General features: G+C 41.1%; 2 protein-coding genes across 11 annotated transcripts; one reads left to right on the forward strand and one right to left on the reverse strand.

Moving 5' to 3' along the window:
- Positions 1-7,709: 7,709 nt before the first annotated feature.
- On the forward strand, positions 7,710-9,811 carry POU3F2 (POU class 3 homeobox 2; the record flags this gene model as incomplete). Its single annotated transcript, XM_080342842.1, has 1 exon — positions 7,710-9,811. The coding sequence occupies one exon, from the start codon at positions 7,710-7,712 to the stop codon at positions 9,018-9,020; it is 1,311 nt and encodes a 436-aa protein (XP_080198968.1). The 3' UTR covers positions 9,021-9,811.
- A 19,962-nt stretch (positions 9,812-29,773) lies between these two features.
- On the reverse strand, positions 29,774-93,901 carry FBXL4 (F-box and leucine rich repeat protein 4). 10 transcript variants are annotated; one of them, XR_013921952.1, is made up of 11 exons: positions 93,639-93,869; positions 92,931-93,048; positions 87,694-87,938; positions 86,306-86,895; positions 77,418-77,763; positions 69,558-69,802; positions 58,826-59,039; positions 44,712-44,783; positions 43,231-43,565; positions 34,214-34,319; positions 29,774-33,667 (listed from the first exon to the last, which is right to left on the reverse strand). XR_013921952.1 is itself a non-coding variant. In XM_080341376.1 (10 exons), exons 4-9 carry the CDS (start codon positions 86,812-86,814, stop codon positions 43,239-43,241), a joined length of 1,713 nt encoding a protein of 570 aa, XP_080197502.1. In that variant the 5' UTR covers positions 86,815-86,895; positions 87,694-87,938; positions 92,931-93,048; positions 93,639-93,869; the 3' UTR covers positions 29,774-34,319; positions 43,231-43,238. The 10 variants fall into 10 exon arrangements, 8 of the variants coding, with proteins under 8 accessions (XP_080197502.1, XP_080197498.1, XP_080197504.1 ...); XR_013921953.1 differs by having other exon boundaries at positions 29,774-33,711; XM_080341376.1 differs by having other exon boundaries at positions 29,774-34,319.
- Positions 93,902-144,179: the final 50,278 nt, after the last annotated feature.

Raw genomic sequence — 144,179 nt, forward strand, 5'->3', positions numbered from 1 at the left:
TGCATTTTAATCCTGAAATCTGGAAATGGAAATTGTTTGATGTATGAGGAGACGTTATCTAATTAGGGCGTAAGAAATTTAATCTTTCCAGCAGGCAGGTCATATAATTAATGTTAATTTAACGCTCAAATTCTCAGTCATTAATTTTTATTCTCTTAAATGTAGTTTGGCAGGGCCCCCTGATCCATGGCAATGGATTTTACTGGATGTAAGAGCACACTTGGTCTTTGGAGTGAATTACTGCAGCCCTTCCTATCCCAATAACAAGATCACATCATGTATGCATTATTAAGCCATGTAATTGAATGGTCCATAGTTTGCATATCAGACTATTAAAATAATGTGTTTTGCTTTTCTTCCAACACGTAATGTTAAAGCCTTTGCGGATATTTGGTGATTCTGATAATTATCACCAAATTACTACAAATGTTCTCTTCATTAACGTGATTTCTTTCAAGCATTTTTTAAAAATGTGAATAATGCATTAAGTGGTGGCTTGTAAAGTGTTTTTTAAATAAAACTTGTCAACTACAATTCGAGAATGAGAGAGAAGAAAATAAAAAGAGAGAAAATTAACAATTGCACGGGAAGAGAAAAATTCTCCTGTAAAACTGGAAAAGACGACTTGCCTTTTTTCCCTATTTCAGATAGCTGACTGTACAGCTTTAAAGTTACACTTCATCGGGAGTGAAAGCGCATACAGTCTAAAGAACTGTCGATTGCAGATGATACAGAACAGATGGAGTAACAAAGTTGGAGTTTTTCCCTTTACAGAGAATAGATGGGGACACAGGCAGACAGACAGAGAGATTGATTTGAAAAGATACTGACCTCTCTCCTTCAACTGCAATTTAACTTGTCCTGGAAAGAAAAACCGAGTGAAATCTGCCTCCTCCCCTGCCTGCCTCCTGCCACCCCCCGCCCCAAGTTCGCACTGTCATCTGAACAAACCGCTGTGCCAATCTCAGAAGGTGAATAATTCTCAATTAACTAAGTAACTAACTTTCTTCTTGCCATCTTGAGTCACTCATTTAACTAAATCTTAAGCCTTCGAGACCCTTCATTATTGCCTTCCCCTGCCACACTATTTTCAAAGTTCAATAGCAAGGCAACAAAAAACACTGCTGCAAAATAAGAGTCTCTTTTAAAATTAAAGAGCTGTTCATTTGCATCCGAAGAAGGTTTCCCCCTCCCCCCCCCCTTTAAATTATTTAGGGGAAAAAAAAAAAAAAAAAAAACAACACCAAACAACCCCCAAAACCCCACGCAGTTCGTGTCAGGATCAGTGTCACGGATGCTCTGCAGGGTGCGAAGCCACCGTGACCAAGTGAGTAGGCGCTGGATCAGGTGTGGTGTTGGGCTGTGTGACTCGGGGCATCCCTCAGCGCTAGGTGTTTGTTGCTCTGCAGCCAGAAGCGCCCGGATCCCGCCGGGCCGACCCCGCTGCTCCCCGCGGACAGCCGGCGGAGGATGCGCGGCGGCGGTCGCGGTGCGGGGCGGAGCGGCCGGCACGGCTGTTCCGCAGGGCCGGGGCCGCCGGGGCTCCTCGCCCCGCCGGGAGCCCGGGACAGCCCGCGGGGCGCTCTTATTTTGGTTGGGAACGGGCAGCGCTGCCGGCTGGAGCCGGGAGAGCGGAGGGAGGCGAACTGTGCTCCTCTGTTTGGTTTAGGGTTGATTGTTTTTTTTTCTTTCCCTTTCCCTCCTCTCTCTCTCCCCTTCCCTCCTCACTATAGCAACCAACGCCAGCCTGACAAAAATGCACCCTCTGTGGACAATGGCCCGACCTTCCTGCTCGCCTCGCTCCTCTGCTCTTTCGCTGAGCGAAAGAAAGTTTCCAGCCCCCCTCCCTTCTCTCCTCCTCCCCCCCGTGGCAGGCTCCTGCGCAAATCCCGGCATGGGGCGACCGGGCCGCGCTCAGCCCCGCCGGGACGGGGTCGTGCCCCACGTGGGGGCCGGGGGACACGCACATAAGTCGCCCCCCAGCCGGGGGCCCCGCTTCCCCAGCCGCCCTGCCAGCGGGACGGGCCATTTCTGCCCTGCCGACGGGGGGCTGGAGGAGGCTGCCCCCTTTGCATTGGGCTGCAAGGGATTGGGGTGGGGGGGAGGTGATGCAGGAAGCGGGGGCGCTGGCAGGACGCCCATGAACCAGCCCCAACCCGGTGTCCATGTACGGGGCAGCCCTGCGCGGCCGGGGCCCGAGCGGTGCCGCCCGCAGCCGCCGCGGTGCTCAGCCCGGCCGGCTCCCAGATGCCGGGCTCGCCTCTTGGGTGGCGAAAAATAGCATCTCCCGCCTGGAACCTCTTCCGCTTCGCACTGCGAGTGCCTGAGAGAGGCAGTGGCCACAGAGAGCCCTTTAGGAAGGCGTTTCAGGAGAGGAGCGGGAGTTGTGCCCAAAAGTGCCCTGAAAGCTGGAAGTGGGGAGGGATGATCACGTCCCCCGATGAAGCAGGAACACGATATTATCCCGGGGTGTCTGCTTGTCTCCAGCAAACGAAACAAGCAAACAAAAAAGCAACCGTTAGATTTATCAGAGAAGGGTGGGCACTTTCCTCCCCCCTTATTTTGCTCTCCTTTCGTAATTTTTTTTCCTTTTTAATATCTATTGCTGTTTTTCTTCCTGCACAATTCTCCGGACAGTGCAGGCTTTGGAAAGTCCCGGTTGAAACCGCTTTCCTGTGCCGGAGAGGCTAGATCGCCTCCCCTCTCCCACCGAATTCACCTGCTTTTCGCGCCAGCAGAAACGCCCTTCCAGCCCCATCGCGGGGCGGTCAGTTCCCAGCCAGGCTTTCGAACACTAAATTGTAAACTCCGCAGCACCAATCGCATCTAGGTCTGTCTCCGAGAGTTCAATAAACAAGCTGTAATAAGTACAACCAGAATTTATCTCTTCGACTGATGGAATTTGTCTTTTTTTTCTTCTACTTCTTCTGCTTCTTTCCCCCCCAAGGCCTCATATTCACCACTCAAAATTTAGCAGCCTGCCTTTGATAAATTACTCAAAGTAATCCCTGCAACAGCTAAGTCTGACTGGTTGACGTTGTGTTAGAAGTCTTCATAGCGGTATCTGTCTATAAAATATTCACTTGCGGACTACAAAGGGTGGATCATTTTTAATGACAAGATTCAGAACTGGAGGATGAAGGGAAAAGATTAATATCCGTGAATTCAAATAATTTAATTTCAAATACTGAACTTAGAACATTATATCCGACTAGTTTAAACAGCGATGCAGATAAAATAGCAGAGTCTCAGATGAATGAAGTGGCCGGAAGAATAGAGTTGTGGGGAATGTTGGAAATGAACATTAATACAAACTTTACAGGAACACTTTTTTTTTTTTTTTTTTTTTTTTTTAAAATTCTACACCTTTCTCTCTTCTGGGATAATCTGCATTCTGGCAGGACAAAAAATGTATATGATATTACAAGCATGTGTGTATATATCTAAATATACAGGGAGCAAGATTTTCTTTCCACTGGAGATAGTTGGAGAAAACTATTTAGACGGCGGATTTTAATTTCAATAGGTAATGTGAGCCTGTGCAACCAAAGTTATCAATTTCTGTCCTTTTTGTTTAGATTTCTTAGTTAAATGTGTTTGTTATATCTACCCCGAGGAGAAGCAACTTGAAAGTGTAGCTTTTGAGTCATCTTATAAATACATCCCTGAGGCTGCCGTTCTTGCAGCTTTAAGCAGTTTTCATTAAAGCAGCCAGCTGCCTCTTTGTGTAGATTGGATTTTTTTAAAGCAATCACTTGTGAAGCCCCGGCCTCAGTTTTGTCTCTCCGCAGGCCCTTAAAGTTGAAGTTTCATTCATGTCTTCGGTCTCTCCACCGAATCAGAGACTCCTTGGAGCAACACTGGAAAGAGCTACACGAAAGTGCAGGCTTGAATACCTCATAGAGAAAGGTTAAAAAGGAAGCAGAGATCAAAACAATCCCATCTCACAAAAGGTGCATTAAATGCGCCCCAGCAATAAGCACAAATCTTCCAAGCTGGCCTTTAAAGGGAGCACCAGGAGCCTCACGTTTATTGCACCCAGCAATTCTCTGAGCAACTCGGCGCGTCTTTGCACTCCTGGCGCATTTCCTCCTAAAACAACATCTAATGGGAAGATAATAGAGACACAGAAACGAGGTGTGGGGATTCCTTCCCCCCTCCTTTCCTTTTAGCTGCGTGAGTGTATCTCAAGGCTTTGAGACCAGAGTTCAAAATAAGCTTTCCACCTCAAAACAGAACAGGTATATGCAATATATATTATCCATGCTACAAGTGCACGCACCCAAATGCAGGCAAGAGCGTGTGTTTGAAGAGCGCTCCCCCGGCCCCCAGAGCCGGAGAGCCTGATAAGCAGCGGCAGGGAGCCGAGGCTCGCTAGGAATGAGCTCGGTTTTTGCTGCTGGAAATACGTTCTTTCTCTACGGCATGCACGGAGTTGAAAAGCCGAGAGAGCCCAAGGTTTTGCAAGCCGGAGCTCGCTGCAGCAGCCCGAGGACGGTGGTGGGCAGTGGACCCCGGGGCGAGGGGGTGGCCGGGCATGGGGTGGACAGAGGTCTCCCGGAGCCCGGCAGCGTCCCTCTGCATGCACCTGATGTGTATGCAGCACCTCGCCTCCCAGTCAGAAGAGAGCTCCAGTTAAGTGGCGCTCTATGTATTTTATAGCGAATATTCTCGAGTAGCTGCACTGCAATGAAGGAGATATCAAGGAGGCCTGTCAGTTCAAAGCTTTTGGGGTTGTTTGAAAATCTTCTTCACGTCAAAGTAAGCAGCCCTAGTATTTGAACAGCTGCTTTGAACAGTGAAAAGGGCTGAGCTGAATCAAAACACTGCAGTGTCTGCCCAAGACACCGCATCACCTTCAACCTGCTTTTATACGAGCAGAGAAAAGGAAAGAAAGGCTGGTGAGACCTCTAATCCCGCGGGGTCAGCTCCGCCAGAAAGGGGGCACATGACTGTCTCTTTCACATCCCGAACACCTCGGACCCGAGCGGGTCCCCGAGCGGCGGCCGGAGCCGGAGCCCGCGGCGGGCAGCGGAGCGCGGCGGTCGGGTGCTCGCTCCCCGGCGCTCTCCTCCACGGGGGAAGACGGGAATGAAGGATGCTTAAGGAGCGGTATTAATGACAGGGCTGACAATGATGGAGAGGACGAGGAGGTGGAGTCTGCGGCGGCTCTGAATGCACCGGCCGCGCTCCTCGCTGCTCCCAGCTGCGACTCCATAGGCGTGCGCTCAGCCGGGGAGGGGGCAGGAGGGACGGCGAGGGGCTTTGCTGTGGGGGTTGCGTTTTGTCCGCCTCCTAATGCCGTGTTGCTACTTCAGTAATTGTGTGATTACCGTTAGCCTTTGAGATCTGCCGCCGCGGCGGCGGGGATAAAGAGGGACGCTGGACGGTGACCGCTGGCATCACCTGCAGGACGGAGGGCGGGGGAGGGAGGGGAGAGATGCACGACCGGGGCAGGGCTGGAGGAGTTTTCCCCCCCAAAAAGTGATGGCTGGAGGTCGCTGACCCCCGCGTCCTGTCTCCTCGTCGCGGCGAGTTGCGGGAAGCGCGGCGTTGCTGACACCCCACGGAGACCAGCTGTCCGTGGGGCGCGCATACGCCATGGGGTCGGGACACAAGGGAGTTCCCTCGGACGGTGACCAGGATAGCTCCGTGCTGACCGAGCACCTCACGCTTGGAGGAACCCGCGTGAAAATCCAGCCCCTATAATGATGCGTGGCGTGGCCCCTCGTGTCGCGGCACCTCGTGTCGCGTCCACGCATGAACTCTTGGCAGCGGACCTGAAGGCGGGCTGGCGGGAAAGCCGACCCCGGCAGAGCTTCGGCGGCCCCGGGAGCGGCTCTCCCAAGACGGCCCCCACGATGCTTTGGCGGAAGCCTGCTGAGGGCTTGTTCTGTTGTTTTGTCTCAACTCACTGGTCTACACCTAATTGGGAGGAGAGACAAGAGAAAATGAGCATCAAATTATAAAAATTCCTGGGTGCCCAGTTGTTTCCACACGGGAAACACAAGGCAGTGCTTCACTTCAGAGGCACTGACTTCCCTCCCCGCAGCACTCTCAGAACAGGCAGTATTGTTCTTCCCTTCGCCTGCACGTCGAAGAGAGGGGGAAAAAAAAACCCCTTAGGAAGAATCTCCATTCTTTCATGGACAAAGTTTGTTTCCCCCCGCTCCTCCTCCTCTCTCCCTCCTTCCCAACCCCCCGGCAGAAGGAGCTCTTGATACGCCGCTAAACTAACGAAACGAGGTAACTCCTGCTGCGCCTCTTGTCTCAGGGCACTGGATATCCTGTTTATGCTGCTTCTGTGTATATGTTTATGTGCAGCAGCCCATCCCCCCGTTTCTCCACACCCCCACGCAGAGGAATATTTCCAAGCGAGGAGCCTTTCCAGTGCTCACGTTAAATACGATGATTTATAAACAACTCGCAGAAGAAAGCTGTTTCTTGTTAGTAGTAATAAATTCCCCGGTCCGCCCTATTGTATTATTTCGATGAGGATAGCGGGAGCCTGCGACGCGCACCTACCCCCGTGAGCAGTTTATTTTCGAGACAAAGCTATGGCTTCCAGCTCAAACACGGGCAGCGAACTCTTTTCGCGGCGGCCAGCCCGGGTGCTGCTCATTCCTAGGAAATCCGGATCCAGTTCCAGGCTCTCCTTCCTCCCTGTCCGGACCGCAACTTCTTTTCTTTTCTTTTTTTTCTTTTCTTTTCTTTTCTTTTCTTTTTTCTTTTCTTTTCTTTTCTTTTCTTTCTTTTCTTTTCTTTTCTTTTTTTTTTTCCCCTATCCCTCTCATTTTTCTTTTTCTTTTCTTTTTTTCTTTTTTCTTCTCAACCGTCCCCTCTCCCCCCCGCCCCGAAATCTTCCGTATCGATGCAGAGCCGCCAGCGCCGCTGAAGCGGATCCGCAGGCACCTCGTTCCCCCGAGACGGGACAAGCGGAACAAAACCACCTCCGCAGTGCCGAGGTGCGAAGCCCCGACATTCCCGGCCGAGCGGCGTGCTCCGGGGAGCGCCGCGTGCCGGGAGGCCGGGGCCCTCGGGCAGAGAAGGGGCTGCCCGCTCCTCACTCCCGGGGGCGCGGCGCTCCCTGGTCCCGCCGGCGGGCCTGGCTGTGGGGTGGCGCTGCGTGCGCTCGGCCCGGAGGAGAAAGTTGGGGGCGGGCGGACGGGCGCCCCAAGCCCCGGGGCAGCACTGCCGGGCTCCGCGCAGAGAGCCGCGGCGGGGAGGGGGCTCCGGCTGGGCGCAAGCAACAGGAGCGGGCGGGCGGAGCGGCGACGGCAGCCTCCCGCCGGCGGTGGGATGCGGAGCTGGCCCGGCGGGGCGGGGCTGGCGGCGGAGCTCTCCCCCTCCCCTCCCCTTCTCTCCCGCCGCCGCCTCCCGCCCCGCGGCCGCCGCTCCCCCGCGCCCCGTTCCCCCTCGGAGTTGGGTTCCAGAGGGCGGTCGGGGGAGGGGCGAGGGGCGGGGCGCCGCCGGCGGGGCGCGCCAATGGTGGGCGGTGGCGGCGGCGGTTGCCAGGGGCAGCCGCGTCCGTCAGGGCGCGGGGAGCCAATGGTGTTCGGCGGCGGGGCGGGGCAGCCGCGCGTGCCTTCGCAGTGGGCCCCGCCGCGCGGGCCGGGGGGGCGCGGGCGCCGCGCGGCGCCCGAGGCGAAAAAGTAGCTGTCAAATGCGCGGCGCCTTTAACCGGCGCGATCAGTGCGGCTCGGCGAGTCATGGCGACCGCAGCCTCCAACCACTACAGCCTGCTCGCCTCCGGCTCCCCCATGGTGCACGCCGAGCCGCCCGGCGGCATGCAGCCCGGCGGCGGCTACCGCGACGCCGGCGCCCTGGTGCAGGCGGACTACGCGCTGCAGAGCAACGGGCACCCGCTGAGCCACGCTCACCAGTGGATCGCGGCGCTGTCCCACGGCGGCCCCGGCGGCGGCGGCGGCGGCGGCGGTGGCGGGGGCGGCGGCGGCGGCGGCGGCGGCGAGGCGCCCTGGTCAGCGGGCGCGCTGGGCCAGCCCGACATCAAGCCGGCGGTGGTGCAGGCGGGCGGGCGCGGCGACGAGCTGCCGCCGCCGCCGCAGCACCCGCCACCGGGGCGGGCTCCGCACCTGGTGCACCACGGCGGCGGCGGCGGGCACCACGCGGCGGCGGCGGCAGCGGCGGCGGCAGCGGCGTGGCGGGCGGGCGGCGCGGCGCACCTGCCGCCCGGCATGGCCGCGGCCAACGGCGCGCAGGCGGGGCTGCTCTACTCCCAGCCGCCCGGCTTCACCGTCAACGGCATGCTGGGCGCCGCGCAGCCGGCGCTGCACCACCACGGCCTGCGCGACGCCCACGAAGAGCCGCCGCCGGGGCCCCCCGGACCGCCGCACCACGGCGCCGAGCACCCGCCGCCGCCCCACGGCCCCCACCCCGGGGCGGCCGGGCCGGCACCCACCGCCGCCGCCGCGCCCCCCGGGCCGCCGCCGCACCACGACCCGCACTCGGACGAGGACACGCCGACCTCGGACGACCTGGAGCAGTTCGCCAAGCAGTTCAAGCAGCGCCGCATCAAACTGGGATTTACCCAAGCGGACGTGGGGCTGGCGCTGGGCACCCTCTACGGCAACGTCTTCTCGCAGACCACCATCTGCCGCTTCGAGGCCCTGCAGCTCAGCTTCAAGAACATGTGCAAGCTGAAGCCTTTGTTGAACAAGTGGTTGGAGGAGGCGGACTCCTCCTCGGGCAGCCCCACCAGCATAGACAAGATCGCGGCGCAGGGCCGCAAGCGGAAAAAGCGCACCTCCATCGAGGTGAGCGTCAAGGGCGCGCTGGAGAGCCACTTCCTCAAGTGCCCCAAGCCCTCCGCCCAGGAGATCACCTCGCTCGCGGACAGCCTACAGCTGGAGAAGGAGGTGGTGAGAGTGTGGTTTTGTAACAGGAGACAGAAAGAGAAGCGCATGACTCCCCCGGGAGGGACGCTGCCGGGCGCCGAGGACGTGTACGGGCCCAGCAGGGACACGCCGCCGCACCATGGGGTGCAGACCCCCGTGCAGTGAACTCGCGGCGGGGGCGCCCGGCCCCTCCTCCTCCTCCTCTTATGCTCTTTCCCCCAACTTTTGATTGTCCTCCTTTTATTCTTACTTGTTTTTCTTTTTTTTTTTTTAATTATTTTCTCCTATCTTAACAAAAAAAAAAAAAAAAAGGACAAAAAAACGCGAAAAAGAAAAAAGAGAAAACAAAATAATGAGCGAGCGAGAGGGCGAGCGCGAATCGCAGCAGACAGACAGACAGACAAAGCACCTGCACCGGACTGTCCCTTAGACGGTAGCAGGTGCGATGCTGTATTTTGACCTTTCCAGGCGAGTGCCCGTGCACCGGAGTGGAGTGAGTACCGCGCACAAGCAGGCAGGCAGCGGCACCGGCGGGGCAGGCGCAGGGCGAAGCAGTTGGCACAAAACTCCTTGGCTCGCTGGCGAAAAAAATACAGCACTGCCCGGCCAGGGAGGGGGCGGGAAGGGAAGAGGAGGGCGCAGCCACCTCGGGTCCCCCTCCGCATCCCCCTTCTGCCACAAAAAGGGAAGATTGCATCGTGGAATGTCGCTCGGTGTTGGCACATGCTGCTGTGTTTATTTTCTGTGGAACCCCTGTAGGAATATATGGAAAAAAAAAAAAAAAAAAAAGAGAAAGGAAAAGCTCTCCCTTTTGATGTAGACAGTATTTAACCGTACCAATTTGCACTGCAAGAAAATTGAAGTTTACATAAACAATTCTTTTTTTCTTCCCCCCCCCCCCTCCCTTTCCGACCTTAATTTTGCAAACGTCTTGCATTTTCCACGGTGAGCGTTAGTCAACCAGTGACCGGTCTATAATATGTTACTGTGGTTTAGCATTTGCTTTATGTGTATATGTGAACTTTTGTTATAAACAAATCTTCTTAAATATGTGTAACGCTTATTTTCTCCTTTTACCGTAGCAAAAAGAATGCGTATATCTGTATGTATGTATACATATGCATGTGTGCATAGACGTACATATATACACATATATAATCTCTCTATATACACATATATATGCATCGCCAGCTTCCATTCTCCAGAGACGTGACTCTCTTAATTGCTTAATATACGCCTTCAACGGCAAGAATGGAGTTTTGAGAAGGGAGAATAATGCAAATCAACAAAGTAAACTTCATTTTCAGGCAGTGTGGCCGGGGGTCGAGGCGCAGCTAGAGAGGGAGGAAAAAAATACTTGTAGCCCTTCCAAGGTTGTGTCCGTGCGGACGAGCAAGGCCCGCTGTGGGAAAGGCAGAGATGAAACAACACGTTTCCAGAGTTTTGCCGGAGAAACTGGCACTTCCTTAAGAGGGAAAGGGGATTATTTAGCTTCACCCCCACCCCTCCCAGCCCACTTCCCTTTCCCTCCTCCGCCGGGGGCTCTCCGTGCGTTTTTGGCATCCCCGGTCCCACTGCCTGGGCCGATGTCGGCCTCCAAACTTTCTTTTATTGAGCAGTTTCGCAGTGAGGCAGAGCCAGGGAGAGCCTGAGGAGCTGCTGGGCCCGAGTAGGGGGTGTCTGAGTGCTTACACCTGCGTGTAAACACACGCTGCACCCTCCTCTCCGCAGAGACATTGTGCGTTTCTTTTTCGCTTTTGTTTTTCGCTCCTTTTTTTTTTTTTTTTTCCTATTCGTATCTGGCCCCCCACCCCCCACGTCCTTTGGTCAGACTGTGGTATAATTTATTGAAGGAAAAGACCAGTTTTAACTTGGGCAGCCTTGTGTCTTTCACTGGGGAATGAAATGAAGTGGGAAAAAAAAAATATGCCATTTTTCAATCCGTCTTTTTTCCCCCCTTTCGTTAATAGTTTTAAAGTGCATTTCGTGACATTATCTCGATCGAAAACGGTTAACTTTGAAAAAAAAAAAAAAAAAAAGAGAAAAACCCACGGGGACAAAAAAAAAAGTAAAAAAAAAAAGGCAAAACAAAAAGCTCTGAAGGGAAGCGGGCGAGCGGGACCTCGAAACAGCGCCTGTATGTGCGTGTGTCTGCGTGTGTGTGTTTGTGTACTTATGCACACACACAGCTATGCATATACATTAGAGGAAATTTAAACTATGGTAGCTATAAATTCATAAAGTGATCATTTAGTCAGCACAAACGGGTGCTATAGAGACAAAGCATTTTTATAATCTAAAAGTTTACTTAGTTGAGTGTTGGACTGGAGAAAAAAACAGTGAAGCATTCTCTCGCAGAACTCTCCTATAAATATTGCATTCAGTAGCTAAGGCTTTAGAGTATGTTTCTCATTGTCTTTTCAAGCGCCTGTGACATTGGGTTTTCTTTCCTTCTTTCTTTATTTCCTTCTCCCTTTCTTTTTCTTTCTTTCTCCCTTTCTTTTTCTTTCTTCTTGGTAAGACAGATGATGGTTTCTAAGAGGCACATGCGTTAGCCTTTTTCCTAGTTTTCCAACAATTGTTACAAAGATACGGGCACCAAGCTTTTCTCTTTCTCTTTTTTTTTCTTTTTTTTTCCCTTTTTTTTTTTTGGTGTTTTTTTTTGTTTGGTTTTTTTTTTTTTGGTATGTATTGAGCTGCTTGTTATTTAAAGTGTTGAGGACTAGCGCCTAGTGAAGTGAATCAGATCAGGGCAGATCCAGTGGTAAAGGGAGGAAATGAACTTTCAAACACTTATTAATATGTGCGTAAGGTCAGAAAACGGAGTCGAAAGGATGTTTGAGAAAAACCTCAAACTCCAAATAGGTTTACTAAAAAAAAAAAGTTACCACACAAACCTTACCACTATGTATATATGTTTAATATTTGTCATTTGAAATGCAGAAATAGTTTCAATGTTTTCTTTGTCTATTTTTCTTTTCTTTATTTTTTTTAAATGCTACCCAGGGAAATATTTTCATATCATTTTTAAGTGGCCTGCCTCAATGTATATTTATTTCTTTTAAAGCAAACAGGTTCTGGAAACTGTTTTTCTGTAGCTTTAAATGAATAGGTGAACAAAATCTATATGGGATGTAATTTTTTTTTGTTCAGTCTCTTTAAAAATACTTCGTTTTGGTACATTTGGATGTGCTTGTGGGGAAAAATAAAAACGCAGAGATCCTTATATATTTATGTTAAAGTAATATTTTATTATCTACATAAAACAGAAATGCACAATACCTTCATAGTTTGTTCTAATTATTGAAATATCTTTATTTTATTTTTAAAGACAGCACAGATTTGCATAGTTCTTAAGATTTGGAGGGAGAACACCCCAGTACTTATACTGAGTTGAGTTCTGTATAAAAGCACCGCCATTCCTTTATATTTAATGGAAATTTTGGAATAAATTTGATGCCTATATCGAGAGGTTCCACGTTCCTAACTTCCAGGGTCTTGAAGGAGAGCCCCAGGAGCTGTGTTCATTGTGTCTCTCCGCAGATGAACCGCAGCTCTGAGTTTTGAAGCATTGATTTCTGTGCGAGTAGGGGTGTCCTGCCTTTGATGCTGGTGGGGAGATCTGCTCCTCAAGCTGGTGGCGTGTTCTGGTGAAAGACATGGGGGAGAAGATACTCTCCTCCTTCCCTTTTGATAATTTAAGGTCTGACTCCTAAAAAAAAAAAAGAAAGAAAAAAAAAAGAAAGAAAAAAAAGAAAGAAAAAAAGGGGAAAAAAGCAAAGCAAAAAGGCGGGGCTTAATTACAAGGAGTTCTGCTTAAAAGAGGGAGGAAGGATCTGGCTGCTGGCGGGGGTGTGGTCCCGGCTGGAGTCCGCAGGGCTGTGCACCCCCGGGTCGGGCCGGGTCCCGGGCCCCTCGGCGGCGGCACCGAGCGGGCAGGGTAGAGGTTTTCACGTTCGGTGTCTGTGGCTGCGTGTGTGTAGCGACCCGGTCGGTTATACCCGCAGGGGTCCCGGCTGGGGACCAGCGGGCCTGGGGACAACAGTGCTCGCTCATGAGGCGGTGTGTTCAAGTCCTTTTTGGCCGGCTGGGTTTCCTAAGTGCAATAACATCCTGCGCTTCTCCCCCCTCTCCTTCACCGTAGTTTCTAGGCTTATTAGATTTAATCATCTTTTCTAACTCCTAGTCAATATTACACTCATCCCGAACAGATTCAGCTAAATGATCTTATCAATAGTTTCGAAGAGAAGTGACAGAAAGAAGAAGTGTTTTGTGACCGCAGACGTGCTGACGGGTAAAATGTTGAAGCCGGGTATGGATTTAAAAGTCCTTGGTCAATAGCCCGCGGAGCCGGCTGCCGAAAGCGGGCAGCCTCTGCCCTCTGCAGGACACTCGGCTGGCCTCCGAGGGAATATTCTGCTTTTGACGACAGGGCCCTGCTGTCAGCGAGCGCTACCGTGTCAGGTGGGCAGGAGGTGACTTGGAGAGATGATGCCTTGCTCGGCGGGGCAGGCAGGCGTCGCAGGGATGGCCGCCGAGAGCCAGTGCTCCAGGTCCGGCCGGTAGTTGTGGTGACTCCAGGGCTGCACCTCCGCGGCTCTTTGCCTAGCGAGAGGCTGACCGGACGGGAGCGGCTTTTCTCGTTCTTCCCGGCTAATTGCGGGAAGGCCACCCGGCTGGGAGGTCATTTCCCCTGTTTCCTTCTATCTCTCTTTTAAGAAAAAGAAGAGGGGTAAATGGAGTAGCCGTAGGATGCACCTTCTGCAGGTGGATGTCAGGGTGTGGGGCAGCTTCCTGGGCTCTCCCATGCTCATTCCCAGCAAGGACTTTCTGTCGTAGATCAGATGTCAACAAAAAAAAAAAAAACAACTGTTTCCTTGTCTCACTCCTTCTGATGGAGGCCGAAACTGGAAGGCGGGAGGAGATTATCCATCCCGAAACCCTTGAGTGGTGTTTGCTTCTCTCTGTGTCCCCGGCTCCGCGGGTAGGAGACAGTGGTCGGTGCCGTGTGCCCCGGGGACCTCCTGTCAGGGATGCTCTCGGGCTGGGAAACTTGCGAGAGCCCCGACGGGGCAGAGGTTCCGGTCGCCCCTGTCTCCGCCCCGTCGTCTCTTTCTGTCCCTCGGGTTTTGCTGGCGGGAGCTCAGGGTTCCCCACCCATGACCCCATCTCCAGTGCCTGGTCCCCCAGGCGGGGTTCCGGGCCGCACTGCGCCGCGGGCGTTCGGCGGTATGGGCCCGGCTGCCTGCGCCTTCCCGGCCTCCGCCCCGATTCCCAGCCTGGGGCCGCCCCCCCTGCAGCTCTTCCAGCTGCTCAGTTGGGGAAACCCTCCTCTCTCCTCTGCCTGCCCCAGCCCGCCGGGACGGCTCCAGACCCCTGACTTGTCCCCAAGCCGCGCTGCCGGGCATTTGATGGCTCTTTTTTTCTCTGGTGCCGTCGGTGCGGGCTTTCTCCGGTGTGGGAAGAGGACGGGTGACCCATCCTGGGAGGCGACGGCCACGGCTGGGTGACGGGGGTGGGAAGCGGCCAGAGGCAGGCGAGGACACTGGGCTTCGTCCTGTTTAAATCCCTGGGTTTAGATAAAGCCCTGGGGAGGGACGTGTACAGGGCACGTTCCCCCAGGCCTAGGCCCGATAAGCGCCTTGCGGGCCGGGAGGGTGGGAGCGAGGAGGGGATGATGCCCGCCGCTTCTTTGTAGGGCAGTGGCGGCCTTCTGCTGCCTCGCTGAAGGAGGTTGGATGTTGTGGTCTGTCATGCAAAACGTGGATGTCCCATCTCCTCTGCTTCTTCGGGGCTTATCTCTTTATTTTGTGTTTCAGAAAGGGCGGGGGCCTGGGCTGCCCCTCCGGCTTTAATCTTGAGATAGAAAAGAAAAAACTATTTTTCAGAGTTGCAGGCTCTTAGTTGGTACTTTGTGCTCGGGGCATGGCCAGGTTGTCGTCGGGGATGTTGCAAGATGCCCCCAACAAAGCGAATTTCAGCCTGGCTCGGCGGGACTGTCGTGGTACCGGGCGGTTACTTTGAGGAGCGGGTGCTTCTCTGGGGGAAATTAGAGCAGAATCAAGGAGTGCTCTATCTGAAGCGTTCAGATAAAAAGGAAGAACTCCTTCCCAGACCCGACTTTTCATCAAATTATAAACCAAACAAGTGGACTTTCCGGCAAGCGACTCCGAATCACAGAGCGTGGATTCCCACGCCTCACCCGGTCTCAGCCCATGTCCTGACCCACGCTGCAAGTCCCTTTCCTCCAACGGCAAATGCCTCACTGCAAAGTCCGAGTAAATACCCTGAAACTCGACCGAATGTTCCGAGTGTGCAGGGGTTTCACTCAGCGGCCTCGGGGCTACCCGCAGGGGTAGGATCCTGCCCTCCCGTCGGCAGCGACGGCGAAGTAGCGGCGGAAATTCTCTTGCCGGCTCTACCGGGAGTCGCGGCGGGTGGCTGGGAGCGGGGCCACCGGATCCCTTCGGCCTGGGAAGGGGGTGAATTTGGCCGGTGTCTGCCCGGCCCCATCCGTGCACAAGGATCAGTCTCCCGCCAGGGCAGAGCCGCTGCAGCCAGGCTGCCTCCACCCAGCGGGGGCTACTGGGCGCGGGGGGCGAGGGGGCCAGGGATGTCTCCGCTCCCACGGCGGGACCGGGGCGGTGCGGGCTCTCCCGGGGAACCGCCGGGGCGAGAGGTGACCCCGGCTCTTGGTCCCGGCTCCGAACCCGCTGCGGTTCTCCCGGAGGCCCCGCAGCGTCCAGCCCGGCCGGACTCAGCGGTACTGCCCCATTTAGCCCCGGGCACGTCCGCGCAGATGTCAGTTTTAAGTCTTAAAAAGCGAATAGGCCGGTAGAAAGTTGGCGGTCGGTGTTTCTTCCCCTCCTCCTCTCAGGGCGGTAAATCCTGGTAGGAAAACCCGGGCAGGGGCAGCTCGTAAAAGTGCTGGCGAGACGGCTTTCTCCCTCCTCTTCCCCGTCCTGTCCCGGGAGTTGTAAGAGACTCTCGTCTAGAAGTTAGGACTTGCTTTTAGCCAGCCTGACTCATTCATTAATTCTCTTTCCCTCCTTGATTCATTCATGTCTACAGTCATTCATTGCCAAGTCCATGGAGGCATCAGCTCCTTGGTCAGTAGGGGAGACGTACAAACAAGGATGGTGCTATTTATTTCCCTCTGCCTGTGGATTTCTAAGACGTTCAAGCAGGCACAATCATTAAACTAATTTGTATTTGATTGTTTGGGCGGACGGGGGTGAATTTTATTGCACTAAGCATTCAAGCACGCACGCATCGCTGATTACCAGTATACATTAAATAAAGTTGTTTGTACACATTGTCTTACCACATATAGGCAGTCTTATTATTCTAATTACTCTAATTAGTGCATTGAAATGTTTTCTACTTGATTTGAGGAGACAGTGATTAGTTCTATTACTTCTTTTAACTCTTATTTCATGGAAAACTGTTGATGCATGTTCCAATTACCTTGTTTTTCTCTTTAATACAGCGCGGGCCAAAAATATGATGAATTGACACCGTTGGCGGGCGGAAACTTTCATCTATTTTTCCTTTTAAAAAAAAATCTTGAATTTTTTAATTTATCTCCCCACCAGACAGACACTTTCTTCCCCCCCGTAAGCGGTCGCAAATAATTATTTCTAGCCAAAGCATCACGTTCTTTCTTTACAATTTCTTCTGCTAGTTATGGTGGTGGCATTTACTTTTTTTTTTTTTTCTTTTCCCCTCAAAAACGGGGAATCTAAGGTATATTTTCTGCGAAACTATTTTATAAGTTTTAAATTAAGATTACTATTAATCGATAAGATCAATTCATCAAATGCGTTACTTCGATAGGGAGTTGTAATTAAAACCTTAATCTCGTTTGAGACTTATTTTTTCCTCAACACTTTCTTGAGGTTTTTTCTCCCCGTTTCCGTGGCTGTTGCCGTTTTAAGCACGGCGGAGGTACGAACCGGAGCCCAGACCTCACCAGAGCAGGAAGGTTATTTCGTTATCAAGATACCATCTTTACTATTGAGCCAATAGAGGTTTTGTGTCGGGTTTTGGGATGTGTATGTGTGTGTGTGTGTTTGCCTTTTGTGTTGATGTGCCGGCCACTTAAGCCCAGCCGGTGACAAAGCAGGCGGCGGGGACGGAATCTCGCCTTCCTCTCACGTTACAGACAGGGAGACTGGCTACTTCTCGGCCATAAAAACACTGCTTTTATTGTTGGTGTCTTCCCCCGCCTCCCCTTCCCGCTAGTTTGTTCAATAAATATGAATGGGTGCTGAAAAAATACAGAAAAAAAAAAAAAAAGAAACGCAAACCGTCCCGTAAATTCTTAGAAGTCCAGGTCTGGAGGGAAATCTATGGAGTTACATAGGTAAATACTGGGCCCAGGCCGCTTATACTTTTAATATTTAAAGTGGGATTATAGGGGATCTACAGACGCCTTCCTAACCTTTGCCAATTGCCTGTGCAAGGAGAAATCCCGCAAGACGCACGAAGGGGAGAGTCAGCTTCCCACTGCCTCTGACAAACGGTTCCGCGGTTGAGGACCGAGTGTCCCCAAGGGTCGAGGTGGGGGGGGGACACGGGAACAGAGTGGGGTTGCTTTGCGAGGGAGAGGGTGTTGTCCTGTTTCTCCTTCCCGCAGAGCCTTGCCTCGCCTCGCTCCGTGGACCGGGTCTCAGCGCCGGCAGAGCCCACGGAACACGCCATCGGCCACGGCTACTGGCTTCAGGTCCGGCCCCTGTGTCGTGGGTCGGGGCCGGAGCCGGGACCACGCGTGGAGTGCGGGCGCCCCCCAGCGGCCACCGCCGCCACCACCACGGAGACTCCCCCGGGAAGGGCAGAGGCGCATCCCCCCCACCGCTCCAAGACCACTCTCTCTCCTTGGACGCAAGGACGGCGGGGCCTCCAAAAAAAAAAGCCCCTACCCCTTTGAGTGAAACCCCCATTTTCCAGAAGTAGCGAATCAGGGACAGCCCTGGTCTCCCGTGAGTTATTGGGAGCTGGCTGGGTGCACTCTCCTTTTGCCCAACACCACCTTAGCCTCACAGCACAACTGCAACACCTTCCTCAAGCTGATTGACAGCTGTCAGAGGTTCATCTCATTACCGGACCCAGACCCCAGCAGCAGCACTGTCTGGTCAGACTGTACAGGTTTACATCTTGTGTTTATTTTGGTGCTACCGGTTTCGTGACTACAGCTTGCCACACTGCGTAAGTAGGTGCTGAAAATGTTAAAATATTGTGAATATCAAGAAGTCAAGCCATTCAGACATTCTGCTACAGCAGACTTTAGTTCACTGAAAACAGATAAGTGACATATCACGATCTCAGTCTTGCTAACTCAACAAGCAAATTGAGCTGAAATAAAACAAAACAAAACAAACCCAAGAAAGATTTTTAGAAAGAAATGAGCATTCTGTGCAGAACTAATCACACTACAGCCAGCTAATACTGTAGCACTGAGCACACATGGGTAGAAAAATAACCTGTTTTCCAGCTGAACATCAATTGTGGGCCTGTCCAGATAACAGAAATAAGATGCTATGCACATGGCTGGAACAGGAAAGGTAGCAGTGGCTACACCTTCCACTACAAAGGGAGCCTGTGTCAGTCTTAGCAATGGAGATAGTTCTGTTGACAGTAGGCAGAAAGCCACGACAAAGGTTCAGCTTCTAAAGGGAAAAGATGGCTTTGTTTCAGACACCCTTCCTAAACCAGCAGAGAAGTAAGGATGAATTTATTTGTTAATGGGGCTGGGGAGCTGGATAACACTGACTTTTCGTATACTAATTTTGCTGAACACCTTCAGCGTATAAACCATATCCCAAACCAGAGAGTTTTAATTTTGGTTGGAATCTAGGCCCTTAACTCAAGCAGTCCCTTATTAAAATTAGGAATGTCTGGGCAAAGAATTGAATTGGGCAAGAAAGACACTGGAGAACCCAACCTGCCTCTGTGCCCTGTGTAACTGCCTAAGGGAGGGAGGTGTTTTGGAGGACCTACAGAGGGGCGGCCAGTCCATTCGGCTTTGGTGCTGCCACCTCTCCAGCTGCCCATTCCAAAAATACAGGCCCACCGGCCACAGGAGTCAGCCCAATTTAAATTACATATCTATAGGTGTAGGTTAGATTTCACTTCTCTTCTGCCTATGGGCCCTATGCACAAGGCTGAAATCAATCTCCCTCTTCCTGCCTGGCGCAGCACCGTGACTCTTGCACTCCTGCCTCTGCATCTCCAGTGAAAGGGCAGAAGGGAGATCACCCAGAGTATCGCTGTGTAACCCAGTGGCTAAGCCTCACCTGCATCTTCAGTTCTCCTTGGCCTGAATTCAAGGCTTCTCACAACATAGAATCATAGAATAGTTCGGGTTGGAAGGGACCTTCAAAGGTCATCTGGTCCAATCCCCCTGCAATGAGCAGGGACATCTTCAACCTGTGCCAATGTTTCACCACCATCATAAAAAATATCTTCTTCACATCTAGCCTGAATCTGACCTCTTCTAGTTTAAAACCACTAGCCCTTTTCCTGTTACAACATGCCTTTCTAAATAGTCTTCCCGCATCCTTCTTATAGGCTCCTTCTAAGTTCTGAAAGGCTGCTCTACTACCAGATTAGGACCTAATGCTTACCTAGTCAACTAAGGTTAGCTGGAGTCTAGACCCAATCTAACCTTTTGGGTGTTGCTGGGGAAGCTCTGCAGAGTTTGTTCACCTGAAGCGGGATTGCAGCAAAGCAATAGGTCAGAAGCCTGTGTTAGAGCATCCGGAGAACCTTTACACTAAGCAATGTAATCAGCAGATTTAGGAGCCCTCCGAGTAGGCTAGTGCTAATTGCAATAAAGCAGAGGGAGACACAGGGACTTCCACATGCGCAGCTTCCCCAGCTGACACCACAGGAGCACTCAGAGCCCTGACCTCAGGCTAAGGTTGCTGTTTCACCAAGTGATGCTGCGTTTGCAAGCCTTCAGCACCTACTAGTCCTAAACACACAGCCCCAGGCTGCAGGAAGCCCTGTCATTTAGACATCCCAAACATTTTCTATTTAAGATTGAATTCAGCAGAGTCCAGAGAATCTGGGGTAAAAATGACATGCTGTGGAGTTTGCAGGAGTCCTTAGAGGCAGCAGCTGCGACAGCAGCACATGTAAAACATGAGTAACAGCCTCATCGAAATGTCACAGTCCTAACCCATTACCCAATACAGAAGAGCATCCCAAGTGAATATGGTCCATTTTTTTCATTTCTGTTAGTTTTGAGACAAAAGATAGCATTGCTGTTTCTCGACCAGAGGGAATGGCCTTTCTGGCTTCCCTGGACAGGTCTTGCTCTTCTGTGCGAGCAGGGCCATGACAGGTACCAACTAACTGTCCAGCAGATGAAAAGGTGCAAGAAGGAGCTAGAGTTCCATCACCCAAATTTAAACTCATTATGTGTAGGAGACTTCTGGGAAAGAGTTTTTTATGAGGAAACAGTGTTGTTCTGAGATATCAAAAACAGCTAGGGAGCAAGGTTGTACACTTTCTTGCAAAGAGGAGAGTGTAAATTTTCATGCAGTCTCTTACACTGCTTAAGGAAAAAAATCTGGTTTTATTAATAAACTGCATTTGACATTTTTAGATTATAAATTGTGGTAACAGCAAAAGTACGGTACGGTACTTGCCACAGATGAAGGTGGTTCATATACTGATGTGTGGCACTAAAATGCTCCAGTTCGGAGCCACAGCTGAATACGGCAGCTCCAGCTGCCGGGGCTCAGGTTCAGTTCCTGCCAACTGGAAGACGTAAAAAACACCTCAGGACTGTGTATTTAGGAAAATGCAAAAAGGTGGGTCATTACCCTACCCCCTCACAACTGCCTTCTTGCTAGCAGGTGGCAGATAGCACCTGATCCCTTAGCTGGAGACGACTGATCTCGATCCGTGCCTCCTTTCTGAAGATCTGCCACTTTGAGTGGTGGAGGCACAGATGTGAAAGCCTCTTCGCCTTTTGGAGAGCAGCAGCACACCCATGGATCAATACTTTAACTTGAAAGCTGCTGCCATTCTCTGAAGAGACTGAATTATTTAAAAATATATATTAAAAAAAAATGGAGCTGTATTGTAGATCTCTAGGTTTGATTGGTACCCACTGTATTTTGCTCCTACAAATCCTATCTCTTAGCCAATTCAAAGATAATGATTTACTCTTGCATAATATTTGTTTCCCATGAATCTCATTAGTACATGATACAGTAAATATTACCTGATCACACACAGATGGAAAGTGATTTACAAGTTTAGTACCTTGTCCCCACATCAACTGGCAGGAACAGCACTGACAATGACACAGTTCAGGGTGCCCACCTGAAGGCTCTGTATCCACCTGTCACTTTTTTTCCCTTCCCCCATCACTTTAAAAGATTAGTATCTTATACTCAACCCTAGGTAGCATTTGCAGAGCTCAAAGAAAAAATGTCTGCTGGAGGAATAAAAGCGAAGCATCCTATCAAGTCTATCAATGCATTGCATGGGAAAAAAAAATTAAAATACTGAAAATAGCATGTCATCACCTTCAATGAACTCTCCATATGATGGTCAGATAATTTTGCACGCAAACCCTTTGCAATTACTAAACTGCAAAAATGCAGTAAAGATTTCTCTAAACAGAGATATCACATAGTAAGTTCTCTAAAGTTCATCCAAAAGCACATGCATTTTACATCTTTTCAAAATGCCCAATTAAGCAGTTTAGCACTCTGACATTTTACTGTAGTGACTGCAAGGGAGCAGCTGCTCCCAGCAGCAGCAGCCCAGGAACAGGTGTTGGGAAATGATAGCAGATACCAAATCCAACCATCTTCAGCAGGATCTTGAGGAAAGAATGAGAACTGCTTGTATCAATCACACTTTCTTAGATGTAATGCATCTTTTAATTTTAATTCCTGTTCCAGCTTTCATTAACTCTGAGCTGCTTTGGATAACTTATAGCAACTGTTAAAATGACTTAGACAAGGCACTCTTGATCCCTCTATGAGAGGCCTCCTGTGCTAAACCAACAGGTCCCCAAATGGTTACATTTAATATTGGATACAGGTACTAGAAAAAATAACTGAAGTGGATTGCCAATTGCATTTTCTGTCACATCCAGTATAGTTTTCAAATGCAAGCTCTTTAATGTCATCATCTTCTTTTTCTTTTATTATTTTTTTTTTAACTTTTTTTTTTTCGACTTGGAGCCCTGAGCTTGTAGTCAGTTAAAAGCCTAATCCTAAGCACAATTCATCCTTTTCACCAAGGAACTATGCAGACTCTATCAGTGGGCTCCAATCACACTTGGAGACCTATTGGCATGAAGTTTAAATTAAATTGTCCGTGCATTTGTGTCCAGAAAGATGGACATGATTACAAAAATGCCGCTGCACTTATTTTTAACTCCTAATGATGTTTAGCAGTTAAAAACCACCTGGTCACTGCATCAGAGCATTTTTATTGCTAGTTCTTCAAAACTGTGAGGGGAAGCATTACATTAAAATCTGTTTGTAAAAATAAATGCCTGCGTTGTATGTGATGCCATTTGATTTTACAAGTGAATAAAAACAGTTGCAGCATGCATGGTATCAGATCTACAGTGTTCTGTTTAAACTCCATGAAGATTGCCAATTACATGTTAAAGTAACAGAGATGAGTTCTCATTTTTGAATGTTTTCATACAACATTACTTTCCATACTTCCTCCCTCTGGACATATAACATAAAATTACGTGAGTACAGAGAACATGTAACTGTTTTAACTTCCCTGAATAATAATGTACTCTTGCCAAATAATAATGTAATACAATGTCTTACAGGCTCTCAGGTATTAAAGTCTGGGAATCCTGAAATATTTTGTAATCTGGCTTTACCGGTGTGCTTTTTAAACTGTTCGCATGATGAGAAGTGGCACACAGAGGAACAGAGACATCTAACAATTTTCAGTTACATGGTGTGAATTTTCCATACTGTGAAAGCAGTGCTGGGAAACAGGTACCTGTCAGGAACACGACAGTCAGAAGCAACATCTAAAACTGCACTTAGTGCGTGTCAAAAGGCAGCAATATTTTATCCAAGATGCACAGAAGCCAGGTCCAGTCTCGTCCTTCTCAATAATCAAAAGCACCAGCAGCTCTAAGTTGCGACTAGAAGAAGGTTTTAGTATGTTTGAAACGATACTGGCCTGAGGCAAAGTTGTGATACAAAAGCTCAACACTTTGGTAGGTGCTGAAGATTAAAAGTCTTAACAAAAGCTTTCTTAGAGATGCAAGAAAACAACTCAAAGCTTTGTATTTGTTTAGTAGAAGCATTGTCTTGAACAATTAACACTATCAGGTGAATCTAACACTGAAGTTTGTTTAGAAGAAAATGGGCACTGATCAACATCGATTTCTGAACGAATAAACTTTTTAGGTAATTCATGGGAAAAAAAGGACAAAGCAGTTACTCCTTTCCAATTTAATACATGGGTTGTTCTGGACAAGTCAAGTCCAACTCATTACCTGTTTCCTTCTGGTTCCAACTTTCAAAGCTGTAGAACCCTGTAACAACTTTGCTAAATTTAGAGTTTATCATACTACCTAAGTTCCTCAACATTCAAACACAACTGTATCACTACCTATATAATTAAAGGGATTAGGAAGCATGTTACTGTAACATAAGTTCTGCTGGAGTAGGAAATCCTTCTTGAAAGAAATTCAACAATTATTTTTTTTCTTGGAGGTCTCTCTTGTTAAATTGTAATCTCCATATTCTGCTTATGTCCCGTCTGTCTACACACATCTGTTCTCTCTTGCCCTGTACCTACATCACAAACCATTTGAGGCAGCGAAGCATCTGTTCTGTGTAAGGCACCTAGTTCCATGTGCTCTCATAGCGCTATGGTAAGCTAAATATCAAACAATAATACACTTTCTTCAAAAAGACACAAAACCCACAACTCACAAACTTGTATCTCAAAACACCCAGGGTAGCTTATTTCAAAATGAACAGTGATCAAAATATGACCAAACTGTTCTTCTGAATGCATCATATTTTGTGTTTTATTTCACTGGGGTTTTTTTAAATGAATGCATAAAAGGTCAATGAATGTAGACAAATAATTTATTTTTGTTTTATTTATTCATTATTTTATGTACACTTGGTATTTTTCAACACAGTCAAAGGGAAACAAATTAAGTGCAAAGCAAGATAAATATTATAGGTTGAATATATTTTAAAACATTTCTGTCATCTCTGAATCAGCAGACACTGACAACTCAGTGAGGACATTAATTTCTACTTCTTTATACTGGCAGTAACAGAATAAAACTGTACAACACAGTATTATGCACTTTAAATGATCCAACATGTCAGAATAAAACAGGCTTAATTTACTAAATAAAAGTAATTGGTGTGTAAATACGTCATTAACTTTTAAGGTAAAAAGAAACTATCTTTTAGTTAGCAATATAAGGCATTAGATGATTTCTCTATAATAAATTCAATCATTTATAAATATAGGGCTATGATCTCTCTTTTGTGTGTGTTCAAGTAATCCCGTACCTTATACTACAAATACATATTTAGTCAAAGGTGTTCAAATGAGGAGGAGCCGGGTATCTGTGCCTGAGCTGTGTCTGCACATGCACAGAGACCTTTGGTTTACACAGAGAGAGAAGATGCTGTAGTCAAATCTGAACAGAATACACTAATAACATATTTTCCATTTACTATTGGTCAAGCAGAACGTTGATAAGGAAAAAAAAAAATAAATGTAATCAAGTACTTGCATAAGTATAAAAAATGTGCAAGCCTCAGAGGACAATATTAAAAACAAATATGCAGAAGATACTAAGGTAAACACTATTAGTATACCAAGAGGAGCACAAAACAAAAAATGGAGTTAATGCTGAATGTGTACGACTTATTGAATGACAGCACAGAGAACAGGTTTGGGATCTAAGATCGTACAAACAGACACAGCTCTTGGAATATTGACTATATTTAGGACTGCAATGGTGCAAAGTAGTGAATGTCAGTATTGTGGGCGATGTAGCTTAACATCAGGAAACAGCCCTGAAAACACATCCAATAACTGCTGCCCCTGCCTCCCACTTTTGGTTTTGCTAACCACTGCCTTCCTCATGCTTTAAATATGCCCTTATTAGCCTTTCTAATCTAAACCTTCCAACCTCTGTTTCTCAAAGGATCTTAGTTAGGAAATTTATTGAAGCTGGTTAGGATTTGCATGTTCTCCTATGTTCACAGTAGCATTTTATACTATAGAGCTTAAAGTACCATTATGAGGTAAAATACACAACCTTGTTTTGGATATCTTTGTGACACACAGTACTGAGATGAACTATCTAAAAGTTAAGGAGCCTTGCAACATCATCAAGTGTAGCTGTCCTCATTTATGCTAATTTGAATTAAAATATTTGTACAACCAATGTGCTCCCACCTGCTGCTCGTTATTCAGTGATGTATTACGGGAAGAGAGAAAATTCAACCCTATTGATTTTAGTGGGTCTCAGAATTCAGCTCCTGGAATCCCTGTCAGTAGGTGTGTATAAAAGCTGCTCTTTACTTCCTTTAAGATGCTGAGGAGGTGAAGTACAGAAGAGGCCTTCTAGGTCTTAACCACACATCCTGTGCATGACAAATGCATTTATGTTGTTTCCATATAGTCTGGACTCCTGTCCTGCTCCTGTGCAAATGATAGCTCGGGAGGTGGATCCAGAGTAGTGCACCGGGTCAGCATGTGGCAGTGGATCAGGCTGGCATTAGTAAAACTGCATGTCTGGATGCTTCGCAGCACTTTTGTCTGCCCTCATGCTTCAGTTTAGAGATAGCAGTCCAAATTCTTTTCAGTGCTGAAAAGCTTTAAAAGTGAGGAAGGTTTTGAGTAGTCCTGAGGGGCCATATTGACTCCATGTATGTGACTCTCATACAATGAAAGGTTTAACAGAGTTTAAGAATAAAGCCCACAGCGTGAATCACTAATGCTGTTGCTGAGTGGCTGGGATCCAGACATGATTCCTGCATGTCTCGAATGTGTCTACTACATCAGCTTCTCAGGACATTTTGTCCAAACACTAGGAGGCTGACAGAAATAAATGCCCTCTTCCTTCTGCTGGCTTAAATGTCTGACTTGGGATGGGAAGAAAAGTAAAAAAATTAAAAAAAAATAATAATAATAAAAAAAAAATTTAGAAACGACCTCTCCCCCTCCCCTCCCCCCAAAAAAACCCCCGCACTAAACCAAAGAAAACAACACAACAAAAATAAACATTCAACTATGAGAAAACAAAATCATAGAATCATCGAATACCAGGTTGGCAGGGACTTCAAGGATCATCTGGTCCAATGTTTCTTGGCAAAAGCAAGAAAGGTTTTCTAGTTTCAACCAAGATATTTTTGTAGGGAGCAATCAGATACCATTCAACCAACAGAGCAGAGAAAGTGGTGGCCTTTGGTAGAGCAAGAGAAGCCCAGGGGCTAATAGGGAGCAGCATGGGGTAAGGAACCTTGTACTCTGAATCCAGGATAGCACACACAGCTCAGGAAGCTGGTTTCCACTAGAAGTTTTATGTGGTCTACATGGACCTCAGCTTCTCCAGAGGTCAGTTCAAGACCTCAATTTAAAATGGATCTCCTGATCTGAACTAGCCTGTGGAAGAACCTATCAGAGTGAAGGGACCCTAGAAGACCAGTTTCCTAATCTGAGTACCTATCCTAGATACTTAGATTATAAAAATATTCTCTAGCTACAGAAAATGTGCTTAGAGGCAATTATCCCTTCTGCCTTTCTTGACTGGTTATTAAAAAAAGGCATAACTTGCTTCTGGTGCTTACTGGCTTAGCATGCACAGCAAAGTGATTTACAGATAGTGTCAGAACTGTTCCCTCTATTGCTGCTCTTCCATCTTTTATAGAAATTAGTCCCTTTAAAAGGTAACACAGTAGGAGTTTGTTGCAATATTGCTCAGACTCCTGTTTTTGCAGCAGAAAATGAAGCATATTATTAAATAAAAAATAAAGCGAGGGGGTGCCAGTATCATCTCCCAAGTAGCAAGCAATGGGACAAAAGGAAATGGCCTCAAGTTGCCCCAGGGGAAGTTTAGATTGGATATTAGGTAAAACTTCTTCACTGAAAGGGTTGTCAGGCATTGGAGCAGTCTGCCCAGGGAAGTGGTTGAGTCACCATCCCTGGAGGTGTTTAAAAGACGTGCAGATGTGGTGCTTAGGGACACGGTTTAGATGTGGACTTGGCAGTGCTAAGTTCATGGTTGGACTCGATGATCTTAAAGGTCTTTTCCAACCAAAAAGATTCTATGATTTTGCTGCTGGTTATTTGAGGGGGATGGGGGCAGGGAAAGAGCTATTATTTTAAAATTAATCTAGGTGCTGGGTTCAGGGATTTAAATTTGAAGGTCTGGAGATGCCTCATCCACACATAGGAATCAGGACATTTCCACAGACAATTCCCACACCTCACCTGCAGAGATCCAGCCAATTTGGACACACCTTAACTCCACCATCTCCCTGGTAAGGAGATTAATGCAAAATGCCAGAAGATGCTCAAGAGCCATAGTGCCTTTATGCTCATCAGGAAGAACTAGAATGAGACCATCACATGGATTTTGCTAAGATGACTCAAGGGACAGCTGGTAATTAGAATTTGTCTGTATGCAAAAGTTAAATCAGAAAGTGCAAGGACCCCCTGCAAACACACCAATTCCTGGTTATTTTAATTCACTTTCAATAACTCTTCCAAAATAACTCCAAGCATAGACTAACCATTAGTTTCCAAATCACAACCAAATGAGTTGGTTTTAATTTGTCTCTATTACTTTCAAAATAGTGTATATGTGCAGAAATCTGTGGCACAACCCTGAAGAAAATAAATCTAAGGAGACTAAGGTCCAACAGACAGAACCCATCTCCTGATGGTGATTAGACGACTATACTATCCAACAGCTCTTGACAATGGTATAATAGTAAAATGCAAAAAAGATAATATTTTGCTACCATTATACACAATATCTCACTAAAAATGCTCAGATTCAGTGTTTCATAAACTTTGTCCTCTTTTTCATCTGAATTCAAATTTTCACGTTTTGACACTATGAACAATTAACCACCATACTCAATTTCCAGTAGAATAAACAGAAACAATTGGCCCCTGAGCTATGGTAATCCAAATTTATTATAAGATCTATGTAAACAAATACTAAAAATATACAAACTAAGATGTTCCTAATGTATTATAGACAACTCATTTTCTAAACAGAAACTATTGCCAGTACCCAAGAACAGGGATATTTATCTTAGTCTAACTTGCAGACTTCAGATTGACAATATTAGTCCTGTAAACTAATCATGTATGTTTTGTACATTACAGAACTGTATGTCAAAAACATTACCAAAATTTTATTTTAGTAAGTTACATTTAGATTTTCCTACTAACCTACACCAAGAAAAAAAATTACTTTCCTTAAAAAAAAAGAAAATAAAGAACAACAAAAAAGAACAAATGAACTGTTCTTGACACTGCAAGTTTCTTAAGTTAGGTATTATTTCTCCCCTCTGTCATCTTCAGCCATCAGAACACAAACAGAACAAGCAAAGGGCAAGTCTCAGATCATAGAACCACAGCACGGTTGAGGATGGAAGAAACCTCTGCAGATGTCCTGGTTGCAGTTGGGACAGAGTTAATTTTATTCCTAGTAACTGCTATAGTGGTGTGTGTTGGATTTAGGATGAGAATAATGTTGATTATACACTGATGTTTTAGTTGCTGCTGAGCAGTGCTCGCACTAAGTCAAGGACTTTTCAGCTTCTCATGTCCTGTCAGCGTGGAGGCTGGAGATGCACAAGAAGTTGGGAGCGGGCACAGCAAGGACAACTGACCCCAACTGAATGGATATTCCACACCGTATGACATCATGCTCAGTATTACAATCTAGGGAAAAGTTAGTCATCAGGCCACTGCTCAGGAACTGGCTGGGTATCAGTCAGCAGGTGGTAAGCAATTGAACTGTGCATCACCTGTTTTATATATTCAATTATTATTTTCCCCTTCTGTCCTACTAAACTGTCTTTACCTTAACCCACAAGGTTTACCTTCTCTTCTATCCCACATAACTCTGGGGGGCGGGGAGAATGCGCAAATGGCTGTATGTGGTGTTTAGCTGCCTACTAGGTTAAACCACAACAGGAGGTCATCTGGTCCAGCCCCCCTCAGCTCAAGCAGGTCCACCTAGAGCTGGTTGCCCGAGACCATGTTCATACGGCTTTTCAATATCTCCAAGGATGGAGACTCCACAGCTTCAGTGGGCAACCTGTGCCAGGGCTTGATCACCCTCACCATAAAATGTGCCATCTTATGTTCAGATGGAGTCTCCCATGTTTCAGGTTCTTGCCTCAAACCTGCAGTTTATTTGTCCTCAAAAAAGGACCAATTACAAAAATCCTAAGCAATTAAGTCTTACACGCATCTGTGTGTCCACGCACTAAACCACCTGCAAAAATGCAGATGGGCAGCAGTAGGTGAAGAAAAAATATTTTTATGTAGTTCATAAAACGAAACAAAGAGACATCAGGAATTACCACACAGGCATCTATATGAAAGGTCAATATTAAGAGCATCTAAATGCTAAATCTTGACTTAGAACTACTAGCATGTGAAATTAGATGGGAAACTAATTTCTGGGAAAGATAACAGCTGACCTAGAACAATGGACCCACTTTCCTCATGCCTGTAAAAAGTGCTGGCCACCCTTTCATGAATTTCCAGATAAATTTGGATAAGTCCTCTTTGTTTATTTTCTCAACTTTTTTGACATTTGCATTTCTTTAGTACCCAAGGAAAAAGAGAACGCTTTCAAATACGTGAGGATTTTTTTTTATTTATTTGCTTTTAGGAAAGGGGAACAAAACACGCAGGAGAAAAACTGCATTCCTCACAAAGGATCTTCTCCAATTCGTGATGTCTATCCTAACTGTGCCATCATTTATCATTATTAAATGAAAACAAGACAGGGAGAAACCAGAGCTGCTAAAACTAAAATAACAGTACTTAGTCCTTTAGCTAAAAAGGAAAATCTCACCATCGTTTGCTATTACTGAGGCTGAGTCTTCTTAAAAACAGACAACTCTTGCTGAGGCCCTTCTTTGAAGATCATGAAGGTCTGTAACACACAAGACCTGTGCCTCAGTCCTTCCTAATGTCAACTGTCACAACTTGTTCCATGCCTGGTAAATTTAATTAAGAGCCCTTCTTGGATTTCAAGTCAGAAATCTAAAATCACAGAAATCATCATCTCAGTGAAGGAAAAATGCCTTAATTAGGGAAAAATATTGACTGTGTCTAGCACAGCATGTACAGATGCATTAAACTAGGAATTTCTAGCCTAGTAATTTCAAAAGCTATAACTTACGGAATCATTGCAAAAAAGTAATAATGAACATGTAAATCTATATATAAAGTCACCCCCATAGTCCACATAATAAAATGCTACATTTTATCTAGTTTTTGTAAATTTAGTAGTCCCGCAGATGTGATGTGGGAAACATATCCCATAAGATGCAATAAGTACACACATTAAGAACCAGGACTAAACACACATTTTTTGCAGATGCACAGTAGGTAACATTTCTAATGACAGGAGAGCAGTTAAACTAGTCATAATCTTAATTATAGCAATATGAAAGATTATCAAAACAGCTGCAATACATTAATTGCATTTTCCCATTAATTTCATGCATTTACAGAACTATACATATAGTCAGTCAGGTACATAAGATTTCAGAACAGGGAAAGGGGAAGCGTTTCCACGAAAAAAACCCAAAACGAAACAAAACAAACAAACAAAAAAACCAACCAAAACCACCACAGGCATTGGCAAGTGACTCAGGGGCAGAAGTAGATCTTGGCATTTAAAACACTGACTTCCCAAGTTGTCAGCATCTCTATAATTTGATTTTTTTTTCTGGATAGATTTTGGAGAGCTTTGAAGTTTGGGGATGGATGTTGTTCCAGTCTTGCTTTTTGGTATTCCAAAACAGGTAGTGCAATGCTGGATGGAATGAATCTCATTTTAGTATTCTGGAGACAAGTATCTAACTTGAGCTAAATCACAGCTTCCACAGCCTCCAGAGAAGCTCTCCAGAAAATTATTCATTCTACTCTCCTTAAATATGTATCTTAAGAGGAGATCGATAGCTCTCTAGAGGTGCCCAGATTCCTCTCTTGTAACTAGATGTCTAACTTTCCCAGAGCTATCAGAGAGATGAATTCTACTCACTGTGCTCCGTGATTACTGGACATCTTGTATCTGGAAAAGTTGGCATGAAAGCCACAAGGAAAGGATCAGGCAGGAAGTAGAAGGGCTTTTTTTTTGGACCTCCAAGTACATGGGGATTATAAGGTCCAACCTTCTATCCAAAAATGTTCTTCCATGTAAGTCCTGCTATCTAAGGTACTTAATCATGTGCATAATTTAAACATCAGAAACCTCATCTATTTTCATAGAGCTATCTAGCCAGACAGCAGAGGATTATGAATACATGTAAGTACACTATTGAACTGAAGTCTTCAAGAGTTGGGAAGAGGCTTTAAATAGTAAAATTATCATACTAATTTTTAAAATGACCGAAAGAATGACATATCTACTGACATGCCATCCCACACCAACTTCACAGAGATAGTACAGAAGCCCCTCTTCAGTTTAAGAACAGGAGGACTTCAGAGCAAAGCTCTTTTTTTTGGACATGTTAGCAATGGTTTTTTAACATCTGTTGCCAAAGTACATCTTTTACAATGCTTCAGAAAGACAGACAAGATCAAAGAACAAGATAAAGAAACTGAACGTGCTTAAAAGCAGAATTTAGATAACGTGGCTGAGGGATGGGTTTGGAGATGATGACCCACTTCCAGAATAATGAGGAATTGGCATCATTCGTTCTGGATTAAATGAAACTAGAATAAACTTCCTGCTCTATGACTGCCTCACAAGGAGACAGTCCACAGTAGTTATCGGACTTTGCACTCACACTCAACCATACCCTGTATCACCTTTCACATGTAGACAAACCAAAAGGCACTTTGGCAAAGCAACAGAGGAAACCCCGCTCAGCTTCTGCCCCAGCTTTTCCTGCCGCACAGGTGGAGAGAATCTCGCTCTCCAGGTACAGTAAAACAACAGTTTAAACCAGAACTGCTATGAAACATCTTCTGCTATTACATTCACTTCACAAAAGTCACTTCTACATGAAAAAACTTTGAGATTCATATGTGTAAGTATGTACACACATTCAAAAAATGTTCATATATATATATACAGAAACACGTGTGTATATATATAATTTATACACACATACATATAAATAGAGACACACACAAGTATAAAATAGCAGAACTAAAAAGACAATGATCTATTCTTGCTTCTTTGTGACATATAAGGAAGGCCCAAAAGCATGTTGTTTTCTTTATCCTGGAAATATTAAAAATGTCAAGTCTCATCTATCCTCTCTTTTCTGGAAGACTTCTTGGACGTACAAAACCATAGCTAAAATTGCTTCTTACCCACTGATGGAAGATTAAAGTCTACAACTAGAGATGGAAGTCTTTCCCAATTATTTCTCAGCTATTTGAGTTAATTTTATGTTAGCAATAACTAAGTTTTAAATAGTCCAAATTAAAGGTAGACTTAAATTTATCCCTCAAGTGACAATAGAGAATTCCTGACAAAACCCATTTCAAACAGAAGGCACAACATAAGAAAAAAAATCCTTTAGTATGAACAAAACATCAATTTAAACCTCCTTTATAACACCTAAAAAGCAATAGAGAATGAAATCCTTTACATATACATGAAACACTTGTTTGATTCACAGATGCTGTAGAAGTGAAACTGTATTATTTACCAAGTTTACCAGTTTGAAGGCACAATGGCTAACACTTCATCCACATCCCATTCTATTTACAGTGAAAAACAAACAAGAAGGATCTCTAAGAAAAAAAGAGGAGATAAACACAGATGCACCCTGAGAAGAAAAATTTTACAACAAAAACATTTGTTTTGAAATACTGTTCTTTGTAAACTCCCATTATCTAAACCTGTGTTCTCCTATAACTAGAATACTGTTTGATACTCAGTTACAATGAAAATATTACTTATAGACAAAAAAAGTTAGAAGTTAAGTTCCCAGAAAAAGAAATCAACCCAAACCTGATTGAAAGAAATGAGGTCTCACAAAGAATCACACCATCAGTGTGGAAAAAAAAAAAAAAGAAAAAAAAAATCAATCTCAAGATCTTTGACAATGTCCAGTTTTCTGGAAAAAAAAATGGAATGGCATCATCTAGTTGGAAATCCCATAGTGCCTTCTGTTTGGAGGAAAAAAAATCAAAAAGCCAACTGTGCATGCTCTTCTTTGGATCTGGAATTCCCAAAAGATTCTGTAAAATGTAAAAAACTGAAGAAAAAGGTCTTTCTATAAAATCAGATAAATGTTCTGTAGCTGTTTCATGACATGGTTTACAAAGTATTGGCACCAGCACAAAGAGTTCAAAGTGTTCATTCAGGAGTCACAGAGATTGTCAAATCTTTAATGATTCGTAGCTGTCCTCTAGTAGCAGTTGGTTATTTACTGCATAAACTGAAGTATTCTTTGCCAGTTGATCTTCGGTGTGATAATGCACTTCTGCCAGACAAAACATCTTCCTTCTTATTCCAGTAAGTAGGAAGCGCCATTAATACAAGCATAGTGGAGCCAACAGCAAATGGCAGACTATATTTCATGGTCCATATTCATTGACAATGGCTAAAAAGGTAAAATTCTAAAGTCAGGCTGTACATAGCAACATACTGTAGCAGTGGTATTCAAAAAAAAAAAAAAAAAAAAGAGATAAAAACTTAATACAAGGAAGCACGAAAGGAAGAAACCTCTACAATTTGTCTACTGACAGTTTTCCTTCTACAGAGGATAAACAGTGTTAAAAAGAGAGAGTGCAATAGTACTTTGAGCCATCACCTCTTAGAAAAACAAACAAAAAAACCCCCACAAAACCAAAACAAATCCAATGCTTAGGTTTGGTGATTATTAAATCACCAAAATATATTGCCCTTGTTTCAAACTCACTGTATTTTGATCGCTGTCTTACTGAACAAAATCTTTGTTTTTACACTTGATGGGAGATTTGACACCAATGTAAGGGACAGTCACTAATGCATTACCCTAAGGTCTATTCTTTATGGTACTTTGCATGATAACCAGATGTATCACAAATGAAGTCTAGATCATGACAGAAATTTGAAAATAAAATTTCTCTTGAGTTTTCTACATATCACCGGTTAGGACACTAAGTACCTGGGCTCAAACTTTATATCCAATAACAAGAAGCATCTGGCAATTTTCTCCTTTTGTTTCTGCTCTACGTTCAGGTGGAAGGTTCTTGCGTTTATCTGTTGTGTCGCTTAGGCTGGACTGTAAAACATGACTACATATATTTTAGGTGGAAGAAGGGAGAAAAATGCATCAGATACAATTCATTGCCAAAAAAATGAAGATACAGTGTCTTTTCAATCCATTCTTCTACAAGCTTAAATAGCTTTTCAAACAACTAATTATAGGCCAGATCACAACATCATATGCTGCAGGCCAAACTAGAGTGCTATGGTATCTGTGTATGTATATACAAATACATCTGTATAGATTTATATATACACACACAAACACATACAAATAAAAAAGGAAGCACCCATTTTTTTCTTACTGCTAAATATTGAACTTCTGCTTTCACATGGATAATAATATAGTTTGTTGTGTGTAATATTCTAAAAAGGGACATTTAAGAATATGTTATTCATTTTCTTCTCATTAAAGCCACACATATGGCTGGTATTTAAAAACATGCAGTGCCACCAGTCAGCAGAGAGTAAAACAATTCTTAGGTACAATATCAACACTTTAAGAAATACATATTTAAATGTATTTTACCCATTTGTGTAGATAATTAATAATTTCCACTATTTCATAGGGCATTTATATCCTTCTTAAAAAAAGTCAGCATGAATTGACAGGAAACAACTCTGTCAAATGAATCCCACAGCAGCATATGTAGTAAGTCACTGGGTGAAACTCTTTTTTATGAACACATTAGGAAAGTTGGCATTCAGTTCTAAGACAACTCTATTATCAATCTGTGAACAGAAGGACACATCGAGTAAAGACAGATCTTTACAAGACTCCAGCAATTTCCTTAAAGATGCAGGGCTTACCATCCTCGTCCCTGTTCAAAAACAGAAAAGAAACAAAACAAACTGTAAGGTTACAGAGAATAATCTATTTTTTAAAGTTGCTAACACTGTGTCATGAAAAAAATACCACTATAATGTGATTTTTATTTAGATTATTTCCAATTAGATTTTTAAACTAAAAGCTTCTCAGAGACAGTGCAGAATTTTTGCTTTTAAGAAGCCTGTTGTACTTCCCTAACCCCATTACTTAAGCAACTCCATAATTTTCTATTTGTGGGGCAACTTTCCACCTTCAAGGGGAATTTTTGACTATAGAAGCTGACCCCAAGTACCCACAGCTACAAGACCTCCCAGTGACCAGCTGATGGGCTTTGGCAACAACCAACAGAGTACGCTACACTTGTGCTCTCATGACTCTCCCACTGACTGCAATGACCGGCACAGCACATGAGCTACTATGGGCTGCTCCAATTCCAAAATAAATCAGCAAGGCTTCTAGAACTTTAGAGTGAGTTTGGGTATCATGCATATTCAGGGGCAGTTGTTCAAAAGACTACCAGTCACACACACGCGCACACACACACATATATATATATACACTAATTACAACAGAAATCGCACTATTACCCATGCTAAAAACATGATCACAGTGACTGAACTCATAAGTGTCACACAGGCTCAGATCAAGCACGGGATTAAGTCAGAAATCAAACAAATCTGTGGTTATAAACATGCATCCACAGACCCCTTATAGCTGATGGAAATCTAGTCAGCACAGTCCAGGTGCTTAAGCACATGATTCAACTGGCTGGGCACTGGGGTATGATTCAGTTGCCTGAGGTGCCCCTTGGGCTTCCTTACACCATGTAGGACATCCACACAGAGCTGGCAGACAGGACACTGACCCACAAGAGGAGATCCATGCCTTACTGGAAGGGCTAGAAGCCAGGCAGGTTACTCCGGGCAAGTGAACCAAGTCTGGATGTGTAGAGTGGGCTAAACTGCTCATCAGGTTCTCCTGGCTCTGAAAGGAGTTTACACATCCAACACCATATATCATTAACACACACCTGCTGGTAGACACTTCAACTTACACAGCTCCATCTTGAGCTGAACTGCACCCCAAAATAAACATCTAGCCCAGGATCTTGTCTATGGCCAGGGCCAATAATGCTGACCAAAAAAAAAAAAAGAGGCAAGAGCAGCTCTTAAAAGCAGCTTTTCACTGGTGGATTTCTGAAGCTATCTTTCATGAATGCAACAACTTTTCTGAACTTCTTTATAATTATGGACACTCCACGAGTTCTACAGTTTAACTATATGATGTTAAAAAAAAAAAAAAGAAAAAAGAAAAAAATCATCCTTAAACCCACTGCTTACTATTTGCAATAATTAAAAGGCAATGAATACTAAAGAAGCAGTGCGAGATCATTCCCAGTTCACTGTTTCCACACCATTCATAATCCTATGGACATCTCTTCTGTTCCCTCAAGGCTGTTGTAAGATCAGTATCATAAGATCATTCTGCAATTTTTGAGCATCAAGTTCTCCAGCTTAAGGTTTTTCTACCCCAAATATCTCTGCATTATCCTCTAGCACAGCATTATTCACTCCTTTGTCTGGATTACTTATAAGCAGATCAATACAGACCCTTGGTGACCATGGCAGTGACCTAAGTTCACTGTGAAAAGAGATATGTTCTTTTCTTCTGTTGTCTGTCTTTGAAAGACTCCTTACAAACCTGGAGAAGACAGCTAAATTACAAAAGCAGAACCACCCTGGCTAAAGCTTTTGAAAATCCAGTCCTTTATGGACTGGATCAGTGCTTGCCTCCACCAAGAACTCCAAGGAATTCTGCAAGATTGGAGAGGCATAACCTACCTTCATGGGGACACAGCTCTCCTTCAAAGCATCATAATGACCTTGATGTTCACTGACTGACTGGCTTTCTTATGGCTGCAACTGGTTTCCACAGAGCAAAAGACAATCTTACTGTTCTGTAGCTTCTAACCTGCACCCTTTACAGAAGATTTTTGCCATGTTTATAACTTCATTCCTCTAGTGCTGAGGCTCATTTAAGTGACTGATCACACAACAGAAATAAGCTTTCCACAGCCCTGTATTTCAGCTCATTTAGAACTGCTGCATAAATACCATTTCATCCTAGCAATTTATTATCGTTCAATGCATTGATTTGTTCAAAAGCTTTCTGTATTGGCATTCCAATTTAAGGCAGCTTTTCGGGCTAATCTCCTGGAAAGAATGGCTCTGATGTAGCAGCCTACCTGATCCCCCTTGCCATGAACACTAATGGATGGACAACAGTTCTCCTGCAATGGCCTTCTGATATCTGAGCAATCCTTCACATCTGGAGTTCCTACCAGCCTCAGTAATCCACTGTAAACTACTTCTAACATATCTGAAATACAATTGTAGCACCTACCATTAGCCAACGGTTCCCTAATACCTCATTCTGCCTTACCATGACTTTGTTCCCCTTTCTAGTGTACAGCTTCCTATTTTTCTTGTCTGCATAGGTTTCATTTCCAGAAAGACGCCTCTGTTTTTAGTAGTCTCCTGTACTCTTAAGTATTTAAGTGTGGTCTTCACTTCTTCTACGGTAGGCTCTCAGATTAGTTGCTTTGAGACATCATTTAATATCCCTTGAAAACAGTCTTTGCTACCAGACCCCCAAATTTTACCTCCTGTACACAAATGTAATCAAAGCTTATCATTATTATTATGATTTTTCACTCCTTATCATTACATTATTACTGTCACCACAACTGTCCAGTGGTTGATGTAACAGCCCCTACAGCCATACACAGTAGTTCTGTAATATGCTGTAGTTACTTACTTCACTTGACCATAATTTTACCATAGTATCACTGTCCCACCAGCAGGATCTGCTCTACCATTCCAATCCAAACTCCAGGAACACCACATTATGCTACTCATCTCTTTTCTACCAAGCCTTAAAACTGCTACTGCATCAGCACCTTCATTTAAAATGAGCCTCGTTTACACATTTCAGATTTTAAGCTTCAAGATCCAAATGTGTGTTTCTACAAAAATCCTAGATCTAGACACCTAGCCACAGATTTTCTTTGTGTAGGATGTTCTTCATTCCTTCCTACCTGAATTTCAACAGTTCTCCTACTGTTTCATCTAAGACTAAGACTTAATGGATTTGTAACTAAATAGGCCATCCTAAATTACATGCTTAACTGCACCTGTTTCTTTTTTCCTTCTCAGACTTAAAATTTTATGTTAGGAAATATCTTTTTCCAAAAGCTAAAAAAGCCAGTTATGCACTTGGGGTTTGGTTATTCACACCAGGAGATAAAAAAACATCAGCCGCAGCTTTACTTTTATTTATACAATGTAAAATTAGTGATATATATTTCTTAAAAGTACATTCAAAAGCATTTCAGAAGTGTCATACAGCACATTTTCCTTTGCCTTTGAAAGATTAACAACGCCTCCTTCTAGATACCTATTCGGTGCATTCTTCTAGAGTTTGGAAGCTCTGTTACTTACTACAACTTTTCCTACATGGACGAATTGGCCATTTCTCAGAATAAATACATAATCAGTATATTAAAATCTGCTATTTAATTTTGTTGTTCAGTTTATTATTTGGAAAAATTCTCTGGTATCACCTTTGTTAAAAGACACTTCTGAGTAATGAATTCTTTGCTAGAACAATTCTTTTTATTAGCTGTAAATGATTTCATTTATATCTATCACATATATGGAATCACAAAATCATAAAATTGTTCAGGTTGGAAAAGATGTTTAAGATCTTTAAGTCCAACCATTAACCTAGCACTGCCAAGTCCACCTATAAACCACGTTCCTAAGAACCTCACCTACATGTTTTTTAAACACCTCCAGAGATGGTAACTCCACCACTTCCCTGGGCAGCCTGTTCCAATGTCTGACAATCTCTTCCAGGAATAAATTTTTCCTGATTTCCAACATGAACCTCCCCTGGTGCAACCTGAGGCCATTTCCTCTCATCCTATCACTTGCTACTTGTGAGAAGAGACCAACACCCTCCATGCTACAACATCCTCTCAGGTAGTTGTAGACAGTGATAAGATCTCCCCTCAGCCTCCTTTTCTCCAAGCTGAACAGCCCCAATTCCCTCAGCTGCTCCTCATCAGACTTGTTCTCCAGATCCTTCACCAGTTTCATTGCTCTTCTCTGAACTCTCTCTAGCACCTCAATGTCTTTCCTATGATGAGGGCCCCAAAACTGAACACAGGATTCAACGTGGGGCCTCATCAGTGCCGAGTACAAGGGGCTGATCACTTCTCTAGTTCTGCTGGCCACACTATTTCTGATACAAGCCAGGATGCTGTTGGCCTTTTTGGCCACCTGGGCATGCTGCACATCAAACAACATTTGAGAGTGAGGACCTTGAAAATAACTATCACTATTCCCTCAAATGTTTTTACTTTTCCTTTCCTCCCCTAGACCAGCCAGAGTAGCCTTAATTTTTTACATTTTATTCAATCCATTGCACACAACTTGAGTTCTAAATTTTAATGTACTACACATTTTCATGTTTGAATTTACTAACTATGTGTTGATGCTCTCAAGATAAAGCTGAAAATTTTGACAGCTGGCAAGGGGGCAGTTGGGTTTTCTGTTGCTCAGGAAGGTGTGGGAGGTGTTGGTATGTAGATAGGAATACATGAATTTTGCAGTAACAAGGGTGTCTACTTTTCATTACTCTTTTTGTGTAGGACAGACGTAGTCAGGCCTTTGGGGAGCAAGGCTAAAATGATTTATTCTTCATCCTTGACAGCAGTTGGTAGCCCCACAGCAACATAACCGAGCAGCTGATATGATGTGCAAGAAAAGAATTTGCATTCCCAATTCAAGCTTGTCATCTGACTCATCACATTCCTCAATGCTGATCACAGTTTGAAGACTAGTTTTTAACTAGAGGCCTAGAGGTGTCCACTTAATTTTTGATAGCACTGGATGATGTACTCCATCACTACAAAACTATCAGATGATCACAGCCAGATCATTCTACTGCAAGGTGGGAACCCACCATATCAGTCAGAGAAATGGATGTGGGCAGAGAAGGAAATGATACTTCTAAGCAGGCAGCTCAGTCTGTACCAGGTAAAAGAAAGCTCAGAACTAAAACTTCAAGAACCACACCCCCACGTACTCAGAGATACACTTATGTCATGCTTCCTCTGCCAAACTGTATTATAATATAGCAGATACAGACCCAACTCTTGATTTTTATTTTAACAGAAATTTACTTGCTGAAATGTGTTTTACACACCACAAACACAACCACCCATCAAACAATGCTTTACATGGGCCAATAATTTTATGCAGCCCTTGAAAACTGGCAATTTTAATCTTCTGTGGAGTCCTATGATTCTGTAACAAGGGACTTGTTACAAGAGACTAAGGAAAGGACAGATGGGTAGCAAGCTGCAGGACCTGCCACTTGAAAATAGCATCCAGGGTATATATAATATCCGTTTTGTAACACTTAAATGAATGACACACAGTTCAACAACATTTCTTTCAGAAGCTTAGACTCCTCCAGTCCTGAAGCTATTGTGGTGATAAATAATCTATAACTGAAACAAGAAGTTTTCCCTGACAAGTTCATAAGTTCTAACAACTGCAAAGAGAAACCAGTATGGTGTTTTCAGTGCTGGTGACTGCAGTGCAAGTAAGACATTCTGATCCCTACCTAGGTAAGTGCCTGTATACAGCAAGAAACCTCAAGCTTTTACACCGCTTTGTTGAAGCAAAAGAAGTTCTCTTACAGCATGCACTGTTAACCTAACAGCAATACTTCTATGCCCTTCACAATGCATGTATAAGCCAGACATTTCTGTACTTGGGAGATGACAAAGGATGTAATGAGAGTACATCTCCTTCATTCACATCACAGAGAAGACCCACTGTTCAAGGTTACTCTTGCAAAGCTGAGCACTGACCTCAGGCCTCTAGCAGCTTCAGACCCGTTGTCACACTTTTTCAAAAGGACTAAAACATATCAAGCATTTATGCAGCTTATAGTAACAGGATGGTCCTACATCAGCTGGCAAAAGTTAGAGCACATACAGAGATTTGTGACTTTCTCGATACTCCTGCTCAGTAAGAGACAAGCTCTTTAGTTCAGACAACTGAGACTTCTGCACTTACATTGGAACACCTGGCAATTTACCTTCAGATGACCCAATGTAGTTCTACTTGACAACTCTTTCTTTTAACCACAGAATGTAACGGTCCTCCTATTCAGACAAAGAAACAAACACAGTTTCCTTGCTGTTGAGAAAAAAGCTGGGTAACTCCTTCACATGTATCACCTTGTACTGACTTGTTTACAGCAGAAGACAACCCTTTTTTGCCCCTACTAAGTATTCCTCTGAAGAAAGAAAGTGAGGTATAAAAGGTGGATATTAAGGTTTTTGGTAGAATCTTACAGATAATCCTACTGGCTATTCCCTGGAGAGCACCTACCATAACCCAAAATGCAATCTCACTGGGAAAGGTTGAGTACAAATCAACTTCATTCAGGAATACCAGTAACCACCCCGGGAATGGAACAAACTCCTTTTCCACGTTCACACATTATTTTTCCACAAAAACATCAATAAGACATCAAACTGAATTCAAATGTGAATTCAAATGCTAAAAAAGCATGGCAACAAGCCTTCACAGCCGTCAGAGAAGCAAGACAAGCAGCAGACCATCCGTAGGCTTAGCATGGCCCAACTATTCACCGGGCAGCCCTGGTGCAGTGAAAAGGTCAGAGCACTTTGTGGGCAGACACAATGCCCTTATAACAGAAATGCATGGAAGTGGGTGGTCAGGAGAACATAAGTGTTTAGGGAAGATCACATTCGCTGTGCCGTTCAGAAAATTTTCATGTCTGAACAGGCAGATGTGCCCTTGATTATGTAGCTACAAAATACATTTCCTTAAAAAAAAGTTTAACTTTAAAAAGTTTAACTTTATCTGTCCATTCTCCTTTCCCATGTTGGTCAGAAGGCAACTTGCTCAGTCAGAGATGAGCAAAACCATCTTTCATGGTAGAAGAGTGTATCAGCTATAGTGGAGTGATACCATACAGCACATTTTTTTGTAATGAGAAATGCTGATAGCCTTAAACTTGCTTGGAACATCATTCAAGTTGAGGGCACTGAGTTCTTCCTGGCATCTCTCTCAACCTAAATATAATATTTTCATTACAATTATTAAATATTAAAAATACGCAGTGCAGCTACTTTCATGAACTGAAATCTTTCTTTTTCAACTAACCCTGTGAAAATGAGCCAGTAAAAGCACAAAGAAATTTCTCCCACCTTGATGTCACAATTATCCCTGCGCATGTCCTACATTATTTTAAGAAAAACTCATATACCATCATAAAAAGAATAAATTCAGTATCATGCAAAACTACATTTCTCAAAACCCTTACTTAAGAGTCCAAAGTATATTTATTTAAAATTTCTAAAAATATTTTTAACTACAGAAGCTGCAGAGGATTAGAAATTTAAGATTTGCTATGCTTTTTGCTCCTCTTCACTTCCCACCTTAGTAGAAAGCCCGTTTTAAGTTTTGCTGTTAATTACCTTTTCCTCTTTAATGAGTTAAATTCACTCCCTGGTAAAAGTGACAAAGAAATTCAATATTGCTTGGTGAAAGTGTATTATGTAAAAGCAGAAATCTGTTTATTGATCACAGACTTGCACTATCAATATACTTTGTCACACTTCACAGAAATAAAGCAACAAAAAAGCAGAAAGAAGGAGAAGAAATTTGATCTTCTGATAGTCAGAAGACAAAGATTTCGGCTAAAAAACTAATGGTCATGAAACCAAAGTTATTGGAAAAAATCTCACAAGTAAATCTCAGCCTAAGCAATTCATATTAAGCACTCAAATTACATGGTTGGTATAAATCCACTGGATTCTAAGTCTGAAACTCACTGCAGCGAGTAAAATTTCCCGCCATTTTTTCATACCTTAAACTATAATTTTAAGAAATATTTATTTAAAAATCTGTCTAGAAGACAGTTTTGTCTTAAGGACTCCATTTAACTGCAAGGTTTTTGAGACGCAGTGAGGAATACACCAATAGCACTATGTTTTCTTACCCAGTATATCCAGCTGCCGTAAATGTGTGCAGTTAGCCGCCAGCTCCTCGATGTCTGTGTCACACACAGACCTGTTGGCTGTAAGAAAGAGCTTCTGCAAGTTGGGGAGTTTACGTGCAAGGTTAGTGAAGCAGCCTGTACTGCTCTGTAGCGTAGGGCACCAGCCTAGATCGAGTTCTTCCAAAAGCTGGCAGCCTGAAGCCAATTCTGCTATTCCACTTTCGGTTATGTTTTTACATCTCCACAAATCCAGGCTGCGAAGCTTTTTGCATTTTGCTCCCATCATGCTTGCTATAAGATCATAGTCTTCAATCTGCAAGGAAAACAAACACTTTGTCATGTATACCACCCTTCCAGACATACATAGGTGTTTCAAGATTTGCTTGCTAACACAATCATAAGCATTTTTCATTTCTAAAGAGCTCTGAGAGTACAGTGAGGTCTACTTTTACAGAAGACAAAAAGAAAATACGTTCTCTATCAACCCCCAGATATAGGTGCTTTTAAGTTCACTTAAGTGAACTTAAAACTTTTACTTGAGTGAATTTAAAATGCAGTGAAATGTTTGTTCTCATTGAAAAGCCTTTGTTTTATTTTTCACAGTAGTTTTTCCTTTAAAAGATGATGAAAACTTTTTACGACCATAGGCACTGCAAGCATAGGCACTTGCAGATTGAAGAATGTGTATATTTCTTTTCTAGGTTGATCAGTTGCTTCATCTCCTCATGGAAGTTCTATTAGTTACCTTGGGCAAGCCAAAGGGACTGAACCAAGTTCCCACTCTACAGGCAGAAGGAATGAAATCCACTATCAAAAATCATAGGAATTCAAGGACTGTTGGAAAACTGTAGTCACGCTGCCTTCCTCTTCTGTCCATGAGTCAAAGCAGGGAAGGCTGAGCCAATTCTGCTTTGTCACTTGCTTCTCGAACTACAAGGAAGGTTGGCTAAGTCTTCCTGATGAGTTATCTGCAGCAAGCCAGAATCTCACCACACACATCTCTGAGCAACTCAGCTCACATGAGCGCCCTGCAGGAATTGCTATCCCTGTACTCTCTTTAAGCAATGTGTGCAAGACTATGACTCAAATGGCTTTTGCTGAAAATATTTGTCTCATGGTTATTAGAGTCATACACATGTGTTTATCTGCTAGGAATGACAATCTGGGCTGAATAAAAATACCTAAGTCTTTATTATTAGTTTTAGAAAGAAAAAGTGATCACGCATATAAAGAATGCCGAAAAATTTAGGAAGAGGCTAAAGAACTACGAGGAAGCCTACAAGCTAGGTTTGCGGTGAACGCAACTGGCACGTAACCCGTAAGTATATGACTAATCTGCATCCGCCTTGGACATTGCAAGACAGCGTAGCTTAATATCAACCTAGCATTTAACACGTCTTTGTGAAACAAACTCAGGTCTAGTTCCAAGCAAGCGTCCTCATGTGGTGTAAGTACTCACCATGACGCAGCTGCCCAGGCTGAGGTGCTGCAGCTCCGAGCAGAAGTTCAAAATACTGAGCAGGGCTGTTTGCTGCCATGGGAGAACACGGCAGAAGGAAATACGGAAAGTGAAACAAAGAGAAGAGGTCAATTAGACATTAAAGGCTGTCACTGTGTTTCCTGAAATACAGCTCAAAACTCTGCTACAGACACCACAAATGCCACTTAATGAGTCCCTGGGTACTTTACCCATCGATTAGCTTAAAGCAATGGTAATCGTTTGGATGTGGTTTTGCATTGCCCTGAAGATACCTACACGCCCATGACCTATCCGCTCATTTCCCACAGGAAAGCTGCTGAAGCAGTGTGGTGAGTTCAAACACCAGGCAAGGCCAGCCCGAAAACACAGAGGGCTGGCGACATACCCAGAGAACAGCAGAGGCTCTGACATTCGCTGATCGGCTGCAGCCTGATGGAACTGCCAATAGAGCTGGCAGCATCAGGATCGAGCTGGTGACTTTAATGTCAAAGGAGTCTCCATGCTGACAAGGATGCTGACAACCATCGAGCACCTGTCACTACTTGCATGCAGACCGAAACAGATACAATGTGTATTTTACAGTCATGTTCCTGCCATTTAACATGGCCGTTCTTTTCAGAAAGTACTGCACATTGCTCAGCCTGAAATTGGACTGGAACATCAGATGCATCTTACAAAATGTAAAGTACGCAGCTGTTCTGTTCCACAACAAGGGAAAATTCAAGGGTTTTTATTTGTGTTTCCAAGATACAGAAAGACTCTTCTGCATCATCTGTAGCCATGTTTTGTTTTGTAGTTGGAAATACACACAGTGCAAAGAAGAAGGTGGTCTGGGGTTCACCTCATAAATAGCTGTGCATCACACTTAGAATATTCACCACCTTGTCAGGACTTTGTAATCTCTATCAGATTGAAAACACGAATAAGTTTCACAACAGATTAACAATATAAATCTGTGGATGTCTACAGTTTATACAAGTTTCTAACAAAAAACCCCAAGCAATATACAAGGGACAAAATAACCTACTGCTAAAAAGCAGAATTCCTACAGGAATATCAGGCAACAATATTTGTACACATGGCTAGTATATATATTTTATTTTTTTTAATACATAAATATACTTGATTTTGAAACATTTACGGTAAAATGCTTTATTTAGTTTCCTCAGTTTGTTATACTCTAATAAAACTTGGCAGGAACATGAACCTTTGTCATGCCACCATGAAGAAATACCTGTTCCCTCACACTGAAAGGCTGGCAGACACAAAACAGGGACATTGCATGGGGTATTCATGGAGACCATTTCAGACACCTAATTTAGGTGTCTTCAGGGAGCAATTAGAAACACCCAATACTTGACACGGATGGACCCTCAGCTTCCAACTTGGCCTTCTAAGATTTTATTTCCCAAAGGCAGCCTAAAAGCAGACACTATGAGCAAGCCTTCCTCACATGTACAAAGCCACTGTCCACCTGCTTGCTTTACTTTCATTCATGTTTTTAAAGAAAAAGGTAGCTATGGAATTAAGCACAAGCATTAAATAAATAACATTTGAAAACATTATAAAGCTGGTGAATGTGTAAATATCCAATAAGTTTTAAATAACATACTTATTAGGCAAACGCTTCATTTCGATCATTAAACCTGAATAAATCAGTAATTCCAAAAGAATAAGACATAATCTTTACTGTTCAACTCAGTCAAATCTATAAGCTTTAGAAACTACTCAGGTGCAAAAATTAAAAGCAAAATCCCCAACCTCCCTCTAAAAACGTTATATATCAGAGTTAAAGAAATCAGTCTGACTGCATATACAGTTCTAAACAGGGTTTCTGCAGGTATTCAGGCAACCCCCCAGGAAAGCTGAATACCTTGATGCATTCCACCATGGTTTTCAGCAATGGTTTCCAGACTGGAATTTAAACACCAGGCTGAAAGGATGGGAAGCGGCAATATGTTTTCCTAACGACACAAACAGTGAAAAACTGAACAGTGATTCTGAACAGATTGTAGGATGTGAGATCAATTCCATACTTTTTCTTCTTCAAAGAGGGCTGAAATAGGTAGGAAGACTAATATTCATAGTTACCTTGATTAGATAACTGAGCTATAATACTTTCGTTGACTTGAACAGGAATTTGATCCAGCTCTCAGAATAACTTTTTTAGTCCCTCTCTAATTTGAGATAGTCCTTCCTGTATTGATGTGCGCTGAGCCGACATTTTCAGAGGTCTTTTCACAATTTATAAAACCTAAAGTATTATTTTAAACCATTATTAAAACAACCACAAAAACACCAACAGCAAACTATTTTAAAAGAACACTAGGAGCATGGATAAATTGAAGGTTGGTAGAACACCATGTCGTACCATCACAAATCATGCCAAGTCAAGCCCAGGAGTAAACAACTACTTACTCAACATTAATTACAGCAGCTATATTAATTACTCTTCTAGGGTGCATACACGTCCATACACAAGAATCAGACTTCTTTCAGAAGCATTGTCTGTTTTTCTGTAACTGAGGTGGGGCTTGCATATGCCAAGAAAGAAGAAAAAAACCCTTTGTGTGTGCCTAGTTGTGCCTCAGCCAACCAAGAATCCAGGTGGCAAAGGACATGAAAATAGCAGAGGAGAATGGCAGCTCACAGAATCCATATGCACCACATATAGAAGAACTATCACTGTAATAACCTGTCTGTTTCAAGCCATCTGTCTATACAATTCATCTCTCTGACTTGCAACACAAGAGGAGTGCTAACACTCCTATGTAAGCTGAGGAGATCAAGGCCATCACCCAACTGAAGCTGTAACACAGGCCAAACTTCGTATGTTGGAGCGCTTTGCAAGAGGAGCTAGGAGGCTGTCTAAATTCTGCATCAGCAAACTTTAACCTGGAGAGAGTCTAACTTCACTGTCTCTGAGCCTAGAAACCAACACATGTAGAGTTTGGAGATTTCTGGAGTTCTTCCCCGAAGCAAAGGTAAGGTTTGGCTTTATACCTGCACCCTTTTCACTGATTGAGAAAAGAATAGATGACACAAACAAAACACCGCACCACGGAAATAAACTGAAGGTAAGAATTACTTTTTCTTTGTGGAGTAATGTATGGCATAGCTTCAGTCACCTACATTTCTTCCACTATCCAAGCCAAAACAGACACTACTAAATTAAGCAAATTTTGTAAGATGGCATAGACAATAGGAAGAGTCCAAAGAGGCCAAATAAAATGGTCTACCCCATCCTCCATTCCCAGAAAAGGTGTTTTCAGGTCAGGAAAACATACAGCTGAGACTGTGCAGGAGTTGCTGTAAGAGACAAGAGCCTGACATCAAACTGATTAGAAGGATGTGATACTGCTGCTAAACACAACCTTACAGAGCAGATTACAGAAATATTTTAAAGCATGGCTGTTAGTTCTAAACCTCAGAAAAGTGAAGCAGACTGCCTGAAGAATCCCTGAAGTTTTTGTGAACAGGTAGACAAACACCTGTCAGAAAGGACATCGATGGAGTTGATCCTGCCTTGGGCATCAGAAGAGATGAGATCACTGCTGGAAATCCTAACCTACTGCACACAAGACAGGTGGGAGGTCTGGCCAAACATGCAAATCCTTCACTCCGCAACACAGGCCAGCCTGGAAGACATTATGTGTATTGTATAACTTCAACTCAACAGCTGATACTGGACTAACTTGTATCCTATCTGTCTTTGTAAAGACATCACACTGAAGTTTTGACTCGGACACTGCAAGAGCATTGCTGGTTTGAACAGACAACCCATCAGTAGAGAAACCAAATACTGTTGGCCAGAGTAATAAACTTGGCAAGACTGAATCTTGCTTGACTTTTTTCAGGATTTTTTGCATTTACGATCCAGCAGGAAGTGCAAATTATTTCTGATGTTAGTATGATGAGGAAAGCATCTAAGAGATATCCTGAGTTCTAACAGAAAACCCTTCTGTCTGTGGCAGATTTGGCTCACCTGTGGAACATGAACTTTGAACATTTACACATTGCAGTTTCATTATCAAGTAGTCCAAGATTTTTTTAAAAAAAAGGTTTTAAAACCCAAATGATGCACTATAATATGGCTAACACATAATGGTTACACTATAATAAAAGCACAAAAACAAGTGCAGCACAGTGTGCCTCTGGAAGATTAAAGAACTTAAGAAAAACAGCACTGGTTTACTTTTAGGGTTGGGATACAGAAGAAAGTCTGCACCTTTTTATAAACTTTCCTTTTCCAGAGAAACCCTAACAACAACTTTTAAAATTGTTACTTTTTATGCTGGGAACAAACAACAGAATGTTTTTTCCCCTTCTGAGAAGAACTGTGACATAAGTTGGGAGTTCTTCCAGCCCCTCAGTGAAACAACTTGAGAGCCTGAATCTTTTACAAGACTTTCATAAGACTTTCATTCTCCTGCATTTTTTTCTTCAAATTTTTTCAATGAAGTGAATACTGAAAGTAATCTTTAAGTCTCGTTAAAGACTGCTTCCTCCTTTCTTTAAATATCATTTTCCTTACTTGCTATGTTTTTAATCACAGAGTTACTAATTCTCCAGTTAACCACTTTGTCCAACAACAAACAATTACACAAGACTTAAATTTGGGGGGTTTAAGCATTAAAATTTAAGTTAGGGGTAGCAAAAAAAAAAAAAAATCCTTTAATTCCCACCTCCCCAATTACGTTATATGAGAAGACAACCAAAGTTGTACTTTTTTTCTTATTATTATTTCCTAATGACGACCTCACACCTAACCCTCCCTGCCCTATCTCCCCCAAAACTCTGTTGTGTCCACTTAAGTTCAAATACTTAAATAACGTTAGCTGCAGGCAGATATCAGATAAGATGCCTGTATCTGCAAGCTCTCCACAACAAAAATATTGCATTTTTCCACCATATAAAATAATGAATATAACAACATGCCTAAAACCCACAATTTCTTTTTCATTTTCAGCTACTTATCTCTATCCAAAAAAAAAAAAAAGGCATCTTGAAGAGTCTTTGTGGTGAGTTGCCTTTGCATATAAATTTATGAGATTGTTCTATTTAATAATAGGTTCTCTCACAGTATTTAACCATGTTTCTAGGTTGCGTTTTCATCTTACTCTACAGACCTATGTTAAAATATTGTAAAAAATATTTGCTTTTAGGTTAGAATCAGGGTCTTTAGGATTATATTAATTAATGGTACTGAATACATATTTATAAAAGCTTATTCCACAAGCAATCACCTTTTCATAAGAGAAAACGTTTGATCAGCTGGCTAGTAAAGAATTGTGAAACTCTGAATATCCAGTGCCCAATCAAGAGCTGCCACATGCTGTTTGTGTACCAATCGAATTTACATTTCTCAACACATATAGTTAAAAGTTGACATAGCGATTAGGCAATTACTACAGGACATCAGTCAGTATACATTTAATACTACACAGTTATATTTTGGGAGCCTATTTATCCAACAGAACACCTGACAATATTATACCATTCAGTAACAACTAATAATCTGCACGAAAATCCAAGACAGAAGATTCAGCCTTGCCTGACGAAGGAAGGGCAAATGTGGTAAAGAAGAAGTAGTTCCGCAGGGTACTCTAAGTATTCTTTCTCATAAAAATTCTTGGAACCCAAGAAGCAGATGTAAAGGAGAACTGGAGAACTACACACTAAGGTCAGGCCAATGAAGTCTTCCACATCTCTCTTGGTCAATCACTCACATCCTTATTCTCAGAAATCAATCCTTCAGCAGAGCTGCATCCGCTTCAGCAGAGAAATCAAAGTATTCTCAGAATCGCACAGAAAGGTTCCTCTATTCATGATCCGGGCAGGAGCTTCCCTTTTGTTCCCAAAAAGTTTAAGTTTACAGCAAAGGAGGTTGGAGCCAGCTGACTCAGCCAGACAAATGCACAACTGTGGGAACAAATTAGACCAAAATGTCTCAAACATCAGCACACACATCATAAGAACCACTTCCACTGCTGCAGACACAAAACCCCTTCTCACGTAATGGCCAGAATCAAGGCCAAACTTTTTGGAAGGGCAGACTAGTGACTGCAAGTTTATCCCCTTTCCAACTTCACACCAACAATTCAAACATCATTTGGTAAGAACCATCCTGCTTAACAACAACAGCCATTCCCTGCTTTTCGCCAAGGATGTGTTTCTGAAGAGTGCAATGGTTAGTCATTCTGTGGGAAGCAAAGTAGTTTTCCCCCAAAAGAATTAATGTAACAGAGGGGACATGTGCAGGGAGTTAAGAAATACATGCTAGTTTAATACGGACAGGTCACACATGTGATGTGATCACCACCTAGAGAGACGTGATGGCTTTTAAGCTGGCTTTAAAACATCATCCACGTCATATGTGGTCTCCGAGTATTTCAACGGTGTGCATTAAGTCCCTGCATACATGCACCCATTCTGAATTCCTACAAGAAATATTACTTTATCACCAACCAAATTCAACTGCTTCACCTCCAAGACTGAACACCTGACAGAAACCTACCAGGAACCCCCTCACTGACTCTTTTGGGGTAGTTACATCTCCCTCACTATCACTATCCTCCTCAGATAACTCAGTCATGTTGAGCAAGTAATAATAACAGCTAGCAGAGTTCAAGCAATGGCCAGAGAAGCAACAGAGAGCAGAGCACTGCTGTAGCTGGGCATGGCCCCACCACCCAGAAGGGTCTCCTGAAGCCCGTTCACCTCCCTTGGGGCAGGAGGTCTCACACAAGGGCTGGCAGGAGGAGTCTGGACCCTTCAGACAGAAACAGGCTGCGGTGGGCTGAGGCTTTGGAGATAGAGCCCCTCCTCAAAAGGCCACTAAGGTAACAACCTCATCCATCCCCTTTAAGCAGGCAGCTTCCCCTCTATACTACAACCTGACATGTACAACTTTTGCCAAAATAGTTCAGAAAATGAACCAAGTTACTTCTAATTTCAGGGAAAATAATTGAGACACAACTAAATGTTAATTCAGCTTTAGGACTTCCAGGAACACCTTAGTTAATAAAAACTGCATTACAGGAGGTTCTAGTAAGACTCTTTGAAAAATAAAAAAAACACAACCAATCCTCTCCCCCCAGCCCAGTAACACGTTCAGCAACAGGAAGTTATTACCTTCAAATTTGGTTTCTAGTAGCAAAAATATTGCACAAACATTGTTACTGGTGTTTTCCATCAACTATTTGAAAATATACAATTATAATTTATCACACTCTTTATCTTAAGCCAGTGAAGTTCTACTTCTTAAGTACTGCAGCAAAAAAATTTTACCATTGTACAATTACAAGCACCTCATGCAAATGTAAAAGGTAATCTTGTAAGACTGTCAAAGATAATTCAAAATCTATATAAATTCTGAATACTGGTTTTTTTTCCCTCCCTTTGGCACTATATAGCACAAGAAGAATGCCAAAAATCAGTTTTTTGGATGTGGGGGTTCTTTTGACACAGTCTGTGGAAGAACTACATCAGAAATTATTTGGCATTTGCTATTCTAATACAGTAATTAAAAACCACATCAGATGCAAAGCCAGAATTCTGTAAATGTCTACTAAAATGTTCATTTTGAAAGGTATGACAGGGTAAATCAATACTGCCTACAAAAAACTAAAAAAAATCTGTTACATTAATTTCAAGGTCTTGTAACTCAACATCTAAAAAACAACCTACAATAAAGGTACAATAGTCTCCAAAAGCAATCATTCTCACAGAAAGAAGAATTTAATGCAATTATAATACTGAAATAAAAGGTATAGTAATGGTGAAATATATTTCTTATTTAAAGCTGCTCCAGCAAAGAAACCATAAAATATGCTTCTGGTCACACAATATGTGTGTCTATAAACACATAAGAATCATTGGTTTAACTAGTTAAAGAAGAACACAAAATGAACTTTAGACACTTACACAGTGCTAGCTTTAGTTTTCAGAAACCTGTTGGCTTCCCAGAAAGTACTCATTTTCAGATTACCCTTTATTACCATAATCACAAATGTATTGAAGTGATACCTTCTGGATGAAGGCATTAATGTAGACAATCCACATTTATAGATTCAAAATAAACATGGTGACAAACCCGTTTTTCTCTACAGTTTAAACTGGCAGGAAGTGTGTTCTCCCTCAAGCATCCATTCAGCTATCACAACACACATGAGAAGAAATATGATGAAAACTGTGAGAACTGGAACATATTTGTTAAAAATCAGCTCCCCCCTCCTTCCCTTCCTAACATACTTGGATTATTGGACCATTTTTGAGATGAAGAACTGGACGATGATAAAACTTTTGCCTCCAAAACTTGACAGCACAGATTTAAAAACGGATGCAATGTGAACATTGTATGAGCATGAGGTAAGAGAAGAACAAGAGTACATAGAAAAGAAGGTGGAATGAACCTCATTATTGAATGCAGATGTAACCTTTCAAAAGTCAAAACCCTTGTCTCCTCACAGACAGGCACAGTGTCATCTGCGAGGTGGAATTCAGGATGTACAGGGAGACCTTTTTGTTCTCCACAGCTTCTTGGTAGTGCCAGGGACAGAGTAGGGACGGAGACACAGCAACATGGCAATTACTGAATTAATTCAATGAAAGTAATAGTCTCTGTAGTTAATTCAATCACTGCATTTTGGTTTTGCTTTATTTGGCCAAATTATGGCCTCCCTTATGTCTGTATATGTGACTTACACCTTCATTCTTCCTCCTTGCTTTTCACATTATGGACTCCAATGACCAAATTCAGCCCTGTGAACTTGACACAAGACCAGAAGGCAACATCAAGGCCCTGTATTAGACGATTATATGTCACTGGCTCAATCTCCTTCCAAGAATCTACTTTCTAGCTAAAGGCTTTCACTTTCTTCCCCCCACACTATTTTTTTGCAACTCTTAATGATACAGATTTGTACCCAAGCCAGTGAAGTTTCATCCAGGCTGAAAAACCTCAGACAATTATTGTCAGAAGTATAACGTAACTCCTAAGAGGTTATTTCTGAAAACTCTGTGGAATGATTTTATGGTAGCGTTAACTTTTACATTACTCATGGCATAAGAAAGTAAGAGCTGTTACATTAACTGATAAGATTCTTACACTTCTTCTGGTATCTAAAGTTTTCAATGCCCTCTCTTACAGTTGCACAAGTTCCAAGTTTGCTCTTGTTCAAATATATCAGAGATAGAATTTATAAATAAAACACTTGCTTTGAAATGTGACAAAACAAAGTCTTTTGTCCATTGTAATTTGATTTAAATTTAGTTCATTTTGTACTTCAATTATAACTGTAACATAAACTTAACTTTTTATTCACACATTATAAAGAATTGAGAACATCACACAACATCAAATACATAATCTTACATTAAAATTTACACCCAGAAATAAGGAGATGGTCACATTCTCCTACTGAACTTGTGGCTTTGCTTTATTTAAAATACAGTTTTGGCTGCATTATTTATATGGATGGAATACTTCATTATAATCATTAAATCAATATAATATTCATACTCAAACCATAAAGATGTGCACTGCCAATTACTGTATACAATAATACCTTCATTGTTCATTGTATTCTTTATATGTATCAATGCCAATAAGTGCTTAAATTATGCTGTGAATACACTCCAAATGAATAAACATTAAGGAGTCATGTATCAGCAAATACCAAAACCACCACAAAAATCCCACAACTACAATTAGTGATCTTGTGCTAGCAGAAACTAGATTTAGCAAATGTTGGGATTACTTTCTCAAAGCAAGTTACAGATTATTTCAAGCACATACAGAATCAAACAAGTACAAACTTAAAGCACTGAAAAAATGAGCTGCATTTAGTAGAGAGGAGTATAGTGATGCACGACAATTTTTTTTTCCTCTTTTCTTTCTTGTTTGTCCTGGAACAAATTACTGAAAGTCAGTGTACTTTCCTCCTTGTAACAGAGAGGCTGGAATAATTCAAGGGTGTTGGAAGCTTCTCTTCAGCGGTCTGAAACTGATTTTGTACACAGTAAGTCAAGGAAATATCATTATATATGGCCTTAAGAATCAGCAGGGTTAGGACCAAAGACCACACGCTCCTCCAGATGGTACAGCCGTCTTCCAAACTAGCAATGCACTGCTTTTGGCACCAGAGATAGTAAGTAGCAGAACACCAGAATTGCCTCTTACACTAAAAACGTACACTTTGCAGCTCTGATTACAGAGACAATGGGAATACTTTTCAAGACAAAGAAAACAGCTAAAATAACAAGAAACTGTCGTAACAATTGCTCAGATGTTACATAAGATGTTGTCAATTTTATTAAGTTTGCATTTGCCTCAAAATCTGTTTTTCTGTACCTAACAGGTAAAATCATTAACAACAGTCAATTTACCGCAGAGTATATCCTCAGAATTCATCCATTAGTGTCATAATAATCACAGAAAATACAACAAATACTTTAAATCTTAAAAGCAATTTTCCTCTCTTTTAATTTTTTTTTTATTTAGCATTAAAAAAAGAAGGAAAGTGTATTGCTACATGTAGTCTGAGAAGGGAGATCCTACAGATTGGGCAGGTACATAAGTTGGGGTTTGTTTAATCAAAATATCATTGTTTTTATTTAGATATTAATGCTGTACTTCGTAAAGGCATAATGCAAAACCACAAGCATACTGACATACTTTATCAACATACTGACAAGAAGGATGGAGAATCCTCATACCATATCCTATGTTATTTAATCACATGCCCAAATTCACAACCAAAAGAACGTGTTGTACTATTTACCCAGATGTCCCCTAATAAAACACTGCATTTGCAAGCGAGGTTGACAACTGTGGGGTAGGAAAATGACTCCTTTTTCATTGCCATCACAAATAACATGCAGAGAGAGGCCCTCTTAAAAGTCCTGTTTTGCTTTTCTTGTTCTCTTCAGTGTTCCCCTTTTAAAAACCATGATCACTTCCCTTAAATCATTCAACTTCAGTGTTTACCTGGATCAGCCATAACAATAAATTCATCAGTGCTTACAAGCATAAGAGGTAGTCCCAGTCCTCATTAGATCTAATTTTACTATGCTTCAACTCCAGTGACTGCCTCTAATTGTGCAGCAAGATACAAAGAAAATTACCATACCCCATTAAAGAACTCATTTTGGGCCAACCTTTTACCTACTTGTTCTCTGCATGTTCATTCCCTCTTCACATATTGGTAATTACCTCAAAATGCCCACTAATATCAAAAGCATATCACCTGATTTTTAGAATCAAGTTGGTTAAAACAGGATGAAGAAGGATGGCATCTGTCAAAAGAATGACAACACATTGATAATTATGGTAGGACTCGGACCTTTCTCATTCTATTATAGAATACGATGCAAGAAGAAAATTCAGATCAAGAGACTTGGTACTTTACTTTGTTCATTCTTTGGTTTATTTTTAAGAAAAAAAAAACAAACAAGAAAACCACTGATTCATTTAGGAAAACAGTGGTCTACATGGGGGAAAAAAAAAGTTTTCTTTTGGTTTCTTTTTTTTTTGGATTTTGAGACAGGACTTTTACAGAGGACCATAACACATATCAGCTCTGTTCTTCTCACCTTCCTACTAACTTTCTCTCAATAATCACATACTTGTTATCAGTTAGCAGCTTTCCTTAGTGGATTTATGGCCTCAGAACCTTTTCTCCAAGCAGGTCCAATTGGCAACAATACAACACCAAGCTCTTGATGAAACATTAGCTTTGTTCCTTTGTTTGTTTCTTAAAAGCTCCAACACTGAAGAACCAATGAAGAACCAGTAGTAGGAAAAATTAAAAAAAAAAAAACCAAAACACAAGAACACTACTATACTACAATTCTTCAGTAAGATTTAGACAAGTCTAAATCACTCCAGAGCATGCTTGATTAATTTATCTATCCCACCTTTTTTGCATCTAGACATCAGTTACTACGTAACAACTCTGTACCAGCTGAAGAGTACAGAAGGAACAGCAGCCTCTTTTGTACAGAAAAAGAAAGGTTTGCATTAAGGGAAGCTAATGGAGAGAGAGGTAATGTTATTTCTGTAAATCTGAGATCTTTGTAACTCTAATCCTCTAGCTTAAATTCTATGCTACATCTTCATCCTGTTTCTTTTACTTTTCCACCTGTGATACACAATGTATATTGTTAAGAGCCTTCATATTAACAAGTAACACAAAAACATCCTCTCCCGTTTACCTATTTAGATTTCTGGAAATTTTTCTTCCATGGTTTGTTAGGAACAGTGCCTTTTGCTTATACTGATGTATAAAACAGAAGTACAGCCTTAAGGAAGCTTGATTATGAATGAATGTTCTTGTCGGCTACAAGCAGACGCATGTCCATACACACAAAAGGCAGATATGAATCTTCACAATTTAAGGGCTTCAAAGTCAGGAAAACTTTACCACTTATGTTCAGTCTAATCCCAAGTTCTGTTCAGCAAAGTGATAGCTGAGCACTGAGAGTTACTAAGCATTTTCAGTGTATACCTCAGCTGCTGCACTATTACATACATGAAGCCTCAAACTTTAGAAGTTACCTGAGTAGAATCAAACAGATGATGATCAGCCAACAGCAGAAAAAATAAAGTTATGCAATCTTTACCTCTGATACAATGATTTTTTTTCAGATCTTAAAAAGCCTTGTGAAATACAGACCACACACTTAAAGTGAGGTAAGGAGATTTATCAAGATTTACAAAAAGTCTAGCAAGAGACAAACAGAACAGATGAGCCCAAAGTACTGACTCAGAGCTCTCTATAAAAGGCACTTCAAAGCAGGGCTCACCAAACTATTTTTTAGTTTGAAGAAAACCATAATTGCTTCAATACACAGACTAATGAGTTATCAAGGGGCACTGGCTTCATAGTGACTCGCTGCTTACCCCAGAGCAAATGCCAATCATTGCAGGTAGCCTACCCTTTGATTTAATTAGCATTCATTACCAAATTGCCCTTACAGACAGCTAGCTAGATCCTGGACACAAACATACATATTATTTACCCCCCAAAAAAAGACAACAAGATGCAACTAACTTCGTAGCATGCGTGTTCAGTGTGAACTGCTTATAAACAAAATCAGGTGCTACAACTTCAGATGCCCCTTAGACATCTCATCAACAGAACCTACTGTTCCAGCTTCAGTTCTTCTGTTCACTTACAGCTTAACACCCCACACAATCTCGTCTCATAACCTCACTTCCATGTACCAAAAGCATAAGTAAAAGTAACACACACAATCAAACTTTTCTGAAGATGTTTATCTTAGAACTAAATGCTAGAAAGAAAAAACTGCAGAGACACAGTTTTCTCCTCATTTTGGAGCTCTACTAAGCAGTAGCTTTTTCAACAAGAGAAAGCACAAGTGTGAGAGCTTCCACGTAAAACAGAGTAGCAAGGTTGTGATACACAAGTAATGTAGCTAGTAAGAAGTAGTGGAATTGCTTTGGATTCAAATTGCTAAATTTACTAGGATACGACATCTGTAAAATGTAGTAAACTAGGATGATCTTCTCAACTGTAGCATATAAAACCATTCCATTTTAGGTAGGAAATATGCTGCAGCAAACAATAACAACCCTGGTTTGTGTAGTTGAGTAACTGTATAAAGAAGTAATTTTTACACTGTATTTTTTTAAAATGTGTTCCATGTCTCAAATACTGCTAATATATAAAGACAGTAGGGATATAGCAATTAGTAAGTCATTCCAAAGGAGAAAATGTTGATAATTACAGTAGGTTACTAAATAGGGTAATTTCCCAATTACATTGCCAAACAAGAGAAAAGCTTTCACATTCATGATTTCACTATATTGTTTAAAACAGCCAGTGAAAAATCACCAATCTTCCACACAAGTTAAAACATGCAGGCTTTTAATTTATTTTAATTAAATCCAGAAGCTATTTTGAAAATTAAAAAAAACCCTAAGTTTCTTGAAACTACCTTTGAATTGTCTTGATTTGCTTCTGAATTTACATGCAAAATTCTTCTTCATTAATGAAAACAAACAACCAAACAACTTTACCAAGATTGAAAGTCTTTATTGCAAAGGTTAAAAAAATACTTGTTCCTACCTCCACTTTTGTTCGGTAGAGAATGAGACGCTTTAGGTTGCCCACTTTGGCGATGTGGTTGAAAGCCTGAGGTGGTATTTTATCACATGATGAGAGATTTAACTCCTGAAGATTGGGACACATTTCAGTGATGACCTCCAAACATGTTTCATTGAGGAAATGGCCACAAGACAACTCAAGACGTACTAGTTCAGAGCCACAAACTTTCAAGAACCTGTAAAAAAAGTATTTTAAGTGAAAAACAAATGTACTTTCAGATGAGAGTCTGAATATTGTCAAAACCTTAAGCACGCAAACCAAAAAATAGTTCCTTTAAACAAAAAGTTTACAGACCACAGCTCTTATGTGACCTCAGTTAATTAACAGAAAACATGATTAAGTTAAAGTAAATTAATCATCATCACTCTGAAGAAGTTATTTCTCAATCAAATCTGTACAATTCCAGAAGAGACCAAACCAATTACGTTTTGAGTCAGAGAGCAATATTCAAAAACCAAAGACAGCCTGAGAGTCAAGTCTGTTTCACTGACATTAATGTGATACTGTACATAACACAGATATTCTACAGTTTGTACAAAGGTGTATTTGACTACATACCTTGTAAGAAATGCAGAAGGCTATATAATGTTATATATGGCATAAGGAGACTAATGTCACTAAACAGCCTTAAAAAGCCATTCTGTCTTGAAAACAAATTGCAAAAGAATCACTGGGAGTGAGATCGGTAGAGTGTGGGCTTCTTATTAAATTAACAAGTCTTGAAAACTCTGTATTGGTTTAAAAAATTGGAACATGCTTCCTTCTTGCCATTTACTCTGAGCCAATGGAGCAAAGTACCACACAGATGATGTCTGAAATACTTTTAAACAGTCCCAAAGCCAACTTTGACAATGGACTGCAAGTTTCCACCAATAATCTCATATTTATCTCAGAAAAATCTGCAAATGCAAAAATGAGGTTAAACAAATACTTGTAAATGGATTAAATATCCAGGATAAGTATTTTAAGACTTTCAGAAAAACTTCTCATTCCTTTCATTACCAAGTGAGTCAAAATCAACACTTTGTAGTTGTTCTCATACACAAGATTCCTGAGGACTATTTCCCATTACTTTAATTTGAATTATAAAAATCTAAGACACTAGAAGACAAAATATCCAAAATTTAGAAACTTTGATGGTCTCTGCATGAATTACACCTGTCAGAGATCTTGTGTCAGAAACTCAAGCTCTATCATATCTAATCCAAGCTTTAATTAAAAACACAAAAGCTTATGTCCCTTTTTATTGCAAAGATAACCTTCAAACTGTGAATCAATCACTAGTCTTGTAAGTTTGGTATTTAATAGGAAAAAAACCCCACACGTTTGCAGTGATTTTGTTATACTTTAAGTTTATCCAGTAGAAAAAACCCAAGTTCCTAACCAATGAATTGCAAAGAGTCGCCTTTTTTACTTCCAAGAATCACAGAGCTACTTGGGATAGAGCATGAATTAGTTTCTCATAACAAATATTCTGATCTGGTCTATTATCAGCTCTGTTCTACAAAAAACTTCATGCAAACAAAGCAGCTTTATGTTCTGACACTTTCACTGCAAATTAAGTATTACTTTGGGGTTTTAATTGATGCAATAGAAATGCCAGAGAGACATGACACTTCTGCTTGCACAAAAACTCCTGCTGCTACAACTGAACAGGTACCAGCCTTCCCAAGCCTTTGCTCCTGCTGAAACTTCGGATGAAAGGGCTGCTGGTCTCAAAAGCAGGCACATTTGGGTAGGCATTCTTCAATGACACTAACAGTAGTGCAGGAGTTAAAGCTCATCTTTCAAGATCCAAGCTTTCAAACCTTTTCCTTTCCTTATTTTTTTCATTACTCACTCAAGTTATACTTGCCATTCATCATCACCTTTGTTTACTCCTTTTATCTCTTTCCATCTTGCACATTACACAGCTTTAGTTTGATTACACAGATCCTATGCAATACAGATGCCACCCTGGCATCTCCATCTCTGGAGGTTTCCAAGAGTCACCTGGAACCTTGACTGACCTGATCTAGTGCTGGGGACACTGGCACTTCAAGTGGGAGCTTGGAGTAGACGACCTTCAGAGATCCCTAACATCCACCATTTCTATGAGCCTATGCAAACAGAAACAAAGAGAGGGTCTGAGACATGAAAGGGGGGGACATAAGACCCAGGGGTTCTGCTAAGTACAGCCTTAAAATCTCCTCTTCCACTACTTGTGTCTAACACTGCAGTCTCTCCTTAGAATCTATTTTAGCTTGTAAAAATCAGAGTTTATCAAATATCAAGCACTTATTTGCTGTTTTCATACTGGATGCAGTGAATTCACCTAGTCCAGTAAACCACCTTCTGGGAATGTCAGAGCTGAAGTGACAACAATTCACAACAACTAGCATCAGGTATTTAAACATGAGACTGCTATTTTAGGCTAGCAATAGAGTTCAATGCTGCCACAGAGAAATAAAGGATGGAAATCCCCTGGAAATCAGAGTAGAGACATATGGATTCATTGCTGATTACCAATTAGCCAATTCCTCTATTTAATGAGTGCTTTAACAATATTCACACAGCTTCTTTCATCAACAAATTATCAGGTTTGTTTGAATGGTGATATTTTCCATAAAACCTTGTCAATTGCCACTTAGTATACCTCTAGCTTTTAATTTGCTAACAGATAAATATTTTATGAATTACTCCATTACAATAATGGATGTTATGTTAACTGCCGTATAATTTAGCAGGGCTTGGCTGTTACAAATGTTGGTACAGATCAATGTTTTTCTCCTTCTAGGACCATTAGAAGTTAACATTACCAGGTCAGGGAAACACTCATTTAAGTCCCTAGACTTGGAGAAGAACTCTAGGTTCACCAGATAGAGGAGTTATTATTCTTCTAACTTTTCATTTAAATTCATTACACTTGAAACACACAGGCAGAGAAAACACAGTGATAGCAACAAGCACGGCACTTCATGGCTTTGCTGCCTTTTTGGAAAATGTTATTTAGGAGATATTAAACAGAAAGGCAAGGGAGATAAGTGACACACAGTGGGGTAACAAGAACGAGCTGGCAGGCATGAAGTAAAAAGATAAACAGGAGGAGGAATTTGCAGAAATCACCAACCAGCACAGGGTGGAGAACATGAGGCAGAACTGTAGAGTTCTCTGAAGGATCCAGGTACCTCAACCTTTGTTTGCACTTAACAAAAACCTCCATCCTGAGCAGCCTGTTAATGGCTTTCTACATGGAGCTGCAAAGCTATATGACAAGGTAGAACATGGGGCCTCACACTTTCAGAATATTGTCTTCTTACTTCTGAGACTTGACACTGGATACCTGGCTCTGACTTGGATCATTTGAAAACAAACAACTTCCAAAAAGCACCTTCTACTCAAATCAGCATTTCTTCACATATCTTTCCTTTAATCACCAAGGACTGACTGGTTCTTGGTTTTAGTCTGTCCTCCTTTCTGCACAGTCATCCATCCCTTTAGTTTTGCTTTTATTATCAATATTTTCTACACAAAATTTTCGAAGTTATTTCCCTTTATCCCTTCATGTTTGTTATGAAATATGACTGACTAAACCTAGAATAATGTGAACATGTACATTTACTTTGCTAGACGCCACACTGGGTCTTTCCCTCTTAATTCCATCCTCATTCTAGACTACAGTATTTTAGCAGTGGTTTTTTGTTTGGTTTTGTGTGTGTGTGTTTGTTGTTTAGGGTTTGGCTTTTTTTTGGGGGGGTGGCACAGTGAGCAGGGGGTGGTAGTGGTGGTTTTTTGTTTGGTTTGGGATTTTTGTTCTGTTTTTTAATTTTTTTTTTTTAAAATCACTTTCTATCCCCTTCTGCCTGCTCTCAAGAACTGCTGCTTATTTCTCCCCACTTCAGTTTCAGCTTTTGGCAAGTTAGTCCTAATGAAATTCTTCTGAAACATCAAATATGGTTATTAGCAGTTAGGATGCCATTTGCTGATGCTGATGTTAAATGCATCATGATCCTGGGGACACTTATTCTACTAACAGCTTCCAATCTTGTAATTTGTGTCTGTATCATAAGCATATCCCATGAGCCTCCAAAATTCAAATATCAAGGTACAAGAGACAGTGCCCTTCACGTCAGAGCTGGCCGCAGAAGATCTCCCAAACAAAATCCTCAAAACAACTTTAGACACGTGCTTATGAGGGTACTGAACACACATAATCACAGAATGTTAGGAACTGGAAGGGATGTCAAAAGATCACCTAGTCCAATCCCCCTGCCAGAGCAGGAACACTTACATGAGGTTACACAGGAAGGCGTCCAGGCGGGTTTTGAATGTCTTCAGAGTAGGAGACTCCACAACCTCCCTGGGTAGCCTGTTCCAGTGTTCTTTTACATCACATTTGTTCCAGTAGTTTCTAATAGAATTGCACTGGATACAAAATCTCCACATCACTGTTAGCATAATGATCCTCACTTACTTCATAGCCCATGGCTCAAAGTTACTGAAAACTTTACAAGTAGGGGGTCACAGTCCAGTTCTTTCTCATGTACCCATTCTTCCTAAACACAAATAGTTTTATATTCCAAGTTTTCTACTTCTTTAGGACAATTATCTCAACAGGTTTCAGTCGTGCTGATTTTACCCAATCTATTTTCAATGAAAATCATAGGTGCTCATTTTATGATCATTGACATGTAAACCACCGAATCTGGTGTCCAAGGGTGGGAGGAAAAAAAGAGCAATATCCATTAATTAATGACATAGGGTTGGACAGATTTTTTTTTTCTTTAGCACTTTCTATTGTAGTGTTACCTTATGCTAGCATCCAAATCAGGGATGTTAACACCATTACTTGAGAGATAAAACATTGCCCCATTTGCCCAGCCTTTCTTGAAGCAATATTTCATTAAAACAACCACTGCAATTTGCTTCAAGTCTATTACACACTCACTCTGGCTACTCAGGTCTCCTGCTTTCCAGACCCTGATGCCTGGCAACAATAATGTCAAAAAAACCCACAACAAACCAACACCAAACAAAAAACCCAAAGAAAAAAAAACGGCCACTTAGATTTTATTCTTCCTCATCTTGAGGTCTTTTCTTTCTTACTGTAATTCTATTAATATTATTCCTCACAGAGACTTGGCAGAGGACTTCTAAATCCCAACCTGTCTTGCAGTTACAGTCTTGCATTTAATCCAAGGCCACACCAGAGGTACCATTCCTGTATCCCTGGCAGATTCTATTGTCTGCTGTTCTAAAATCTTCTACTTTTGCTTCAGTCTTCATAATGAAGGAGACTGTTTACTTACTTCACACAGGAGGCTTACATATTTGAACAAAAACAACATCTAACATGCTATGCAAGTTTAAACCTCATGCACTTTTCCATTTTCTTCCCCCAAACAAAGCACTTTCCTTCTCCTTTCAGTCAGTGAGTTGTATTCTGCTTTAGGTAGTTTCCAAAGTTGTGGTGACTGCATTTTTCATGAGGGCTTTTGATACTTCCATTCATCAGCAGACACCAACTTCTGGGATCATGATCTTTGCATTAATAGTGCAATTAATATAAAAAATTCCAAGTGCCTAATTGACTCTGGATCATAACATGTTACACCAGCCTTACAGCAGAGATCTGAGGACCTAAAGAAACTTTGACAAATTTACTTATGTGATTTAAAAAAATTAGATCTGGCTTGTGGAATTACATTCTAACATATTTCTTAAAGTCATGTCCAGATATTTTTATACTCGCCATGATGTTTTTCCTTTCCAGACTGCTGCGTTATACAACAGCAGCAGCATGTAGTACAGAAAATTGTCATAAAGGTGTTCAGACTGGTATGACTGGAGAACAAACGGATACACACAGGTGCAGAAGGATGAGAAAGAATAAATGGCAACGTGAGGGCTGGTAGTGCAGTGTGTGTCCATGGAAGTTAGATGAGTAGGTCATCAAGATCACTGAATGTGCAGTTTCTCAGGACATGCAGATTGGGACACGAAGGATGGAGGTGGCATAGAATGCTGAGACTACACACTGGGTAGAATGGTTTGGACACATATCATGTGTCTTGGTGCATCTGAGCATGCACACAAGAGAGTGAGACCGAGTAACATAATTTTGTTTTTAAAATGAGGCCACCTTCCCTTCCTCTAAAACATTCTAATTTTTACCATGTTATTTTCTACTCTAGAATGTATTAAACTTTTTGTTTGTTTGTTTTGGGTGTTTTTTGTCAGGAAACCTTAAAACATTGCATGCAAGTACGGAGAATGTTAAGTACCTTGATTTTGTGCTTTTCTCAACACAGTTTAAACTATTCAATAAAAACATGCAAAACAAACATTAGTTAACCTAATTTACAGCAACCCTAGGTTTTACTAAAAATGGAAACTTAAAAAAAGAGACAGATGTGATTTTTAAATAGAGAATATCCCTGTCACGTCACACATTACTGCTGTTTTCTGTGACTGAGTCTTTTGATGCATGTTTCAGTAACTTCTCCATCCTTCCTGCTAGTTTGATTTGTTGCAAAGCCTCAACGAGCTAAACCTTGTCAAAATACACCTCTATTAAATAGCAACTAAAGCCTTCAAACGTTAACAGCAACAAAATTGTTATAGAAATACTCCTGGATGTGCTTGACATGCAAACACTGCATCACCAACCTGAAAATAAAACACTATTAGTTCATTTTCACAGTATAAAATGTCAGAAATAAAATCCTGACACCTCAGATATTTAAAGCAAAAGAGTTTAAACGATCTAATGACATGATCAGTGACACAACGAAATCTGCACGCAGAACTCATTTTTTAAACCATCATTGACCTTGAGCTGTGTAAACCTCAGAGCATTTATTCATCATCTCGATATTTAGAATACCTCCAGTCAACTTGCCTCACTTTTCCTATATAGGTCTTACCCTCCCAAGCTGATATTCCCCTGGCATGAAGGAATTCATCACATCTCTAATGCCAAGAGAAATGTAGTGCTGCTTAGGCAATGCTTGCTGGGAAATCTTTGTTTATTCCCTGTCACTTTGCATTCTAGACACCTGAGACTGCTCTGATACTCATTGAATTTGCCTTTTGCTCTGCTGGATACTTTTTAGTTCAATCTCAATGATAAAGTTTAGTTAATTTATATTATATGCTGAAATGAAAACTTCATGATAGTAGTTTTTAGCCCTAAGGAGTAGATGTTATCAATAACTTAAAATACCTTCAGCTTTGCCTCAGGATGTTCATATGCCTGAAGCATTCCATCATCTCATGATAATACAGTATTTGCTTCAGTCACATTTCTTTAAATTACTCTTTACAAATTTTCTACTTTAATATATTTTTGCAAGAAAATGTATTTTTTTCAACTACTTCTTACAATCATGTCTATATGAACCTTTTAAAGCAACACACAATTTTACACAAGCTACTCCTTTTAAGACTGTTGTAGGAAACTACAGATAAAAACAGTTTTGAAAGATATTTGCCAAAATAAAATTCGAGCAAGAGTAACATTTAAACATGCCCTGAACTGCAGAAATCATAACATAAACCATACAATTACAAGAATGAAACTAACTCTACCAGTTTATAATTGAACAGTGCCAACTGTAACATAAAATTCTGAGAAAAGTGCAAAAAAATAAAGAAAACAAAATTAAAAACGGGCCCTATAAAAGTGAAATGCCATTATCTATGAGAATAAGGTATTCTGGCTTTGGCATTTTGCTGCTTCTGTACTGCATTGGTTTGTACTGTTTGTGAAGTTATGTACAAATTTCATTTAGCAAATAATGTGGTTTTTTTCACCTGGAACTGACAAATAGAGGTTGGCCTTATAAAAACAGCATAACGCATTCCTTCCTATTGTTACAACTTCTTGGAAGAATTTTCTATACCTCCAAGTAGTTGGCTTGACAGCCATTCATGGTCAGTTATGCAGTAACTTATCACAATATTTATAAACTTGAGGTATTGGCATAGGCAATTTAGGCTCATTTCAACTCAGCCTCAAGATACAAGAAGACATTTTTCAACAATTAAATCCAAAATAAAATACGCAGCTTGGTATTCTGTAAGTACAGCTCACTGCCTTATTTAAAAATTTCAATTGCAGAAAGAAATAGAGAACACCAGAGAGGGAGGCAAATAGAGCAAGATAAAGAGAAACCAACAAACTGATTCAGAAATATTCACACAGTAGGCAGCAAGAGAAGATTTTACACTAATAAATGTAGAGGTACATGTCTTTTACTGTTACACCTAAGTATTTAATTTCTGCAAAGGACAATTACAGTCTGAAAATTCAATTAAGTTTTTATCAACAGTTAACATCAGCAGGTAACCGATAAAAGCAGCAACACGCTCTCTCCAGCCAACTGAGAACCTGCTCTGCAATACCCATATTCCTGAAGAGTAAACTAGAAAGAAAATTTAAGTGTGAAACAGAATTCCTAGGAGAGTCAAAGTATCTAAATTCTTTGGAAACTGTTTCACATAGTATCTCCCAAAGTTCAGGCTTGGTGAGGAACACTTAGAAGTTCAAAAGGAGAAACTGTGGTAGGTCACAACTACGTGTCCTGGATGCTGCACCACACACATGGTGGTGGTTTCTAAACAACAGCCAGGGCAACAGAACTAAAATATTACCTGACGGATTTCTCCTTTGAGGAACAGCATCTCTTACCAGGAAGCTACTTTTTTGGAGAAAGTTATGTTAATGCCTTCAAAAAGCAAGTGGTGTTCTAATAAGTCTCTTATATTAATAGATGCTTCCATAGCACATGAGAAGCAAGTTTAAATTTCTTGAAGGTCAGCAAATTTAACAGACATGCTGATGAAGAATATAAAAAGGAAAATTTGTGTTTGGAAATTCTACTAGAGGAGACACTTCCACAGAACAAACCATTGCAAAATTATCTCTACATTAAGAAAACTTTCAAAACCAGGTGTAGTTACAGTGGAGAATATTTGATTCAGAGGTGAAAATTCTGAGCAGAAGTCACACCTGAAAATTATTTAGCTTACAACTTTGTTTCAAAAATTTACAATTGAACTGCATCTCTTACTCGCAAACTGTGTATATCTCTTCCAAGAAACACCTTTTCCTAGAAATACAGATAACATCACAATTGTATCAATGTCCAAGAACATTAACCCCTTGTTAAAATTAATCATCCATTATAATAAATATAAATTGATCATGTTTATTCACAGATTTATTATTAGTCAAACAATGAATATTTATTATTTTAGAAATGCTAACTACTAGTGGTGCTCTTAGTTCAGCACTGAAGTTAAAAAAAAAGAGTCATGAGCACAAAGCCTTTTCCAACTAACTAGAAATGAGAAAAAACAGAACTGCAAAGTTTATAATTCTCTGAATTTAGATGTTCATTACTTTTGAGAGTACAAAGTTTTTAGCAGTACTACATGTTCCAAAAAAACCATTAAACTTTAAAAAAAATTGCCATGAAGATGCACATACTTAAACTTTTCAAAAGACATTTAATAGCTAAGCATCAGAAAGCAAACACTTCATGATTTCAGAGTTGAATCCTCAATTAAAGCTTGCATATTTATCCTCTGCATAATGTATCTAATATGAAATCCAAATTTAGGAGAAATGTTTGTACCCCAATTCAATGACTAGCTGATGCTTATCTCCTTTTTCTACCAACAAGCACAAAAGAGCATAGGGCTCTTGGATTATATTGGGAAGTCAAGAAAAAAGGAAGTGATACTCTCATCTTGACAAAAATATTTCTTTAAATTATTTTACTTCCCCAGGGAAGGCACCCAGGCACCAAAGGTAATAAAATGTTTGAAGACTTGATTTAAGCTTTTTATTCAGAAAACAAATGACAGTTAAGACGACTTTTTTAGATACATTAAACATTTCTGTTCCTTATCAATCAAGTTCTACTTTCACCTGCCATTGCTGATTACCTCTTAGTTGAAGTAGCAATTTTTGTTTAAATGAAATGCATTGGTAGATGCTGTTTAACTAATGCAAACGAGCAAAGAAGCAAGAAATGATATGTTAGGAAAGCAAAAAACATGGCTGTTATACAGAGAAGAATCCCTGCAAATTTGCTATTTTAATGACCTACAGCACAGTCATATTTTCAGCTCAATGCAAGATGCACACACAAAACCCTTGTTTCACAACAGGGCTAATGTTTTAAATCATTTTTATGAAAATATTTGCATTTACATTGCACTCCAGTGATTACTTAGGGCCCATAACTTGCAAGCATGCACTGTAATCAGGGTATTACTGCAGCCACTCCAACACAGCCCCACTGATGACTCATCTGTATGAAGAACAACTACAGACGTTGTCTTCATGAGACAGACTTTTGCCAGGTTGGTTCTAGTGGAGTCTTTTAGAAGCCCAGGGGAAAGTAAAACACTGCTCCCCCTGGAAGGAGCCTTTCAGCCACAGGCAGTTTGGCACATGCAGATGCTACATACTGAAATAGGCTTCTGCTCCTATATCTAGTATCGCTTACTGGCTTAGTTGTTAGGGTTTTTAAATTATTTTTAAAAATTTATTTATTTTTCTACATCATAACAATCACACCCTTTATAGGAAATAAAAGACATTTCTCACCTCTTAATAAGGTTTCAAATGCTTATTGAAACTACTGTGCAGCTGCTTCGCAAACAGAGCTTGTCAAAATACTTGTGTATGTTTAGCACTGACCTGCTAAATCCAGAAACAGAGATGGCTCCCCTGTTCCCAGTCCAAGATAAATTCAGCCACTGGATGAGAGTGCAGCGAGACTGTAGATATTCCAGAGATGTGTCATTAATCCTTGCCCAGTAAGGTTGTAAACTGAGATGAATGTACTGCAGAGGGTCACAGCAATGTTGATAGAGTAGCTTACAAGTTTGTGCTAGTCTGCAGAGGTCTGGTACTGTAAGGTGACTCAAAATCAACTGGATAAGCTATATTAAAAATAGAAAACAAACAAACAAACAAACAACACAGATGGTCATACAGCACTTGAAATGTTAGGGGAGAAACTGCAAAGGAATAAGAAAAGATGTTCTAACTTCAAAGAACAGTAAATTCTTTAAGTTAGAAGTAACTTCTCGAATAAATCATTGATTAACTATTAAATAGGACTGCGCTTCCTTCTCAATTTGACAACATATTAAACAAGAAAGGAAAAAGCAGATCAGCATATGAAAGTGACAGGAAGCTTCCAAATTAGAAGTTTCTTTACCCATGCTAATTTAAACAGTGATATATACGTAAACACTGTGTTTACATATTTCCCTTCACAGTGTCTGCATCGCCGTTGATCAGAACACTGAATTGGCATCTTCCTTCTTCTCTGGATCTGGTTTTTAAGATGGCAGTGAATTTGCAGAGTACAGGAGAAACCTACACCATGTCCCAGTTTCGCCACAAACTGAACTGATTTCAGATTTATTTATCTGCTTCTTGCTTTAAAAAGCAGTGTTTTGTCTTCTACATTATGCTTTCTCCCGTCCATATTGGAGTATGCAACCAAGTAAAAAATTCAACATATTCAGATCTCCTTTTATGAAGTAATTTCTTTCTTGCTGTAATACTTCAAGAGCATTTTTGCTCTATGTCAGAATCAAATCTGAAAGGCAAAAAAACCCTCTTTTTACCTTTACCAGATTGAATCATCTCAGCTTCAGAATAACCACCAGCCCTTCTGACTAGTACCACTATATATGTTTTCATAATAACTTATTTCATACCTAGAAATGAAAAAATATCCCCCATTCTCCTATTATGCTGTTTTCCTTTCTAAAGGAAGACCCAACACACACAGATACGTAAATACTCACTTTAGGAAATAACAGAAACGCTAAAAAAACCCACAAAACAAACAACAAAACACAAATAACAACAACAGAACCCCACCACTCCTTCAGCTTAAAAACAGAATAAAAATGCACTTGAAAAATTAAATTGAAAAATTAATGTTTATTTTACCAGAGCTGTCTTTAGCAGCTATAAGTACCCACGCTCAACTTATTTAACTAAAATTGACTAAGCGCTTTCAAGCAGGGTGGGAAACAACAAGTCACTGAAATGAATCAGTGTAAACAAAAAAAACCCCTAAAAATAACAACAACAACAAAAAAACACAACTAAAAAAAACCCCAGAAAACAGCTTAAACTGAAGAGAGTCCTGTGGCCCTTTCAAAATACCATAATGTTTCATTTTTATGTCTTAAAAGGATTCATAGGGAAAAAAAAAAGCAAAAAAACAACCAAAAAACAAAAATCTGAATAAAATGCTTGACATAAAATGAAAATGAAGCTTTTCATGAGATCCAAACAGATTGTACTTCCAATGCACCAGTTTATTATGCAGCTCGCTTCCACCTCCCCTCCTCCCCCCTTCATTTTTGGAAGAGAAGAAGTAAGAAAACAATCCAACTTCCTGCAAAATGAAAAATGTTACTTCCTACTCAGCTCCAGATTTAGTATTTGGATTTCAATCACTATCTACCACTCTTCAAAAGACATATAACTTCAACTCCAAAGCCAAAACACAGTGTTTGCATATACTGCAGTTTCCCTCAAGCCAGATGCCAGGTCTCCCCTCATCCCTTCTCCCCAAGAACAGCCCAGGATTTTGCCTATGCAGATACCTGGAGCTCCTACCTCAGCTTGATGCACGGGATCTGTGCAGATATTTCAATGTGGTGGCAATATGTATACAAAATATACATGCATATATAATAGCTATTGTTATTATAATCAATCAAGTTTGCTCCCAACTGACCTTTAGGTTGTTGGCATTTTGGTATCTCTGACATAGCAAACTAACTAGGAGCTAGCATAGACATAATCTCAAGTTAATGCCTTGATTTTTGCTTAGCTCAGGCCCATCCTTCAGCTTAAAAATTGCTTAACAGTTTTGTTTGTCACTCTAATAGTAGATGCCTAAATACATATCTCTTTTTCTAAGACCATCAATTCACTTCAGATAGTTTTCAGTATTCCGAAAGACAGCTTCAATTATTTTGCAATCTTTCAGCTATTTCACATTCTGTAAGCCACCTAAATATCTATCTTATCAGTGTATTTTCCCTCAGATTTTTCCCATGCTTATTTAGTAAGTTTTCTAGAGCAGAGAGCTCAGCAAAGGCTGCAGAGTTAGCTAAATTTATGTCTACAATTAATGTAGCGTAATAATGTCTGATAAAAATAAAGCAAAGTAAATTTTCTTCAATGGAAAAAAGTGATTTTGTAACTTCTGAGCAGTAAAAATAATGCTGAACGAAGCTATGAATGCCTGACCGATGTCCCTTTACACTAACTGATCACTTCAATGAGTATTTCATAACATACAGGATGTTGCGACCCTTCCCCACCTGAGATGAAATCTTTTACCACATGAATGTCTTAATCAGGAAAAATAATCCTTCTCTATTTTTTAGTGACGTTACGCTACTTCATAATATCTCAAATGAAAAAATATAATGAAACGTCACTACTACAACATTAAGATATAAAGTACTTTTTTTTTTCTGACTTCTGATTAAACAAAGGTAACAGGTTCCACACCTACAGGCTAATTACCATCAATCCCTGTTAGTGTGGAGTCTGGTGTCTGTCAGAAATCCACTTTTTATGTATGTGTATCCCAGCATAAAGTACAATTTGATATCATAATGAGTATGTGACATGATGTGCTGCATTGTGCTGTGCTGGGTTCATGTTGGATCCAAGAATTCTGCAGAATAGAGTATCTGCTTTCAAAACTAATTTTGTAACAGTTTCTCACAAACAACTGGTTTTACTCTGCATTTATGAAAAAGTATGGCAATCATTATTGTTTCACGCTTTCATATAAATCAATCAGTAAAAACAAAAACTATTGGAAAAAAACCACAACACGAAGGAGTGCAAAGAGGAAAACAAAATATAATTTATACAACACTGACCACCTTCTTAGGCTATGATGGCCCAAAGGTACAAAAGTATTTCTCTCTCATTTCTAGGGCAAACATGGCATGTATCAGCTTCAGAGATGTGGTGGGATCAACACTCACTACAGTGAAAAGCTCCAAAAACTGGAGGTTTCCAAATCATAGTTCTTCACAGTTCAATAAACAACAGTGTACAAATTCATTGTGTGCTGTTTGCATAAAGAAAGGTCCTGATTCACACCTGATCCACGTGTGTTTTATCACCATAGTTCTCAGATGCAGCACCTTACATATACACACATATTTTGAATTATGAATTTTTAAAAAATAACATTTTAAAAAAACAGATACATCTCCCACTGCAGAAGTTCACTTATCAGCTCAGACAGGATCTCCATCACACTGTCCAATACATGGGCTAAAACTTTACTAATGGTGTAGCTCCTAATAGTACCTACCTACCAAAAAGTTTCTCCAGCTTTTTAAGTTTCTTTGCTGCATAACAGCAAGCAATAACCAGTTGTACCAAATAAAATACTTTCTGTGGCTAGAGCACAATAACACAGAACTTGATTTGGTCAGAAAATAATGCTTGGATATCAATCAAACCTAGAATATCTGCACTTCCTACAAATTTACTCTTTCAGTTTTTCAACATGAGTGCCTCCAATATGAAAATACATTGGTCTATGCAAACCACACATTCAGAAACATGCAAATGAATGACTTGCAATTTTTTCATTCTGCAGCTAGGCTGCCACAGTTTAGACTCTTATTAATTAGAATTGATGCTAAGACATGCTCAGATAAAGGACAAAGCATACGTGCACAAAAAGGCAAAGAGAGAAAACAGGAAGAAGATCATATCCTAGGGCTTTTGACATTCCTTAGTGTAGTCCCTAATTCCATGATCATATAGCTTGCACCAGCAAATGCATACACATTTAATAGTGCACATGAACATATGAAAAATGGATCTTGCAACTGTTTCATAAAACTCAATCATTTATGTCTCTTTACTTATATAACATGCTTTAGCAGAGAAGGCTTTACTTTACCAGGTTAAAGGCTCTGATCCTCTCAACAACGAAAGGCTGTAATGGTTTTAAGCCCCTTCTTGAATCAACAGAAAAGGATCTTAGTGACACACTGCCCAATCAGTTAATCAAGACTCCATGAGGACTAAAGCTTGAGAGATCTTCTCCATGTGCCATTGTTCATAGCCCAGTCTGCTACAGCAACTACCAGTATATTCACCAATAACTGAAGGGAATCTTGTGCCATATGGTTAAAGGCTGTTAAGACAGCTTTTAAGACCCTCATGAGTTTCTCTTTCCAAAGAGAGGCATAAAATCTTGCAGATTATCTGAAAGCCTACAAATATTTGTTCTGGAAAGCTGCAAGAAGTTTACTGGTGAGGGAAAGAAAAGTGTATGACACTTAAAAATGCTCCTGGTTATTGCTCTGACTCGCCTAAGTATTAATACAATTTAAGGGATGCAGATCTTGCGTTTGAGATCTGTTTTCCTGGAACATAGATGCCAAATCCACATTTAGCGGTGAAATTCACTTCCCCAGTAGACATGAACAGCCCATAAATCTTGCAGGCAGCTGTAGGAAAAATTGGCTTCAAGGAATGACAAAGATGTCATTTATATCTTTTTATAACACAATATATATAATTTTTTTTTTAGACTGCAGAATGCAGGACTTCTCCCAACTGTCTTCTCTGAAAAACAAAAGTTAGGTTCTTGGTACCTGAAGCATGAGTCTCAAACTGCACAACAGCTATGCTGTGGCAAGTATTCCTCACCTTTCTCAAAGGCTTTTAACTTATTCAGACCTTCAGGTCTCAAACGTTCCTGCAAAGCCAACTAAGATCAAGGCCTTATTCCTTCCACTTTACAAGCAGCACAGGTTAGTCAAAGATAACTGGAAAAAAAGACGAGGATGTGAAGTGTCTCCCAAAAAATCCTTCCTCATTTTTAAGGTAATTCTGGATAACAGATGATAGTACAAGTACTTCACAGCTATTACGATGTTTTAACACTGTCTATGAGCAGGGAAGGAAAATTCTAGTTCATACAAGATTTCACACTTTCTTCTAAGGAAGCCTGTGCCCCAGGAGTCGAGAATTTTTCTCTCCGTTGACAGGAGCAATCTAGACTCTTACAATGTTTTTGGAGCTCACACTGCAGCAAAGCCACTTTGAAGAGCAACACAGTCTATGAAAGGATGCCTTCAGAAAGACAACGAAAGCAAAACAAAGGCTGGGGGAATTGTTGCCTACTTTAAAATTAGCACAGAAGACCATTCCACCTGTATATGAATTACAGAGAGTAGTAGGAAGCAGCCTGAAACAGCTCAAACAAGGTATAGGCATGTATATAAAGACAAAGGACAGTTAGACGTTCACAATCAACATGAATGGATAAAAAGATACAATTTTTCATGTATCAAAAGTGAAAGGAGTTGCATTTGCTTTACTTCATCATTATAAGGTTCAAACACTTTCCAGAAAAATCTGACAATTGTCAGTCTTGAAGACAGCATGCAGAGTACCATTCCCATATCTGAGGTGCTATGAAAATATCATAGAATAAAATACAACATTTTTGCTGTTCTGATACCCACACCTTCCAGCTGGACCAAGAAAGTAAGAGACTGGGATTTCTGCTGTCACAAACCATCCCAGAAATAGTGCTTTGTAGTTTTTCCTGATAAATATTCCATCCGTATTTTCAGTTTCTTTAAATCAAAGGAGAAGAAAAAAAAATGTGCTTGGTATTGGCAGACCATATAAATGCATTCATGAAACCAAACATGTTAAAAAATGGATAAAAAAGGAAGCTGGTATACAAACAGGAAGGCAGAAAAGCACAATACAGTACATGGAGGCAGAAGTTCATAAGAGTAACAGGACTACACAAATACTTTCTAATTTATAATCTTAATATCACATGGAACAGAAAAGAGATTGATTAATCTCTCTGGTAAACTACTATATTACAAAACAATTTATCCAGCCTTTTCAAACAAGACTTCCGAGATTTGAATCCAGTTTTCTCTGCAATTAATTTCTTTGAATGACTAAAACCAACACATTTTCATACATGGTTATACTTTTTAAGAAGTTCTGGAAACAGCTGCACCTTTGCATATGCAAAGTATTTTCTTCAGTACTGGTATACAAGCACTGACAGTAAAATATATTAAATACTACATGGACTCTGGGAGAAAAGAACAACTCAAAATAAAGTTAGTATCCTCATTTATTATTCCATTGCAGCAACAAAAACAAACTCAAGAACTGAAAAATACTTAAAAGAGAAGAAAAATACACAGGAGAAAGACGGAAATATTTATTACATTCTTTTCCTACCTCTTTCCTCTTTACAAGCACAGTAAAGTTTTTCAGGTTACTGGAGCACACGAGTACCCAACTGTGGCCTTCACGTGCCAAACTGGGGGTACTTAGAGACAAAAAGCTGTGACAAACCAATCTACTATTTGATTAGATCACATATTTCTCGAAGTGCCCTGCAATCAGTGGCAGCATCTCCCACCATCCCCTTTCCGCTTTCAAAAGTGAGTCTGATTGAAGCCACAAGCACTCTCAGCATTTGATGAGTTACCACCGTAAACAAACACTTCTTTTGCCAGACTGCAGTGCCCTGAACAGCAAGAATCATCATCTCTCTGCCCAAGTCCAGAGGCCTGACCGGCAAGTAAGGGCTGCTTTCCACTATGTGCAAACCCAGTTTATTTCAGCAGAGGTGAAGACAACCATTTCATCTCTCAGTTCTCTAACTATGGTATTGGCCTCCATAAACAGCTACAGCCCACTGAGAATTTCTTAGCCTGCACATAATATTCAGCAATGATACCTCACAATCTCATTATATGGGAAATTACAAGAAAGAAAGTATTTATCTGCAGTGACTCCGAGCACACTTGCAACTGCCCTACTGCCAAGGGATCTGAAAGGAGTTTCTTCACAACTTTTCTGTGCTAATGATAGAATAAAAAGGAGCAAACATATCAAAACAAGACACTGTACAATGTCCAGCTATAACACTTTTTACTTGCACCATGATTCAAAACATAGCTGGAAGAAGCTTGTGTCATAATTAATATGAAAACATTACAGCAGTTGCAAGAACAAGTTCTAGGATTTTCTAAGAGATAACAGAAAAAAAAAACATAACAAACTTTTAGCTTATTGCAAACTATTTCCGCTTCCAAATCTTGATTCAGTCTTTTCATATATCTTTTATATATCTTAGTTGTCAAGCCTGAGGACTTGAACTACTGGAAAACTGCCAGGAGCTTCTAAGTTCAAGAGCTAGAATTTCACAGCTAGAATAACTGCTGTAAAAACTGTGGAGTGGACAAACCCCTGAGAAAGAAAAGTGCAATAACTACACAAACACCAGCAAGGTGGCTTGCTAATATCCATCCGTGGAAATAGAGAGACTTACATAATTCAGACATAACTATACCATAACTGCAGGAGATTCACAAAAGAACATAAGGAACTAACTGGAAAACACAATAACCTCAACCAGTACTCTATAAAGAACATTTGCATCCTTAACAATCAAGACTAATACATTGAGTATAAACTTGCTCTTCTTACCTCATAAGGCAGTTTATCAAAATACCCATTAGTTGGCCATTCCCTGAGGGTAACAATGCTGAACTGTTTATTAAGCGTGTCCATTCCACAGTCATACTTCTCTTCATCCTCATCTTCATCAATATCGTTCATATCAATCATCGCAGTCTTAAGCGAAAGCACAGGTCTCTCTTTCACACCATGTAGTACTACTGCATCCAATTCAGTGTAATAGTCTAGAAGAGAGCTGTTCACTTCCAATCGAATTAAGTTTGTGGGAAAGTTTATCTGTTTGATACAAGGTGTGAACTGACGAGCCTGGGGACCATTCACCTTTGTAGGTGCCTCAGACCAAAGGATTTCCCATCTGTGAAAAGAAAAAATTCACACACAGACAGGGTAGGCATTAAAATCAAAGTTACTAAATCAATTTCTGAAGCCAGTAAGAGTGCTTCTCTGTCAGAAGTATCTAACAAGTGAGAAACATAGTTGAAAAGACAATGAAAATTGTTATAGTAAATATCCTAAGGATGAATTTAATTGGGCACACTAATTCATGACCTTAGCATATTTTCTCTGCATTTCTAACTAACAAAATGAGCTATATACTCCTGATTGCACACTTGTCTTAGAGTATTGTTATTCACACACAAGTTGTTCACACATTTCACAGGTAAGGTAATAATAACAAAGGGATTACAGATGTTTTCACAATGACAGCATGTTCACATAGGTTTGCATGGAATAGTCTTGCCATGTAACCCAAATATATGGTCACCTGACCTCTCTTGTTTCCCACAAAAGGTTTTCACAAAGAAAAAAAAAAAAAAAAAAAGACAACATCACACACCAAAAACCCAAAACGAACAAACAACAGAAAAGCCACCACAGCTCAGACTCTTAACATCTACTCCATCTCTTTCCAATCACCCTAGTCCCAGCTTCAACGATTTCTCCCAACAGACACATAAGAAAAAAAAATTTAAAAATATACATATATATCTATATAAAAAAAAAAAAAAAAAAATATATATATATATATAGAAACCCAAAACCCACAAACAAACAAAACCCACAAACAAACACAAAAAAGTGCTTTACTTTCCAGACCCAAATGCTTAAACTTTGTCCATCATGGCAGAAATTAAAACATATGTAAGGACCTTCATTAAAACATAGCACACCACATAAATAAGGCTTAGAAGCTTGATATTTGCTACTATTTCAAGGATAGGAAAATTAATGAAGATCAACTGAAACTTCTGTTTCATTATGAATTTTTTCAGGTACGCACAAATAAATTTTCCTATCCTACATCATGCCATTCTCCAAAATACCTTAGAGTAGAATGGGAGGCCTGCTGAAGTCTTCTGCCAAAGAAAACAAAAGTCATGAACTATAAACAAACATGCAAGACTGGTGAATATATGGCACGCGAGAAAGTACCAACATAGGAGAGTGGACAGCTCTGCCCTAAGGTCAACAGTTTTTATAAGAGAGACTTACTACTACGAGAAGATTTCATTTATTTGGGAAATGAATGTCAACTCATGGCAAAAAAATAAGAGATGTAGTCCCACTGTCATGCCCTCTCACACAGGTCAATTCCCTAAGCAAACACTTAATGTTGGCAATGCACATGACCTTTCTTGAACACATCCAGATCACCATTTGACATTTTCCTTAGACACTTTGATGTACCCACTCAAACCATCCTTAGGGAAATTCACGGCTATTTTTTCACTAATTTAGCACACGCTGGACCATCAAGTTTTAACAGAATGCATCTCAGTTATTGACTTCTCTTCAGTGCCCTGGAGAGAGGATTATCTACCAGTAGCAGAGCTCTGGAAAAAATAATGCACCTGGAAGTCTAGGTTCATCAAATTGCACAGTAACAACCTCCTTCGGCAAGTAATGTCTCTAAACTAAAGGAAAGACATGTAGCACTGCTTTTACAGTCTTGTGAAACTCCACGTTACATATTAAGTGCTGACGAACAACAAGACTGGTGACTATTTTCCACTGTCCTTGTCATACTCTTGTCTTTTCATCAACAGCTCACCAATCTAACTTTAAAGGAGTTAGCTGTTTGTTCATCTGGAAAACCTCAAGTCTGTCAGGTTGATTTAATGTTCTTCTCTGTCCTGGTGGCACTGCACACAAGAACATGCCATAGCAATTGCACTGACTCAGGGCTGGTAGATTCTGCTTTAGTGTAGGCATACTCTTCATACACCCATTACTGCAAGTAGAAGTGTTGTCTTCATCCAGGATCAGCATTTTGATGCTTAAATGGGCTACATGTAATCTCAATGGGAGTGAAGACTCCACAGTTGGAAATGAATCAAAAAAAGTCTATATTTCCAAGAGGCTTCAGTAAGAACTGCATTTCTTCTGTTCTGGAGCACTTTTTTTATTATGGCCATCCATTCCAAAATCCTTTGGAAGAAAGGCATTTTGACAGTCAGCCCTGGTTTGAGGGCGTGTACCAGAATTAGCTTCCCTAATAAGGTTGCTTGGATTTGTTCCAAGCTTAAAATGTTTGATAAACTGTTCAACGCAAAACAAAGAGAAACCGAATCCCCAAAAATACCTATAAAGAAGTCAAGGGAATTTTCCTTTTCCTTCCCTTTTTGAGCTAATTAGGTAGCTCTCAAAAACTCTAGCAGAATCAGATGACTGAAGGTAGGACATTTGCTTGTCCTCAAGTCTTGCAGACACACAGTAACAGCTGATCAAAGATGTCGTAATGAGAGTGCTTTGATAAGAAGGTTTCACCAGCAATGTGCTAGAAAGCTGTAGTCTTCACACTGCCATGCAAAGCTTGAATGAGAGGCAGAAACATCTGTATTATTTTCTCTAGTGACTGAAGCAAATGAGGACTTTAAGGGAAGTTTTTCCATTCAGCTTTCATGGATTCAGTTTTCCTGTTAGATTTCTCTCTATCTCATGAAGATAGCTAGGAACTCACTCTGCTCAAACTTCTGAGAGTAAAGACTCCATACACCTATGTCATAAAAAAAATAAATTCCCATTCTCTTTCCCTCACCATGAAGGAAAATACAGCCTAGCAATTTTCAGGCTGAGAAACATAGTTGCAAGGTTTGTGTCAAATGAGAGCACATACTTAATGCTCGTTTAATTTTTGTTGACATAATGCTGTTGGAAAGATTTTTAATGGCTAAGATGATGTCTGAGCAGACCTGGTTACTTCTGAAGAAAATATATAATACGAAAGATTATTCAGAAAAGTATTTCTTATGAAAAGAACCAGATTTCTCTCCAGTAGGACAAGATTAAACTTTGCCTGTAATGTGCTGAGATTTCTTGCATTGTAAAATCGAGATTGGTGTAGAAAGGGAACAAAGCACTACATGCAATTCAAGCACGAAAAAATAAAATCCCTGACCCAAGAAACTTAGAGCTGTGTTAAAAGACAAAAGAAGGGAAAGTTTCAGATAGACCAACAAGTAGAACATAAGGAAACTCAGAAAATAATACGACCACATCTTTGCTGAAATTGCAACTTCTGCAATACTTATAATCACGATACGTGATTATAATACATCCCATCTGCTCTTATCCAAGCAAGTGCTCTGTAAATAATCTGTAGGCTACCTACAAGGTCTCCTGCCTGCTAACATTTCATGCTGAAGCACACCAGGTTCAGCATAACCTGGAAAGTGCATACCTAACCACAGCTGTGAGTTTGTAAATATAAAAGGCGGGAAAGTCTGATTATGAGAATGATTGTAGAACCATTCAGATCAAGGTGATAAGCAGAGTTCACAGTAGTCTAATTACTGTGGGGGAATATGCGGCAGATTTTCACTTCCAGTTTGAGAGTTTAATTCTGAAATACCAGAGTAGCCAGGACTCCAAGAATGCTCAAGAAATCTAAAATAGCAAAAGATATTTCAAATAACTGGCTTGTCCACATGAGCTTTTTATGTGTTTCTCAAAAATGACTGTGTCCCATGAACCTAAAATTCATTCTTCTGTGACAAGTCATCCAGACAAGAAAAAGCTGTTTCCCTGAAGATGTCATAACAAGTTATAAGTAAGGATGCAAATGGTTAGAGCTTAAATTGTATGTTACACACAGGTGAGATACAGCCCTGAAGGTCCCTTATCACGCTTTAATGTGTTGATGGTATCAGCAGTGTTTTGGGTGCCTTCATCTGAGATTCAGGGGAACAAAAGGTAGAACAAAAGAACCATCTGAATGCTTTACATTCAGTACACTGCCTTTCTGGTTTCACTCCTTTTATCAGAAGGGGGTATTTTTTTTTCCATCAAACATTTTGATCCCAATCCTAGCTGCCAGCAAACAAATCTGCAACATTCATGCCTGGATTAAACTGGCAGAGAGAGCCTATTGCCTAAATACAGCCAACTTCCTCATGGAAGGAGAGGGAGCCTTTTCCTTTGTCCATCTTGCTCAGCCTGCTCCTCTGGTTGCAGCAGCTCCTGCCTTCAGAAAGAGAAAGGAAGGTTGCATGCAGCAAACACAGCTAAGCTAGGAAATACTGAGCCAAGCTGTTCATCTACAAATGAAACTCAGAATTTTCTCAGAAGAGCAACTGGCAAAATTCTAAGCAACATGAAGGGAAAGAAATGGAATTACATAGAAATAAATGGTGGAAACACAAAAAGCAGAATGCTGCCACTGGAACTTCTAGAACTACTCCCAGCCAGTCCTGGTATCTCACCTGTGAGAAACAACCTAATCAGTGCTATACTTCATCTGTTGATACATGCTGTGCAACATCACCCCAAGCACTGCCACACACCCCAGGCTAGTTAGAAATCTCTGGTTCTGAGCTTTTATAAAAGCATATGAATATGTGGTGTCACTATAATGTACATGAGATAAGAGAAACTGTCAAATTAAGTTAAAAAAAGACCACGACAGAAGAAGAGCAGGGACCAATGTTTTCTTTTATATTCCAAATTTAAAAAGCAAAGATATTTTTGCAAAAGGAAAAAGCTGAAAAACTTCTGAAAAAATAATTTCTGACTTGAAAGCTCCCATTTAAGCACACACAAACTCTCCCTGACAGCAACTAACTATTAGGAGTATCAGAATGTTTCAAAAGGGCTGACACCAAAGAAGCCATTACAGAATCGCCAAGAGTAAGCCTTCTGGGTAGCTGAGGAGGAAAAAGAAACAGAAAATATTATCCTCATCACAGAAGCTAGCTATATCTTATCCATCAACCTGACACACTACGAGAAACAAAGAAAATTCTCTTGGCTGGGTTCAACTCATGCCAGGGTCAGGTGTCTGGAGCTCTGCCTCTCCTGCTGGCCAAAGAGGGACTCACCATTGTCACCAAGCCCTAAGCACACAGAATGTGCATCACAGTAGTAAATCTCAAGGCAACACTGGTATAATCATCATAGCGTGACACAATGCAAAAAGGGGAGAGATTTCTCCACACATAAAAACTGAGACTATATGCTACAATATTCCCTTAATCTCAGATTAATATTTTTTCCTTGGATTTTCTGCGCTCAGACAACTCGTGAAAAAATTTGTACATGGATACTAACATATGTTAGTATAGTTCAAGAAATTATCAAACACTTCTCACCAGCCAAGGTGTGAGTGACACTAATGAAAAGCACAAAAGGTCTCTGCAGTTTCTCTGACATTTATGATTTTAAAAAATTGGTTTATGCCTAGAAGATTGATGTAATGTCTGCTGTGTTTAAAGCACCAAAAGATATGAGAGGACAGAGAATCCTCAAATTGGTGGAAGCTGGTTAAACCACAATGAAGAAAAACTTCAAATTTACTGTCATGTTTGACGCATTAGAATTATTTAGGAACAATTAAATTCCATTCTGAAAAACAGATGCTTATTCCCATTCCCTGAAGAGCTGATCTCACCTCTAAGACCCTGAATAAAGCTGATCTGAGACAGTGTCCTACAAAGCTGTAACTGATAGCAGTATTCAATACACCAGCAACAGTGGAACATGACTAAAGACCTTCTTCTGTACACCTGGGTGAGCTGTTCCTTCATGCAACTGAAGCACAAGTGAGCAACAGAGAAACACACTGGCCAACTATGTGGACTATAGCCACCTTTCTACAAGAATATATAAATTTCTCTTGAGCTAGGACTGCAGTACACCAAGTCCTTACAGAGTCTCTGGTAGGTGAGAAGCTTTTTCACACAGCAAAGTCTGATGTTTTAAATACTAAACAAAGGGAAAATAAGATTACTTTGCTGGACTAGTATAATCCACTGAGCATAACATTTAAACCAGTCTCAATAGACTTTTTCCTCTCAACAGTTATGACTCCACCATTAATTTGGCCTTCTTTTTACATCAAAGTAAGAACTGGTGAAAAGGAAACTTTCTGATGACCTGCCCTTTCTACTTTGGTGTTCAGAAAGAAGCAGATCCAGAGTCAGCAGATAAAACAAAGCAGCACTTTAAGGTTTTTAAATAATAAGGTGATTTAAAATTAAGTATCAAAACAGTCAGAAGAGGAAAACAAGGTTCTAACTGCCCTTTGAGAAACTGGGACATAGCCTTTTTTACAGAAGAAAATAGTATGGCAGTTCTTCAAGTCCAAAACACCAGTTAAATACAGAATCACCTGAGATTATCAGCAGCATTTCACTTTCAAAAAATAATTCTTAGTTGTCATTTCAGAGAATTTTTGGAAGTGATAACAAGGGACCAAGAACTGAAGCAGCAAAGAGACTGCATTCTTGCAACTATTCATATTCCCCACATAAAGGCGAGCAAATGAACAGAGAAAAAATACTGCATATCTCATATGGAGAATGAGTTCCTTCATCTTCCCTTCAAGACACCATGCATACGACATGTTTGTCTCAGAAGAAAGAAGGAGACAAACCAAACATGAAGCTCTGAACAGACAAGTCCTGCTGAGGAAAAGTAAGCCATAAAAAAACCCCTGTAACACTTCTCTAGCAAGTACAGGAGATGCAGCACAGACAACCAGTTCTGAGGCTTCCTGGAACAACCTTCTTCTAAACAAAAATGTTGTTAATCTAGGCAGCCAGAAGATACTCCTGCCTACAAATTCAAAAGCAGGGTCCTACAGAAACTTCATCCTTTTTTATGAAGAAGGGCAAGTCCGAGCTCTCACTCTGACCACACTCCAAGAGGAGTTATAAAGCACATCCCAAAAAGTTTTAAATTAGTATTTTAATTTCCATCTTCTTTTAGCTCTCTGAACAATTTTCTCTCTCTCTCTCTTTTTTTAATTTTTAGTGCACTTTACTAAATAATTCCTTCAATTAACATTTCTTGAGCTTTCCTTCAACACTTCTTGGTCTTTACACAAAACTGAAAAAGTGTATTGTTTTAAGAATCAAAACCTAAATAGACATTTATGACATAGCATTAGCCTATTACTCAGAATTATATCCTTCTATTGCCCAGCAGCACACTATCTTACATTCTAATACAATATTATCAATAGTTACAGAAATAACGTCTACATAAATCTGTGCTACATCATAAAATAAAGTAAAATGAAAGTTCTCAGAGTAATCGGTCAAAAGTCATTTCACATTAGGTTCTAAATTTAAAAGTCTTCAAATCTGCCTTCACTACATACCATCCTATAAATAAGTTCTGCATTACAGAGCTAAACGCACTCCTACTTCTGAAGTTGTGCGGCCTATTATTATTAATTTGACGTATCACCATTCCTTGAATTCGGATGTTTACTTTAGAGCTACACAGTACAAACTCATTAGACAGCTATAGAACAAACTGCACGAAACAACAGTAGATGACAGAATCACAGAAAATACATTAACTGGGAATTTTGAATATGACACTTGGTTTTCTAGGGGTTTTGAATAAACATCAATGCCTAGTATTAGGAAGCATGGGATACTAAGCTAGACCTAAAAGTATGCTTTTTAGCAGTATTTGTAAAATATTAGGTCAGGGAAAAACCACCCAGTATCCACGCTAATACAGCTTACACTGCCAAAGCATGCATTTTAAAGGAATATAGTATTTGTTGGCATATTATTTTCTATAGGATACATTTTGTTAAGTCTTTTTTCTATCAGTTCTTTCCTTCATGGGCTCAGTATCATCTAATCTCTTTTTCCAATGTTTTTCCCCACTATGTGCTTTTTACCTGGCCTCTTTCTCCTTCCATTTCTATTTCCTCACCTCATTAAGAGCTTCATACCTCATACACTGTGTTTTTCTCTGTTATCTTACCATTCCCCAGGTCCTCACCTTCCTGCTCCCCCAACTGGAATTTCATCAGGAGTTCCTACTACGAGGAAAACCAACGGGATCAAATCAGCTTCTTTTAGTCTATGAAGCAAGCGTAAAAATGCACAGCTCACACCCCTTGATCAGACCAAAAGTAAAGATCAGACAAATGGCATCGGCTTTTGCCAGACTGTTGTGCGCTTCTGGTTTTGGCCCATTTCCATATGAATAGTTGTAGTGCCTGACTGTACTATACATACAACCTAATGTATGCAGAGAGTAGAGTTTATAGCTATTCAAAGTAGGATGATACAGTAAACGTGAATCCTAAGCCTCTTCTACACAGTTTGCTCTTCTTACTGCAGAAACAGAACTCCGAACTGCCATTTCAAAAGTGATTTTTGTACGTAATTGCTCATAAAAATTCCAACACAAAAACTATCATTACACAAATTAAATCTGCCATTAGGATCTGCATTAATTCCTACAAAAAGTCCACATCTCTGAAGCTGCTATAAAAACATGTCACCACGGCTTTAAAAACATGCAGAAATAAAGAAAATGTTAGCAGGTCAGATACAAAACAGAGAAATACTAGTAAGTAAAGTTTCCTAAACAGCATTATTTGCAGTATTTAACATCTTACAAGAAAGCATAAAGGAGGAAAAAAAAATTACCTTACTTCAGCTGGTGGATTCTGTGAGTAAGGATTTGCCGAGCACGCCAAAATCCTGACTACAGCTCCAGGATGATATGTTTCCAAAATCTGCACTGCCGTGGGATAAACTGGTTCCTCAAAAGCGAGTTCCACGTAGTCCTGGCTACAGAAGGTGGGTGGTGTCCTCTGGAACGGCAGCCGAGCGCTGGGGCAATGATCCCACCATGTCCCATAAGTTCGAAAGACAGCAGTCTGAGTAAAGTCACCAGAACTGGGGTAGACGTTTGGAATACCTGCTAAATTCCACATGGTATATGACATGCTGTTTTCACTACCATAGTGAGAGCTGAAATCCAACACTTCTTTGGCATACTGAACTATTTCAACATTGATAGGTAAGGCTCGGGTGTTTGACTCAATAGCCCTCCGGCTGTTCATCTCTCCTCTCGTTGCTGTCCTAGCTCGGCGCCGAAGGCACATATAGTAAAACATGCTCAGAACTGTTAACATGGGAAACACTGGTGACATCTAGATATGACTCAGGAGGATGCAAAAGGTCAGGAGTTGTTTATAAAGTGCACTAGCTGCTTGTGGCATTCAGAAAAAGAGCTGACAAAACAGAGTGAATAAACATAGTGAGCAGATAAAATATTCTTAGAAAATAGACTGTATGCTGTCAAGTACCCTCTTAAAGTACACCTACTAAAGCACTAATAAAGTATCTCATTTTATTTTCAGACAGTTACTTACTTGAAAGCTACTAAACGTAGCTTCCCATTTACGGTATCTAAAAAGAAGAGAAGACTCTGAAGAAATCTTAGCCAAAACAAGCTCTCAAACAATGAAAAGACTAATCATTAAATGAAACAATTTTTTCAGGGATTAATTAAGAGAAAAAAGTCTCACACTGAGTTACAGAAACGAAGTTAAGTATTAAATAAAATCTGGCCTTTGCAGTAAAAAACTGTAGAAGAAGATCTGAAGGTACAGCTAAAATAATCTGTAGTATAGTTTTGAAATACTTAAAACTAAATCTGACTGTAAACAAAGCATTCAGATACCTAGTCAGGCTACAGCTGCACACAGCTCAACAAAACCTAAGTTACTTCACTGCTTGTATTTTGCAGTAAGACTGCACCCAGGACCCAAACTGGTTCATTTCAAGCTACCTCAAGTACATCTAGACTATGTTATAATCTGGAGAGTAAATATATCCTTAGAAGACACCTCATAGAAAGTTGGACAGCTACTCAAACAAATAGTTTCCTTTAATTTGTTCCCATAATTTGTGAATGGCTTTAAGAGGGACAAGAGTTTTTGGCAGTTAATCTAAACCAAAAACTTAACCCACTGCTTCCTATACCAGAGCACTAGCTTGAAACAGTCTCATAAAAATACTGTCTTTACCCTTTGAAGATGTCCATGACAGCATTCACCAATGACAGAAGGGTCACCAGCCTCCTGAAGGATGCTCAGAATTCATTAACAACATCATCTTCCTTTAAGCCGAGCAACAAAGTAAGTCTTCAAAAGAGTCCCAGCATCATAAGCAGAAGTCTCCAGAGACAGCATTTTACTTCTGATATGAGAAGATATTTTCATTTATGTAACAACTGAGTGGCAAAATGTACTAGATCTGCACAAAAGGTCACCTAAAAAAATCAACACAAAACATACCAACAATTAAGGATAGTGATGTATTTCATATGGCCTACATCAAATCACGAGTTAAACAAGCAAGGTTTAACTATTAGAAAAAGCCAAGTTAAATGTCTCTTTACCAAAGTTTTCTGTTTACAACGGTGAAGGGATATTTATAGCTGAATGTTGTCTTCAGGACACAGAAGTTCTATATCGTATTCCCTGCTGACAAAGATCCCCTTACATATGCTTGTCCCATATTTAGCAGCCACTCCATATTTGCACAATGTAAACTGTTAGATTTACCAACACACAACGAAACGTGGAACATAGTCTCTGATTTCTGCTACACAACACACTAGGGCAATAGCACTCCAGAATTCACATTCCCCAGTACCACAGACTGTTTCTCACAAACTGACCTTCAGATTAGCTTGTTCATAGGATTTACTAAGAAAGAGTTAGGAGCGATGCCTGTAATCTGTCAGAGGCCAAAACAGGAATGACTAAGCATGTCTCAAAATAGAATAAATGTTTCTTCAACAGCTTGTAGTAGAGTTGCCAGTTAGATTATCACAGGATACATACTGTGGTAATCACTGAACCAACAGAGGTGACTCTTCTATTGCAGGAGACGGAACAAACAACAATTAACACGATGCCTCACATTGCCTGGGAGACAAATCACATATTTAAAGTTTGTGATGGGTACAAGTCAGACCACACTTTATAGAGGTTTTTGGAAGTATGAGCTTAGGGTAGGGTAAATAATTAAACAAACGGAAATGAATCAAAGTGACTTTTGTAAGCCTCTATATAAATCCACTGTGCATGTTTCTTGGGTAAATTGCCTGTTTCCTATACTTATGAACTGCACACAGATGTACAAACAGCTCTCTTTCACCTGAACATTGCCAACAAGAAGGTGCTTGTGGTAGCAGATAAGGACAGACTGCATTATTTGACCCTCTTACTTGTGACAGATTACTAACAAAGTGTTCACTTCTGACTTTCTTGCCTCCTCTATTATTAGCTTTTTGTTTAGTTCCTGTCCTTTATTCAGCTTCACATGTTTACATAGCTGTCAACAACATGAATTACTCCTGACATTCAGTGCAGAAGGGAATGCCAAAGATGATATGCTGGATCCACTTCAAGTGCTCCTGGAATGCCAAAACCCAATAACATCACATTTCCCCCAAACATCCTGTTGAACAACTTGTTTGAAAAGGCACTGGGAAGAAAAGAAGCACAATCCCCAATCTCTCCTTAAAATAACACCCCAAAAGATCAACTCCAAACTGTAAACTGTTATTTTACTTTTCCAGTGTGGAGCTGCTGTAAGATGTAAGTGAAGATTACAAACACATGCTCCTTCTGGATTTTACCCTCTTAAAAATAAAAAAATCTATTTGCAGAATATGCCAACAGACACTAAACTTCAACAAACTTACAGCTGTCAAGTCCTGGATTCATGTGTAGAGCAGCATATACACCAGCTTCTTACTCAAAATTTTACTGATTAACATGGTTTAAAGGCCGTTCTGTGGAAATGATGGCTTTACAGAGGTCAATTTAAAGAGTCATTCAGCTGAAGTGCTTCAAGACCAGGTGCAAATCACTGATCTGACACACCTTGATGTCTGCCCTGCAAACTCCACGCTTCCTCTGGCCACAGCCCAGAGCTCATACAGCACTGCTGTAAAATCCGGGTCTGCTGCCAGCCAGCTTGTCAAAGTGTAGCAGAACCACCAGCTGGTGCAGAGCTGGACATCAACTAGCTGGCCAGATTAAGTCAGGCCTAGCACAGCAGACAACTTGCAGTCATGCTGCATATTTTCAATCAGAAGAAACACTGAATTGGGTCATTCCCCCTCTATCAACCTGATTATTTTCATAAAACCTGTAAATACTAGATATCCTTGCAACTGATGCTGCTTTGTCAATTTTGGCTGACATCAGTCAACAAGCTCAAAAATTACATAGGAAGGAACAAGGCACAGCATACAGTTTTCAGAAAAATGTTTTAGTCTAAAAACAATACAAGTGGAGGAAAATTACTTGTAAAGAGTTAAAAGCAATATAGGACTCAGTAGTTTATAACAAGTAACAGGAAGTATTATAAAAGAAGAATAAATACGCATTAGAACTACAATAGAAATAGAAACTCTTCTTTTGACACTTTAAAAAGAAGCATTAAGAATTGTGTGCAGTTAAAGACAATTGAAAAATTGCTTGGGAGGTTGAAGGATAACAAGCTAGTGAAAGTATTACATTAAATACAGATCAGTAGGGCCAGATTATATGTAGAGGTATTTTTCAGGAACTACCACAGGTCAAGCTGATTTTCAATTAAAGGGATCTAACTTTCCAAAAAAGACAAAAATGCAGACTCAGGCCTATAAAAAGCATCAAGATAAAGAGCCATGGAATGGAATGTGCATGCAAACTGCCCTCTGCCCAGACTGCCTGATTATTTTTAAGAGATTCATTTGAGCTTATGTAACTATACCTTCCAATCTCTAGAAGCATCTTTATCCTCTTGCATATTATCCATTTTCTTTTGTACAGGCATAATTATGCCAAACGGAAGCTTAATAAAGGTTTCTTTTAAGCGTATCTTATTATCCTCCTCCAAAGCAGTAGCCTTCTATTTATTCTATTTGGTTTCTACACATTTTTTCTGTCAAGATATCATTAAATGGACTGAAATGGCACTACTGAATACCAAGACCTTCAACAGCTACCACAGACCAGCACAGAGGGTGTGATGGTTTGATTAGAAACAGAAAGCAAGATGCTATGAACGTACAGTGACATTGTGAGGTGCTGTCCTACACCTACATGCCCATTTCCCGCTTCCAGACAGGATCCCATCGTCAGACTCTCTAGGGATGCCTGAGCTCTGCCTTCCTGTCCCATGCTCCAGGCAGCCCCCTTCTCCAGTCAGATGAGCCCTGGGGCTTGTCCTGCACGACACCAACCACTCTTGCAAGCAACTGTAGCTGTTTATCTCCTTGAACCAACTCACTGCCACTTAACATGAAGTCACAGCTGGTTCTAACAGACTGGAAGAGCCCCAAGGTAGACAAGCTCCAAGTGTCATGGAAATGTTACCTCCAGTTTTACAAAACAAGACAGGACTCCAGAGAGCCAAACTGGACCAGACTTGCAATATAACTTTCCTAAGAGAGAGAGAGAGAGAGACGCTACTTTCTTTCAAAATACATTACAGTACCTCAGATTATTTACAATGTATCCTATTCACATCACTATTTAATTGACAACTATTTCAATTATACAGGCAAATTCCCTTTTTCTATATGATTAACCCTTCTTCCCTTCATACAGAAAGCCTCCTAAGACTGTAATTCACTATTCCCTTCTTTCAAGCACAACAAACCTTCATAAAGGAAAACGACTTATGGCTTCTCTACAGATTTCATAGGAACAGGCACTAATCAACTGAGCAGATTCAAAAGCACTAGATGTCTTTGGTCTATTTTGCCTCTTTTTACAGGGAGTTTATGTACACAAATCTATTTTCCAGCTTCCAAGCAACACATCCTGTTAATCATTATTGTACTTATTTATTTTGGGGTTTTTCTGAAAATTCAGCTCCCCAGTATTCACAATTTTGTCCCATGAGTGCAGACACAGGACATACGTACATAGTTATTCACCAACCAGAATGCTGAGCAAGGGTGAGAAATATGCAGAAAAATACTGGGGGCTTGGAGGAGCTGCAAAGTGAAGGATGGGTGTAAAAACAAGTAACAAGTAATTAGACACAGAAAATAAATGAAAGAGAGCAAATTTCATCTCTGAGCCATCCCTCGCAATACATGTGTTAGACAAGAGTTTGTACTGCTTCAAGAGAAGCAAATGTTATACATACAAGTCATGGTTACACCGGGTTTGATTTTTAAAGCCAGACAGGTAATAATTCCTCTTTATACTGGTTTTGCTAATTTCACACTTGGGAGTGTGTAGAGTTTTCTTTCATTTAACTATAAAAGAAACAGCAATATTGACAAATTACAAAGAACATATAAATGACAAAAACAATAGATTGTATTCTCTCTGAAGAAAGATTAATGCAATTTAATATATGTGTCTTAGATAAAACATGCTAAATGGGAAATCTCTTAAATATATTTGCACATTAATGCAGAGAGGGAATACTGGAACCTTACATTACAGGCTAAACCAGAATATTTTTACCACAGGTTAGCATCTCTCGCTGTTAATTACCTAGATTATACCAACATCTACAATCAACTTGTTGAAACTAGAAGCTAATATTAATTAAAAATTAATAAGCTCTTATACCATACTTTAAACTCAGGCCTCATTTGCTATGTTTCTTCCTGTAATGTGTTCTGGCACTAAAAACGTAACCATTTTACACATTTTCAACTTAGAAATTTCCAGTTGGAAAGAGAAAAATGGAGCATTATGACACTTCTGTTTAAAATGTTGCTTGTGTTACCATGGGGAGCACCAAAACAGAAAATACAATCATTTTGGATTACTTCACTGATTGCCTGTTCCTTCCTGCTAGGACCAGAACTCATTGCATGGTTTACCACCATGTTATAACAGAGACAAACGTTCCTTAGGCATCTATTATATGGTCCAGGTGACCATCCTGCCTTCTGGAGCCTGTCTTTATATATAGCAGGAACTGCTTCTCAATCTGTGTAGATCATCAGGTAGCCCCTTTTAAAAAAGACTCAGTCTACACAAAGCCTAAAGTCACCAGCATTATACCACTTCATTTTGGCCAACTGCCCTTCCAGCTATGGAACTTTCCTCATCATGAAACAAAAACCTCAACAAAAAAAAAAAAACACACAAAAAAACCACAAAACAAAACCAAAACAAAAAAACCCAAAACAAAACAAACCCCACAAAAACAAACAAACACACACACAAAAACTTTCAATAAGCAACTTCAGTGCATTCATCTCCTCATTTTTCTCATCACACCGTTGTACTACCTCACCACACAGTCATATTCTGCCTGGCACTTCGTTGCTGGTCAGCTGCCTCCTTACTGCACTGATCGCAGCTATTAGGCCACGTAGCTGTCTCCCACTGTCTGTTCATCAGCCTGCACTGATAATAAAAAAAGAGATGGGACAACGCCCTCAGACACATGGTGTCAACTGTGGGGTTGTCACATGCAAGGACAGGAGTTGGACTTGATGATCCTTGAGGGTCCCTTCCAACTCAGGACATTCTATGATTCTAAATAACAATTCACATGAAGTGAAGCACCCCAAAGCACGTACCTACCTAAAATAAATAAAACCACTAGTCAAGCTCCTACCCTGCTTCTGCTGTTTTGTGACGGGGCAACTGGGATGACCTGTGTGGCAGCACAGCGACCGTGCAGCAGCGGGTGCCTGTGACAGTCCGGTGCTCCCGGAGCGGACGAGGGAGATGCTGCACGATCCCCGCCCAGCGCTGCCGCTTCCCTCTGCCTTCACCACCGCTCCTCCCGGTCACCTCCCGCCCCTCGGGCACCCGCGCTCTGTCCACAGGGAGGTCTCGCCGAGGCCCACGGCCGCGGGTGGGGCAGCCCCGGCCAGAACCAGGCGGGACTGCCCGGGACTCCTCTCCCCACCGCGGCCCCGCCAAACACGGCCGGGGCGCCGGCCCCGCGGCCCCACAGCCCGGCTCCCACTGGGCGGGCACGCACACACCTGCGGCCGGCCTCACCCACCGCACCGGGCTGCTCCCGGGCCCGGTGCCGCGCTGACCGTCTGCCAGGCCGGGGCGGGGGACGCGGAGGGGAAAGCCCGCTACCTACCGCCCCACCGAGGTATCCCCCTTCCCCCCGGCCACGTCCCGAGGGGAGGGGCCCCGGTGGGCAGCAGCGCGGCGCCCCCGACCCCGCCCGGAGCCGCCACCCTACCCCGTCCGGAGGGCGGAGCAGCTCGGGCCGCGCGCCGCCGCCGCGCCAGGGGCCGCCGGAAGCTCGGCACGGCGGCGGGGGCGGGGCGGCGGAGGAAGAGGCACGGCGGCGGCGGGCCGAGGCGGGGCCGCGAGCTGCGCGTGCCCGCGGCGGGGCGCGGGGCGGGCCGGGCCGGGCCGGGCCGTTAACGGCCGTTGAAGGAGGCGCGCTGTGGGGGCTCTCGGCCAGAGTAATTGGCTCCGTGTCGCGGTCTTTAGTTTACTTGCAAAATCAAGCGGAAGGCGGTGGAGGGATGTTTGTTGTGGCTCCAGCCACACCAGCCCGTGCCGTTTTACCTCTACAGCTGCGCAAGGCTGCGGTGAGGCGGGTGCTGCCCTGGACAAGCCGCAACCCGGCTTCCCCCACAGCTTCTTAATAGACGCCTTCTAAGTCTTGCCCTAGTCCCAGCCCAACCGGGTCATGATTTTAACCTGGTGTTTTGAGTCCCCAGCCTGTCCTAAGGGCACCCCTGATTTTAATTGATCATAATGAGTACTTGCTCCATCGAGTTGCAGTGCCTCTTGGGTCCCTAACTGGCATATTGCGAAGGAAATGTCATGTTTTGCTTCCATATCCTTTAATTTGATACACACGCACAAGCATTTGTGCTTTCTCTCTCAACTGCCACCTCCAATTCCAGCTCCTGTGATGACTGTAAAAATTCCTCTCTGTCCAGTCTCCTCATGTCTCCAGCGATGCTCTGTGTTCATTTTCATAGAATCATAGAATGTCCCGAGTTGGAAGGGACACACGAGGATCATCAAGTCCAGCTCCTGTCCCTGCACAGGACAACCCCACAGTTCACACCATGTGTCTGAGGACATTGTCCAGTCTCTTCTTGAACACTGTCAGGCTTGGGACTGTGATTGTCTCCCTGGGGAGCCTGTTCCAGTGCTCCACCACCCTCTGGGGGAGGAACTTTTACCTAATGTCCAACCTAAACCTCCCCTGGCACATCTTCCTGACATTCCCTTGGGTTCTGTCACTGGTCACTAAAGCTAAGAGTTCAGTGCCTGCCCTTCCTCCTCCCCTTGTGAGGAAGCTGTAGCCGCCATGAGGTCTCCCCTCAGTCTCCTCCAGGCTGAACAGACCTAGTGACCTCAGCCGCTCCTCATGCGGCTTCCTCTCCAAACCCTTCACCAACTTCGTAGCTCTGGACACTCTCTAGTAGCTTAATATCTTTTTTATCCTGTGGTACCCAGAACTGCACACAGTGCTCCAGGTGAGGCTGCACCAGTGCGGAGTAGAGCGGGACAATACAATACAATACAATACAATACAATGCAATGCAATACAATACAATACAATACAATACAAAGTTACATGGTACCTGGGATCGTTCAGTTATGGAAGGAAATAGTGATACTGACTTTGACCAAATGTTCAAAATATAATTCTAAAAATCTGTAAAAGATTCAAAATACTTGATATCTAAAGTACTTTTTGTATAATGCTTTAATGTAAATTTGATACATTTATGATAAATTCCAAATATAGAAATCTATAAATTTAGGGTAGAGTGCTTCCCTTTTGTTAAATGTAGTGGCAGACAGGCCACTACACAACCCTGCTTCCCACAATTTAAGCCCCAAGTTTTAAGGCACTACTTCTACGGAAGAGGAAGATAAGCTTTTCAGGTTCCAGTGCCCATGGTGTAGTGTGCCCTTCTGCATCATTTAGCCTCACATCTGTCCTACAGTCAGGTGCTAGCTACAGTGTTTATGAAGGTGCTTTCAAGCATCAACTTCCCAGGTAGTGGCCACCTCAAAATTTGAATTTGTAATACCAAAAAAAAAAAAAAAAAAAAAGGGAATAAGACTATGAATATGTTTGGTGAGTCAGAAAATAGGTGAGGCATGAAGCTGAATTTTTGTGTTTTATTTTGTTTATGTTATTGTTTTCATTTTAGGTTTTGTACATATGATGCTACCTTCCCTTTCTGAATTAAATCAAGAAACTGGGAACACTTGGAAAGCACAATTTATCTAGCCCATTTAATACTTCTACTTTAGCGTTAGATGTATCACCTAAGAACAGGAACCTAAAAGTTTCTATTTCTGTCTATTTGCTATAAAGAAAAAGCAGGCAACTAGCTGAGATATCTGTACAGAGGTCTGTGTTTGGCCAAATCATTCCTGTCATGTGTTCATTTTAAGACTGTATTGAGAGCGAGTTCTGCATCAGCACAGAAGGTAGATGGATATGAAAAGTTCTTCTCTCAGTCCATTCCTTTTCCATCCCTCAGAGGCTGAAATTATCACAGGTTCATCTTAACTAAACTTAGCTCTGTAAAACTTATGTGTTTGATCTAGACTGCTAGTCTTATTCTATAATCCATGGGAAGACATGGATATCTCTAGGTGATCCAGCCTGTCCCATTCACTCCCATAAGAGGTAGCTAACATACACAGAAGCTCTAGAGATGCACCCCTCTCCACTTAGCACAGACTATCCCCAGGCTTTCAGACAGCAAGTAGGATACGCTAGGTATGAACATATCCTTTCCAAGCCAAACAAATCACAGACCCTACTTCATTGTTATTCACAGAAGTTGTCCAACAGCAGAGAGCATTTTAAAACTGCAGAGAGACTAGTATTTATTGAAGGGGGCAGAGGACGTTGGGTGACAGTGTCCTTTTTTGTCTGTGCTGCTGTCTCAAATTCAAGCTATGTGCATTCAAGATGTGCTCCAAATTACTGTCAAATTGTCATTCCACAGTCTTTCAAAAAATCAATTGATGATCTGTTTTTATTCAACAGTTATCCACATCTGGAGCTGACAGATAATTTCCAGTAAGAACACTTTACACGTATTTCTATATACACATCAGCAGTAAAATTAGGCATAAAATATGTTCCAGAAATGATCCTCTGTGTTGAAAGAAAATGTATTAGTAGAAAAGTATAGGAAACCTTCTGTTTGTAAAATAACAGTGAGATTTGTCTTTGTGTTAATCAAGCTTTGTAATCACCAAATTCATGTTCTAATAGCATCCTGCTTTTCCTTCAGCTTTTGCTCATGATGATAAGCAGTGCTATGGCTTGCTAATTAGGGGGAAATCCTACTGCAGTCAGTAGGAATACTGTTATTTCAAAATTACATATACAGAATGGAAAGGCCTTATAACTGGCTTGGTTAAATGTGATTGAGTTATGTCTGTGTCTATACCAAAAGGCATGTAGGGGAATGATGTAGCTAGTGACAATTACTTTTGACTCCCAAGACATGTGGCTGGATCTTGGATCCATGGTCGGGTACTTTAACTCACGTGTCACCACAAGACACCATTGTGATGACCAATGCATTGTCCAAAGGGAACCTTTCCATAGGAGGAGGTAAAGATCCCACCACATCAGCTATTGTGTCTAGTGGTTGGAACTCCCAGGCTCTTTTAAGTTCTGCACTCCCAGAAGACATCCAGATTCACTGTTCCAGGTGAGGTGATTACAGAAAAAGAACGTGTATTGTAGCAAAAGGATTTTTAATGAGAACGAAGAATCTACTGATTAAGCAATGAAGGTTACCTGAGCTTTGGGTAAAGAGTTAGGAGACAGCTCCTCCTGAAACTGGAGTAGCACTTTTAAATCTGCAAAAAAAAAGAGAGGCCTGTGTTGTAATTTCTTACCTTTTGTTTGTGGAAACATTTTGTAAATAAATCATGCAAAAAACTACCTGGCTTGTAAGTCACCAGTTCCTGCTCCCAGCAGAAAACTCATATGAATTTTGCAAAGCTATATATTTTAAAAGGTTAAACAGAACCCTAAAAATAATGAAATTATTTTAATCAGTGAGTTATTTTTAATACAACAAACTTAGCCAAGTGTTAACTGCAAAGCAGAACTGAGTGCATGTGCATGACACCGTTGCCCTTGGTGTGAGTTGTTCTCTCTGGCTTCCTCTGCATCCCAGGATATTAACCCAGCATGGGAAACATCTCACTGCCTCTTGGACCAGCATTACTGCTTTTTGATATGTGAAATTACATATACTCTTTGAAGTGGAAGAGAAAGTATAGTAAGTCAATGAGACTCCTCACTGAGTAAATTTAAATATGTTTGTAGGAGTTTCCATGAGCCAGGCCTAACAAGTCATTGGTGCCTGTGTCAGCCTGAACTCTGTTTTATTTCCAGAGGAAATTTTTTATTCCCTGTGGGGTTTTTTTCCATGTAACAATATTTTGTGTTAGCATCCTCTCTCTGCTATGCTCTATGAAAGTACCATATTGCGCAGTTATATACTTGCAGCATTTTATCTTTATGTTCCTGTATTTTATTAAAAGATAAAGGGAAGAATGTGTCACAGCATAAGTATGTGCTTAAATTCTATACACAATTAAACTAATGCAGTATTTTATCTGTGTCTCTGCTGCCTGGAACTGGCTCTCGGTAGATCATATAGAATTTAGACTGTAGACTCACTGGGGCAAGGGCAGTGTCTTGCCATGTCTCCTGTGAAGTCCCCAGTATATGTTATCACATTATATAACAGTAACAGTTTCAGCATTTGAATGGTTAAGTACTGCCCTTCCTGTGGAAGCACTCTGCGCGATATGTAATCAAACTTTAAGAAAAAAGCATAAAGAATGAGAAAATCCTAATTTATCAAAGTACAGTATTACCTGGACATATCATTGTTAAAAATCTTTCCTCTTTTCTGTCTTTCTACAGAAATATGAGCAATAATCCTATAACCTGGAAAGGAGGTGCCGACTGAAATTGTCATGAGGTTTTTAATGAGGATTAGGGAATCCGAGATAGTAAAATCTACTGTATACAAGGAGGTTGTTGTGAAAGAAGCTTCAGACAAGTTTTAAATCAGAATCCTTTGTCAGCAGCAGTAGGATCCAGTAAGGATAATATGCTAATTTTAACCAGCAGTAAGCTTCATATAGGGACCGAAAGAGACAGATATAGATACAATCTTATTAAGCTTTTGTGTTGACACTGCACAGCTTGTTACTGTATTCAACTGAAATTTAAGAGCGGGAATATAAAACCTGTATAACATTTTAGCAAGATATACAGTAACATTGAAACCTGAATAACAATGGAAAGAATAAGTAGGAAATTCCCTTAGCCCTTGGGCTACCGCCATTTTTCTGTTCCAGCAGACAAGTAAATGCTCTAGGTGTCTATGCCATAGAAACTTTCCCGGAGGCAATTCTGGCAAAGCACCTACTTTCTTCAAATGGGACCCGTTGCTGTCACCTTCTGAATGTCAGATTTCTAAAGCTTAGTGCTTCTGGTGCACTGTCAGCTGCTTTTCGTCTCTAGGCTTTCCTTGCAGCCTGCTAGGAGTGCATAAGAGTATCACAGGCATGTATGCTCAAGGAAGAGGGACAATAGATTCCTTCTTCATAACAACTAGAGAGCTGCAAGGTACATTTGAGCAAGGTCTTATTGTAATTTCACCATGAAAGGAAAGTTCTAATAATTAGCAGGGCTCTGTGTCTTATCAGGCTTATGATATAGCTTGGTAGTAACTGCTAATCAGCTCAAGTCCCCTTTATCATGCCAGTACTTTTTCTTTAGAAATGTATCAGGCATTTCAAATTTTCTTGCATAACAGACTGTATGAACTGACTGGCAGCAAGGAGCAGATGACAGGTAGTTTTGAGACAGATGTGTGCAATGTTTTGTGCATTTTTTTAGCACAAAAACCAAAGGAATAGATACGGCTGCAGTCCAGTACTTCAGTATTTTCAGATCAGAGCCATATTGATTTCAATAGAGATGTGTCATTTAACCTCACAAAAATACATTGTTAGCCTCTCATCAAGCAACACAGAACTGTTTTAAACCCTTTGTAATATGTTCATATGACCAGACATACTTTTATAGGTCACTTGTGTTCCATGGTTACAAAGCTGCCTGTGGCTCATCCACCGCTGCCACGTTTCACAATGGCATCATCAGTCAAAGCAGAGCTCGGCAGAGCTGAAGTGTTACAGATGCTAAACAGTAAGATGATTCCATCCAAGGGTTAGAAACCTGGAAAACTATGAAAAGTACCATAAAGTGCCTATCGCTGTTCCAATCAGATCAATGTCAGCATTGTTAACAGTGTCAATGAATGGAGAAGTCGGTGGTGGTGCTTCACAACTGATGTCTTAGGCTTCCAACATGATGGATCAGATGTGCAAAAGTTTTCTTTCAGAAATAGTATGTGCATCCACTGTGTGCAGAAAAGCTGCGTTCAGCCATGTAAATATGCTAACAGTAAAACCATATACTTATTTAGTACCTCTCTCCACTGCTAAAGATATCATACAAGTATAAAAACTAAAAGTAGTGTATTACAAGACAATATACCCATAAAAAAATTAAGGAGACTTTAGTGCTTGCTGTGGAGTTCTGTTTTGTTTTTAAAAACAAGGAGAGGAAATATGCAAAGCATGTTGCAAAGCTTATTCTGTGATCGAACAGTTCAGAGTAAATATTCAGCAACTTATTCAGCATCTTATTTTGTTGCCTTCTTCTAAAACAAAATTATTCCTGAATTTTGGTGAAGGGAGGTCTGGGAACTCTAAACATATGCAAGCCCTAAAAAGTCATGAGAAATCCACCACAACTTAGGCAGTTGGTGACCTAATGACCTCTTGGTTAACCTAACGAGTCCTCTTTGGCAAGTAAGGGCACAAAAAAGGATCATATCTTCTCAAAGAGGTAAGGTTTATTCATCAACAGAAGTTCAGTATGGATATCATGCAAATACAAAGTAACACAACCAGGTGTCTGACCCAAGCATTCTCTGTTTTTGAATAAATTTGCTACGGCAATAGGAACAACGGGACTAAGTCACTTCTGAAGTATGCGTGGATACCGTGTTGACATTCAAACAATCAGAATATAAAAGCCAAGAGTGTGCTGTTTGTTTTTTTGCTATTCTGGTTTGGGTTTTTGTTTGTTTGTTTCATCAGTTGGGGGATGGTTTGTTTCGGTTTGGTTTTGGTTTGTGGTTTGTTTGTTTTCTTTTTCATTCTTGTCTACTAATTATACTGGAATTTTCTACCTTGGTGAGCTGAATGCTCTATTTCTGTCTTACAACTAGTCAGAAACAAATGAGCTGTTAGTTACAAGAAGTTCTCCAGCCCTTGGGTCTTAGTTTATTTAGCTAGCTCCCTTCTGTTTTGCTTTTGAAATTATCATATTTCATTGCAGGAATTTGGCTGGATTCCATAGTTGATGAAGTAGGTTTGTGATCTAGGTAATATTTACAAAGAGAGGGTGAATAGGCAGCAATATCAAACATCAGTGTTGTACTAGTACAGAGGGGAATCCTAATGGGCAGGACAGCCACATATATTTGTGCAGCATTGCCAGGGAGAAATGCAGTGACATGGGAATAAATGCTTGCTGATCCCAAACAAGAAACACTAGGCATCCTTTTAAAATAATTCTTTTTCCAGATTCATACATCGTTATTGCTTTGGAAAGTGAACTCATATCATAATGGGAGGTGATGGTTCCTGGCTGTAAAATTACCAGCATTATGAAACTTTAAAGACACAGATGTGTTCAGACTGAGTTAAGTATGATAGAGCAGCACACTGTTAAATCTGCATGGTCTGTGATTTTATCAGCTGTGGATTGATTCCCAGTATGTTAATGAAGACCTATGTAAAGTTTTCTTGATTAACTTAAGGCTCATAACTTGTTACTTTAGCACTAAACAAGATTTAGTTTTTTGAGCTGTTGCATCTGATACCTCAATTATTCATCCTGGGAATTAATGTACAATTAGCATGAATTCCTGCTCACATGGAAATAGATGGTTATGCTAATTTGGATACAGTTGCTGAAAGAATTCTGAATAATGAAAAGGCCAATATTAATATCTTTGTATTGGATACGAAACAGATCAGACTGGGTAAGGAATAATTTTTTTAATGTAGAAATATCTTTACAGTCTATTTGTTCCATTCTCCCTTCAGTTTTAGGCTATTCGGCAAATCTGCCAATGATTTCACATAATCATGACTGTTAAGTAGTTTTTGACTACAAATATAAAATATTTGGCCTACTTCTGTACTGATTTGTATACTTCTGAAGGAGGGTAACTCCTTTGAAGTTACTGGAACTACCCTATTATAAAGTCACTTAAGGAAGACTGTAGGTAGGTCAGTTCTTCCTGGAGCTTTTTCCTCCAACACATAATGCCTGAGATTTGCCAGTGAGTTACTGGTACTGTAATTAATTAGTTCACCCCAAAATGAAATAACAGGATGCAGTTGCTAAGAACACTGGAATATGTTTGTCATGGCAGAGCGATTTCCTTCTTAGCTTTTAAATACAGCAGTTTCACCAGAAGAGCAGTGTTTGATTTGAACCTGTCTTTTCTGATCTATTGATTTCTCTGCTTCCTGGCACCAAAAGCTTTCCTCACTGTTTGGAGGACAGAGCTAAGGATCATCAGTCCAAGTCTGAAGCTGCAGTGACATCTGCAGCTCCTGCGTGGGTTGAGGAGGCTTGGGATGCATAGAAAACTGCTTATGTACATGCAGCCCACTCACCTCCACGCAGGGGACACCAAGTTACCTGGAATAACCAGCAAAATGAAATAGGGTTTTTTTGCTGCCTGCTGTTAGCTTCCAGTATGCATTAATGAAATATATTAAGCCTTGTTAGTGAGATTTTCCCCTTTTCTATTATTGTAACCCTTTAGACTGAGTGTCACCCTGTCCCTGGCTTCCTGATGATCGCTTATTCTGGGCACATAGTTGGTGCTGAAGGTGGCATTGTTATTGACTGAACATAGTAACTGCTTGAGAAAATGTTGATTACTTCACATTCCTGAAAATTAATCCTGAAACCTTACTGAACTGTATTAATCAACTCCTGTAACTTTTCCTCTAGCAGAGAAGGTGGAGGCCAGTAATGTCACTGAAGAGCAGGTGCTCCTCCCTGCCTCATTAGCACCTTGCCTTCCTCAGTTACAAAATCCCCAAAACCAAGAACACTGGTTATAGTTTTTACAGAGCTCTGTTGATCTGTCCTGTCTCTGCAGCTAACCATTTGTCTGCCTTTTCCACCGTGTTAAATCAGCCCCTTGTGACAGCACCCTCAAGACCTGCAGAAACAACGGCTCTGGAATGACGCGGCAGGTCTGAAGAAGATTGATGGCAGCTAGAATGGTGGGCCGATGGGAGCATTTAAACACACCAGCTTCTGAGAGACTGAGGAGGAAATCAGGAGCGTGAGGATGATAAAAGGGGAATATGAGGGCATAGGAGGGAGGAGAAGCAGGGACTCCCATAAATAAGAGCTGGCCAGATCCCAAGACAGGAGGGTAATCTCAAAATGCCTATAAAGTGGATGCTGGTAGCAAATGAGTTTTTCTTTTTTATATGGGTATTCAGACTACATCAGGAACAGAATGCAAGGGGCCACTTAGATCTAATAATAGAAGTTGTGTTAGAAAAAAAATAAAAGGAAATATTTTCTTCCCTGTATTCGTAATAATTATCTTCTGACAGTCATCTTTACATTATGTCACAAAATCGAATACTACTACTGGATTGTTTTGTGATCAGCAAGGATGTTTGCAGTACTGTGTCTGCACGGCATATCTCACCGGATGTCTTCGTGGTTCTGGGACATCTGTGGAGGATTTTTCCTTCCATATGCAAGGCAGCACAGCGCAACTGGCCCAGGATATTACTCTGAAGCACCAGGCTGACCTGCCTCCACACACTGGATACTGGAATTAAGAATCGTTATTTCCGACTGGAACGGAAAATCCTATATTTCTAATGACAGTAGTGATAGCCATGAGCCATGATGACAAGTGCTTTTTTTATGCTGTTAAAAGTCAGGGACCTTTAAATGTTGACAGCAGAGGTATGTAGTGGACGTTAATGCTGTGGTGATCCATTTTCAGCATGTAGGAAATGTCTCTGTACATACTCCTGGCATGAAGTAATAGCTGTGCACACAAGTGGAAATCAGATGCTCTGGGTTGTAACACCTAGGCCTGCTGCAGCCAGCTGAGTGACCTTAAACATCTATCACCTATCTATGTATGCAGATGCTCTCTCGTCACAAAGGAGGATTAATGATGCTACTTCACAGAGCTAATGAGAAAATGAATCAGTTAATGTTTGATTCACAAGAGCCATAAAGCATTATATAGACATTGTTTGTTTTTAATTCCTCCCTCTATCATGCTAGCTAATAAGCAGTATTATTCATATTCATACTATTATTAAAATCACATTATATTTCCCAGATAAGCCAAACCATCTTTCTGATATGCTTTTTCTTGCTGCTTTTCCACTTATTATTTCTCTTCCAGGCTACCTGGATTGCAGAATCTCAGTTCAACTATACGCTTAGGCTAGAAGATTTAGGCAAGTAGGATCACGTGCCCCCTGTCTCCTGAAAGTCATGATCAAAGAGCTTTATTCTCCTCTTAAAATACCTAATGATCTCTCATTTTTCCTCAGCTTCAGGATCTCATTCTTGAGAGCCAGTTTACTGTTCTGGATGTAAAAGCTTTAAAGGATCTAACTCAAAGTTTGTCCTCCTGCTTCTATGAAACTGAGAGAGATCATTTTCAAACAATCTAAGTGTACTTTTGCATTTGGATAGAGCATATGTGCCTTTTCCATCTGCTTCAACTAACAGAGGTGAAAAGACTTAATCAGTAAATGATGTGAAGCATCATTTAATCACATGTAATTTCTTACTTGTCTAATGCCAGAGAATATATGATTTTGTAAGTATTTATACAAGGACTTAGAGCCACCTGTATAATAATCAGTTCACATGCAATAATGACAGATCACCAACAAAAAGCCTGTACTTGTTAAAATGAAAGACAGCAACAAATATGCACTAATACAAATAAAAATTATTATTTGTGTTCCTGTTTGCTTCTGTTTGTTTGTTTGTTTGTTTTTCAGTAGTATTTCTGGTTATCAAACCCATACCTTCCTCAAACAAATCTGGCTATATCCTGTCCTAATACAAGCATAAGTGCCTTAGGAACATAGTTTGAGGATAAGGCAGATCCTGTTTAGATCTTTCAAACTGCTATTGTATTTCCTTTAGGAAAAAATTAATAAACCACTCTTTTTTTTTTCTCTTCTGTTATGTGCTCTTTAGCCTTCCTGATGTTAGGTGCTTTCTTGAAGCAACTAAGACAGCAGTTTGTTTGAAGTCTCCATTAAAAAGGTCTTTCTACAGTGCTGTGTGAGTCTTTCCAGTTCACCCAGTTGGAGAGTTTCTTTTTACTTGTGACTTTCCCACTGGATTGAGAGCTTTCTGAAAAATCAGTTCTCACTCTTCCAAGGGTTAAATTTCTGCTAACAAATATGGACTATTTGATATGAGAACCATTATTGTTTGATATGTCAAATAAAACATTTGTCAATCAAAAGTCTTTAAGCACTGGGCTATGTGACATTTACTCTTTTATAAACCGACAAAGTCCCTGGTGGCATGCCTTTCTTCCTCTCATTTAAATAGTGGTAGGAGAACAAATCACACTTCAGGGCAAGTTGATAACTGCCAGTCACGATTTCTGCCTTGTTTACTATAATGAGGAGGGTAATAAATGCATCTGACCATTTCAGCTGGCATTTGCATAGATGAATGATTTGTCCAGTCAGTCGCTCTCCAGTGATTTGGGCCTTTTTGTCAGCACAAAGAGCATTCAGTCTCCCTGGAATTTACAGCAGCCAAGCTCTCATTAGCAAACATCCTTTACCATGAATGATTCAAATAATTACCACTGAAATAATAAACTGTTTCACAAAAACATTTTATTTGATGGCTCCAAACATCAACTTTTCTGAATTGTTGACATTCAAATAAGTCAGAGAGCTTTATTGTTGAGCAACAATGATCCTCTTGTAAAAGGGTGGGCATTGTTTTACCTCCAGCAGACCTTTAAACTTGGCCAGATATCAAATGTGTCCCTCAAACAGCTAGCCAACGTGCTGGGTAATCAGAGGGCACGTACCAGATGGAGCTCTAGTAAAACTGTATGTTCAGGCTCCTGACTAATTTTCGCTAGATTTACTTAGGATATTGTGAGCGTAAAATTCCAGACTAATTAGCAGCAAGTTATCTATTTGCATCTACAGGAGTTGTGTAATTATTAAGTGCTTCTGCTTACACTGAGCTCTCAGTTCTGAGTTCTCTTCTGTAATGATATTCTATGTGTATAATTAAGTGTTATTTGATATAGTTTTGGAGTTCAATCAAATGAGCAAGCAACAATTATATCCCATTATGATCTCCTCTAGTGCCTGGCAATAGGAATGATGTCACTGTATTTCCAAACCCGTAGCATGAGGCAAAAGGAATTTCCTGCTATCACTCTCCCTTACCCATTCTACCATGCATAATTAGAAAAGTTTTATTAGTTAATTTAGAGTAGGGCTGTTTACTACAGGTTTTCGTAGGCTGCGGGAATGTATTCAGTTTTCATTGCAGCATTGTTTGTATGGGTATGTCTGTGAAATTATTATCTTAATATCAACCAGACAGGATTCAATTGCACTTTTTATGCTTCTCTTAACTGCAAGGAAACAAAACACAACAGAAGGGGGAAATATTTCACCCATCCTGGCACATTCTTCATTGCATGATTTCACTTTCACATTAAGGTAAGGTAGGTAACAATAATCTCAAACAGCCTGGTACCTGAGACCTTGATGTTTAGAAATAGAATAAGTGAGCTCTGATTTTCATTTACAGACCCTTTATATCCCTTTGGCAAGATAAATTTCTTATGCTGCCAAGGAGAGGTAGAGAGCTCTTAAAATATGTGAAAGTCAGGCCAGTAAAATTAAATACATTAAAACACATCACTGTTATTTGCAAGCTATAAAGTGTACTCCTTAAAATATAATGTCTGATAATTGTTCTGAGCTAGGAAGACAAATATTTAGGACCTAACTTTTCATACTTAGGTATTTGCAATAGAAGACACAAATTCTGCCTCATTTTTATTCACCCAAGGATAATTACCTGTTACAACACCCAAATTTGGGGCTATATATCCTATTTAAGCACCATGCTTTGCAAGCTGAATCCAAGTGAATAGAGTTAGGTAAATTGTACATCATCTTTGAGTTTTCCACTTTTGTCCATGGGCATTTCTTCTTCACCCAGCCAAGACCATTCAAGCCCAGCCTAGTCCACTGTTATTTTTTATTTGCTCCTGCTATTTGTCTAGTCTGAAGTCAGTACTTACACTAAATAGACTATTTCTCATTTTTCTCCTTGGCTTCTCAGGTACAGCATCAGAAGGAAATTAAGAAATCCCTTAATAATTAACTTCAGACTTTTTTTTTTTTCCTAATCCAATTTGGTGTTGACACAGCTAAGAACAAACAGAATTGTCTAGAGCCATGTACAGATGACCAAGTGCAAAGAACACTTTTTATACCTCCTGTATTCCCATGTTCTGTTGGACCGAGACAAGCTTTCTCTCTTGCAAGAACAGTAAAAGCTCAATTAAAAGCAATCCTGCTTTCCAGAGCAGTTCATTCTACATGTCAGCAGGAAGAGAACCTGCACACTCACAAATAATCCAGTTTGCTCTCTGTAGTCTTCTGTAGTAAGCAGAAGACAGCATTATATTGCTAGGATGCCACATGTGAATGCAATGCTTCTGCTGCCATCAAGCTAAACTTTAAAGTAGACTTAATTAAGGAATTATTTAATTTCAAACTGCATAGATCTTAGACATCACCACATTTTTGACAGCAAGAAAAAAAATGACTGGTTTCAATGAGAATAAAACAATTTAAACCAGATTTTGGAGTCGGATTCAGCTCTGGATATGGTTGCATACATTTAGGTGACTGTGTAGGAGATGGTTATGTAAACCCTTGTCTCAGTAAATAGACACCCAGTCAATACTGTCAATGGACCATGGAGAACAAACTGAGTTCTCCATTGACTTAAAGAGTAGATCTCCACAGATTACAAGGGAAGATGGATCGCTTGTAGAAATCTCCATGTGGACACTTAAGGTTCAGTTTAGTTACCAAAACACAGGCACTTGGTATTATCTGAGATGGTCTGTGGTATCTAAGGCATCTGCACAGGGCTATGAGCAACTTGCAGCTCTCCAGATCAGCAACTGGAGGATTAATGCAAGCAAGATGCCACTAAAACTTATGTCTGCAACCATAAGCAAAAATATCTAATAGTGATCTGAATGCTTCCTCACATCTCCAAATCCAGAGATGCTGAAAATCCCAGCTCTGACACAGCTGGATTACCCTGAGCAGAGCTGGCTTTAGATGTAGGCAGAATAGATGTCTGCCTGATGCTACATGCTCCTGCTGGCAGGAAAATAGCGTGCAAATGACCTTTTATGTATACCTCAGCTTCCTGGGCATCTAGAATCTTCCTTGCATCTCCCCACTCACCCTTCTCTGCTGCTGCCATTTCTACCTTGTAGTAGACTGTGAGATCTGGTCCCAGAATGAGAACTACTTACATAAAGAAGTTTTATTTTTCCAGCTCACTTTGTTGTGCTTAGACAAGTTACACAATTTAGCTCATCAAGCCATTACAATTCCTTGTAATTGTAATGTTTTGTTTGTTTGTTTGTTTGTTTTATCCAATGCTCTGGCAAGGTTTTTACTGATAGATTTAAGATTCTAAACACAAAACCCTTCTGTAAATGCATTTTGTTTGCAGTTACATTATCTATAGCAAAACTTGTTAATTAAAAATGAACTTGCCAAGTACCTGAAAACTGTCAGTCTGAAAATGTTGCTTTTAGAGTTTAATTCTGACTCTTTCAAGTCAGATTTCAGTGAAGCAGCAATAATGTGCAGCCTGTAATTTTATAACAAGTAGATATCAAATCATTCTCTGTCCCAAGTAAAAGGGGTTGTTCCAGAGATACAAAGTGTTATAGAACAAACTACTCAACAAATCTGTTATATGACTTCTCAAAGGCAAAAAATATCAATATATGTTAAGCAATTTCTATCCTTTTAATTCACTGGGGAAGTTCTTAAAAATTGTAGAGTATAATCACTTCTAGTTATTATAGCAAAAGTAAACATTTCATTAGAATTATCACATATTATAACATCCCAAATTTCAGGCAAACACACCTGCTAATTTTCAGTGATACCTGCAGTAAGTTGTGAGTTTATTCTGACATACATAGTTTATGCTGCGATAAATACTTGAGGGACTTCAGGTATAAGGTATTGCACAGAATGGTGAAGAATTTCAGGGGAATGTAACTTTAGAGTTCTGCTCCAAGTAGTCCATTGCATTACATCTTACTCTATCTGGCTATTTGTTTTGGATGTTCACATTTTTATCAGTGTGGCCTTTTCCAGAACACTCTGGTCCTTCTCTAGCAGTATATTTAGAAACAATCAGAGTTATGAATACACTAAGTACATTAGGGGACTCTCAGATTTGTGAGATCTCTTTGGCAAAGCTTCAGCTGAAGAAGGCTGGAGAGTTGGGCGGGGAATAACCTAATGAAATTTAACAAGGAAAAGTGTAGAGTCCTGCATCTGGGCAGGAACAACCCCAGGTTCCAGTATAGGTTGGGAAATTACATATTAGAGAGCAGTGTACGGAAAAGGGACCTGGAGGTCCTGGTGGACAACAGGATGACCATGAGCCAGCACTGTGCCCTTGTGGCCAGGAAGGCCAATGGCATCCTGGGCCCCTCAGTTCAAGAAGGACAGGGAACTGCTGGAGAGGGTCCAGCGTAGGGCAACAAAGATGATTAAGGGAGTGGAGCATCTCCCTTATGAGGAAAGGCTGAGGGAGCTGGGTCTCTTTAGTTTGGAGAAGAGGAGACTGAGGGGTGACCTTATTAATGTTTATAAATGTATAAAGGGTGAGTGCCACGAGGATGGAGCCAGGCTCTTCTCGGTGGCAAACAATGATAGGACAAGGGGTAATGGGATCAAGCTGGAACACAAGAGGTTCCACTTAAATTTGAGAAAAAACTTCTTCTCAGTAAGGGTGACAGAGCACTGGAACAGGCTGCCCAGGGAGGTTGTGGAGTCTCCTTCTCTGGAGACATTCAAGACCCACCTGGACATGTTCCTGTGCGACCTCACCTAGGCGTTCCTGCTCCAGCAGGGGGATTGGACTAGATGATCTTTTGAGATCCCTTCCAATCCCAAACATACTGTGATACTGTGAACCGAAGGAAAAAGGAGACAGTTTTCATAAGAAGCAAACTCCTCTCTCTCAGGATGGATGCCCTTACAAATGATGAGTTTATAACCAGAGGCAAATGCTCAGCTTGTCATCTTCACATAAACAAGTATCAGGGTCTTATGATCTGGGCAACAATAAGATTTTAAAAACCTTCTTTCTCTTCCTGTGGGTAAGTCACAATCACTGAGCATTTAAGAAGTCTGTCCTCCAGCCTCATGAGTCTGAAGTCTGTGTTCTTTGTGTATGCAGATTTACTGTTTAAGAGCTAAAAAAAGCCCAACAAGCCCTGAAAAATAAATAAATCTCAGCTACTGAATTCCCTTGTAAGTCATGTCCTCTGAAAAGCTTTGTCTGACTCCTCCAGAGGTGAGTCATTTGGCCTGAAATCTTTTTGTCAGTGAGCCAGATAGTGTTTCCTGCCTTCTTTTATATTCCTTCTGCAAAGTAAAAGGCCTGTAATGATCTCTGGCAATTCCCCAGGTGCAAAAAGAGTAAATCAGCCCTGTGCCTGTGCCTGTGCCACTGGGCAGGTGCCCTCAGGGTCCCTGTTGGAGAGCGTCAGAGCTCCCTTGCTTCTGCCCAGTCCGGACCTTGGTCAGATGCTAAGCCAGCTCAGGACCTGGGAAGCACTCTCTGGTGCTGCAGTCTCAACATTTCCTACATTTATACCACTCCTATACCTGTGCCATATAGTCTCAGATGAACAAATGTAGCCAAGAGAGGGAGACGGTGGCTCATGGGTGGGAGAAAATGTATTCAATGTGCAGAGTGTGCATAATAGCACAGACCATAACCAGTGTGTAAGGTTGTCAAAGCAGAACAGCTACAGACAGCGGGGAGCAGAGGAGCCCCTGTGGCCCACAGATCAACCAGAATTTAGAAGTAGCAAAATCAGAATATTGTTTATTTTCTTTCCAGTCCAGCACTCAATACTTTCTCATCAGCTTCCAGAGCTTTTAACCTGATTCTGGAGCCAGAATAGTACTGGAAAATAAAAGAGGAGCTATGTAAAAAGCTTAACATGAAGATATTGTGCCTGATCCTGAAGAGTACAAAACCTGATCTGTAGCAATTGAAAATGCAGCCTATTAAGCCTACAGAGGCCTTCAGCCTTAGAAAGATGCATCCAGGGAGCCCTCCCTACCCAGCATCACAGTTACAGCTGCTGTACAGCTGCCCTGGCTATTTTGCAGTGGTGAGAGCGATGCTCTGCCTTTCCGGGACAGAGCTGGGATCACCGGTAGAGTCCCTTCTCCTGCCCTCCCCTCTGCCCCCTCTCCAGGAGAGTAGGAGCTGCTGGGCTTTTCCTTGAAACATTCCCCTCCCCCTGAGCATCTGGGCTGCAAGATCCAGAACTCTGACTTAATTTTTGCAGGATACAGTAAGGAGTTAAACTCCCCCTGTATTAAATGAAACTGTATGAAAAGGATGTGACTCCTACATATCCCAAACTTCCAGATGCCAAGCATATTTTCGTGAATGAAAGCCCTTTTGGTATTTTTCATTGGGGGGAAAAATGCATTTCAGAAGAATCAAAATCAACAAAGAGATTATAGATAGCAAATACAACGCTGCACATATTATAAGGGACAAGTACAGTAAACATGGATGGCTAATTAAGGAAATTCTTGAGAATGTCTTGAAAGAGGATTGCTATATACATTTCTGAGGAGCCATCCTTTAAAGGCATCACAGTCAGGAACAGTAATGGAAAATCTTGTCCTTTCCTACCAGAACTGCTTTATCAAAAAGCTAGCTTTGTTTTTGTTATTTACTAGGCTTACAGTAGTGCTTTGAGTTTCCAGCTGTTAATCTAGCTGTTAAAAAATATTGTTAAAGACAGCTGCTGACTCAGATTTCTCAGAGAGGAAAACAGAAGGATCTGCAGATCATCCGCACAACACCTGCGTCTCTTCTGGGGCAAGTGATGCCTCTGCAGATTTCAGATGTAATCATGACTCCATGTTGTTTCTTCAATTTGAACCTCTGGAATAATATGAAACCGGCATGTAGCACATCCTGAAGGGTGATGTGAGAGTGGAAACTGAGTGAGATAGTGCTGGAAAACTGAAAATCCATGCACAGAATGGAACCCCATTTCCTATATGACAGGTGTGATTTTGTGACAAAAGGCAAAGCGCTAGTTCTTCCCAGATATAAGAGGCAGGGACAAGGGACATTGTGAGGACATTCTGAGTAGGATATTTTGAATAGGATTTGTCTGATTACATATCATAAATTCTAAGAAAGAAACACAAGCATATACTTTTGAGGAAAAGACCCAGGACCCTCTAGAAAATAGTAAAATGTCACTATCAGGATCTAATCCATCAAACTTTTCTACTTATAAGACAACTTTGAGAATTTAAACTGCTATGGGTTTACACCTACTCCCCACCTCTTCAGCTCTAATGACTATTAGGTCCATCTAGCCCAAGACCCCATTTTTAGCAGTGTCCCTGGGAAGATAACAACAGAAAAGTATGAAAATAGAGAAAACACACAGTGAGATTTCCCCAAAATACTCTCCTAGCAACCACGAATTTACATTGCAGAGGCTTTCTGAGCCAGAGGGTGTTTTAGTTTTAACAGCCCTTGGTGGATTTCTCTTCCATGGATGGCTCCAAAACAGAAACAAGAAGCAGTCAGAGACACTATATTCACCTGTCTCAATGCAGGATGGAGTCAATTGAGTGAAAATGTCAAGAAAAAATTTAAGCTAATTTTTCCTCATGTAGAACACACAGTACACACTCAGCTGAAATTTTGGGTGTGTTTTGTTTACCTACATAATGCGAATACATCAGAAAAGTCAGGCTCTAGTAGTAGAAATTACTAGAGCCTTCATGAGGTCAGTGAGCTTGCCCACTTACATCACCAGAAAATCTGGCTCACCATAGCTTCCTCTCCTTGAGATTCTCTTGATAAACAAGGCTGTAAAGAAATATTGCATGTATTCTTGGGTTGCAGATATAAATGATGGGGTTTTTTTGAAGAGAACTTGCTCAAAAATGTCAAAGAAAAAAAACTACGTGCTCTATGGTGCATTTAAAGAAGTTAAAGAATCTAGTGGATAGCCTTGTATGGCGTTAGATAGCACAATTTCATTCTGTTTAAGAAAGTTTGCTATCCAACTTTATCAGGCTCCATAAAATTTCAGTATGATATTTTAAAATCTATCTAAAACAGCAAGAACACAGATATGTGCAACACCATGAATATAAATGTGAGCCATTTAAAATATATCTAAGCGAGCAATCCAGGAACAGTCTGATCATGCAGGAGAAAAACAGATAATCTGAATTTGTCTATATCCATGTCTCTCTGCGTAATTATCTATCTATGCATACTCATAAATATTTCATCTGGATCTAGTTTGAATTTGGATTCAGCTCCTAACCTAGATAGGCAGAGTTCACAAATTGCCTGTTCAGTGATTCTGCTTTGTTTTGTAAGTGTGTAAGGATGCAACTCTCACAACCAATATAGGAGCAAAAAATCTCAAAGAAAAAAATCTCTGAAGGACAATACCTTCAGCTCTGAATAGTCAAACACCCTAGATTCTTGCTGCAAGGTACATTATGAAGGATAGTCAATTCACTGCTCAATTTCATATTAGAGGGATTGAAGCGAGGGCCTGGTTTCTAAATAGCTATTTCTATTGACCTTTGCAGAAGACCATCCAGAGCACTCAGTTATAACGCCACTGAGCACTTCCCACGGCATGTTTGTTCTGTGCTTGGGAAGATTTTTCTTAAGTCAGGAGCAGTGTCTGTAAGATATTTTTATCCCCAGGGAGGTTGGGGGGTTTTTAATACCTAAAAATTAAGAACACAAGTGACGTTTTTCTGTTTGCTTATATAAAATCAGTTTTCATAGGTAGGAAAGAAGAGAGAAAGAACTCCGGTCACATATCCTTAGTTCGTTTTCTTCTATAAGCTTTTTCTTTAAAAATAATCTGATGCAACATATATGTTCAAACATCTGGTCAGGAGATACAGTGATTGTGCTTATGAAAAGAATTTTACAGTGAAAATCACTGGTTTTCTATATTCTGTTAATTCCAGACTGGTTTAGGCTAAGAAGAGAAATTTGAATTTCTTTCTAAAAGATAACTTTTCAGGTGGGTATAAGATATTGAAAACAAGAATTTAGCAATAACTGCCTGCTCAAGCATAATTATAATGTGCTGCTGCAATGTTAACACAAAGCCTTTCACCCCTGCACGACCAGCCTGACTTGGACAGGCAGAGCCCACAGTGCTGCCCTCCAACGCGCTGCCCAAATTGAGCTGGTGCCTGCGAGCTGTCATGCTGTCACCCAGGCAAATTGTCTCAATAGGAGAAGAAGGGACAAGGTAGGATGAGAATGTGGCTTTCCCGGGTGACTGGTGTTATTGCCTCAGAGGAAATACGGACTTTGCGGCTCAACACGGGACCGTAATGTTGCTTTAGACAGTTGCTTCTCTTTGCCTCACTGTTCCTTGACTGCAAAGTTGGTATAAAAGGGTCTAAACATTAGCACAAGAAAAACAGTGATCATGCTTACATGCTTTTCTGTTTTCTCAGTGGTACAATCCACCTGAGAAGCTGAAGCCACTCAGGCTGTGGATTTTGTTTGGTTTCTCGGGAAAGTGAATATAATGCACAAAGACTACCTGGAAAAATGAATATAAATTCCTTCTTGTTGACTTGATCCTCATTAAACATTTTTTTTTCTGATGACTTCTAGCAGATCTATTATGTACACATCACATAGATGTGTAACAGTAAGTAAACGTATCAGTATCTGGAAAAAAACTTAATGTTGTTGTCATAGAGCTCCACAGGGAAAAGCACTTAAAAAAATTGCCCAGTTTTCTTTTTATAGACCGATTTTTAATAAAAATTTTTCTCCTCTTACACTTTAAAATGGTTACATAGTACTACCAAACTCTTGAGTAGCTGAAATGACAACACGCATGGGTAGCCACAGCACAGAGAAACTCAGGCAAGTGTACACACAACACAAATGTCACAAATATAGGTTCTGATTTGGCAAAGTCCCAAAAACATGGGTATAGTATTAAGGATATGAATAGTCCCAGTGAAGCTAGTGGAATTATGTTCCTCCTAGTTAAGCGCTGTAGTCTGAGGCACATGTGCACAAGCAAAGCTATAGAAACTCCCATCTATCTTTCCAATAGCCTCTGTTGACAGCTGCTGAATGTGAACATGTATGCCCAGTGCCATTCTGGCTTCTGCTGGTGTTATTGCTTGTGTCACCCCAACGTTAGGCCAGGGGAGCACTGGCAGCTGCTCTGGGGGGCCAAAGGAGACCATAATGAACAGGAGGGAAGCAGGCAGAAGGGCCACATGGAGCTGTAAGGAGCAAGGGAGGGGGGTGTGTTTGCTGCAATAAATCCCCTCGCTGGAGCCATAAAACTTGGATATTCCTCTTAATAGGGCTCTCAGTTCCTCTTTAATGTGATCTGAAAAGAATTACAGTATTAGAGACGGAGGAAAGAAAGCTTCTTGAAGATCTAGGGTGATTCTAACTAATATGACCAGACTGTTTCTTCATTAAGACAATATTCTCTTAAATCCGCTAGAGAATATTGATTCCAGTGTTGTGTTCCTTTTAAAAGCATACGGTCTCTTCCTGAGCTCATCTGTGTACACCAGGAGAGGAGGACTGGAACAAAGATCTATCACAGTAATCTGTGAAGGGATACTTGCTGTAGGGTTGTAATTCACCATGACATAGAACAGTTACGCAGGTGCCTCTAGCATCCCTGTCCCCTCAGGGAAGAATTAGATAAGGCTGCCAGGGCATCTACACTCAGACTCAACCTGATCTTAAGATTCTAGATACATGTCTTGAATGTACAGTGTGAAGAAACTCTACCTTTGCTGTATTACCCTTGTTTTCAAAGGAATTAGATCTATCTTGTCATGCTCTGTATTTGCATGTGCATCTGCAACCTCTCTCCACCCCCAGCACCTTCTGAACTTAAACTTCAAGTCACAGCCAGTTTTGACCCAAATTGACTGAGGGGCAACAAGCCCAAAGACACAAGCTCTTGCAGTTCTGTGAAAACAGGCAGTTGCCCAGAGAAGAGAGAGCCGCCTGAAAGAAAGGCAGTCCTGTGCATTCAGCCCTTCTTCGATATGTGAGATAGGGAGGGTTGAGGTGCCCAGTTGTGACAGAGGCTTGCTTGGAGCAAGCCTCTTAGTAGACACTTGAGAATCCAAGCAGGAGACACCCACTGGTCCATAGGAAACCAGGCTCTATTAGTCACACCAGTCAGGAGTCCATGCTGCTTCTATAAAGGAGAGCAAAGCACCAGTCAGAAGATAGCGATACTTGTTAATTGTTTTTGTTTCTTTTTACTGGTTAAATCTTAGCAGTCATTACAGTTGTAACTTCCTAAGGTAGGTCCTGCGATCTACCTGGCAGTGCTACTCTGCCTGCCCGCTGTACAGCTGAGGGAAGATAAAAGCAAGCATATTCTGCACATCAAGCTGGTTCACTTCCAGCACCGAGCGTGGACCTGCCTGAGTGCAAGTGGAGCTGTCAGCTCGTACAGGCTTCACTGTCAAGGGCTGTGTCATCTGTCAGTGTCGGTTCCAGCTCACTGTACCACATAGAGGCGATGCACTGGTGCCTCCCAATTGATAATACGCTGCCAGAAGCATGTTACTTTCTCATCTGTCTTCTTGTAGCTGTCAAAACTGGAATCCATTAATTAGTTTGTTCTTGTGAATTTTAGTTGTTCTGAAGACATGTAAATTTGAAAGTAAGACACACACGCACACACACACAAAAACCCAAACAAGCCACCAGGAATGTGCCAATAGGGGGTTCACCAATCCTAAGTGGCAGTTTTTATGAGCATTAAGTGATGGCTACAAGAGCTCCATCTAAGTGAGTATAATGATGTGGCTAGTTTCACCACATTGCTTTTAATGAGACTGAGCTGCTTACAGGGGGCAAGATGCAATGACAGCTAAAGAAAGGGAAGAAAACAAGGCACCAACTGGTGAAGTCAGCTGGGTCAAGAAGGCTCTGCTTGTTGTATAGTTGGAGATTTATTTTCTATTTGACATGTTACTTACAGAGTGGAGAAAAAGTTCGCCTGAGCTTTATTTCCCCATATTTTGCATCTCATGAAAGAAAAAAATTGTTTCAAAAGGAGATTTTTCCAGCTATGTGGGTTTAAGGCAGGATGCTTCTCACTCTAGCACTTGAATTGACAGTGCTACTTCTAAAAAGAACAGTGGTTCTATTGAAATTTCAAATATTAAATATGTATATTTTTATTTTACATGGTTCTTGCATATGTTCACTCACTTTCTCAGGGTGTCAGAAAAGATACTTAAAGCAAAAGTTTCAGAAGCATCCTAAGTGAGTCTTCAAAAGCGAGTAAGGGATTGGGGAGCCTGCACTGAAATGAGATTCAATGAGACTTCAGTGCAAATAAGTAAGGTATAGAAATCCCTGAAATGACTCCACCTGAGCACAGCCTTCAAACCAACCTTGCCAGCAGGTATCAAGAGAGCTTCCTAGCTCCACCACAGCCTTTCAGCCACCACCAGGCAGAGGCAGACCCAGACAGATGCCATCACAGCCTGAGCTGGAGCAGCCATCAGGCTTTGCCGCACCATTGCCAGCCTGTACCGCCACACGCTCTTGTGTTTCTGAGCCCAGTTACTTTAAAAATGGGAATTAAGCTCATGTACTGCTTAGTATTTCTGAAGTTCCCATCCTAGGGAATCTCACATACAAGCTAACTTCAGCTTGACCGTCTTACCTCCTACAAAAGTCTATAAGGTAGTCTACCTATAGGAAACCATGTACTAAAAGTTCCAGTACTGTAATTCCTTCTACGAGAAGAGCAATTTGCTAATGCTCTGACTAGACATGATTTGTTTCTACATTTTCTTTAAAGAAATGTCAGAATACTTCCCTGGAATTGGTCCTTAAAATAGATTATTCTCTCTTAAAAATCAAGATATCTTCTCCTTTTTGTCCCAAATTATGCCAATCGAGAACATACAAATATATTTATCCAATGCAAAAGGTGGGACTATATATTAACAGATAAGACAAACCTGCTTCCAGGAAATCAGATCCTTTCTTTGCTTTTGCAGTGGTTATAGAAAAGGAAATGAAGCCAAAATTTGCAATTCAACAAGGTTACTTCAGTGTCAATAAAATACCTTTCATCAACGCTTTATGGCCATTGTACTTGGATATCTTCATTTACATGTATTTACCTCTTGTGGCAATGCACACTTTCCTAGGTATGTGTATGTCTTTTTTAATATCCATTGAAAACTTGGCTCAGAATCAGCTGTTTAGTGGTTTAAGTTCATTCACTCACACAGGTAATCCATGGAAGAACAAGCATTTTAAATGCTCATTGGAGAAATAAATAGCTGCTTTATGCATGTTGTGGATATGTTAGAAACTCACATAAAGAAAAAGAAATACCATTTATGATCACTGGTTGTATACTTGTAAGAAACCATTTCTGAAGTCAAAAAATCTTGCAGCCTGGCACCAGGATCTCAATGCTCTGTTCAGGAATTGAGCCCTGTGCTTTTTCACAGTGTTTGAGCTCCCTCTGAGCCCTTGCTGTTTTCTGTGGTTTCAAAGCCACTCAAATCCTGCCAGAACAGTAGTTTGCACACATAGTCAGCCCTGGGGCTGGAAGAAGGGTGCTAAAATACAAATACTTGCAGGAAACAGTGCTAGGAGGGAAGGGGCAGCTGGCTGCAGCCTCTCCCTGGTCCTGCTCTTTGCTTTTGCACATGGGCTGTCACTGCTCCTCTTTGTCTCGCCAGTATCTCTAGAAGACAAGGGAAGTGTCCCCCTGCCCATCCCTAGAATCTCATCCCTGGGCAGGGTGTCTGGTAGGCAGGCTCCTTCCTTCCAGAACTGTTCATCTGCCTGAAAGACAGACTCAGAAGAGGCAGCAAGTAGCATCCCCCCTGGTTGTGGGGCTGGGGGTTACCACTTCTGGGTGGCAAGGAAGCACCGAGCAGAGCTGGGAGATTGTGAACACAGAAAGACCTCTCTAAAGGGCTGGCTAGACTTGCCCTGTTATAAACATCTACGTTTTTACACACTGTAATGATGATGTGGGACCTCCATATTACAGGTTCTTGTAAAAATAAGCCACAGCTACTGTGGATATTTATTGCCTTATTTTGGGAATCTTGTCTGTCAAGTGGCAGCAAACAGAGCCACTTTAATACAATTGCTGGCTGTGATGCATGCAAAACCAGACGTTTGGTGGGCATGCTTTCTCTGATGTTAAAAGAACAACGGGAACTATCTGTAGAGGGACAGGGCAGAGGTGCTCATGAGGACAAGCTGGCTGGCCCACAGTGAGCAGCAGCCCCCTAGCTGGGTTCTCTGATGGGAACCCCCAATCTGGCCAGAGCCATGAGTCTGCCTCCACATCCCCCATGCAGGGAGTAAGCATGAGGACAGACCATCTTACCTTGCCCTTAAGGGGAGAGTCAAGTTTGGGGAGGCTTTGGCTTTCAGCTAAACATCGTATCATAGTATCGTTTCAGCTGGAAAAGACCCTTAGGATTATCGAGTCCAACCATAACCTAACCTTAGCACTAAAAACATCATACTGTATCTATATAGACTCTCTTGCATTTGAGTCAGACAGTCATTTACAGTGTAAACATCCTTTCATCTCATTCATAGCCGCTCACATCACCTACATCCATATGTGGGGAGAATGCAGGACCAAGGAAGGGGAAGGTCAAGAGCAAGGCTGTGAGAAATAGATATCACCCCCAGCTCTGAGTGCAAACTTTTGGCTTCAGTTGTCCCTCCTCAGGTGGCTGGTTTTACCTCGGGATACTCAAGCAACATAACATTAGTGACTGTCACAGGCTGCCATAGCCAAAACAGGAACACCAAAGCTCTATCCCCATGGACATTATAGAGCTCCCTCTAGGTCCTGTGAGGATCCTGAAGTCTGTGACCATCTTCTTTGTCCAGACTAAGTGTAGATTGTAGAGAAAAACATGCTGAAGAGGATTTGTCCCCAGGACTATCTCCACCACAGAAATTGTAACATTTACAGCTAGATTAGAGATAATCTCTTCGTGGTCAAGTAGTATTGCATAGGTCAGATATCAATAGTGTAACCAGTTGTTTTATTGTAGAAGGTGGAAACTAGATTGCCCTTAAACAGCCCCACCTCACTTTCCCCAAGAATACAGAGGTATATGCTCCCAGCTGTTCGTTTATAATAAAGTCCTTCAGGAGACCATATTCCTGTGAATACATAAAGAAAGCTTCTGCTTTCTATGGTAGATGGAAATTCATACTTTTATTCACACATTTTCTTAATGACCTTCTGCCATAAGAGCAATTTGCTTAGTCCACTCCAGGTGATTTTGCATGATTTGCAAATCTAATTTTTATCTCCACGTCTCACATTTGAAAATCTTTTGCCACCATATTAATTTAACATTTTTATCTTTTACCCACCAAGACAGCTCATCGTGACCTTTAAATTCACTTACAAAGGATAACCCATTGGTTAATCTGGACCAATTGGCCTCAGTTACACACTTGGTGACAAACCATTAATTCTGCCCCAGTTCTTTAATTGGCCAGAATGCTCTTTTTTATCAGATATATTAGCTGTCAGAAGTGCCTGCTAGCCTTTGCATACTTCCTGGAGAGTGTCCAGGTCATTAAAGCAACATCTTCTGTTCAAGTCTGGAATATTTATCCTGTACCAAAATCCTAAATTTCTCGCTGCTTTTAATTAATTAAAGCCTGAAGAATGCTGGATGGGTCATGCTACAGGCGAGGCTTTTGAAATGGAAAAACTAGTACAAAATCTTTCATGCTTCTTTTACTCATTGGGCAGTTTTGCTTCACAAATCACGATCTGATACTATTTAAATTTCACCTGGTTGAAGTATTTTATTTCTGCTGAATTATTTTGCACTACAATAAGGCAGGTACAATTTCATGGGCAGGGAGGAATAGCATGAGCCAAAGGGGCTGTAACGCCCAGCACATGATGGGGGAGCAGCTACAGCTCTCTGTAGCCCCCCCTGCCATCCCTCCAGGGATCCAGTCTCATCAGAACTGCATCATCTCAGGATCAGAACCAGCTTTTGAGAAAAAAATAACACCCCACAACTAGGGCCAGAGTTCCCACAAATCTCTACAGACCTACCCACAGGCAACAACTGGGCAGCTGAACCCCACTGTGTTTGCTGTGCTGGAAGAACCAATACACCTCTTCAAGGTGCCTAGGCACTACTTGTACAACAAACACACATGACCCACATTCCGTTCTGTATTTAATGTCTAACAGAGATGCTGGTAATGTTATCAGTCCTCCAACCCTTCCACTCATGGAGCAATAACATCAAGATTTTGACTGCCTTTGTGCCATAAGTGTTCTATTCACCAGCCAAGAAGACCTGGCTAAAATAATATTTTAGAATTATTTTTAAAATTGTTTTATACCACTGTGCTTATTGCCATTCATATTCTAAATTCTCTGTCAGTGACTGTTGTGGTTTAACCCCAGCCAGCAACTACAACCACACAGCTGCTCATTCACTCCCCCTCAAGTGGGATGGGGGAGAGACTCTGAAAGGGAAAACAGCAGAATCAGGAGACATGTGGTAAGTGTGGTGTTTTCTTTATATCCATGTAGTAAAATGTTGTTAATTTTAAAAAATCTTATAATATCTCTTGATATCTCCTTTATTCCAGTGTTCAACATAAAATTCCAAAGTCATCCTATGATTCAAATGAGATGACAGGCTTCAAAATGCTGTAAGTTTCCTTCAGTTTTGTTGGTGTTATGTGAATTTGAAAACAGGCCTATCTCAGTGAAAATATGTTTTTTTACAAATACTTCTTGCAGCTTTATGTTCTTTCAGTTTTAGTATTAACACCCTCTGAAGTGTTAAACTAATGTCTAAAGGTATGCCAAATGGAGATGTTCTTTGAATGGCAAATGATGAAATATTAATGTAATACTTCTATTCCTGCTTCATGATTTTGGCTTGTGAAGGAAAATCATCATATTTTTAAAGTAACATTTTTGCTGGATCTCTGCTTCATGTTTCATATCTGATTTATTTCCTGTCTAGATTTTGACGAACTTTTCTGGGAGAGCACCGTTCCTGCTTTGCTGAGATTAGGGATCAAACTTCACTATTGTCTGGAGTTTACCCACAAAAAAAATTGTTTTTCAGGTAAAACAACAACCCTTAGGTAAAGTCAAGGGAGCAGCGTCACCTGTGTGAAACATAAAGGCTCTACTAGATGTGCTCCCTATTGAAACTTGCAGTGTCACCTATCAGCAAGCCCTTCAATCTCCAGCATACGGTATGTTTAAATGCTGTGTAAATATAGCTTTCGCCCATCCATTCATCTTTGTCTCACTTCTGCCGCGGTGCTGCCGAACAATGCTGGGAGCCACGGTGGGGCCGAGCGTGCAGGCACGTACAGGAGCACATCTGCCAGCAGGCTGATTGAAACGTTCAGGAGGTGAACAGCAGCCTCGCCGATGAAAAGCAAGTCCTGTGGTTCACAGAGTCCGTCTCAGCCAGACTATGATGATAGGCTGCTCAGGTTTTTAAGCCTACTGTATTTTTCGCAAGCTGAGGTCTTATGTTTGCAAAGGGTCAGAAGATGCAGTTGCATAGATCCCATTCAGGAGGAGGCCCTTTATGTGCATTTATTCTTAAGGAACAATTTTGCAGTAGCTCAAAAGAAACAATAGCCTGGTTATGTGTTTGTTTGTTGTTTGTGGTTTGTTTGGGGGTTTTTTTTGTTTTTGTTTTTTTTTTCTTCCTTGTGTTATTGTAAATATAAGAGTCTCTGAATTGCCTTTCATTTTGGCATCTAAAGCTGGCACAGACATTTTTTCTGAGGACATGGATTTTATGTCTGTTAAGTTTTCTTCTTTTGTTCATCGATAAACAGTCTACTTGTTGCGCAATCACTGAATATGACTATTTCGAAGGTGGGAAAATCCAACTCTAAAAAGTGGGTTATGCAACAGCTGAGATTGTTTGAAAAAACCCTGAAATCGAACTCTTCATAGTTATCTGTAGTAAACATTACTTATGTGGCTGCATTTTTTGCCACACAACTGATGCTACAATCAGCCAGAAGATTTTGAAACAACCTTGTCTAAAAAAAAAAAGGCAAGTCTCTGAATGACTTCTGCCTCTTCTGCTGTGGAAGTGCTGGGATAGTGATGAAACAGCTGATATCAAGAAGAGGAGTTGTTTTCCAGGCTCTGGTGGTATTTTCAGTTCTCTTTTATGCCAATAGTGTTGCAAAAATTAAATTTGTGTCTGGAATATGAAGACCCATGAGAAGCATCTTGAAAACTATGAGAAAATCAGAAAATTTGCTTTTAACCAGAATGTGAGCAACATTTAGATAATACAACAACATACAGGAAATAAAGCATGCCGAACAAGGGAGAGGAAATTAAACTGCACATAATTGCCGAGGTAGTTGGTCTTCTTCACACAACTTTTTGTGCACATTGGGTAGGCAAGGGAAAATTAAGCTTCTCTGGGTGTTGTCTAAACTTTGAATTCATAACTTGTTACTCTTTCATATATTGTCTTTGAAAGTGAAATACATACAAGGTGAATACTACAGCTCAGTGGTACCCAAAATCCAAATAGAAAATGAATAAAAAAGAAAACTAAGAAGTCACCAAAAACATCCCATGTCAACATGCTTAATAATTCTGTTTAAAAAAACCCAACAAACTTGTATATTAGAGGTCGTCTATTAAATGCAGCTTTTAAATTACATATGAATGAGAACATTCAGAATAACTGAAAACCTTAAATATTTTGTAGAAAGGTCATGCACCCTGCCAAATTTGAAGGGACTACTCCTGAATATTTGCTTTAGTGGGTTCCTCAACCATATTATTTTTTTAACATAGTAAAGCAGTCATTCTGGAAACCTGTCCTCAGAACTAGCTGAGTCATTTTAATTTAATTCTATCAGCTCAGCCGCCTCGAAATAAGCCACTGAATGAAAAATTTCCACTCAATTACCATTTCTCAGCTGAAAACAGAATCTGTCCATACAGAGGATCAACATACCTGAAGTGTAGCTGGGACTTACACTATTATGTTTCTGCCGGTGTTGAGTGATCAGATCAGATTCAGCTGTTGGGATACAACCCCATTCAGCCACCATCTCCAAAAGGACTTTCTTCCAGAAGCTGAGGAACAGTGCTTTAAATGGTGGCACCTTTGCTTTGAATGGAGCTGAGTACAGTGCTGCACCTCTGGAACAAGAGAGGTGGAGGACTACGATCCAAAATGTAAATTTTTAGCACCAAATATGGAAGTCAAGTTTTGGCTCAAACCTAATTATTCATTATTTCCAATCTACAAGCTGATCAGAAATTGAATTGAGAAGCCTCTCATAGACAATTATAAACTATCTTCTAAATTATCTTCTTGCAAAGAAGAGGAATAAATCCCCTTCAGTGAAAGCAAGATAAAAACAGAGTTAATTTTATGCCAGCTGGGTCCACAATAGTTTACTCTTCTGCTTGTCAGCTGAACTGCTCAGTTATTTGCAATGTGTTAGTACTTCAGTCTCTCAGGATATGGATGTGCAATGTGCTGGTATCCCAGCATCGTGTCTGATAGGAAACCAGCTCTGGATAAAACTGGCACTAAAGGTAGGAGTGACAGCAGCGTTTATCATGCCATGCTCAGTGTCTGCAGTCTCCTCAACATTGTTAGCTGTTGAGCTCTTGGCTTGTTTGGCTGCTTTTTAAACATGTTCAGCTTGTGAACTCTTCTGGATATCAAACTGCAGCCGCTGATCTGCCGCTTGGAGATGGAAACATTTGGTGGGATTTTACAGAGGCCTGACATAAGTAAAGTACCATGGAAATCAGGTGCAAACTGTTGACTTTGCCAAGAAAACAGCTTTAAAAACTAGTGTCAGGTTGGGAGACAGGGATGTAATCTGGGGACAATATTTGTCCATTTCTCTGTTTGTCATTTCTGATCTGTATTAATATTCATCCTAACCCATCCCCGGTGGGAAATTACTATGCGTTTGCTCTAAATCGGTCAAAACTCCTGAACCAGCCATATGGTGTGAATCCCTGTTTGTCTGGTAGTGCAGAGTCTCTGTTTCACAGCCCTGATGCACATACAAAACTGTCTGCTTTCACTGCTTTCTAGCAGTGTTGTAAATAGAACTGAACTTGTGAAAGAAACAAGGTGTTAATTGATGGTGTACATATTCGCCCTCATAAACGTCTGCTCCTAAACTACTTTTCCCAGTTTCTAAGGAAACCCTTATTCCTTTAAAACGGCCAAGGTTCTTGCTCACAATACAGTTTAAATTCTTAATCATCCACAGCACTTTTCACTGCAAGGGGAAAGGTGTAGTTACGGCCCATCTGTATATTCAACAGATACTTTGAACTGGGAGGAAGATTTTTGTCAGCAGTGACTGTAGGAAACCATCAGTTCACACATTGTGGGAAATGTGATACTGTATTTTCAACTCCAGCTCCTGATTTTCTTAATTAAGATTGTGCTAGACATGCCAGAAGAAGGGGTCTGTGTGTCTGATCATGTGCAGGCGGTTGAAAACATTTGCTTGTGGTTGTTTCACTCATCATACTGGTTCATTTTATAAAGCTATATTGATATGGGCCACCATATGCAGCAGAAAGGCCACCACCGATAACCCCAGTGCCTTCGCTTTAGTCAGGGCTCATGTTGCTTTGTTTCCCCAATGCATCCCATAAGACAGGTTGAAGCAGCATTGGCAAACCCAAGGGGCCAAATCATAGATTCATAGGATAGTTTGGGTTGGAAGGGACCTTCAAAGGTCATCTAGTCCAATGCCCCTGCAATGAGCAGGGACATCTTCAGTGAGATTAGGTTGCTCAGAGCCCCGTCCAGCCTGGACTTCAGTGTTTTCATGGATGGGGCATCTACTGCCTGTGCCAGTGTTTCACCACCCTCATTGTAAAAAATGTCTTCCTCACGTCTAGCCTGGATCTCCCCTCTTCTAGTTTAAACCATTACCCCTTGTCCTATCACAACATGTCCTTCTAAAAAGCCAGTCTCCATCTTTCTTATAGGCTACTTTTACGTACTGAAAGGCTGCAATAAAGTCTGCCTGGAGCCTTCTCCAGGCTGACAAAGCTGGGGACCAGCTGCCTATTGATGCATCCCTGGGCAGCGGATCCTCCTGCATTTTTTTCCGGCCTAAATCACACTGATTTAGATTAACTCCCTAGGCTAATGTCCTTTCCCTATAAGAACAATTGCTGTGTTGGTCAAAACAAGATTAAGGTTTACAAGTAAGAGTGTGTGCCTATAATGCTATATTTGATTTACATTTTAAAAGTACATGGGAACCTCTTTAACTCAGAGAATCCAACCCCTATTGCAAAAGCCAGATCAAAAAGAAACAGTCCTGATCTGAACAAACCTGGTAGGATGGGTAGCTGATGAGTATGAGTTGTGTGCCTGCTGAGTTACGTTCTGCAGTGCAGCGACCTGCCCCTCTTGGAACATGTCCTCCCATCTGCTTGGATTGGAGCTGATCCCTTCCCTTAATAGAGCCAAAGGGAGGGATGCGTGGGAAAGCCACTGAGGGCTTTTGCTGCCCAGAAGTGACCATTCTTGTATTGATCCTTCTCCTCACAAAACTGCATGACATAGTCTAATAATAATCTCTTTTGTTATTTCAAGCAAAACTTCAGATAAAGAATATGAAGAACTCCAATTTTGTATTTCCAAATCGTTACTGAAAAAGGAAACCCGTGAAATGTCCTTAAGTTTCCCAGGGCTGTACAAGGGTGAGAAATACCTGCTGGCTCTCAGAGTACTCACAATTTCAAGGCAAAAAATGAGATACCCAATTGGCATTGCTTGATTTTTCCCATGCACTGCTACTCCTTCCTAATTATTTTTTAATTATTTTTTAGTTTTAAATGGAAATAGGTAACGTTATTTTTGCTGGGATTATGTTTTTTTTCCTCAGAGAAAAAGGGGAATTGTCCAGACTGTATCATAATGTCTGAGTCACTGCCAAGAAGGTTACAAAATCATGTGGATAAACCTGCCCGATTGCAGGTGGACAACTTGTTGTTGTTGTTATCAAATAACTCTCCATCAGTCCTGTCTTTCAGCCTCCCCACTCAACAACCGCCTTGGTAGAAATTACTGAACACATTTTCACTGCCATAAAAATTGGCCAGAGCTATATTTCTGGATTCCAAGAAAGCTTTTGACAGCCAACCATGATACTTTATGTAATAAGTTGTCAGCATACTGTGTATCACCTAACGCTGTCACTTGGCTTAGGTCAAAGCTGTCAAATTGCCAACAAAATATTGTTACTAGAAGCAGTAAATCTTCTTTTCAGCTTAGTCCTGTTGGGGTCCATCAGACATAGTCCTTGGTCTGTTATTGTTTATGTTATGTATAAATGACCTACCACATGAATATGCATGAAAAACAAAGCTTACATATATGTAGACAACAGTGCCAGCAGAGGCTGCAGTCAGATTTCAAAAAGATCTGTGAACCAGCAGGGGACAACTGCTTATGGTCTGCTTATGGTTTTAAAAACACACATGTAAAATATTTCAGATCGGGGTCCAGACTTTGAGCTTCTTCCTTATACTTGCAGGTTACATTTGCGTTGTATATTAAATTAACAACGGAGTTATAGATTTGACCATTTGACTATGAAAGCCCCAGTTGAATTGTGAAAAATTCATGAGGCCCCAGGGTGGGAGGCCAAGAGACGAGAGGCAAGAGAGACACCTGAGAGGGGGATCAGGGATGCGGCTCTGAGCTGCCCCCATGCAGCTGATCTCTGGGGACTTCTCATCCTTTTTCCCTTCCTTTTGGGCTGTAGTTTAATTTTTGCTCAGCTGACCCTAGAGGCAGGGAAAGGTGGGGAGGAGGAGAGGGAGCCTGTAATCAGGGCAAGATCTCAGTTGAGGGGGTGAGAGCATGAAGTCTGAACTGTGGGTGCGATGCTCACAGTGCAAGGATGGCTTTAGTAAGCAGAAACAATTTCATCTCTATTATATAAAAAGAAGACTTAAAGGGACCAAGGCAGTACATTGTCTTCTCTTTTCTCGAATACCTCTAATCAGCCTTTTAAAAAGACTGCCCTCCTAAAGCACTCCACACAAACAAGTAGTCTCAGAAGCATGGAGGTGTTTTAAAGATGTGCACACATCCATCATAGGCAATACACCCCGCAAAGGGTGCAAAACAGAGTTGCACTGTCTTGCCGTCAGTTTGACAGCGAGTACAGGGAGGTGAGTACCAGTGGCAGTGTGATTTCTTCTCAAGCCCTGACTGAAACTCTGGCTATCTGCCTCTGATTTCATGTGTGTTGAGACTGAAACTTTACATTGATAAGACTCCTTCACCATTACTGTGAGAAATTCTCCTTTCAACTGGAATGGACAAGACCTGAATCAGGTTCATGGAGAAGTACAGAGGTGAGAGATTCTTACATATCATAACTATGTAACATATAGGAAGAGAAGGGAGTAAGCTAACCAGAAATTCAGGTCAGGAGTTTCAAAAATAACCAATGAGCTGAGGTTCCTCAGTTTCTAGATGCCTGGCCTAGGGTCTATAAAAGGTCTTAATTTCCATAATGCTGAGCATTAATGGTGTCTGAAAATTAAGTTCATTTAGGACATCAAAATTCAATACTCAAAGGCTGATCTAGCTTAAAAAACAATAAAGTCAAACACATTTGCAAATGGGATGAGAGGTCCCATTGCATCACTTCATACCAGTTCATGGGCCTTTGCAGATGTATTCCCCATCTAAGATGTCTACACTCCAAGTCTCAGCATCTGTACTTCTACTGCTAAATTAAACAGGTCCTGAGCTCTGCAGTTTACCAGCTGCATGGCACTAAACTCTGCCTCTTCCTTGGGCACTGGGGGATTCTTCTATAGACCTAGATATAAATGTAGCATTCTGGCTCTGTTCTTGCTGCATTTGGTGCTGAACCATGAGGGTCTGAAGATGGTGATGGTGATGTTTTCCTAGCAGGAACTCAAGCCATGAGGACACACAAGGTGTTGGTGAGAGCATCCTGGATGCCCACAGGACAGAGGGAGCCGATCCTGCTGGATCCAGGCTGTCAGCAGCAGCTGAGCACATGGGCCAGCCTTGACCACACACTCCCAAGGGAGAGAAGCTGACACTTATCAAGACCACACTGAGGTGTGAGCTAACAGCTAATAGCTAAGTAGCCTGGATGGCCAGCAGTCAGGCTTGCTCCCTAGCCCTGCTTTATTTAGTAGCACAGACACAGCCTTTGACAACTTGATTTTTGCTTTGAGAGGGAGCGCAAGGCTTGCGGAGATGTCCACGGGGTGTGACGTGTGCCTCTGGCTCCCAGATTGCTCTGCCAATGCAACCAAGGTGTGACATGGCCTGCGGTCCCCTCCGCTGCTGCCCACAGCTTCCCAGGAGCCCAGCCTGACACTTGCCTGAATCTGTGCCTAGTCATAGCATTGTTTGAAAGATGAAGAATACGATGAAATCATCTTCTATGGCAGCATTATATATGACTGAGAGGAAAAAAAAAAACAAACTTGAGTCCCTTTTTTTCCCTTTAATATAAAGCAACTGTTAGAACCGTTTACAGATCTATACATTTAGGTTTTTATTGCTTTGGTCAATGATTTGATTTAAATGGCAGCAAAGGTTCTACCAGCTCTGCACTATTGATTATGTGGTCAATAGCTGGATACAGTTATTATGCCAAAATACATTCTTATATTAATGCTGATGTAAAGGCATTTCAAAATATAAAGCGGGAGTGGATATGCTGTGACTCAAGCAGAGAATCAAAGTCACAGCATGGGATGACAATAAAGAAAAGAACACAGTAATGAGGAGCAAAGTCTAGGAGAGAAAAAAAGGCAGCACTTGACAGACTCTTTGCAAGTTAGAAAACAAGCAGTTCTGAGAGCAGCATCATTAACGAAGCCTAGTTTACTATGAAACTGTGCCCTATATTCCTATTCCCCTCCTCCTCCCCAACAACCATCCTAAATCCTCAACGTGTTCCCTATGTCCTCAATACCCTCTCACTGCATCATCCCCTTGCCACCCTGTCCTCCACCTCTCCCAACACCATCATGTCTCCACCACCCCCGGTGCCGCCCAAGCAGCAGCGTGTTCCCTGGCTGGTCCCCAAGGGATAAGGATGCAGACCGGCTGGCCAGGGAGCACTTACAGCTTGGCCAGCTGGCAACCAAACCCTGCAGGTAACTGCTGGGCTCAGGCTCCTGCCGCTGAGCTCCTCCCCGAGGAAATCTCCAGCACAGCATTTCCTTGGATCCCCCTTCCCTTTGCAGATGCTGCTTTTCACAGTTTCTAATAAAAACACTTATCTGAGAGCTGCAGTTGGTAAAACTTGTTTATATCAATCATCAACGGATTAAAGAAATTATGAGGGATGGGTTGGGAAGGGATGAGGGATGGGTGGAATCTCAGGAAGTACAGGTGTTTGGTTTTTTTTTCCTTGCAAAACTGGAAAACTCGTTCAAAATTCCTATCCTGTGCCTATTTTTCCAAAGGAAAGCTATAAAAATACAGCTCTGACCAAAGGTTTCTGCTACAGCTTCTTTCAAATGCTCATTTTCCCTTTCAAGAAATATTCAGGTTAGCTATGTTCTAGCATAATATAAGGACCAGCAACTAAAATTCAGCCTCAATTTCCCTTGGCCATTGAATGCAATGGAAAAAGTAGTGCTGCCCTCTATAAAATCTGCAGCTGTGTGTACAGCTCAGCCCATGCCTTGGCTCATAGCAATATTCCTTATTTTAAGTGAGGCTTGCAGAGTCAGAAGGGTCCCATTCTTTCATCCCATGGCCCCTGGGGATAACTGGGGCAGATATGGTGCAATAAATAATCACCAGGTTTCAGCATCCACAGCAACCTGGGATTCTGCACAGGACTGCTTGATGGTGTAATTAAAAGCCAGATTCAGAGAACAGAATTAGAGTTCAGCTGCCACTTCTAGTCTTTTTCCCTGCATTTGAACCTCTAATTTTGCTACATTACGAATCTTCTAAGAGAATTCCTATGGATTTTTCTTTTTGTATTTCTTGAAACTGACAGGAATAGACCTATTCTGCAAGGTACTTAGATCTTTTAGCACCAGGGCACCTGGGGCTGTGCAGGAGGTACAACCCAAGATTGAACTTTCTGCTTAATTTAATGTAAAATTTCTTGAGTTACATGGGTAAATTTCCTGAGTTATAGGGATAAAACTTGGACACTGGTAGTGACAAGCATCTCTCCAGCAGCTTAGTGAAAAGCTTTCCCTGCAACTCCAATAACCATTGAGCAAAGCAGGGTGTGATTTACATACTCCTACACTAGGCATTCCCACAGAACCACTAGGCTGTGATCACAGCACATCATTAAATGCAGAGAGCATGCAAAAAAAAAGGCCATTTAAAAAAAAAAACCCTTACCATTTTTTCAAAACACAGCTAATTTCCACCAGCTGACAGGAAGCAGATTTTGCTCTCCTACATATCTTCTTTCTCAAAAATGTCCAGTTTCTCTTTGTTTTGACAAGTTTTGTGTAATTTTAAAAAGTGTTGGCTTTTAAAAATGTTTTTAAAATGCCTAAGCCAACTGATTTTCTAAATAAATGGACAAATACATAATTTCAGAATTGAGAAAACACTGACAGTCACAAAGGAGGAGATAAAGAGCAACAAAATTAGAAGCAGGTGAAAAGGTGCAAACGACTATATAGTCTTAACTACAGGCATTATAGTTTTGTTTATGAACATGTTCAACACACAGGCATATCAGACATTTGAACTAATAATGGCCATATGGTGGAGAGTGGAACTGTGAGGAAAGTCCTGGAGCAATGACAACATGATTAAATCACATATGTGTATTTGACCACCCCATTGATTGCCTGACCATCCATCCGTCTCCACTGAAGCTCCTGAGATATTCCAAACCTCTAAATAGATTAACGCTTTTCTTCTAAACTAACCTACTGGAGCATTTCTTTTGTATTCCCTGCACAAGGAGCAGGACATATGCTTTATATCATTGGGAAGGAAACCTCTCCTTCCCAGAGATGTAGAGGAGTCACAGAGGAGGCCAAGGCTCCCACTGAGCCTGGGAGGAATGTAAGACAATGGACTTTCAACACAGGACAATTTTATGTGCTGAAAATCTATTGTAGGCTGTTCTAAGTAGCTTTTATGGCTTCCTCTGAGTTGTGCATCCATATTATTTGCTTCCTGGCTAAAATATCATTCAAGGTCAGGATTCACATTGAAGTTTAATCGTTAGTTCAACATCAGAAATATTTATTCAACTTGTATCTCCCAATGTCATAGAAGTACAAATACTGCTGAAGCAATATTTTAAGGCAGAAAACTGAGTTAAAAATTTGAGGCCAACAGGTCAAACATTCTACCACTTAAGAAAACAAAAAAAAAAAAAAAGGAAGTAGCGCACCTATTTCTTAAAAGACATTCAGAAGACCAACAGATCTCATAAAGGAACTTGCTTTTTAGAAGATGTTTGTTTTAAAAATGCAAAGGAAGAATCCTAATCAAAGAAAGCTCAATGTATTCCCTTTCCCCCCCTTTTTAAAGAAAATAAAAAATGGAAATGCGAATTGAAGAGTGTGTCTGTGAGACACTGGAAGATGCTACCCAAGGGTGTTTGCTGTAGAGAGGAGGACAGCTGTATTAAAATGAATAATTTTGTGGGGAAAGGATAGAGAGTAGTTGCTGTAAGAAAAAAATCTTTTTGATTGACATGAGAAATTGCTGCCACATGAAACAGTTCATCTTCTTTGAAGGGCTCTTTTGTCAGTGAGGTCAGGTCAAAAAGGTTTGAAAGGTCCTCATCAAAGGAAGTTGCCTTTCTAGGCCCAGTGCATTCCCTTGCTGGAGCAGTCTTGGCTTCAGAAACTGTATGGAGATGTGGGAAGCCGGGGGATGGCAGCTGCATAGCTAAGCAACCACGTCTGGCTAAGCCATGAATCAACACTGTCACCTGCTGTGGGCAAGATAATCTCCTCATCACCCAGGCCGGTGGAAAAGTGCTGCACAAGGGTGAGTGGTCAGCAGCAGCTGTCTGACTGCAGCATGTAAGTATGAAGTGGGATGGAAACCCTGTGCTCACCCCAAAGCCAGAATTTGGGTTTACAGCTAAAACAGCAATTTAAGCCATGCAGCATGGCCCCCAAAACAGAAATCCCTCTTCCTCGCCTTTCCTTTCTCAATGATATTCCTCATCCCTTGTGTACCCCTACTCATCTGGGAGTGGGAGAGTCCAGGTTTTCCTCTTGATAAACCAGCATTGTCCCCATGAAGGGCATGGCACAGCACCTCTTTGCAATGCGAAGGAGCAACACGTTAAAATCTAGGCCCTCTGGTCCAATATGTCTGTGCCACCCTCTGCCGCAGTGTCATTAGCCTGTTTTGTAGGTGTCTCCAGCACCCCACTTGATGATGGAGATACAGAACCAACCAAACCAAGGACCTCGGCATGTTGTCGTGATGTCACACCCATCCAGTCAGTCAGGCACCATGGGGTGGGCTCAGCCAAGTCAGCACTGCCGCAGCCTCCACTGATGCAGCTGAGGCCACCACAGAGGAGCTCCAGCTCCAGAGCTGCTGGTGCGCTCCAGCACAAACACAGCTCCAGTTCAACATGGACTGCACAGTACAGTTGGCTGTGCTTGTCTTCCTGGTACCCAGCAGCACTGTCTGTTTTCCCTATTTTCTTCTGAAATCTTGTTCCAAGTATCTATTCTTGGTTAGTTTTCAAGAGACTACAGACCAGGATGGCAGTCACAATCTGATGAGACCTGAACTCTTTCCCTTCTGTCTTGCAACTCATAAAAATTTCAGAATACACATTCTCCAGAAACCCACAACACCTAAGAAGGCTTCTGATGGGGACATAGCTGTTATTTTGGTGATCACCTTCATCACAATCTGGTGATGCCCATCTTGCCATTTAATTCCTAAAAACCAGATCTGTTGTGCAAGTCCCTTGACCTTATCCTTTTTTTTTTTTTTAATGGAAAAAAACAGCATTCAAAAGATTTTGGATTATTTTCTCTGCTTTCTCAAAAACTTCTGCTGCTGTGTCACCCCATACAATGATGGCGTCAGTGTATTGCAGGTGTTCTGGATCTCAATCTTTTTCCAGTGCAATCTGAATCAGTCCATGGCAAGTCTCACTTGGTGCAATATTGTCATTGTTGCACCATTGTGGCAGCAATTGACACCTGCTGTTCTTCAGCTCTCAACAGCCTCAAAACAGAGGGGTCCCGTGAGAGGCCAGGCAAGGTACACAGCTCTTTAATGCCCTCAGTTTCTACAGCTGCTATTCCAAAGACCAACTGATACCCCTTTGGGTCCTTAAAATACCCTCTTCTGAGGTAATATGTGCCAAGGATGCACAGAACATCTGGACAAGTCACAATAGGGTGCTTTTCCCAGTCATCCCCGGTTATTCTCAGTTCAGCCTCCAATATAAATAATTCTTGAGTTTCACCCTGTTACTCGAGAAATACTGATAGGCTCTGTCCTTTTATAATTCCACAGCATTAGGATGCACTGTGTACTGGTGTTTACTAGGTCTCTTGTGGTTCTGACCAGGGTCCCTATAATTCTTGGCACAGCACCCATTCTGGTGCTATGAACCTGTAATGGGTTCATTCATTTCATGCATGTTCTAAACCCACCCTGTTTACTCGTATCCTGTTGGGAGGGATTAGAACTCCCTCTGCCTTGTCTGAGGAGCTGCCCACTGGAAACCAAAGCAGCAGTTCTCCTGGGAGAACCCCCATGTGTGTTTGATTTTTCCTTGCAGCTCACACACTCGTGCCTGTAGGGCAGCAGTAGGTTTTCCATCCCACCACTTTATGTTTTCTCCATGGTCACACAGGAAAAACCACGGGGTGCCTTGTGGTGCATCCCATCTCCCTTGAACAGGTCATGCAGGAGGGTGTCTTCTGTTAATAGCTGTGACGTGGGCCCATGAAGGTGGAGAGCAGGATCTATTCTCCATCTGGAACAGTTTGTCAAACAGCTTTTCAAATAAACTGTTGGAAATTTGAGAACCTCTCTTTATTCTCTGAAAGAGGGATGACCTTCTGATATAGTCGTGCAACTCCAAGCTCCGCTTCCTTGGGCAGGAATTTCAGATGCCCAGTGCCTTAAAGCCTCGCTCAGCTGACTGCAGGCAGGTTTCACCACCACTCGCTCAACCGCATCTCCAGTTATGTGAAAAATCACCTTTGCTGATTAGTGCGGGGCTTTCCTTCCTGATTGCATTGCCCTGTTTACTGTCATTGAATTTTTGAATCAGGAGGACGTTTTGTTTGTTTCTCAGATTTTAATTGCTGTATGACTTTCCTCTTCTTCACTAACCTGCTTTTGCACTTTAGCAAACAGTTCCAGAGGTAATTGCCAGATTTATATATTAATGGAAACCCAGTAGATATGCAAGATGATAGCACAATTTTATATTTATGAAGTGCCACTTTTTTATAAAGGTAGAATTTCAGTTAATTATCACTGGCCTGTTTATTAACACTTGGAAATGGAAAAATAATGAATGGGCACATCGTTTACTCATTAAAATGCTGATGATGAGTTGCCCCATTCAGAAATTAGCCTTGCATTTCACTTCAGCAAAGCACTGCCTGTACTGGTGGGTTTTGAAGGTCAATTGTACTTTAACCCACGGGTTCCTGCGAACAGCGAATGTGTCGTCTTGGACGGTGATCACAGTGACTCTTGTCAACCAAATAGAATCATTCTGCGAGGAGTTTGGCTGGCAGGCTGTGTAGGCAAAGGCAGAGATGTGCAGCAAGTGCTGTTGTTCGGGAGATAATTCTCTTTCGCTTGGAAGCAGTGCATCTGTCTCTGTCACACAGTGTGGATTTATGCACCAGGCTCCTGTGGATGTCCCTATATGTCTTCTGAAATCAATGCCCTTCTGTCCCACAGTCAAAACCCTAGCTCTTCTTGGGGAAAGTGCTGCCTTGCTGCTGTCCCTCCGGTGAGAAATCACACACCTCTGACTGGCAGAACCACCTGGGCAGGGCATTTTAGTATAGATGCAGGCGATGGAGAGAAATTCAGAGCAAGTGTCTGAACATCTGGGACACCTATTGCCCTTCTTCCATGGGCAGCCCATCTCCCATCCCTGGCAGGACTGTGCCAGGGCATGCAGAACCCTGTGGGAGGAGAGGGGCAGCAGGGACAGAGCTGGGATGGAGAGGCTGGGCAGAGGACACCTCATTATAGCTCTTTTCTACACAGTGAAGTGTTGAGAAGATGCTCCACTGGAATGAGATCTAATAGGCCTATTCCTGAATTGCTACAGCCATTAAAATTGCCAAGGACTTCATCCCAGTATAATGTCACCCTGAGGTCAATTTAAAATTGCATATCTCATTCTGCCCATCCCCAGCCTTCCTGCAGAGCCGGCTGGACACTACCTGGTACCGTTGAGGAACCACTGATAACAGCTGGCCTGAGGGCAGCTGGAAGCTCTGCAAAGTTTCTGAATACTTTGGTGCAGAAATGCCATTGGAATGTCACCTGTTATGAGGGCAGTGACTCTGCTAGATGTGCTAAACATGACAAAAATGAGAAAGCTGGTGCAGAAATATTCTATAGTGGTCAAATGGAGAAAACGTCATTGAAGCCACCTTGAGCCGATGCCTGTTTCCAATGGGTTTGGAGTAATCCACAATGTATCTGGAGCATGAGAAAGACTGAAGGTGTGAAATGACAGAATCAATAGCTAACAGTTGCCATTTCCAGGACAAAACACACATCAATATCAGGAGCTAACCAAAGACTCGTGGCTGTGGGCTCTACTACCAGCCACAAGCAGCTGTAGGCTCTCCTGAGAAAAAGCCCTGTATTGCTACGAGAAAGAAAACTAATGCAGTTTAGCCCTGAAGCCCCAGGTCTGGAGATGAACCACCCTCTCACGTGCCTGAGACAAACTCTGCTGGTACCCCACGCATACATCCAGTTCCCCTGAGTGTGGTCAAAGGTAACGTTAACTATGTACTCCTGTGAGTGTCTCAGCCACCAAACCATTTCCAGAGAATGTTAATCCTTCCTAATAGCATAATCACTGCTTGCTCGGGTAAGGAAGAGTATGGAATTTGTTTTAGGAAAAGCTGAAGAATGATCCTAAAGGGCTGCAGAAGGACAGATGTGGTTATCTAAATGTAAACTAGCTATTAGCAAGCTGGATTTTCTGAAAAACAGACTTACAGTGACCTTGGATGGGATCAATATCTTTCAAGTGTTTGTGCTGCACAGAGTTGTTCAGAAGTTAGTCCAGGATGCTAACATTAGTTGTTAAGACTATGTATCGGTTCATTTTTCCAATGTCATGTCTGAAAACAAGAACGCAAGAATTCAGGGGTTTTTTTTAGCTGTCTTTAAAAATGCATAAAGTTTTGCTTCAAGTGTCACTGTTGGAGTTTTACTATTATGCTAACAATCCAGGCTACCCGCTGAATGCAACGGGCTACAGGCTCCATTTGGGGATTTTGCCTACTGTGAGCATTTTTTTGTTTCTTTTAAAATAAAATACTGTTCTCTCCACCTTGCAGAGTTCCTTTCATATTTTTTTAAAAATAAAAAGAATGTTTAGAGAAATTATCTCTGCTTTCATACGTGTTGATTATAAAGTCAAATAAAAGTATTTCTGTATATTTTTTTTCCTTAACAGCTACAACTGAAATGCAAAACCCACCAAACTTTTACCCAGTTTAAGGCATGCTCCATTCTTCTAAGCATTGTGGTCCTTCATGAGATAAGCAACTGGATTTTAAGGTACATGTCAAATAAAATGAGTAGGAAGGACAAATTAAGGTTAGCATTCAACTTTTACTTTTGAAGTACAACTTATTTTCTTGCAAAAGTACAGCATCAGTTCCTGCAAAACACTTCTTTTGTTATTGATTGGAGAGATATAATATATAAAGCTGCTGCCTGTACCACTCTACAATAATTAAAAGTACTTCATCATGCAGCTTCGAGATTTATTTTAAATGCACAAAATATGTTCCTTATTGTGATTCACAGGAATTTACTGGTCTAATTTCTTTAGAGACCAGCAGGAATATATATTGACTCTGGTTTATTTATAAACCAGCTATTTAAATTACCAAGTTATTTACATTGTTATTGTCTCCATCATTTAGTCACCATTTGCAAAGATTTCACATTGCTCTTAATTTGGCACTCCCTAGTGCTAATAGTACTTATGGTAGAAGGTTATTTAGAAGAGACTCACACAAGCCATTTTGTTATAGGTGATCATGTTCTTGTCCCAGACAGGCTTGTTCTCTTGGTGACCTCTTTTGCAAGGGGACGACATGTAGGACTGAGCCCTGGAGAGTGTTGTAGCTACTCATCATCCAATATGAGAAAGAAATAAGGCACCTTGCAAGGAACTGCAAATCCAGGGCGTTCAGTTGCCCTAATGGTCTGGATTAAAGAACCTCTGGGGCAGATATTTACAACATTGCCCAGCTGTAAATCAGTCTGTTGGGGAGAACAGGGAGTACCAAGGGAGGAACAGAGTGCCATAGATGTCCTTCAAGATCCTGACTAGATTCTGGTGTTATGTGAAGGAACAGGCTTTGGGTGGACTCGGGTGGCCCTGTTTCATCTTAGTCCACTGGCAATATATGAAAAACAGAAGGACCACAAGGTTCTGAAACTGCTGTAAGAGTAGCAGAGGAAAATAATTATTAAAGGAACATTTCATTCCTGAGTATGAGGACATTACCTAGCCTTATTTTACTTTCTAGCCGCATTTTTTCATAGTCTTAAGCACGCAGTACACTACTGATTTTCACAGCACCTGCTCTCCCTTTCTTCTTTTCTTTTCTGCCTTAAACTCTGTGTGTAGAGGATTGAGAATAACAGCTATTATTTACCATGAGGCTTTTATCCCATGGCCGGGTCTCTCACTGAAGGGTCTCTCTGAATATCTCCAGTCAAGAGACAACTGTCAAGCAGACCATGATGAAGAGCAACCCTGGCAGCCCCTGTAGGGATGCAGGCAGTGGGTACCCCTCCTGTAGGGAGGGGATGCTTTTGGAGGCTGAGGGGGAGAGGGGTGAAGTGCCTCAGTGAGCCAGTCAGCCCCAGCATGATGGCAGACCCACCTGGTGCTGGCAGGACCGGGACGCATTGGTGACACCGCACTAGAAGCTTTTCAGCGTGGATGAAAGGAATTGCAGCTCAAGTGTTTATGCTGGCCTCTGTTTTTGGTTGGCTTGGGGGTGATTGTTGGCTGGGTGAGCCTGGAGAAGCAACTCATGTTGTAGCTCAGGTTGACCTCAGCACTGTGGCAACTGGGAGCTGTATACAATCGTACAAGTAGGTTTTCATTTCCAACAGAAAAAAAACGAACAGATCTAAACCACGCAAAAGGGGAGAAAACCACCATTTACTAGCACTGAGAATAATGGAAGCGTAGAATTACAAAATAGTTTGTGTTGTAAGGGACCTTTAAAGGCCATCTAGTCCAACCTCCGGCAATGAACAGGGACATCTTCAACCAGATCAGGTTGCTCAGAGCCCTGTCCAGCCTGCCCTTGAATGTTTCTGGGGATGGGTTATCTACCACCTCTCTGGGCAACCTGTTTATCTCCTTCAAGGTGCTTTGAGAAGGAGTCCCAAATGAAGGTACGAGCACCACAAATGTCACATAAAACCATGTGCAAGGGCAGTGTGGGAGCCACTGGTGGCTTCAGGACAGGAGGAAGGCTGTGATTGTCCACGCCTCACCTTAAAAACAGGGCTCGGTGAGATGCCTAACCATCCCGGCCATCATAGTGCCTGCCACCCTATCTTTCATTGTGACTGTTGCTGTGATGAAAAAGCCAGTAACAACAACAAATAAAGCCTCCACAAGAGCGTAGTCCCTTCTGCAAAAAGATGTTTGTTCTTTCCGAAGCAGGAAATTACTGAAATGGATGCTGCTTTCATTGCCTTACATCTCTAAATAACCCATTCCACATAAAGAGTTAATTCCTTCCCTTACATGATGCAGGCAGATTACAAGCACATTTTAAGGGAACTGAAAAAGTTTCAGAGGTATGGGTCCATTCCAAAGCCCAGAGATGCTGATCCAGAAATTTTCCAACACTGTACTTTCTCCCAAGATATCCAAAATGCCATGAATTATGTATGCAACCTTGAAATGTTGTTTAAAATATAATAGAGAGTCACATATTGTGCATATGTAAGTTTTTTTCAGTACTCATACTTCATAGTTTTGAGCCAGATTTCTTCTCCTCCATGACATTTGTCCACACCGAGAACTGAGTCCAAAATATGCTTAAAGGCAATTGAAAGTTGTTTGGAATTTTTCTGATTTAAAACATTTACTTACTGTGCAAGCTGCCAAAAATCTGAAGAGTTTAAAAACACTGGGCACCTCATTTTCAGCTTTTCTCAGCAGTCATTCCATTTATTTCTTGGGAGCTTTAATATTCTTACAGGTTTTATTTAATTTTCACATCATGCATTACAAAATCATTTTTGTGGAGTACCTTTAATAGATATTGTTTTAATTCCCAGCATACAGATCTTCATAGTTATTTATTGTTAATGTTTCCTCTTGGACTAAACCCAAGAAACTGAAGAACTTGGCTCCAGAACATGGCAGACACAGGGAGGGAATGCTCCGACAAGTGAATTTGGGATTTAATTGGCTTGTACCACTAGATGCTGAGTTTGAAATGTATTGACAGCAAAGGACTGAAAGAGAAGCCTTGAATAGTACAAGCATTATTATGCTGATAAAATTGAGAGCAAAATGAGTTACAACCATTTCTTTTTCTGGTTGTTATCATCCATCCAGCCTCCCCCCAAACTAGTGGAGAAGCCATTTGGCAGTAAATCTTCCACTGGTGTAAATCAACTTCTTCTCAAGCCACGGCCCGTATGATGGCATTTTATACCATCTATGCATATTCACTGCTACCTTTGCGTAGGAAAAGCAACTAGTAAAATAGATATTGGGACTGCATCTGGCAACAAAAGAGAGTCTCCAAACCATAGTGGCTGATCTGAAAAAGAAGTATGAAGCAGCTTCACTTCAGCACACATGGCCGTCAGATACAGGCATTCATTTAGAGGTAGGACAGTGAATAATCTCTCTCCATTCCCTGAGCTGTATCGTTCTTGGAAAGATAAAGGCAGCAAGGAAAAAACAAACAAACAAACAAACAAACAAACAAAACACAACAAAAAACAACACCTTTGACTTTTTAGTGAAAATTCCAGAAAATCTGTGCTTGGAGTATCAGTAGCATTCCTGCATTCCTGCATTCTTCCATTTTCCCTTGTAAAATCTTTTGTTATCAATAATAAACATAATTCAAACATGAATAGACCACATTTTAGAGTAAGAAGAGATAACTATAGTGAAGGAGGACACATGAAAAAACCTTTGCTGATTTTTCAAATAATGAAAAAGAGACCTTGTATCACACTAAAAAAGCCCTCATTCACACAGGTATTGAAATCCTAACCTTTTCTGCTCTGAACCATATTACTCAGATGGGAGGATGGAGGGAGAGGAAGAGGGGCCGAAGATGAGGGGAGCAGATTGCCTTATGTAATCAATTTATGCATTGTGGAAGAAATTAAAATACATACTTTTATGACACTAAGTGCTAATTCTTCAGGTCTTAATTGATACAGAGGTGGATTTGCTTGATTAAAGACAGTAAAACCCGAACCACTGGAGACGACTTCTTAAAAGGAGCAGGCATGTTATGGTCTGGAAAGGAACCTGAGAACTGGGAAATTAAATATACTACTATATTTCTTAGAGGACATAAGCTTATTCCTACTTGGAATGTATTTAATTATTATCAAATCCATTTTCTCTGAAACTCTGAGTTTCAGTAACCTTTCACAGTGAAACAATACCTACTTGAAAGAGTCCTAATGCAATGTGTGTTCTGGTGTAACGAAAGGGCATGCTACAGACCTTTTTCAGATTTAGCAAATGACTTATTTGTTCTCCCCCTTCTAAATAAAATTGATGTGCAGCATTTCTGAGAAAGATATTTCTTGTCAGCTAGGTTAGCATAGGGGTACACAGCAGATTTTCTTTGTGAAAGATGAGGTAGCTTTAAAAGCAGCTTTTATTTCTGCTATAGAGAGTATTTACCAGTGTGCTGTGAAAGGGCATGTTAATTCACTTACAAATGTTGCTTGAAGCATCCAGACTACCTGCTAGAGCTGTTTATTATTTTCTCAGCCTTTGTCTCCATGTTCATATAAACCACATAGTATGCAGCTATTTGGAAGCAGCCTGGCTATACATGCAATTCAGTTGTGATTACACAATAAAACAGGTTAGAGCTTAGTAGATTTGGAGACTTTTTGTTTTGTGGCTAGTGAGGCAAATGAGGTGGGTACTGGCTTGTGGTGCTGCTTTGTCATGCTGGTGTTGGCCATTGCAGCAGACAAATTGGTCCTTAAGCAAAGACACTCGATAAATCCTAGTGCTGGTCTCGGTGTCAGTGGGGAATGCAGAACTCCTGTTATGCTTAGACTTTAGGATTATATTAGAGAGGAACACAATAAATTTTTTCATCTGTCTGAAATTTCATATCCATAACTCTTTATGTCAGTGCAATAATTGAAAATCTGTTCCTGCAAAACCTTTCCCATTGGCTTTAATATGTGTGCAATTTTTGCAGAAATATGGACCCATAAAATCACGTTCTGTTTCTACTAATTACCTGCAGTGTATCACAAATAAGATCCTGACACTCCTGGGGGACAAAATTTCTTTCACCCCGTGAAGCTGCGGCACCACAAGGATGGCACAAGGCTCCCTCTGCTTCCCCACCAATAAACCCCACTTTGACAGCACTGGGAAGGAGCCGAGTGCGCCATTCACTGCTCTGTTGGGACAACGAGCAGCAGCTTTGGCCCAGGCTTCAGCCTTTGTAGTGAAAACACTTTCTCCTGAAACAGGAGTAAAATTATTTCAAGCAGAATCCTAAATAATCTTTAGATTATAAAATCATGTCATGACAGGGACATATTTGAACCAGTTACCTACCTAGAAAAAAAGGCTTTATATATATTTTTTTTCCTTTAACAAATAAGTCACCTACAGCCCAAACATTGGTCCTTGGATTTAAAAATACATCACTGCATATTCATAATCTGCTTTTTGTATATTTATGCCTCTAATATTTGTAAATTCTTATTATGCATCCCTCTCCCACTCTTAATCATCACCTACCAAAGATAACTAGTTATCTTTCCCCTTGTAAATGAATTCACTCCGTGCCCCTAATTATTTTTGTAGGTCTCGTTTCTCCTGTAAGACAGAATCTTATGATTAAGGAAGTGCCTTAAATGAATTCATTCTTTCCTGAATTATGTCTGTAACAAAATCCTTCACAAAGGTTCTGAGACTCTCTTTTTACTTCAGGTGCTGCTCTACTGTATATTCAGTTTCAGATTTTATAGACATTTTTATTCTCAGTTTCACAGCTAATTTGCCTTTTGCCATTCCTGATAGTTCTGTTTAGTCACCACTTCTTCCTACTTTTTCTGCTCTTCAGAATATCTCTATTATAGATAGTTTTTCATGTGCAACATTTTTTTCCAAGTTAAACAATTAGGATCACACCTTCGTATTTACAGATTTTTGGATTGGGACTCTTTATATGTGTGTCAGACAGAGAAAACCCTCCATCTACAAAGACTAATTTCTTTGCCCTCTCTGCTGTCTTTTGCTTCTTGATAAGTCAAAACTTACACAAATGACAAGAATCGCTCCTGTACCTGGCTCAACTTTGGGCCCCTTTTACAGCCAAAGCTTTGAAAAGGGTTTGCTCCTGCGTCTAGGGAGCCAGGACATGCTCTGGGTCTCCTGTAAGAGAGCGAGCTCCCTGGAAATATGACATCTCTTTCACTGGATACATGGCATATTTGACAAACACAACTCAGCAAAAATATGACATTCCCTTGGCAAA

This window comes from Nesoenas mayeri, assembly GCF_963082525.1.
Source record: "Nesoenas mayeri genome assembly, chromosome: 3".
Classification (NCBI taxonomy): domain Eukaryota; kingdom Metazoa; phylum Chordata; class Aves; order Columbiformes; family Columbidae; genus Nesoenas; species Nesoenas mayeri.

Bases quoted from the DNA above. Each gene is read 5' to 3' on its own strand.
- FBXL4 (XM_080341375.1), bottom strand. From the start codon at position 86,814: ATGTCACCAGTGTTTCCCATGTTAACAGTTCTGAGCATGTTTTACTAT. The intron at 69,803-77,417 runs GTAAGAAGAGCA...TTTTTAATATAG, and splicing joins TTGATAAACTGCCTTATGAG to CTTATCCAGTTGATTTTGAG. The intron at 59,040-69,557 runs GTCAGTGCTAAA...CTTTTTTTACAG, and splicing joins TCTGTTTCTGGATTTAGCAG to GTTCTTGAAAGTTTGTGGCT.